The sequence below is a fragment of the Myodes glareolus genome, chromosome 2 (assembly GCF_982192425.1).
Source record: "Myodes glareolus chromosome 2, mMyoGla1.1, whole genome shotgun sequence".
NCBI lineage: Eukaryota > Metazoa > Chordata > Mammalia > Rodentia > Cricetidae > Myodes > Myodes glareolus.
This window is the reverse complement of record NC_142027.1, coordinates 91,805,478-91,916,293: the sequence shown is the minus strand read 5'-3', so window position 1 is coordinate 91,916,293 and position 110,816 is coordinate 91,805,478. Positions and strand designations below refer to the sequence as shown.

The window sequence follows — 110,816 nt, the reverse complement described above, 5'->3', positions numbered from 1 at the left end:
ACTGGCTTTTCTTGCTTTTCACTCTCATACATGTGCTCTGGGGATCTCATTGCCCTTGGCCTCTGCACCTGCATCTTTTATACTGGTGAAAAACATGTTTGTTTTGTTCCTTAGTCCCCTACCTCTGTGATTTCATAATCATCCACAGTGACTTTGGAGAGCATCATAGCATGAGAAAGAATTGTAGGTCCAGCTTGTTTGATTTGGATTGCTGTTTTGAAAGACACATAGAAGTGTGAACAGATAAGAGACAAATCAGTAGTTGGACTCCATATTGCAAACACTGAAATATTTCATACAATACTTTCATATGAATGTGAAGTGGTGATGTCGGTTTTTAGTGTCTGGCATTCACAGGCACACTGACCTCATTTCTATCCTTACTCTCTGATCTGCTCTCTTCTCCTTGTAGCAATGATTGTAAAGATGTAGAAATTTTTTCCACATTCCAGACAAGTACATAAAAATTTCTCATCTCATCCTTTCACAGTATTAAGGTTTCCAAGTAGTAATCTTGTTCTGCTTTTAAGTGCACTCTGGTACAGCTCCTCCCAAGTAAACTTGTAAAAAATCAACCAATAGAAAAATTCTTCATCTTGACATTTCTTCTTTTTTGTATTACCACCTATCCGAAATACTCTTTTATTTAGTTTATTTATTTTTTCAAAACAAAGCAAACTGTCTTTTTTATTTTACATACCAGTCCCAGTTCCTCCTCCCTCTACTCCTCCCATTCCTTCCACCTTTCCCGCACAACACACCCCATCCACTCCTCAAAGAGATAAGGCACATTGCTTTGTGGAAGGTCCAAGACCCTGCCTATTTATATCTAGACTGATCAAAGTATCCATCCAAAGAGAATGGGTTCCAAAAAAAGTTCAGGGCAAGGTGGTTTCAGTGCAGAATTCTACCAGAACTTCATAGAAGAGCTAATATCTGTACTCCTCAATGTGTTCCACATAATAGAAACAGAAGGAACTTTGCCAAACTCTTTTTATGAGGCTGAAATTATCCTTATATCAAAACTACAGAAATACTCTTGCTTTAGAAATAATTTCATCCTTTCATTATGCACTTCTGCTAATTATAATATGGCATAAAATAAAACAATTTTTATTTTAATTCATTTTAAAAATCTATCTTTTTTCATTGTACATGTCAAATCCATTTCCCATGCCTTGCCCTCTTCATGGTGCCTTCACCTTTCCCCCTCTTCCCACCCTTATCCCACCCTACATCCAGTCCTCAGAGAGGATTAGGCTTCCCATGGGGATTCAAATAAGTATAGCACATTGCTTTGAGGCAGGGCCAAGGACTGTATCTAGACTGAACAAGATATCCTTCCAGAAAGAATAGGTTCTGAAAAGTCAGATCAAGTAGTTGGGATAAATTCTGGTCTCACTATCAGTGGCCTCACACTCTGCCCCAGCCATCCAAATTTTATCCACATTCAGAAGGCCTAATTTGATCCTGTGCTGGCTCCCTTGATGTCAGAACGGTATTGGAAGACTTCTTTTAGCTCAGGAAAACTGCTTCAGTGGGTATCTCCATACGGTCTTGATTTTTTGGTGATATTTTCACTCCTCCTTATTTTTGTCTGAACTTTGGGAGTTCAGCCCAGTGCTCCACTGTAATTCTCTGCTTCTGCCTCCTCCATCAGTTGCTGGGTGTAGGTTCTAGGACAACATTTAAGATTTAAGTCATCAGTCTGCAGAGCAAAGCCAGTTCAGGCAACATCTTTAATTTTGCTGAGAGTCTTAGCGGGGGTCATCCTTGAGTGTTGCTGGGAATTTCTCTAATATTAGGCTTTTTGCTTGGCTCATAATGGCTCCCTCAATCAAGATATCTCTTTCCTTGTTCTCTTTCAGTGCCCTTCACCCATCTTGGCCAACCCATTCCCTTTAGTTCTCCTCCCCACTCCTCTTCTACTCTTTTCCCTTCTGCCCTGCCTATTCTCCCCATACCACACTCTCAATTTTCTCAGGAGATCTTGTTTATTTCCCCCTCCCAGGGGGATGTATGTATGTTTCTCTTAGGGTTCTCCTTGCTACTTCACCTCTCTGGGGTTGTAGAATGTAGGTTCCTTATCCTTGACTTTTCAGCTAGTAATCACCTGTTAGTGGGTCCACATAATGCTCATCTTTTGCATTCTGGGTTACCTCACTCAGGATGTTTTTTTTAGTTCCATCCATTTTCTTGCAAAAGATGTGTTCTTGGATACAATTTGCCAGTATTTAATTGAGTATTTTTGCATCAGTGTTCATGAATGAGTTTGGTCTGTAATTCTTTTTCTTAGTAATGTCTTTAAGTGGTTTTGTTATCAGGGTAATCATAGCCTCATAAAAAGAGTTTGGCAATTTTCCTTCTGTTTTTATTGTGTGGAACAATTTGAGGAGCATTGGTATTATTTCTTCTTTGAAAATCTTGTAGAATTCTGAGCTGAAATCATCTGGTCCTGGGCTTTTACTGATTGGGAAACTTTTAATGATAGTTTCTATTACTTTAGCCGTTATAGGTCTATTTATTTTGCTCATCTGGTCTTGATTTAATTTTGGTATGTGATATTTATCCAGAGAGTTGTCCATTTCCTTTAAGTTTTCCAATTTTGTGGAGTACAGGTTTTCAGAATATGACCTGATGATTCTTTGGATTTCTTCCATGTCTGTTATTATGTGCCTCCTTTCATTTCTGATTTTGTTAATTTAGATATTCACTCCTTGCCTTTTGGTGGGTTTGGATATAGGCTTGTCTATTCCGTTGATTTTCTTGAAGAACCAACTCTTTGTCTCCTTGTTTTCTTTGCTTCTATTTTGTTGATTTCTGTTCTCAATTTGATTATTTCTGCAATCTAGCTTTCCTGGGTGAGTTTGCTTCTTTTTGTTCTAGAGTTTTCAAATGTTCTCTTAATTCACTATTGTGGCATTTTCTAGCTTATTTATGAATGCATTTAATGCTATAAACATTTTTTTTAACACTGCTTTCATGGTGTTCCATAATTTTGAGTATGTTTTGTGGTTATTTTCATTGAATTTTAAGAAGCCTTTAATTTTTTCCTTATTTCTTTCTTGACCCATTGATGTTTCATGTGTTCCTTGTTTAATTTCTATGTGTTTGTGGGCCTTCTGGAATTAGTGTTGCTGTTGAATTCTAATTTTAAGCCATTTTATTCCAATTTTTTTTTACTGTTGAGGTTTCTTTGTTTGTTTGTTTGTTTTTCCTAGTAAGTTGCTAATATTTGAAAAGGTTCTATGAGGTGCTGAGGGGTAGGAATAATCTTGTATGTTTGGATGGAATGTTCTATAAATCTCTGTTAAGTTTGAGTCATAACATCTGTTAATTCTCATATTTCTCTGTAAATATTTCATCTGACAGACCTGTCCAGTGCTGAGAGTAGAGTGTTGAAATCTCCTACTATTAGTGTGTGGTGTTTAATGTGTGATTTAAGCTTTTCTTTTATATATGAAAGTGTACTTGTATTCTGGGCACAGATGTTCAGTATTGAGATTTCCTCTTAATGGATTTTTTTTCCCGTGACTTGTACAAAATGTCCTTCTTTGTCTCTTTGGATTGATTTTACGTTGAAGTCTATTTTGTTAGATATGAGGATAGCTATACCAACTTGCTTCTTAGGTCCATTTGCTTGGAAAATTTTTTCCTAACCCTTTCCTCTGAGGTAATGTCTGTCTTTGAACTTCAGTAGTGTTTCTTGTACGCAGAAGAAGGATGGATTCCTGTTTTTGTATTCAATCTGTCATCCTTTGTCTCTTCCTGGGTGTTTTGAAATCATTTATATTAAGAGATATTAATGATCAGTGATTGCTATTTCCTTTTATTTTAGTTTTTGTTGTTGGTGATGTTATTGTGTGTATTTTTCCCTTCTTTGAGAATTGCTGTTGTGAGATCATCTATTGTATGTGTTTTTGTTGATTGGCCAACTTCCTTGGGTTGGAGTTTTCCTTCTAGTGCTTTGTGTAGGGCTGGGTTTATGGCTAACATCTATGGGAACTGCTTTTGCTCTTTTAGCCAAGAGTCTTTAAGAAATCAGACCACTTGGGTGTGGGCTTTTATACTGCAAACAAAGCTGTAAAGCTTGTGCTAGCTCTTTTGCTCCCAGCTCTCACTTCAGGCTGCCAGACTCTGTACCTGTTCATGCAGAGTACTATTATCTAGGACACTGATCTATAAGTTTCCTCTAAATAAATAGCCCTTTATTATTCATAATTCTGAACTGGTTTGGGATTATTTTGTGACTTCCACCTTCAATAAAACTAAATATTTTTAAAGTCTGTAAGTGCTTGGGAGTATAGACTTTATTTCTTTTTTAAAAAATTTATTTGTTTATTAAAAATTTCTACCTCCTACCCTCCTCCCATTTCCCTTTCATTTTCCCCACTCCCCCTGCCTTGCCAGTCTTAAGAGAAGTCAGGGTGCCCTGCCCTGTGGGAAGTCCAAGGCCATTTCCCCTCCATCCAGGTCTAGGATAGAAGGTGTGCATCCAAACAGATTAGGCTCCCAAAAAGTCAGTACATGCAGTGGAATCAAAACCAAGTGCCATTTTTTAATTGGGTTAATCAGCATTTTAAAGTCTAGTTTCTTGAGTTCTTTATATATATTTTGGAGATCAGACCTTTGTCTGATGTGGGGTTGGTAAGGATCTTCTCCCATTCAGTAGGTTGCCTTTTTGTCTTAGTGACAGTGTCCTTTGCTTTATGAAAGCTTCTCAGTTTTACGAGGTCCCATTTATTCATTGTTGCTCTTATTGTCTGTGCTACTGGGGTTATAGTTAGGAAGAGGTCTCCTGTGCCCATGTGTTGTAGACTACTTCCCACTTTCTCTTCTATCAGATTCAGTGTGGTCAGATTAATATTGAGGTCTTTAATCCATTTGACCTGTGTTTTGTGCATGGTGATAGAAATGGATCTATTTTCATTCTTCTACAGTTTGACATCCAGTTATGCCAGCACCATTTCTAAAGATGCTTTCTTTCCTCCATTGTATAATTTTAGCTCATTTGTTGAAAATCAGGTGTTCAGAGGTTTGTGGATTAATATATATGTCTTCAATTCGATACGATTCGATTCCATTCGTCAACATCCCTGTTTTTGTGTCAATACCAAGCTGTTTTCATTACTGTAGCTCTGTAATAGAGTTTGAAGTCAGGAGTGGTAATGCCTCCAAAAGTACTTTTATTGTATAGGATTGTTTTGGTTATCCTGGGTTTTTTGTTTTTCCATATGAAGTTGATTATTGTTGTCTCAAGTTCTGTGAAGAATTTTGTTGGGGATTGCATAGGATCTATAGATTGCTTTTGGTAGAATTTCCATTTTTACTATATAGAGGAAAGGATGCCTGAGGCGGCCTTGTCTTATAGCCACACTGATGAATATCTTGCATATTACCATAGAACCTTCATCTGGTGCTGGATGGAGATAGAGACAGAGACCCACATTGGAGCACTGGACTGAGCTCCCAAGGTCCTAATGAGGATCAGAAGGAGGGAGAACATGAGCAAGGAAGTCAGGACCACAAGGGGTACGTTCACCCACTGAGACGGACAGATCTAATGGGAGATCACCAACGCCAGTTGCAATGAGACTGATGGAGCAAGTGATTAAACCCGACTCTCTGAATGTGGCTGATGGTGGAGACTGACTGAGAAGCCAAGGACAATGGCGCTGGGCTTTGATTCTCCTCCATGAACGGGCTTTGTGGGAGCCTTGTCTGTTTGGATGTTCAACTTCCTGGACCTGGGGGGAGCAAGGAGGACACAGAAAAGGAACGCAGATACCCCTCAACCCTCTAAGTCTTCTTGTCATCCAGAAGGGGCTTCTCTCCCTGGCTACTGCCTCTCTCTTTCTATCTCATCCCAGCATGTTCCCAGTCACCCTTTCCCTTCTGTGGGTTCATAAGATCCCCCAACTCAGACTGTTTTGAGACTGAGTCTCTGGGGACAAAGTGGGCCCTGGCCAGCAAGTAGACCTGATCCTGTATCAGAAGATCCATTGGAGAGCGTTAGAAAGAAGAGACGGGCAGGTGCCAACGAAAGAATTCTTTCAAGAATTCACTTAATATTAATGGACTCAACTCACCTATAAAAAGGCACAGACTAAGAGATTGGATGCTAAACAGGATCCACCATTCTGCTGTTTACAAGAAACACACCTCAACCACAAAGACAGACATCTACTCAGAGTAAAGGTTGGGGAAAAGGTTTTTCAAGCAAACAGCCCTAACAAACAAGTGGGTGTGGCCATTCTAATTTCCAACAAAATTGACTTCAAACGAAAATCAATCAAAAGAGATGGAGATGGGCATTTTATACTCATAACAGGAACATTTCATCAGGAGGAAGTCTCAATCCTGAATATCTATACTCCTAATATAAAAGCACCCACTTATGCAAAAGAAAAACTTTTAGATCTCAAGTCAGTCATCCAACCACCCATACTAATAGTAGGAGACTTCAACACACCTCTCTCACCAATGGACAGGTCAATCAGACAGAAACCTAATAGAGAAATAAGATAAATAATAGAGGTAATGGATCAAATGGACTTAACAGATATCTATAGAACATTTCACCCATATAGGAAAAAACATACCTTCTTCTCTGCAGCTCATCGAAACTTCTCGAAAATTGACCACATACTCGGTAACAAAGCAAACTTCTACAGATAGAAAAAAATTCTAGTAACCATCTGTGTCTTGTCGGGTCACCATGGAATAAAGTTAGAATTCAATAACAATTCTAACACCAGAAAGCCTACAAACACATGGAAGCTGAACAGTCAACTACTGAATCACCTCTGGGTCAAGGAAGAAATAAAGAAAGAAATTAATGTCTTCCTTGAATTTAACGAAAATTAAGACACAACATATTCAAACCTATGGGACACAGTGAAAGCAGGGCTAAGAGGAAAGTTCATAGCACTAAGTGCCCAATTAACGAAAACGGAGAAAGCACACATTGGAGACTTAACAGCACACCTGAAAGCTCTAGAAAAAAAAAGAAGAAGACTCACCAAGTAGGAGTAGAAGACAGGAAATAATCAAACTGAGGGCTGAAATCAACAAAATAGAAACACAGAAAGAAATGAAAAGAATCAACAGAACAAAAAGTTGGTTCTTGGAGAAAATCAACAAGATTGACAAACCCCTAGCCAAACTAATCAAATGGCAGAGAGAACACTCAAATTAATAAGATCAGAAATGAAAAGGGGGACATAACCACAGACACAGAGGAAATTAGGAGAATCATTAGATCTTACTACGAAAGCTTATATGCGACAAAGCTGGAAAATGTACGAGAAATGGACTGGTTTTTAGGTCAGTACCATTTACCAAAGTCAAATCAAGACCAGGTGAACAATCTAAATAGACCTGTTAGTTGCGAAGAATTAGAAGCTGTTATCACAAACCTCCCGACAAAACAAAGCCCAGAACCAGATGGTTTCAATGCAGAATTCTACCAGAACTTCCAAGAAGTGCTAATACCTATACTCCTTAATGTATTTCACAATATAGAAACAGAAGAGTCATTGCCAAATTCTTTTTATGAAGCTACAGTCACACTGATACCAAAACCACATAAAGACTCAACCAAGAAAGAGAATTACAGTAAAATCTCACTCATGAACATCAACACAAAAATTCTCAACAAAATCCTGGCAAACCGAATCCAAGAACACATTAGAAAAATAATCCATTATGATCAAGTAGGCTTCATCCCAGAGATGCAGGGCTGGCTCAACATACGCAAATCTATCAATGCAATCCATCATAAAGATAAACTGAAAGAAAAAAAAACCATATGATCATTTCATTGGATGCTGAAAAAGCATTTGACAAAATTCAACACCCCTTTATGATAAAGAAGTTGAAGAGGTTGGGGATAGAAGGATCATATATAAATATAATAAAAGCTATTTACAGCAAGCCGACAGCTAACATCAAATTGAATGGAGAGAACCTCAAAGCCATTTCATTGAAATGAGGAACACGACAAGGCTATCCACTCTCTCCACACCTCTTCAATATAGTGCTTGATGTTCTAGCAATAGCAATACGACAACATAAGGGGATCAAGGGGATTCAAATTGGAAGGGAAAAAGTTAAACTCTCGTTATTTGCAGATGATATGATAGTGTACATAATCAACCTCAAAAACTCTACCAAAGAACTCCTAAAGCTGATAAACACCGTTAGTAATGTGGCAGGATACAAGATCAACTCCAAAAAATCAGTTGCCCTCCTATACAGAAAGGAAAATGAAGCAGGGAGGGAAATCAGAGAAACTTCATCTTTAATGATAGCCACAAATAGCATAAAATATATTGGGGTTACTCTAACCAAGGAAGTGAAAGACCTACTTGACAAGAACTTTAAGTCTTTGAAAAAAGAAATTGAGGAGGATACCAGAAAATGGAATGATCTCCCATGTTCTTGGATTGGGAGGATCAATATAGGTAAAATGGCAATTCTACCAAGAGGAATCTATAGATTCAATGCAATCCCCATCAAATACTCATCAAACTTCTTCACAGACCTTGAGAGAAAAATAATCAAGTTTATATGGCAAAACAAAAAACCCAGGATAGCCAAAACAATCATATAAAATAAAGGAACTTCTGGAGGTATAACCATCCCTGACTTCAAACTCTATTACACAGCTACAGAGTTGAAAACAGCTTGGTACTGGCATAAGAACAGAGAAGTCAACCAATGGAATTGAATAGAAGACCCCTTGCGGTCCTGATTTCCTTTTTCATGTTCTTCCTCCTTCTGCTCCTCATTTGAACCTTGGGGGGCTCAGTCCGGTGCTCCAATGTGGGTCTTCGTCTGCATCGCCATCCATCGCCGGATGAAGGATCTATGGTGATAAGCAAAATATTCATCAGTATGGTTATGGGCCAAGGCCAGTTCAGGCACCCTCTCCTCTGTCCGGAGAACAATCTGTGGAGCTCTCCTTGGACCTGGGATCCCATTTATAATCAAGTCTCTAGTAAACCCTAAACTGACTTCCATAGTTGGGATATATTCTTCCCTGAACCCATATCTATCCTTCCTCCCTCCCCCCCTCCCAGTCTCCCGAGCATTCCCCATTCCTCCCCTGCTCCCTTCTCTCTAACTCTCTCCCCTTCCAACTACCCTCCCACCCCCCCCCCCATGCGCCCGTGGTTACCTAGGACTCTTGTCTATTTCCAATATCCAGGAGGAAAACTATCTGAATTATCTTCAGGTTCACCTTCTTATTTAACTTCTCTAGGATCATGAATAATAGGCTCAGAGACCTTTAATTATGGCTAGAATCCACTTATGAGTGAATACATACCTTATTCCTCTTTTTGGGTCTGGCTTACCTGACTCAGTAAAGTCTTTTCTTTTTTTTAATTTTCTTTTGATTTATTTATTTATTTTTATTTAATTTTTACTGGGAACCCATCCAGAATCAAGTCTCTTGCAAACCCTAGAATGGCTCCCCTAGTTGAGATATAACTTCCTTGCTCCCATAACCATCCTTCCTCCCTCCCCCCTCCCATTCCCCCAAGCCATCCCCAATTCTCACCCTCTCCCCTCTCCCTAACCATCTTCCCTTACTTACACCCCCCTACCCCCCATGCACCTGAGTTTGCTTGGCAATCTTGCCTAGTTCTATTATCCAGGAGGATATGTATATAAATTTTCTTCAGGTTCACCTTCTTATTTAGCTTCTCTAGGATCACAAATTATAGACTCAAAGACCTTTATTATGTCTAGAATCCACTTAGGAGTGAGTACATACCATATTCCTCTTTTTGGGTCTGGGTTACCTCACTCAGTAAACCGTTTTCTATTTCCATCCATTTGTTTGCAAAATTCAAGATGTCATTGTTCTTTACCGCTGAGTAAAACTCTAATGCGTATATGTTCCACACCTTCTTTAACCATTCTTCTATTGAGGGGCACCTAGGTTGTTTCCATGTTCTGGCTATTACAAATAGTGCAGCTATGAACATAGTTGAACAAATACTTTTGTAGTATGATAGGGTATCTCTTGGGTATATTCCCAAGAGTGTAATTGCTGGGTCCTGAGGGAGGTTGACTCCCAGTTTCCTGAGAAACTGCCACACTGATTTCCCCAGTGGCTGTACAAGTTTGCATTCCCACCAACAATGGATGAGTGTTCCCCTCATTTCACATCCTCTCCAGCATAGGCTATCATTGGTGTTTTTGAGTTTGGCTATTTTGACAGGTGTAAGATGATATCTCAAAGTGCTTTTGATTTGTATTTCCCTGCTTGCTGAGGAGGTTGAGCATGACCTTAAGTGTCTTCTGGCCATTTGAAGTTCATCTGTTGTGAATTCTCTGTTCAGTTCAGTACCCAATTTTTTTGTGTTAATTATAGTTTTAATGTCTAGTTTGTTGAGTTCTTTGTATATTTTGGAGATCAGACCTTTGTCTGATGAGGGGTTGGTGAAGATCTCCCAGTCGAAAGGTAGCCTTTTTGTCTTACTGACAGTGTCCTTTGCTTTACAGAAGCTTCTCAGTTTCAGCAGGTCCCATTTATTCATTGTTTCTCTTATTGTCTGTGCTACTGGGGTCCTACTTTGGAAGTGGCCTCCTGTGCCTACATCTTGTAGACTACTTCCCACTTTCTCTTCTATCAGGTTCAAAGTGGACAGATTAATGTTGATGTCTTTAATCCATGTGGACTTGAGTTTTGTGCATGGTGATAGATATGGATCTACTTTCATTCTTCTACAGGTTGACATCCAGTTATGCCAGCACCATTTGTTAAATATGCTTTCCTTCTTCCATTGTATACCTTTAGCTCCCTTGTCAAAAATTAGGTGTTCATAGGTTTGTGGGTTAGTATCCGGGTCTTCTATTCGATTCAATAGATCGACTTCTCTGTTCTTATGCCAATACCAAGCTGTTTTCAATACTGTAGCTCTGTAACAGAGTTTGAAGTCAGGGATGGTAATGCCTCCAGAAGTTCCTTTATTGTATAAGATAGTTTTGGCTATCCTGGATTTTTTGTTTTGCCATATAAACTTGATTATTGTTCTCTCAAGGTCTGTGAAGAAGTTTGATGGGATTTTGATGGGGATTGCATTGAATCTATAGATTGCTTTTGGTAGAATTCCATTTTTACTATGTTGATTCTCCAAATCTAAGAGCAGGGGAAGTCTTTTCATTTTCTGGTATCCTCCTCAATTTCTTTTTTCAAAGACTTAAAGTTCTTGTCAAATAGGTCTTTCACTTCCTTGGTTAGAGTAACCCCAAGATATTTTATGCTATTTGTGGTTATCATGAAAGGTGATGTTTCTCTGATTTCCCTCTCCGCTTCTTTATCCTTTGTGTATAGTAGGGCCACTGATTTTTGGAGTTGATCTTGTATCCTGCCACGTAACTAAATGTGTTTATCAGCTGTAGGAGTTCTTTGGTAGAGTTTTTGGGGTCTCTTTTGTACACTATCATATCGTCAGCAAATAATGAAAGTTTGACTTCATCCTTTCCGATTCGAATCCCCTTGATCTCCTTATGTTGTCTTATTGCTATTGCTAGAACTTCAAGCACTATATAGAAGAGGTATGGAGAGAGTGGATAGCCTTGTCGTGTTCCTGATTTTAGTGGAAAGGCTTTGAGTTTCTCTCCATTCAATTTGATGTTAGCTGTCGGCTTGCTGTATATTGCTTTTATTATATTTAGGTATGATACTTGTATCCCCAGTCTCTCCAACACCTTTATCATAAATGGGTGTTGAATTTTGTCAAATGATTTTTCAGCATCCAATGAAATGATCATATGGTTTTTTTCTTTCAGTTTATTTATATGATGGATTACATTGATGGATTTGCGTATGTTGAACCATCCCTGCATCTCTGGGATGTAACCTACTTGATCATAATGGATAATTTTTCTAATGTGTTCTTGGATTCGTTTTGCCAGTATTTTATTGAGAATTTTCGCATCGATGTTCATGAGTGAGATTGGCCTGTAATTCTCTTTCTTGGTTGTGTCTTTGTGTGGTTTTGGTATCAGTGTGACTGTAGCTTCATAAAAGAAGTTAGGCAATGACTCTTCTGTTTCTATATTGTGGAATACATTAAGGAGTATAGGTATTAGTTCTTCCTGGAAGTCCTTGTAGAATTCTGCATTGAAACCATCTGGTCCTGGGCTTTTTTTGGTAGGTACATTTTTGATAACAACTTCTAATTCTTCACGACTAACAGGTCTATTTAGATTGTTCACCTGTTCTTGGTTCAACTTTGGTATATGGTACTTATCTAAAAAAATATCCATTTCTTTTACGTTTTCCCACTTTGTGGCATATAATCTTTCGTAGTAAGATCTAATGATTCTCTGAATTTCCTCTGTGTCTGTGGTTATGTCCCCCTTTTCATTTCTGATCCTATTAATTTGCATGTTCTATCTCTGCCGTTTGATTAGTTTGGATAAGGGTTTGTCAATCTTGTTGATTTTCTCCAAAAACCAGCTTTTTGATTCATTGATTCTTTGGATTGTTTTCTGTGTTTCTATTTTGTTGATTTCAGCCCTCAGTTTGATTATATCCAGTCTTCTACTCCTCCTGGGTGAATCAGCTTCTTTTTTTCAAGAGCTTTCAGGTGTGCTGTTAAGTCTCCAATGTGTGCTTTCTCCATTTTCTTTAATTAGGCACTTAGTGCTATGAACTTTCCTCTTAGCACTGCTTTCATAGTGTCCCGTAGGTTTGAATACATTGTGTCTTTGTTTTCATTAAATTCAAGGAAGAGTTTAATTTCTTTCTTTATTTCTTCCTTGACCCACAGGTGATTTAGTAGATGACTATTCAATTTCCATGAGTTTGTTTGCTTCCTGGGGGTACCATTGTTGTTGAATTCTAATTTTAATCCATGGTGATCTGATAAGACACAGGTGGTTACTAATACTTTTTTGTATCTGTGGAAGTTTGCTTTGTTACCGAGTTTAGAAAACATCTTTACTTTTCTTCATATCTATCATACCTTTCAATAAATATATCTATCATGCCTTTCATCGAATATATGTATGTCTGTAAATGTCTATATGATTAATATTTAAGTTTTCCACAATGAACAATGAGTTTTTTCCTACAGTAACATTTGAAGTTTCCAGGAAGAAGATGGGGCCCCATAACAACAACTCCACCCAGTTGATATGACATCATGATACTGATAGCGCTACTACAAGACCTTTTTTGGGTACCAGCTGCACAAGACAGTTCTAATGTGGTTAGCTGAAATGGTGCACATCTTGTACAACATTCTGGCCAGACCTCCAAAAAATACTCAGAGACTATTTGCAATTTTAAAAGACATTTATCTTAAAATTTAACCATCATTTTACTTTCACAGGATCCCCCCAGGAAGAACGTCACCCCCATGACAGCTGGAAGGAATTTTAGAGGACGACATCCCCTCTCCCAGTAAAGTTTGTCCTTGGGTTTAGGGACATCATTTAGTGGTTGGTTTTAATTAGTATACGGTTGAGGGTAGGGGGAGGAATTTTATAAGCGCAGAGATCTTTTTGAAAAACAAAGAGGGATAATTGGATGATGGAATCATAGATTTGTGCTTGTGAGTTATTGTTTTTAGACAAATATTTTGGTATTGATTTTTGTATATTGATACAAAGTTAAATTATGTTGACTATTATATGCATGCATGCTTCTACCTCTGTTTAAAACATTTTTTATGTATTGATATATGTATATTTATCATATTGCATTGTACATTTATACCTCTGATTAACATACTTATATATTGTTTATGTACTGATATATATATCTACCATATTGCAATGTATACTTGTGCATTGTTTATATTTGGAGGTCATATTGTCCTCATTTATTGCACAGTTGTTTATTGTCTCAGTCTTTAAGTTAGATAGGTATTGAGAATTATATAGATCAGTAGTCATCTAAGTTTGTCATTTATAATTAGACTAATCAGGTTCTTTAAATACATAGAGATTATATTCAGTATACATAGATAATCTTCCACCTCTTCAAAGACCTGTAGAAAATGGCCTTTAATCTAATTCAGAGTTCTGTGGTAGTGAGACACAATCGCTCCTGGCAACACCGATCTATTCCCGAGAGAATGTTGAGCACCAAAGACGCTCCTCCTAGAGCCTTTCTTCTTGGCAGAACTGGCCTTTGGGTAAAGAAATGTCCAGACCTCAACTACTGACAGAGTTACAGAATAACCATAAATGGATAAAACAGGACTGTCATATCCTGCCAAGACAGGGTAAGATAGTATTGAAAAGTTTCTTGCCTTTGAAAACAGTATGTTAGTTACATTAGGCTTTAGCCAAAATTAGTTGCTTCAGCACTGCAAACGTGACTTTGGGTGTTTGCCCAGGTAGTCAGTCATCTCTGTGATTTGTTACATGTTCTGGAAGTTGTTTGATTGCACCTCCTAATTACTCAGGTAATGTTATTTCCCTTCTCAGATCTTCGATTGGATTGAAGATTATATAAATGTAGTTACTTTCTTCTCATGACTAGGCCAAGTTATTTATTATACAAGACTTAAGCTAGTTAGAATAGAATATTTGTACTTATTGTATATAATTTCATAGGTATGTACTTATCGTATATAATTTTGTAGTAGGCTTAGAACTCTCTTACTTAAACAAAAGGGGGAGATGCTGCGGGAGCTCCTTCCGCTCCTTCAGCCAATAGCCACTGAGATACCTGCCCATTGGGGCATGATCTCTCTCTCTCTTTAAAAAAGCAGCGGCTGTCCTCCACTCTCTCTCTGGATTCTGGCTCCGCTTCCGGCTACTAGACTTCTTTCCTGATCGCTCAGAAGTGCTGTTGTCTGGGACGGTAATCTGTAAGTTTTTTCCCCTTTGAATAAATAACCATTCTATTAATCATAATTCCAAACTGGTGTGGGATCATTTGTGACTTATGCCTTCAAACACCCTAATCCAGAAGAAGTAGAAAAGATAGACATTATGAAAGTGATAGAGTCCCTTAAACAGGATGTGAAAAACTCCCTTAAAGAAATGGATGAGAAGAATAACAAAAAGCTGGAAGAAAGGAATAAATCCCTAAAAGATCCCCTAGGAAACCAAGAAAAAACAAATAAACAGATAATGGAAACAGTTTAAGACATGAAAACTGAAATGGAAGCAATGAAGAAAACACAAAGTGAGAATGGCTGGATATGGAAAATCTGGGTAAACGAACAGGGACTACAGAGACAAGAATAACCAACAGAATACAAGAGATAGAAGAAAGAATCTCAGATGCTGAAGACAGCATTGATGTGTGAATACCTTATCTAGAGTGTTTGTTGTCTGTGCACCAGGTACTGCTCTCATTCTACTAGCCACCAAATACATGGAATGGGAAGCTGCTTTCTTTTGTCTCCAGACATTTTTCTCTGACATACCTCTTGGTCCAATTAGAGACACCACAGATTGAAAATATTGTCAGCAGACACTAACCCTTTACTCTCCCATACTTACTCTTCATCTCAATGTTTTACCTGCTTAATCCTGGAGCTTGCTCTACATACTCCTCTTGTGTCTTCTCCTATCTATTTTTCATCTCAGAATTGAACATTCTATTAATCCTAGTTGTTATATTGCAAACTGCTTGGCCTCAGGACAGCTCATTGACCATAGATGTCACACTGATTTCCAAATACCTATGGCTAGTAACAATTTCTGCCAGTCCACAAGCATATGATCCCAAAGTCTCTTTTTTCTAAAAGCTTTCTGCTTTCCAATTTCAGAAATCTCCTATAGTGGAGTTTTATTTGTTCCCCAATCATGTCTTCTCTGGGAACCATCTTTGCTCTCTGTTTGCTCTACTCTCTTCCTCTGATCACTGGATATAGGTTTACAAAGATCCAAATATCTTTGGGTTAAGGATAATATTAAAAACCTTTTTTTACTGTATAAATAAGCTATCTGGTGTTGTTTTTTATCTGCTCCTGCAGACCAGAGCATGGTATTTAAAAGTTTCTTTCAAATATATCCCGTATTAGATTGGCCTGGATCTATGAGAGGGAAGACACCGAGACAGAATAATATAGGAAAAGACCCTTTGTGTTTTAAGATATCTAAAAATATTACCTTTGCCCAATGAGGCTTATAAATGGTGGCTACTCCATTCTTTTGTATTCGCAAAAGTTTTGCTGTTACAGAGGGAATTTGAATTATATACTTCCTGCTCAGACTTATTCTTCTCAGTTCTCTCATGGTGTTGCTAACATGTTGTAGTTTTATTAGTTTAACAGCAGTAAGCAGACCTACCAATCTCCTCCCCACAAGGACACAACTGCCTAATGAGTCCATATCATATGTGCAAAACTGGTCTTGGCATTTCCCAAGCTAATAAGCCATTTGATGAAGAAGGTAGACTCACAGATTGGTTTTACCTGTTGTCATATTTCCCCCAGCAAAGGATAATCTCACAAAATAGGTCTAAATGAAAACCAAACTTAAGCTATTATGCTATTATAAGTCAACATTTTATTTTTTATTAAAACTTTATTTAAAATAACATGCTTATTGAGCATTTTCCCATTAATCAATCATTTTCTATGTCTCCTGTTTAAATATCAGATAAAAAATAATTTAAATTTGAGGTTACTTTTGAGGATCTAAGGAAGTAATTTCATGTATGTCAATCAAGTTGCAAATATATAAGAAAGTGATTTAAGGAATGTGAAATTAGACTTAAAGATTTGAAAAGTTCAGAGATTTATCATATTAATTAATTTAGTTTTGATAACCTTTTAATCTGTCATTAGAAAAGCCCTGACTACTATTATCATAATCAAAGGACAAATTTTTAAAATTCCTTTCTTTGTTTTCAAAATATAGAACTAAAAGGGCTCCTCATTGTGCTGAAAACATCTATGATAAACAAATATAAAATCTGGTTAGCGAACACAGGGAAAACATGAGTCTAAAATAGATCTTTACAGACAAGAGCAAGCTGCTTTTTCTACAATAAGTTTTTAGTGAGATTACAGACAGTGGTTATGCTAATATATGTAAAATTTTATCTCCATCTGCAAACTTAAACAATAATGTAAGGCTCGGGGAGTCAAGAATGGGATCTACATCTTATAGATCAAACAGACTCCAGATAAGCTCAGCTGTCAGTTGACAGTTTAAGATTTACTGCCTCTGCCTATTCATGACGATGGACTCTCTCCTTCTCCCAGTCTTGGGACACCTTCACATTCCTGCTATATTGAGTAATGTATTATATTCTCTCCATTCTGGGAGAGACTTTCTTAGAATTCTTTAAGTGGTAAATAAGTTGGACATTTTGTGAGATTTTTCTTTACATAAAGGATTTCTAATTGCTGCTAACAGAGCAGTTCATGGGTTGAACCTTCAAGAACAAACTTTTCAGTAAATTACCATCTTAGTCAAGAATGAGAAGTGTTGTGAAATTTTAAATTTAAACCAGGGTTATCTGATAAGTTATTGTGGTTACTCAAATTTTTTGTGTCAGTGAAGTTTTGTTTTGTTACTGAGTATGTGGTCAATTTAAGAGAAAGTTCCATGAGGTGCTGAGAATAAGGTATATTCTTTTGTGTTTGGGTGAAATATTGTACAGATGTCTTCTAAGTCCATTTGAGTCATGACATCTATTAGTTCTCTTATTTCTCTGTTAAGTTTTTGTCTAGTTGACCTGTACTTTGGCAAGAATGGAGTGTAGAAGTCCCCTACTATTAGAGCTTGTGACTTGATATGAGATTTCAGCTTTAGTAATGTTTCTTTTACCTACATGGGTGCTCTTTTATTAGTGGCATAGATATTCAGGATTGAGGCTTCATCTTGATGAATGGTTCCTGTTATGAATGCAAAGTTTCCTTCTCTATCCCTTTTGATTGATTTTATTTTAAAATCAATAAAGATAGGCACACCTGCTTCTTTCTTAGGTTCATTTGATTGGAAAACCTTTTCCCAACTCTTAACTCTGAGGTAATGTCTGACTTTAGGTTGAGGTGTATTTATTGTATACAGCAGAAGGTTGGATCCTGTTTTGTATCCATTCTCTTAGCCTGTGTCTTTTTATAAGTAAATTGTGTTCATTTTTATTGAGAGATAGTAATGACTGGTGTTTGTTAATTCCTGTTATTTTTTTCAGTATAATTGGTTGTGTGTTTACCTTCTTTGTGTTTTGCTGGTGGGAAGTTATCTGTTGCTTGTGTTTGTGTGGGTGGAGTTAGATTCTTTGGGTTGTGGTTTTCCTTTTAGTACTTTTTGTAGGGCTTGGTTTGTGAATACGTATTGTTTAAATCTAGTTTGCCATGAAATATCTTGTTTTATTTTCTCCATAGATGGTGATTGTAAGCGTTGTTGGGTATAGTGGTCTGGGATTGCATCTGTTGTCTCCTAGTATCTGCATCACATCTGCCCAGGATCTTCTGACTTTCATGGTTTCCATGTAGAACTCAGGTATATTTCTGATAGGTCTAACTTTATATGTTACCTGACCTTTTTGTTCTTTTCAGCTCTTAATATTCATTCTTCTTTCTGTATGTTTTGCATTTTGATTATTTTGATCCAGTCTATTTAGTGTTCTATAAGCTTATTTACCTTAATAGAGATATCCTTCTTTAGATTGGAAGTTTTGTTTCTATGATTTTGTTGAATATATTTTCTGTACCTTTGAGTTGGAGTTCTTATCCTTGTATATTTATTACTCTTAGGCTGAGTCTTTTCACTATGTCCCAGATTTTCTGGATATTTTGTGTTCATAATTTGTTGGATTTAATGTTTTATTTGACAAATGAATCTATTCCTTCTGTAGTATTTTCAACACTTCAGATTCTCTCTTTTATCTGTCACATTCTATTGGTTATACTTGTCTCTGTATTTTATGTTCATTACCCAGATTTTCCATATCCAGTATCCCCTCAGGTTTTGTTTTCTTTATTACCTCTATTTCAGTCTTAAAGCCTTGAACTGTTTGCTTCACCTGTTTAATTGTGTTCTTTTGTTTGTTTTCTTGGGTTTCTTGGAGGGACTTTTTAATTTCTTCCATTTTTCTTCGTCTTTTCTTTCATTTCTTTAAGCCAATTTTTCATTTCCTCATTAAAAGTCTCCATTATCTTTTTAATTAATTAACTAATTAATTAAAAATATCTACCTCCTCCCCACCTCCCATATCCCTCCAACTCCTTCCAATCCTCTTCCCCGTCTCTATTAGTCCTAAGAACAGTCAGGGTTTCCTGCCCCGTGGGAAGTCCAAGGTCTTCCCCATCAATCCAGGTCTAGGAAGTTGAGCATCCAAACAAACCAGGCTCCCACAAAGCCAGTCCACGAAGTAGAATCAAAACCCAGTACCATTGTCCTTGGCTTCTCAGTCAGCCTTCATTGACAACCACATTCAGAGAGTCTGGTGTGATCACATCCTCCATCAGCCCCAGTCCAGCTGGTCTTGGTGAGATCCCTGTAGATCAGTCCCACCATCTCAGTGGGTGGACATACCCCTCGCGGTCCTGACTTCGTTGTTCATGCTTTCCCTCCTTCTGCTCCTCATTTGGACCTTGGGAGCTCAGTCCAGTGCTCCAATGTGGGTCTTTTTCTCTGTCTCATTCCATTGCTTGATGAAGGTTCTATGGTGATATGCAAGATATTCATCTGTGTGGCTATGGGACAAGGCCAGTTAAGGCATCCTCTCCTCTGCTGCCCAAGGAACAAGCTGGGGAAATCTCCTGGGACGTGGGAACCCCTCTAGAGTCAAGTCACTTGTCAACAATAAAATGGCTCCCTTAATTAAGATATCTACTTCCCTGCTCCCATATCCACTTTTCCTCCGTCCCAACCATCTCATTCCCCCAAGTACACCACAAACCTCCCCTTCTCCCTTCTGTCTACCTATCTCTCCTTACAATCCTCCCTGTGCACCCAATTTTTGCCTGGCATTCTTTTTTACTTCCAATATCCAGGAGTATAACTATATGATTTTCTTTGGGTTCACCTTCTTATTTAGCTTCTCTAGGATCACGAATTATGGGCTCAATATCCTTTATTTAAGGCTTCACTTATAAGTGAGGACATATCATATTCATCCTTTGGAATGTGGGTTACCTCACTCAGTAATGTATTTTATATTTTCATCCATTTGCATGCAAAATTCAAGATGTCATTGTTTTTTGTCTGGGTATTTTTCTAAGGGAGTCTACGTAAACTTATCACAGAAATACTTGAACGTCAATGCTTATTGCAACAATATTCACAATAGCTAAATTATGGAACCAACCTAGGTGTCAGTCAACAAAGGAATGGGTTAAGAAAAGAAAAAAATGCATTATATACATTAAGCCATAAAGAAAAATGAAATTATGCCATTGGCAGGAAAGTTGTCGCAACTAGGGACAATCATGTCAATCAATTTAAGCCAGACTAGAAAGACAATTGTCATATTTTCTCTCGTCTGTGATGTCTAGCTTTTATCTACTGAAATAAAATCATGTATAATATTATTAAATGAAACTTGAAGGAAATTGTCTGGGAGAACAGAGGGGATTAACATGTGGGGGAAGGTATCTAGGAAGAGGGTACAGGTTCAACTTAAAATATATCCGTGTAAAAAAATTGAGAGGGGGAAAACCCTCATGATTCCCATGATTCCTATGACTCAAGCTAAACTTAAAGAAAAATCACGTGTTTTCAGTGATTAAACTAAAATTAAAATAGCAGAGTGTCTACTGCCAGAAGTCATGGGTGCTGTGGCAGGTGACTAGCGTTCAAATGGCAACCCACTAGAGTAATGATTCTCTGATGGAGGAGAATCCCATCCTGGAAAGGTCTGTGGGACCACCAACTCTGTAATCCGCTATTCCTGTCTGTAATTTCACATTTGCTAAAGCAGTTATGGTATCTCCCCAATATCTGCACTGTAGTGTGTAATCTCACATGATATGTATATGTAATTTTATGACTGCATCTCTATCCTACGGGCACATATATCCATGGATGCTCAGGAAGATGACTTCTCATTAAGCTGTAAAATTTTGATTTATAGAAAGTATACTAGGATACTCTTCATAACTAGATTTATTGTCCCTTGAGGAGTGCAAGACACTCACTAGCCTTCCTTGTTCTTTTAACTCAAACTACACACAATTAGCTCATTTTTACCTCAGAGCAAGTTCAAATTAGACTGAATCTTTCTGTAAATGGATCTTACATGAAAAACTTTACAGATATGTGCAAGGTCAGAGTTGCAGATGTCTAAGAAAGGTCATTAACACAAAGCAATCTAAAAATATCAGGCCAATTCTTTGCTTGCCAAGTCTGGCTGATAAGACTTGACTCTCTGTGCAGATCTATCTTCAGTGTATCTCACCCGTCACTGTGCCCCCAGTCTCTCATCACAGTCTTATACCAGCAACCTTGAAACCTTGTGTTGCCATGGTAAATGAATCTGCCTTTATTGCTTACCAGAAAATGTTCTATGACCAATGAGATGTAACTCTTGCAATTTTTTTCTTATTGCCTTAGGCCTTATTGAAAAAAGTATGTTTAAACTAGGTGAACAAGGAAGAAAGGGAGAATTGGAACCAATGATTCAGGATAGAGAGAACTAAAACAAAGGAGAATTTGAAAAGATTAGAAATTAGAAGAAATTTAGAGAACAGAAAAATAGAAGAATAAAGACCATGACCAGAACAACATGTGTGTGAATTTACTCCATACCACTCAGAAAAAAACCCCTTAAGTTCAGTTTTGATACACTGTGGAGTTTTTGTTTCAAGCTGGGAGTAGCCTTGAAAGCTGGACTTTTAGAGCTACTAATAGCCCTGCCCTATATAGTCTGCTATTTGTCATGTCAATCAATCAGAGGCAATTATGCAATGACCACCACCATCATTTTCCCCCAGCAAGTTTAATACTGTAGCTATTAACAATCTTCTTATCTCTCTTAGTTTATCACCCACCTTTCCTGTGTTGTTTTCTTCCCAATGTTCTTATGATATATTGACATGATAGTTGAAGATGCTAAGAAATTAAACAGTGCCATTGGTGTCAGTTTGAGGAAATAAGGAAGGAAATTATTCCCACAGTGGTGCCCATCATGTATACTACACTATGAACTATAGAAAGTGTTTTCAGATGGAGAGAAAAAGATAACTTTCCTAGGTCCTGAATCTGCACATTAATCATTGACTATTTAAGAAAGAGTTCCATTGATGGGGATAGCAAAACCACCAAATATTTCAAGATGAGTCATGAACTTGTCTGTCAAGAGTTCAAGGGTTCACATTTAACATATCTTTATTACATCTAGTAATAGCAAGAAATAATAACAGTGACAGTAAATTTTTGTTTCAGAAACTTTTGGAATCCTAAAGTGACACCTGACTTATACCTGAGGCAGAAGCTTCATTTATGTGGAGCCAGAGCAGTTAGAGGGGAAGGAAAATGTCAAGTGAGTGCTTTCCCCTTGGCTATCCATTTTTCTTGGGCCCATGATCTGCTCTTACTTAATGGATACCTTGTCCGAAGAGGAAGACATATCTTCATGGCAGCATGTTACTGGATGCAAGGCAAGACAATTCTGACAAAAGATACCTTGAGTTTTTTTTTTTTCCGTTAGACTTGTTTATTCAAGTATCCGAAAACACTCTTTCCACTTCCACCCCTCCTCCACCTACCCTCCCGCTCCCCCCATTGCCCCCACTCCCTCTCCTCCTCCCTCACCATTCCCAAGAGCAGTCAGGGTTTCTTGCCCTGTGGGAAATCCAAGTTCCTTCCCCCTCCCTCCAGGTCCAGGATGGTGAGCATCCAAACAGGCCAGGATCACAAAAAGCCAGTCCATGCAGACAAAACAAGACCCAGTGCCATTGTCAATGGCTTCTCAGTCTTCATTTGGACCTTGGGGGCTCAGTCAGCCCCCATGTCAACCACATTCAGAGAGTCCGGCTTGATCACATGCTCATTTAGTCCCAGTCCAGCTGGCCTTGGTGAGCTCTTGTTCGATCAGTCCCCTTGTATCAGTGGGTGAACGCACCCTTCGCGGTCCTGATTTCCAGTGCTCCAATGTGGGTCTCCCTCACTATCTCCATCCATCGTCAGATGAAGGCCCCCTCTGATTTTGCTTTCCTTGCTCACGATCTTCCTCCCTCTGCTTCTCATTTGGGTCTGGGAGTTAAGTCCAGTGTTCCAATATGTGTCTCTGTCTCTATCTCCATCTATCGCCATATGAAGGTTCTGTGGTGATATGCAAAATATTCATCAGTATGGTTATGGGCCAAGGCCAGATCAGGCACCCTCTCCTCTGCTGTCCAGAGTATAATCTGGGGACTTCTCCTTGGACCTGGGAACCCCTCCAGTATCAAGTTTCTTGCATACCCCAAAAATGGCTCCCTTAGTTGCGATATAAACTTCCCTGTTCCCATAATGTTCCTTCCTCTCTCCCCCGTCCCATTCCCCCAAGCCATCCCCGATCCTCCCCCTCTCCCTTCTCCCTAACCATCTCCCCATACTTCCACCTCCCCACCCCCTGTGCACCCAAGTTTGCCTGGCAATCTTGCCTACTTCTAATATCCAGGAGGATAACTATATGATTTTCTTCAGATTCACCTTCTTATTCAGCTTCTCTAGGATCACAAATTATAGACTCAAACACCTTTAACTATGGCTAGAAACCACTTATGAGTGAGTACATACCATATTTTCCTCTTTTTGGGTCTAGGTTACCTCACTCAGTAAAGCATTTTCTATTTCCGTCCATTTGCATGCAAAAGTCAAGGTGTCATTGTTTTTTACCGCTGAGTAAAACTATAAGTGTATATGTTCCACACCTTCTTTATCCATTGTTCTATTGAGGGGCACCTAGGTTGTTTCCAGGTTCTGGCTACTACAAAGAGTGCTACTATGAACATAGTTGAACAAATGCTTTTGTAGTGTGATTGGGCATCTATTGGGTATATTCCCAAGAGTGGAATTGCTGGGTCCTGAGGTAGGTTGACTTCCAGTTTCCTGAGAAACCACCACACTGATTTAAAAAGTGGTTGCACAAGTTTGCATTCCCACCAACAATGGATGAGTGTTCTCCTTACTCCACATCCTCTCCAGCATAGGATATCATTGGTGTTTTTGATTTTAGCTACTCTGACAGGTAAAAGATGGCATCTCAAAGTTGTTTTAATTTGCATTTCCCTAATCTCTAAGGAGATTGAGATGACCCTAAGTGTCTTTTAGCCATTTGAATATCTTCTGTTGAGAATTCTCTGTTCAGTTCAGTAACCCACTTTTTAAATTGGGTTAATTATAGTTTTAATGTGTAGCTTCTTGAGTTTTTTGTATATTTTGGAGATCAGACCTTTGTCTGATATGGGTTAGGTGAAGAACTTCTCCCAATCAATAAGTTGCTTTTTTGACTTAAGTACAGTGTCCTTTGCTTTACAGAAGCTTCTCAATTTCAGGAGGTCCCATTTATTCATTTTTGCTCTTGTTGTCTGTGATACTGGGGTTATATGTAGAAAGTCATGTCCTGTGCCCATGTGTTGTAGACTACTTCCCACTTTCTCTTCTATCAGGTTCAGTGTCGTCAGATTAATATTGAGGTCTTTAATTCATTTAGACTTGAATTTTGTGCATGCTGAAAGATATGGATCTATTTTCATTCTTCTAAAGGTTGACATGCAGTTATGCCAGCACAATTTGATAAAGATGCTTTCTTTCTTCCATTGTATACTTTTATCTCTCTTGTCTAAAATTAGGTGTTCATAGGTTTGTGATTTAATATCCGGTTCTTTTATTTGATTCCATAGATCGGCTTTTTATGCAGGTACCAACCTGTTTCAATACTGTAGCTCTGTAATAGAGTTTGAAGTCAGGGAAGGTAATGCCTACAGAAGTTGCTTTATTGTATAAGATAGTTTTGGCTATCCTGGGTTTTTTGTTTTGCCATATAAACTTGATTACTGTTCTTTCAAGGTCTGTGAATAATTTTGATGGTATTTTGATGGTGATTGCAATGAATCTATAGATTCCTTTAGGTAGAATTGCCACTTTTACTATGTTGATCCTCCCAATCCAAGAGCAAGGGAGACCCTTCCATTTTCTGGTATTCTCCTCAATTTCTTTCTTCAAAGACTTAAAGTTCTTGTCAAATAGGTCTTTCACTTCCTTGGTTAGAGTTACCCCAATATATTTTATGCTATTTGTGGATTTTGTGAAAGGTAATGCTTCTCTGATTTCCCTCCATGCTTCCTTATCCTTTGTGTATAGGAGGGCAAATGATCTTTTGGAGTTGATCTTGTATTCTGCCACATCACTAAAGGTGTTTATCAGCAGTAGAAGTACTTTGGTAGAGTTTTTGGGGCCACTTATGTACACTATCATATCATCTGCAAATAATTGAATTTTTAAATTCTTCCTTTCCAATTCTAATCACCTTGACCCCCTTATGTTGTCTTATTGCTATTGCTAGAACTTCAAGCACTGTATTGAAGAGGTATGGAGAGAGTGGACAGCCTTGTTGTGTTCCTGATTTCAGTTGAATGGCTTTGAGTTTCTCTTCATTCAATTCGATGTTCCTGTCGGCTTGCTGTAAATAGCTCTTATTATATTTAGGTATGATCCTTGTATCCCTAATCTCTCCAACACCTTTATCATAAAGGGGTGTTGAATTTTGTCAAATGCTTTCTCAGCATCTAATGAAATGATCATATGGTTTTTTCCTTCAGTTTATTTATATGATGGATTACATTGATAGATTTGCATATGTTGAGCCAGCCCTGCATCTCTGGGATGAAGCCTACTTGATCATAATGGATAATTTTTCTAATGTGTTCTTGGATTTGATTTGCGAGTATTTTATTGAGAATTTTTGTGTCGATGTTCATGAGTGAGATTGGTCTGTAATTCTCTTTTTTGGTAGTGTCTTTGTATGGTTTTGGTATCAGAGTAACTGATATCTCAGTAAGAGATATCAAGTTGGGACTCACTAATTATTTGGTGATTAATTTAGATAGCCTCCATAAATGCGTAGGGTTTTGGAAGATTCCATACTACACTTCAAAACTCCTTAATTTTAGCTCTTTCCTCTTGTATTCTTTTCCTTGTATACCTCTTCTCCCACCAACCCCACCTGATCCTCCTATTCTAGACCCTGATTAATCCGTAACTGTTTTCTTTTCTTTGTGTCAGGAGATCTATCTGTCCTCCAATCCTCCTGGTCACTTATTTTATACCTAAAGTTGATGGCTCTTTCTGTGGCAAGTGGATTGCTTATCATTGCCTTTACAACTAATATCCGCATATAAGCAAATTCATACCATATTTGTCTGGGTTTGTGCTATATCACTCAGGATTTTTTTTCTGGTTTATTTGCAAATATTCACTTAACTGCAAATTTCATGATTTCATTCTTTTTAACATCTAAGTAATGTTCTGATATGTAAGTGAACCTTATTTTCTTTACTCATTTATTTGTTGGCATTTAGGTTGTTTCCAATTTCTGGCTGTAATGAATATCCCATCTATGAACATAGTTGAGTAAATTTTTCTTGGTAAGATGAAGCATCCTTTTGGTATATGCCTAAGAGTGGTATAGATGGATCATGAGGTGGATCCATTCAAGGCTTATGAAGTAACTGCTACACTGATTTCAAAAGTGTCTGTACAAGTTATAGTTCTAAGAGCATTTGATGAGTGTTTCCTTTACTCCATATCCTCTCCAGAATGAGCTGTTATTTCTTTTATCGATCTTGACCATTTTGACTGGTGTAGGATGTAGTTTTGCTTTGCATTTCCCTGATGACTAATGATGACTAAAGCCAGTTGAGTTTTCTCCTTTGAAAATACTGTTTTGATCTATACCCTATTTACAAATGAATTATTTGTTTCCTTAACATCTCAATGTTTTCTTTGTATGTCTTGGATATTAGTCCTTTATCAGATATGTAGGTGGTAGAAATCTGTCCCATTCTGTTTTGTCTGAATGATGGTGCCCTTTGCTGCACAGAAGCTCTCAGTTTCATGAGGTTGCATTTATTAATTTTTGATCTTACTGCCTGTGCTATTAGTTTTCTGTTTAAAAAGTCTTTTAACTGTACCAATGAGTTCAAGAGTATTTTCCACTTGTCTCTCATCATGTTCAGTGTATGTGGTTTTATGTTGAGATGTGTGATCTGCTTGGAATAGAGTTTTGTTCAGAGTGATAACAATGGATTAGTTTGCATTCTTCCACATGTAGTTGCATAATTTGACCAGCACCATTATTTGAAAGTGCTGTCTTTTTTCCAGTATGTTTTTGTGGCCTTTCTGTCAACAATCAGGTGTTTAAAGGTGTGTGGACCTAAGTCTAGGTCTAAATCTCCATTTAGATTAAAATGTTTGCTTTTGTGTCAATACCATGTTGTTGCATTTTTTATTACTGTAGTTTGGTATTACAATTTGAGGTCTGGAATAGTGATACCTCCAGCAGTTCCTATATTATTCAAGATTGTTTTAGCTTTCTTGGCATTTTTTTGGTGTATGAAGCTGAAAAATATCCTTTCAATTTCTGTTAAATGTTGTGTTAGAATCTGTAGATTATACTTTTTAAAATAATGGCTATTTTTAATGATATTAATCCTACTGATTCTTGAGCTTGGAACATCTTCCCATCTTCTGATATCTTCTTCAATCTCTTTTCTCAATCACTGTTTTAAAATTTTTATTTTACAGGTATTTTTCTTGTTTAGTTAAAATTAACCTAGGTCCTTTATATTATTTGAGGTTATTGTGAAAGTTGTTATTTCCATGGTTTGTCATTTGTATATAGGAGAGCTACTGATATTTGTGATCTAATTTTGTATCCAGTTACTTTGTTGAAAGGTTTATAAGCCAAAGGAATTTCCCAGTATAATATTAGGGTCACTGATATGTACTATCATATCATCATAAGGACACATGGATTTATTATTTCCCTTTTTAACCCCTTGATATCCTTCAGTTGTCTCATTGCTCTTGGTTTTCTTTGAGGGATTTATAAATTTCTTCCAATTTTTTGTTTGTATTCTCTTCCATTTCTGTAAGGAAGTTTTTCACTTCCTCTTTATAGGTCTCCATCTTTTTCCTAAAATTACGTTTAGAATCATATTCTTCTACTTCTGGGTTAGTATGATCAAGTCTTCTTGTACTGTGACCACTAGGTTCTGGTGTTACCATGTTGCTTTTTAGGTTTTTGGAGGAATTCTTTCATTGGTGCCTACTCATTTCTTCCTTCAAATGAGGCCAGCAGTGTCTTTTCATCTTGGTCCAATCCTTGCTGTGACTGGCTGAACATTTGGAGCTTTTCTTGGTATGTTCTGTGCTTTTAATGTTGGTCTCAGAAAGCTTCCAAGGTCTCTATATACCTGATCTCTTGGTCTTCACTTCTGGTTTGCTCTCTTGGCGCTCGATCTTAATCCCCTCAGGGTTGTAACATGTTCTTGGTAACCTCAGTATTTTAGAAAGCTCTCAGCTCTTAGTTGGTGTGTGTTTAGTAGCTTGAGGGTTCCAGAGGATGGGTTTGTGTTTTGCGGGATCCTAGATGTAGGAAACTCCATGCTGGCTGCCTAGAAAACCGAGGGTGTTGGAGAAGATCTCCTGGGTATTGTCCTACTGGGGAGGTCTTAGAGAATAGGGAATCCATCTGTGTGGCTGTTCACTCACCTCTGATGTTTTCTCAGTATTGTAGCAAGCTGTGTTTCAGAATTCCACTGAGATTGCAGGCAAATTGGCAGGTTTGGGTGCGGGGAGTAGCTAGTAGTTTGGATGGCTTCTGGATGAGTTGAGGGTGCCCCTCGTCATAGAAACCTTCCTGTTGGCTGGCTAGAAAAGCCAAGAGAGTTAAAGAAGGGGCCCTGGATTTTGTCCTACTGGGAAGGTCCTAGAGAGTGGGATGTCCCACCATGTGGCTGTTCACTCACCTCTTAGTTCCCCTCAGTATTGGAGCAAGATGTATTTCGGAGGTCCACTGAAAACGCAGACAAATATGCAGGGCTGGAGGCGGGATATAGCTAGTAGTTTGGATGACCTCTGGATATGTGGGGGGGCACCTATACACAGGAAATTCCCTGCTGGCTGTCTAGAAAAGCCAAGGGAGTTGGGGCTCCAGATTTCATTTTTAAAGCCATAGGCTATCTTCACTAAAGCCCTACATTCTTCATAAACTTTATTCATTATACCCAAGTTCTTTTCTGTATCAGTTTTATTCTTTTGCCAAATTTTTTTTGTCTTTTGCCAAATTTTATAATCAGGTAAAGAAAACCAATTTCTGCATTTTCCCCAAATTTCCCCAATTCATTCATCAGTCAGGTATTTTTCTCATATCATGCTTTACAGCTTTAATGTCTGCCCACTCTATCAGATCAGGAAGACTCATGTTATCATACAGCCATCCATATTTTCAAAAGCAACTGGCGTGGAATAAGAAAATGAACATGAAGAACAACTACACTAGTATAACTGTTATAACAAGAATCATCTGTAACATTGCAAAATGCATATGCAGATGCCATAGAAGCAGTACTCAGCACACTTTGGTGTTTTCTCCTTGACATGCTCAGCTCATCTAGCTACCACTGGGTTCCCTGGAGGGAATTTCTTCCTGCATCTTAGGAAGCACATGTGGATGGGGGTTATGTTTTGCCATCTCTGACAAAAAAAACCAGTGAAAATCCAAGAGCAACCAGCAGAATCTTTATTTCCCAAGTTCTTGTCTTCCTGTTCTCCAGAAGTTCAGAGCAGACCAGTTGTTAGAAGAAAACTGACTTTATATCCCTCATTAAAACAAGTAATAAAGTTCTTTTAGCCTGAAAAAATAAAATGAAAAGGGGGGCATAACAACAGACACTGAGGAAATCTACAGACTCATTAGGTCATACTTCAAAAACCTGTACTCAACAAAATTGGAAAGTCTGAAAGAAACCAGATAAACACCTTAAAAAGACTTAAAACTCCCAAGGAGATTAAAATCTCCCAAAAAAACAAGTCTGAGGCCAGATGCTTGCAACATGGAATTCTACCAGAATTTTAATGAAGACCTCATACCAATACTCCTCAAATATTTCCATATAATAGTAACAGAAGGAGCACTGTCAAACTGTTTTTATGAGGCTACAGTCACGCTGATATGCAAACCATACAAAAATGCAATGAAGAAAGAGAATTACAGACCAATCTTCCTCATGAACATTGATGTAAAAATACTCAGTAAAATACTAGCAAACTGAATTCAAGAACACATCAAAAAAAATCATCAACCATGGTCAAGTCAGCCTCATTTCAGAGATGCAGTGATGTTTCAACATACAAAAATCTGTCAATGTGACCCAGCATTTAAACAAACTGAATGAAAAAAATAGCATGGTCATCTCACTAGGTGTTGAAAAAACCTTTGACAAAGTCCAACAATTCTTCATGATAAAGATCTTAGAGTTATCAGGGACACCATGAACATAACTAAACATATAAAGACATTACACAGCAAGTCGACAAAGTAAATGGAGAGAAACTCAGAGCGATTCCACTAAAATCAGGAACAAGATAAGGAAGTCTACTTTTTTCCATATCTATTCAATATAGTACTAGAAGTTCTAGGTAGAGTAGTAAAGACAGCAAAAGGATATTAAGGGGATACAAATTGGAAAGAAAGAAGTCACTTTCACTATTTGAAGATGACAAGACAATATGTATAAGAGACCCCAAAAATTCTACCAGGTAACACCAACAGCTGATAATCATCTTCAGTAATGGGGAAGGGGATGCACGATTAACTAAAAAATCCAGTTGCCTTTCTTTATACAAATGATAAATTGGTTGGAAAAGAAATCAGAAAACATGAACCTTTACAATAGCCACAAATAATATAAAATATCTTGGGCTAATCCGTAAGCAAACTTGAATGATATGAACTTTTGTTCTCAGACAAAAAAAAATTGAGAAGATATCAGAAAAAATTAATCTCCCATGTTTTAGTATAGGTTTGATCAACATAAAAATGGCCAATTCATAAAAAACGATCTATAGATTCAATGCAATCACCATCAAAATCTCATGACAATTCTTCAAAGAACGTGAAAGAAACAAACTCAATTTCATAGGGAAAAATCAAAAAACCTAGGGCAGTCCTGACACTCCTGAACAATTTGGGAACCTCCAGAGGCCTCAACATCCATGATGTCAAGCTCTGCTATAGAACTATAGTAATAAAAACACCTTGGTATTGGCATAAAAACAGACATGTGGATCATTGAAATCAAATTATGACAGCAACACTAATCCACATACTTATGAACACTTGATTTTTGAAAAGGAGCCAAAAATGTACAGTGAATAAAGATAGCATCTTCAACAAATGGTGCTAGCATAAATGGATAGTGACATGTAGAAGAATTCAATTAGATCTATATCTAACAGCATGCACAATACTCAAGACCAAGACGATCAAAGACCACAAAATAAATCCAATTACACTGAACCTGATAGAAGAAAAAGTGGAAAGTAGCCTTGAATACATTGGCACAGGAGAGCACTTCCTAAATATAACCCCAGTAGCACAGACACTGAAAGCAACAACTAATAAATGGAACCTCCTGAAACTGAGAAGCTTCTGTAAGGCAAAAGGTGTAGTAAATAAGACAAAATGGGAGCCTACTGAATGGGAAAATATCTTCACCAACTCCACATCTGACAGAGAGTTGAACTCCAAAATATGTAAAGAATTCAAGAAATTTGCCTTCAAAATACCAAATAATCCAATTAAAAAATGGTCTCTAAACATACCTTACCTGCAGCTTGATTTTATGGAGGCATTTTCTCAAATGAGATTTTCTCTTCTCTGATGGCTCTAGCTTGTGTCATGTTGATGTAAATCTGGCCAGCTCAGTGCCTCTATTTTTGACTCTTATTCTATCAAATTAGGTCGTATTCTGTTTCTTTGGGTTTATTAGTCTAAAGTTTGTCAAGATCCTTACCCTTTTCAAAGAACCAATCTAAGTTTGTGCCCCGCGCTACCGTCTCGCCTGCAAGAACCACGCGGGACACAGGATCCTACTGCAGAAATAGCTTTAATGCCCCTTGGGAGAGCGAGCATCAGCCGACATGGCGGAGACCCAGATATGAAGGAAGCCATCCCTTATATATGAAACAGACCCTGCTTCGGACGTGTCACTCTTGGATTGGTCCGCTGCTCCCAGTCCCAGGTGATGCCTCCGGAGTAGGCGGGGACACAGAAGTGGAAAGATACCAACACGTGTGAGCTTTCTAGCTCACCTGGCGGTGCAGCGCCATCTATGGTGGAGAGTGTGGTTGCGGCCTTCTACAAGTTTGTGTCTATCATTGATGTATTGAAGTGAGTTTCTTGATGGCAGCAATAATTCTAATTGAATTCATTATCAAATAATCTTTGTCACTTTGTTGTAGAATTGAGTCTATTACTAGTGAGCTATTACTGAAAGATGGTTATAAATTCCCATTATTTTGTTGTTTTGTGGTATTTCCTTCAATTTTTTAAAAAATTGATTAATATTCGTCACCTTTTATTTCTTTATTTAACTATAATTTATGTATAACTACTTTGAGTATTTAATCTTGTTTTAAAAAGAAATATGATGCTCAGTCCTGAAAACATATATATATAAGTAGCATTTTACAAACTAAACAGGTTATATTTCAGAATACATTTATGTATAAAGCATGAAATAACAGTAAAGAAAAAAGCCATGAGGTCCTATTGCTTATGTTCCCATCCCTACTGGCCCCCAGTTTACCCAGGAGATCTCTTTTATTTCCCCTTCCAAGGGATCCAAGAATCCCTGTCTCTACATATGTGTAACAGTTGTGTAGCTAGATCTACTTCTTTGTCTCCTAGCGGTGGAATCTGGGTCTGTCCCTAACACTTTGGTTAGCTTCCAGGAACTTATTCCTCATACTGGGTTGCCTTGCCCAGACTTAATACCTGGGGAGGAACTCAGTCTGACCTCAATTGGATATACCATGCTTTGTTGACAGCCATGGGAGGCCTGCTACTTTCTGAACAGAAGCATATACTCCTACATATAAGTTGCTCAGTCTTATAATGTTATTGTTTCTATGTTTTTAGAGCTGATCATTTGGTGTTGGATAACTAACTGATAACTGTACTCCTCCCTGGGGAAGATTATTTCTTCCACTCTCAGCCTTTATTCATGCCATGTAGATCTTGAGTAAGGTTGAAACCTAATGATCTCTTCCTAGTCCAGCTCAGCATCTGTATTATCATTTCCATTGTTCAGTTCATGTTCATGCGGTCATATTGGTTGCACTTATTGGTGTTGCTTCTGACGTTATTAGGAGACACAGTTTCAGAGTAAATTCTTATCTTCTACCTTTTAAAATCCTTTAGCTCCATGTTGTGCATGTCTGTGAGCCATAGATGTCAGAATTGTTTGGTAGATGTGTCAGAGGTGACTAGAGTCCAGAATCCTGCCTTTCGATTGGTTGTGGTTTTATGTCATGAATTTTAGCAAAGAAAGTTTCTTTGGTGAGTGGCCAATTGTATTTACCTGTAGGTGTAATGGTAAATATTTAATTTTACTATACTCTGGCTTGTTAAAGCAAGGCTTGTAGGTATTCCATTTAACCACACTTGTATATTTATGCATAAACTTTTGTATATTATAGGTAGTTTTAGATATGTAGTTCATACTATAATTGCTCATGACTCTTTCATGCATATTTACTGTTATTACAACCAGCATCTTCTTTTGTATTTATTTATCCCCCTCATATTTAGAGTACCATCTACCCAATCAGATCATTTGTACTCTGCTATTTAACTCTCCATTGCTTCCCAACCCTATTTCCTGGTTTCTACTGTTAGTCTGGGGTGAATATTCACATCTGAAGTTTTGGAGCTAGATAGCTCAGAGAAGAGAGAGCATGTGACATTTGACATTCTGGGTCTGGGTTACCTAATTTCAAATACTTTTTTTCTACTTTCATCCATTTATGTGTACAGAATTTTCATTATCAGTTTATCAGTTAAAGGATATCTACATATTTCCAATTCCTACCTACTGTGAATAGAACAGCAATGAGAATGACTGAGCAAGTGGCTCTGGAGTGGGATGTTGACTCCTTAGTTCATAGGTCAATTAATGGTATAGTTGTTTCTTATGGTAGGTGTATTTTTAGCATTTTGAAAATTCTCCACACTGATTTATGGGGTGACTAGACCTGTTGGCAAGACCCTAGCCCAGATAGTTCTTTGCCTGTCCCCAAAAGAAGAACTCAGTTATCACACAAAGCCCTGCTGTATTTCAAAACTAAAAGATTGAGAGAAAAAATCATTTAGTTAATGTGTTATTTATCTAGGTTATTATCATATAATGTATATCGAATATTTATAATGGCTACAAGTTAATAAGTGAAATGCATGACTTACTAAAATACATTTTCAGTAGTAGCATCTATTCTGAAATAGATTACATGTGAGAAACAGCAAGGGACTCTTTCATTTTTGTTTAAACAATATTTCAGACAAACACACTGAAAAGTTGGTAATATTTTCATTTGACTATACTAAGATTTTATGAGAATTAGTTAATTCATCAAAATTTCAGTTTTTCCTAGATTGTGTTTTGTTCTTAAAACATTTCAAAGAATTCTTTTCAGGTCTTAGGAGTATTATGTAGCACTTTGGAAAAAAGATGCATCCTAGCAGCCCTGCAGTGGACGCCAAGATGGAAAAGACCTCCACAGCTACCATGGTCCTGTCCTTGGTGCTGTGGTGTACAGGGAGAAAGGTGACCCAGACACTGCAGAACACCAGCATGCTGAATGTCAGGAACTTGGCTTCATTGAAGGTGTCAGGCAGATTCCTAGCCAGAAAAGCCACAGTGAAGCTCACTAGGGCCAGGATCCCCAAGTATGCCAACACAGAATAGAAAGCAGTGACTGAGCCCTTGTTGCACAAAATGATGATGTGACCATGTTCAGAGTGTGCATCTTCTTCAATATAGGGAGGCGAAGTTCCCATCCAGAATCCAAGGAGAATAATCTGGATCAGGACACAGATGGGGATGACAGAGTTATAGACACCTGAGAGAAAGAACCTTTTCAGTGTTCTTCCTGGTGCCATGATTCTAAAGGCCAGAATTACCGTTATAGTTTTGGTCAAGACAGTGGAAAGAGCCAGAGTGAACACCAGAGCAAATGTAATTTGTTGCAATATGCATGAGGTTGTGTTTGGCTGGCCAATGAAGAGAAATGGGCACAGGAAGCAGAGGAGGAGGGAGATGAGCAGGATGAAGCTGAGAGTCCGATTATTGGCCTTCACGATGGGTGAGTCTTGGTGCTTGAGAAAGATTCCCAAAACTACAGCTGTGATGACAGACAAGCACAGAGCTATGCAGGCCAGAGCCATGCCCAGAGAATCCTCCAAGGACAGGAATATCACTGACTTGGGCAGGCAGCTGTTCCTCTCAGGGTTTGGGTACTCTTGAATTGGGCAAGGGATACACTCCTGCTGATCTATGGAAGGAAAGGACCAAAATGTGAGCTTCTTCATTTATTTACTCATTTCACATTCATGCTACAAAGAATGCCTTCCACTGTTGTTGTTTGTAACCTGGCACATTCTGCTTTACTATAGTGCCAAGAAGGACACTATGTCTTTAATTAATTGATTAATTAATTAATTAAAAATTCTACCTCCTTCCCTCCTCTCTTTTCCCTCTCCCTCCCCTGCTGCACCCAGTAGAAACCAACTGCCAGAAGGCCAATTTGAAACTTGGAGAGAGACACCAAACTAGACCAGAGGTCACACCAGCCACAAGAAACCTAGGGCACAAAGACTAGAAAACTAAAGAGAAAATAGAAACTAAAAAATAAAATACCCACCCCAGAAAGACAAACTCAGAAATTAGTAACTGAAGCTAATCATCCCAAACCCAGATTCCTAAATGTCAATGTAAAAATCAATGCCAGTCAGGGCATTAAGACACCACCACAGCCCGTATACTTTATGACAACAAACATTAGTATTCAAACACAGACAAAGCACAGTAAAATGAACTTCAAGCAGCTTTATTGAGGATGATAGATATCCTTAAAGAGAAAATGAAAAGCTCCCTTAAGAAATCAAGAAAAAATTAACCAAAAAATTATAGCAAATCAACTACTTCGTAAAAAATCCAAGAATAGATATGTAAAAGAAACAGTTGAAAATTGAAATAGAAGAAATAAGCAAAACACAAAGTGAAGGAATTAAGAAAATGGAAAATGGGTGCATGAACAGGAACTACAGATGCAAGAATCATCAACAGAATGCAAAAGATGGGAGAGAGACTCTCAAGCATTGAAGAGACAATAGAAGAAATAGATTCCTTGGTCAAAGGAAATGTCAAATACAACAAATTCTTAACATAAAACACCGAGAAATCTGGAACACCATAAAAAACCACAATCTAAAAATAATAGTAATAGAAGGTGAAAAATATCAGCAAAATTATAGAAGGAAATTTCCCTAACTTGAAGAAGGATATAACTATAAAGGTACAAGAAGCATACAGAACACCAAATAAATAGATTCGATTAGAAGAGAAAATCACGTATCACATAATAATGAAAATGGTAAATGAACAGAACAAAAAAATACTATTAAAAGCCAGAAGGGAAAAAGGCCAAGTAACATATAAATGCAGACCTATATGAATTCTACCCAACTTTTCTAAAGAGACTTTAAAAGTTAGAAGGGCCTGGAAATATGCTTTGCAGACTCTAAGAGATTACAGATGCCAGCCTAGACTAATAAACACAGAAAAATTTTAATCACCATAGTTGGAGAAGAGAAGACAATATATTCCACTACAATGTTAAATTTAAATATCTACCCACAAATCGAGGCCTACAGAAAATACTAGAAGAAAAACTCTAACTCAAGGGAAATTAACTTCCCCCTTAAAAACACGGGCAATAGATATTCTCACACTAGCAAAACACAAAGAAGGAACACACATACACACACACACAGACACAGACACACACACACACAGACATACACACAAACACACACTACCACTACCACCATGAACAAGAATATAATATCGATCTACTTTCATTCTACTGCAAGTTAACATCCAGTTATGCCAGCACCATTTTTAACAAATGTTTTAACAGATGCTTTCCTTCTTCCATTGCATATCTTTAGCTCCCTTGTCGAAAATCAGGTGTTCATAGGTTTGTGGGTTAATATCCGGGTCTTCTATTCGATTCCATAGGTCTACTTCTCTGTTGTTATGCCAATACCAAGCTGTTTTCAATACTGTAGCTCTGTAATAGAGTTTGAAGTCAGAGATGGTAATGCCTCCAGAAGTTCCTTTATTGTATAGAATTGTTTTGCCTATGCTGGGTTTTTTGTTTTGCAATATAAACTTAATTATTGTTCTCTCAAAATTTGTGAAGAATTTTGGTGGTGATTACATTGAATATCTAGATTGCTTTTGGTAGAATTGCCATTTTTACTATGTTGATTCTCCCAATCCAAGAGCAGGGGAGGTCTTTCCATTTTCTGGTATCCTCCTCAATTTCTTTCTTCAAAGACTTAAAGTTCTTGTCAAATAGGTCTTTTACTTCCTTGCTTAGTGTTACCCCAAGATATTTTATGCTATTTGAGGCTATCATGAAAGGTGATGTTTCTCTGATTTCCCTCTCTGCTTCTTTATCCTTTGTGTATAGGAGAGCAACCAATTTTTTGGAATTGATCTTGTATCCTGCCCCAGTACCAAAGTTGTTGATCAATTGTAGGAGTTCTTTGGTAGAGATTTTGGGGTCGCTTATGTACACTATCATATCGTCAGCAAATAACAAAAGTTTAACTTCATCCTTTCCAATTCGAATCCACTTGATCCCCTTATGTTGTCTTATTGCTATTGCTAGAGCTTCAAGCACTATATTGAAGAGGTATGAGGATAGTGGACAGCCTTGTCGTGTTCCTGATTTTAGTGGAAAGGCTTTGAGTTTCTCTCCATTCAATTTGATGTTAGCTGTCGGCTTTATGTAAATAGCTTTTATTATAGTTAGGTATGATCCTTGCATCCCCAGTCGCTCCAACACCTTTATCATGAAGGGGTGTTGAATTTTGTCAAATGATTTTTCAGCATCCAATGAAATGATCATATGGATTTTTTCCTTCGTTTTATTTATATGATGGATTACATTGATAGATTTGCGTATGTTGAACCAGCCCTGCATCTCTGGAATGAAGCCTACTTGATCATAATGGATAATTATTCTAGTATGTTCTTGGATTCGGTTTGCCAGTATTTTATTGAGAATTTTTGCTTCGATATTCATGAGTGAGTTTGGCCTGTAATTCTCTTTCTTGGTTGTGTCTTTGTGTGGTTTTGGTATCAGAAAAACTTTAGCTTCATAAAAGGAGTTTGGCCATGACTCGTCTGTTTCTCTATTGTGAAATACATTAAGGAGTATAAGTATTAGCTCTTCCTGTAATTTCTGGTAGAATTCTGCATTGAACCCATGTGTCCTGGGCTTTTTTTGGTAGGGAGATTTTTGATACCAGCTTTTAATTCTTCGTGACTGACAGGTCTATTTATATTGTTCACCTGTTCTTGATTCAACTTTGGTATATGGTACTTATCTAAAAAATGTCCATTTCTTTTACATTTTCCAATTTTGCGGAATACAGGCTTTTGTTGTAAGATCTAGTGATTCTCTGAATTTCCTCTGTGTCTGTGGTTATGTCTCCCCTTTCATTTCTGATCTTATTAATTTGCTTGTTCTCTCTCTGCCATTTGATTAGTTTGGATAGGGGTTTGTATCATTGATTCTTTGGATTGTTTTCTGTGTTTCTATTTTGTTGATTTCAGCCCTCAGCCTCATTTTTTCCAGTCTTCTACGCCTCCGTTGTGAGTCTGCTTCTTTTTTTTTCTAGAGCTTTCAGGTGTGCTCTTAAGTCTTCAATGTGTGCTTTCTCCTTTTTTTTTAATTGGGCACTTAGTGCTATGAACTTTCATCTTAGCACTGCTTTCATAGTGTCCCATAAGTTTGGATATGTTGTGTATTCATTTTCGTTGAATTCAAGGAAGACTTTAATTTCTTTCTTAATTTCTTCCTTGACCCAGGGGTGATTCAGTAGTTGACTGTCCAGCTTCCATGAGGTTGCATCTTCCTGGGGGTTGCATTGTTGTTGAATTCTAACTTTAATTCATGGTGATCTGACAAGACAGAGGTCGTTACTCATTTTTTTTTGTATTTGTGCAAGTTTGTTTTTTACCCAGTATGTGGTCAATTTTGAGAAGGTTCCATGAGCTGCAGAGAAGAAGGTATATTCTTTCCTATTTGGGTGGAATGTTCTATAGACATCTGTTAAGTCCATTTCATTTAATACCTCCAATAATCCTCTTATTTCTCTGTTAGGTTTCTGTCTGATTGACCTGTCCATTGGTGAGAGAGGTGTGTTGAAGTCTCCTTCTCCTAGTGTGTGTGTGGTTTGATGACTGCCTTGAGTTCTAGAAGAGTTTCTTTTACATAAGAGGGTGCCTTTATATTTGGGGATTATATATTCAGGATTGAGACTTTTTCGTGATGATTTGTTCCTGTTATAAGTATGAAATGTCCACCTCTTCTGATTGATTTTAGTTTGAAGTAAATTTTGTTAGATATTAGAATGGCCATACCCGCTTGTTTGTTAGGTCTATTTGCTTGGAAAACCTTTTCCCAACCCTTTACTCTGAGTAGGTGTCTGTCTTTGTGGTTGAGGTGTGTTTCTTGTAAATAGCAGAATGTTGGATCCTGTTTTCGAATCCAATCTCTTAGTCTGGGCCTTTTTATTGGTGAATTGAGTCCATTGATATTAAGAGATATTAATGACCAGTGGTTGTTGACTGTGGATATTTTCCTTTTTTGGTGGGGGGTAGTCGAATGTGTCTTTCCCTTCTTTGAGATGTGCTTGTGAAGGATCACTAGATGTCTGAGTTATTGTAGGCAGTATTGGCAATGTTGGATTCCTTAGGTTGTGATTTTCCTTATAATACTTTCTGTAAGGCTGGATTTGTATCTACATATTGTTTAAATTTGTTTTTATCCTGGAATATTTTGTTTTCTCCGTTGATAGTGAACGATAGCTTGACTGGGTATAGTAGTCTGGGCTTGCATCCATGGTCTCTTAGTTTCTACAGTACCTCTATCCAGGACCTTCTGGCTTTCATGCTTTCCATAGAGAAGTCTGGTGTAAGTCTGATAGGTTTACCTTTATAAGTTACTTAACATTTTTTTTTCTTTGCAGCTCCTAATAGTCTTTCTTTACTCTGAATGCTTTGTGTTTTGATTATTATATGGCGAGGGGATGCTTTTTTTGATCCAATCTATTCGGTGTTCTGTATGCTTCTTGAACTTTCATAGGGATATTGTTCTTTAGGTTGCGGATGTTTTTTTCTATAATTTTGTTGAATATATTTTCTGGGCCTTTGATCTGCAATTCTTCACCTTCTTCTACCTCTATAATACTTAGATTTGGTTTTTTTATTGTGTCCCAGATTTCCTGAATGTTTTGTGATGAGAATTTGTTGGATTTGCTGTTTTCTTTGGTCAGAGCGTTTATTTTCTCTATGGTGTCTTCAGAGTCTGAGGTTCATTCTTCTATCTCTTGTATTTTGTTGGTTATGCTTGTTTTTGAAGACTCTGTTTGTTTACCTAGATTTTCCATATCCAGCCAGCCCTCGGTTTGTGTTTTCTTTATTGCCTCCATTTCAGTTTTCAGATCTTGAACTGTTTCCATTACCTGTTTGATTGTTTTTTCTTGGTTTCCCATGGTTTCATTTACGGATTTACACATTTCTTCAAACTTTTTGTTATACTTTTCTTCCATTTTTTTACTCATTTCTTTAATCTTTTTTTATACTTCTCTTCCATTTCTTTACGGTAGATTTTTCACCTCCTGTTTAAGTTCCTCTATTATTTTCATAAAGTTCCACTTAGAGTCGATTTCTTCTATTTCTTCTGGAGTAGGGTGTTCAATTCTTCTAGTTTCCTGATCCCTGGATTCTGGTGATGTCATGTTGCCTTTCAGGTTGTTGGAAGAATTCTTGCATTGGCGCCTGCCCATCTCCTCCTCTCTGGATGGAACTCCTCAGTACTGAAGCAGGGATAATCGGTACTCCAAGGACACAGGAGACAGAAGGGCAACCCTCTCTGGATATAACTCCTCAGCACTCTCTGGATAGAACTCCTCAGCACTGAAGCAGGGGCAGCTGGTGTTCCAAGGATACAGGAGACAAAAGGGCAACAGTGGGTGCAGGGAGGAGTCCCGTGGAACACCAAAGACCCTGCTGCAGAAGCTGAGGGGGGGGGGCTTATGTTCTCTTCTGGAACAGTCCTTCCCGGCTAGCACCCATTCACTTCTCTGGATAGAACTCCTCAGCATTGAAATATTGACAGCTGGCATTTCAAGGACACAGGAAATAAAAGGGCAACAGTGGGGGCTGGGAAGCATTCCGTGGGACAACGAAGACCCTGCTGCAGAAGCTGAGTGGAGGGCTGTGCTCTTTACAGAATTTTTTTACCCAAACACCAAAGATTATATCTTCTTCTAAGCACTTCATGGAACCTTCTTCTAAATAGATTCTTGGGGGCTGGAGAGACTGTTCAGAGCTTAAGAGCAGGGGTTGTTCTTCCAGAAGTCCTGGAATCAATGCCCATTACCCACCTAGCAGCTCATAATTGTCTGTAACTCCAGTTGCAGGGAATCCTACAGCCTCAAACAGACATACATGCAAGCAAAACACTAATGCACATACAATGAAAATGAATAAATTATTTAAAAATATATCCTCAGTCAGAAAGAAACTCTCTCCAGATACAAAAAATGTAAATAATCCCATGTTTTATTAGACTACTGTGGATTAATGTTGAATTTCAAATACAACAGAAACTCTACAAACTCATGAAAACTGAACAAGTCTACTGAATGATCATTACGTCAAAGAAAAAACAAAGGAAGTAGTTAAAGATCTGCTAGAATTCAATGAAAATTAATGCACATCATATACAACTTATGGGATACAATGAAAATGATCACTTGGAGGACTCAGGAGGAAAAAGTGAGAGAGTTAGAGAAAAGAGGCATGGCCCAAAGGTTGGGGTGGGGCTTTTTGAGCCAGAAAACCAGTGGTGGTCACTTTTAGTAGTTGCTTGTGATTCACCACAGCTTTTTTTTGGGGGGGGGTTCAAATATTTATGTGTGGGTTTTATTTTTCATAATTGGTAAAAGAAATCTCTTATATCTGATTCTCATTGTTGGGCATGGTTAGACCACTTGATGGTACATGGTTCTGTCATGCCAACTGCCACCTGCCCAGAGTTGCCCCAGTGCACACATCATTTTTCCCAATTCCCCCTTCTGAGATGCTTTTCTACATTTGTGGTTTTCCAAAGCACTCTTTGGGCTACCGATTCAGACAGCTCGGCTCACCTTGAGATCGCTTGCCTTGAGACCTTGGAACTTTGCAACTGCTGTTACCAATTCACTGGTGGTAGGTAGGAAAGGCAAGGCATGTCTAACATAGCTGCACCACTCCCTCTGTTCTGCCTGGAACTTACAGGCAGCAGGGTGGAGGCTAGGTCAGCTGTTTTTCTGAACATCCCCAACAGGGTCGCCATGGGTGCTAGCTGTAGTGAAATCCCTTTCTAGAGTGCTGAGTAAGAGTGTCACTTCTGCACCTGGATCTCTCCATGTTGTTTTAGCGCCTTGCCTGCTCCACCTGCTGGTCAAACAACATCTGAATACCTACATAAAATCACATCTTACAAGCACCAGCTCCACTTGTTTAAACATTGTCCCTACATGTGAATATCTGTGCATAACCCAATCCACTGAGGTTTGACAAAAGAACTGGTAAGATATTTAGGAACTTATACACAGTAAACTAGGCTATTAAACAAACTAACTAACTAAAAAGAGGAAGAAAGAATAGGGGAAAATCTTTCCCATGTTAAAAATAAGAACTATCACATTACAGGGAATTAGAACCTCATTTACTGCTACTATGGACAGGACGCAAATAATACCAGAAATGAGAAAAAAAACATAATAGCTGAGATTGATATACTTTTGCTCATAGCTATCATCAGTTTGACAATTCATATTTTCTTCTCAAAACATGATTTGATAACTTTGCCAAATATGAGAAGTTGATTGATTAGATACATACCTTGTAAAAACTTACCATTCATGATATAGAAGCCTTCGATGAGGCTACTACTCATAATATGCAAGACTTACAATTAATTAATAAAGAAGACAATAAAGTTTTAACTGATCATGTAGGAGTAGATTGATAAAATACAAACTTTAGTAATGTTTACTGATGAAGAAAATGAAGAGGTGACTGATAAAATAGAAACTTTAGAAAATGTTACGATTTATATGATACAAGACTTACAAGATACAAACGTAGGTTACTACTGAATATATGCAAGCCTTAAAAATAATTACTAAATGAAATAATAATAGTTTGACAGATAAGTTACTAGCCCTGGAAAAGCTTACTAATACAGATAATAAAAATATTTAAACACAGACAGAGGAATTTGGAGACGAACCAATCTAAGCATTACATTATGAAATTAAAGAGGAGAGGCCCAAGGTTATACAAAAAACAATCTTAATTTATCCAGTCATCATACAGGAACAACCATCAAATGAAAGGTATCTCCAAGGCTATGGAAGAGTTCACTGGTGTCCTGTGGAGTGTCAGATTTGGGAAGGTTTAAGAAAGTGATAGTCCCATATGCTATGCATTCACCTTTTATGAGGTAGATATAAAATTCATGGTTGGCTAGTAACAGAATTATCCCATAAGACATGAGACTTGAATACAGTAGTATTGGAACCGGGTCCTCAATTACAGTGGAGGACCTGGTAGAAAGATGAGGCTAGGACCACTGAACAATAGAATAGTGTTAGAGATAATGATATTTCCAAAGATCAATTTCTTGGAGAAGGTGATTATGCTGATGTGCAAGGACAGTCTATATATGATTAATGTACCTTGACTCATTGCCATACAGTAGCTTTTAATGATGGGGACAAGTTGAAGAAGTTGGAAATGGAACTGAATTATTTGCTAAAATTATACTTAAATTAAATAAATTATTTCCAACCTTACAAGGTGACAGATACGTAAATAGTCCAAAAAATTATCAGCTGAATTTGAAAGAGAACTGACTCTTGTAGAGAAAAATTTACAGGATACACATGTGGATCACTTAGATTCAGAACTTGATTTTATCCTAGTTAGTCGACTTTCTGTCATTCTCCTACTGAAATTTTTATGCACAGAGAAGATAATGTTTTGGAATGGATTTTTTGCCAAACAAACAGAACAAATATTAAAGATTTATGTCGAAAATTTTCTAAATTGATTATAAAAGGAAAATTGACACTTTGTCAATTAACAGGAATGGACCCAACAGAAATTGTATTACCTTTCACCAATGCTGAAATTTCCTCTTTATGAGCAGAAAATGAACATTGACAAAGAACTTGCAGTAACTTTATGGTAGAAATTAAAAACCAATATCCCAAAAGCAAAGGATTTCAATTTAAAAAGGAACTAATTATGTCCTTCCTCATACTGTGCAAGGAACACCAATATCTATAGTCCCTACATTCTATACTGATGCAAATAAATCAGGAAAAGCGGGTTATAAGAAAGAAAATTTAATTAAAATTGCTCAAAGCCCTTCTAGTTCTGTTCAAAGTCAGATTATATGCTATTCTTTTGGTATTATTAGATTTTCCAGGATCTCTTAATATAGTTATTGATTGTCAATATGCAGAAAGAGTTGCTTTCCATGTTAAAACAATTAAACTTTATCCTAATGAATCAAAATTAACTTCGTTATTTATTCAATACAGGAAATAGTCAGAAATGTTAACCATCCCTTATATACAACACATACCAATTCCATACAGGTCTATTAGACCCTGTATCACAAGGTAATGATGAAATTGATCAGCTATTAGTAGAAAATGTGTTAGAAGCCCCAGAATATTATAAGAAAACACCATGTTAATAGGAAGGGTTTGAAAAAGAATTTTTTAATCACTTGGAAACAAACTAAGAAAATTATAAGGAAATGTCTTACTTATTATTTGTATGATCAAACTCCATTACTTGAAGGAATTAATCCATAGGGTACTCAAAGAAATAAAATTTGACAAATGTATGTGTTTCCTTTTGTAACGTTTGGAAAATTAAGATATATACGTCATACCATCAATACATATTCAGGATTTCAGTGGGCAACTTCTTTGAGATCTGAAAAGACTGATTTTACAATTACTCGTCTGTTAAAAGTTATGACCACCATGGGACAACCTGAACAAATTAAGACCGGAACTGTTCCAGTATATGTCAGTAGAAAAATGTAACATTTTCATGCATATTACAGCATAATGCATGTAATAGGAATACCAAATAATCCTGCAGGACAAACAATTATTAAAAGATCTAATTATGCTTTAAAAGAAATGCTTTAATAAACAGAAAGGGGTAATAGTGACTCCTAGAGACAGATTAAACAATGCTTTATTGCCTTTAAATTTGTAAAATGCTAGTGAAATGAGAACAACAACTGCAGAGAGACATTGGATAATAAAAACATCACTGAACTGAATTAGACAGTATATTTTCAAGATGTGTTGACATCATAATGAAACCAGGATATGTGTTATGTTGGGAAAGAGGTTTTAGTTTTGTTTCCACAAGAGAAGAAAAGCTATGGTTACCACCAAAGTTGATAAAGATTAATTTGAACAGGAAAGTCCTTTGGATTAGGAGATGTGATAGTTCATCAAATGTCATGACAATTCAACCTGATAAATGGAAAACTCCCCCAAATTAATGTCTGGCCAGTGTTTCATTTTTGTCTACCCAGGAGAATAAAAATAACCAACTGAGGGATCTAAGATCTAAAGTTCTTTGGATAAGGTGTTCACCAGCCTGCAGTCATGTGAGGGACCTCCCTCTATTCTGTGCACAAACCCACTGGACAGTGCTTCACTATCACCCACTCCACAACCCAACCCCATGCACCTGAACAGTCTCCCCATGGCCAGACTTTCCCTGTAGTCCCAGCAGATTACATAGGCATAGGCTCAACCCATCCACACAAACTGGAAAATCATGTGAGTGACTGACCTGTCAACTGGACCATACTGTACCCCAGGACACATACTGTACCCCTTTTCCTTCTATCCCAGCACCACCAAGACAGCTGGATCATGCCCCGACCACCAGAGGAATTCTCCTGCTATCTTGCAGTTTCAAACAGCTTGTAGGCAGTTGAGAAACCTGCCTCCAGGCTGCATGCAAATCACCCCACATACTGGATGGTATTCCACCAAGACCCACCCTACTGCCTAACCTCGTTCACCTGAGCATCCTACCCATTGTCAGCCCTCTTCTGCAACCCCAGCAGATTACATGGGCACAGGCACAAACCACACCAGATAGAAAAGCAGGTGATTGACTGACCTCTTAACTGGACTGCTCCAAAGTCTAGTCCCTATCTAAAACCCAGGGTATATTCTGTGCCTCTTCAGATTCCAGCACCAGCAAGAGAAGCTGACCCTGCCACACCTCTGGTGGAAATCCCCTGCTCTAGTACAGTCCCTAACAACCTGCAGACAAGGTGAGAGACCTGCCTCCAGGCTGCACCCAAACCCCCAACAGACACTGGATGCTGTCCACCAAGACTCACTCTGCTGCCCAACCCCATGAACCTAAACATCCTCCCCATGGTCAGTCCTCTTCAACAACCCCAGAAGACTATGTAGGCATAGGCTCAAATAACACTATTTGGAAAATCAGGCAGAAGTATAAATCACAACAGATGGAAGAACAGACCCAGGCACAAGCCATATAGATTGGAAGAAAAGATGAATAAACACCAGTGTAAGAATGCATTCAATAGCCAAAAAGCAATATTACACCACCACGAAAACTCAGTGACCCTAAAACAACATCTGAATATTCAAATGCAGTCAAATACAAGAAAACAAAAATAAAATTACTTTAATGAAGATGATAGAAGTTCTTAAAAAAAATACAAAAAATTTCCTTAAAGAAGTAAAGGAAAAGAGAAAAATAGGAGGAAATCAGTCAATTTCTTAAAGAAACCCATAAAAAAACAAGCAAGTGAACGAAATGGTTTGAAGATAGAAAACTGATATAGAGGCAATAAAGAAAACAAAAAACACAAAGCAGTGTAATTCTGGAAATGGAAAATGTAGGAAAGAGAGCAGGAATGATAGATTCAAGTATCAGTAACAGAACAGAAGAAATGGAAGAGAAAATATCAGGTGTTGAGGATATAATGAGAGAAATAGATTCATCAGTCAAAGAAAATGTTAAATGCAATGAATTCCTAACAGAAAATATCCAGGAAATCTGGTACACCTGAAAGACCAAACTTAAGAATAATAGGGATAGAAGAAGAATCCTAACTCAAAGGCACAGAAAACATATTCAAACAAAATACTAGAAGAAAACATTTCTAACTTAAAGAAGGACATGCCTATTAAGGTAGAAGACGGTTACAGAACACCAAATAGGCAGACCAAAAAAAAGTACACTTGCCACATAAAAATTAAAACTAAACATATAGAATAAAGAAAGATTTCTAAGAGGTGCAAAGGAAAAAGGCTAAGAAATGTATAAAAGCAGACCTATCAGAATTATACCTGAGTCCTCAATTGAGTCTCTGAAAGGTAGAAAGCCCTTCGGAGATATTTTACAAATACTAAAAGAACATGGATGCCAGCCCAGACTACTATACCCAGCAAAAATTTCAATCACCATAGACACAGAAAACAAGATAGTTCATGATAAAACTTGATTTAAGCAATGAATAAAAAATGAAATTTAAGCCCTAGCAATGCTGAGACATGCATGGGTATCTCACATATGCAGTTCTGCCGAAGCTGTCCATATTGGGTTACATGGTCTTAGTTGATGATGATTACTGACCAGGTCTCTTTCTCAAGAGGGAACCAGATTTCATTACAAATGGCTGTGAGCTACCATGTGGTTGCTAGGAATTGAACTTAGGACCTTTGAAAGAACAGGCAGTGCTCTTAACTGCTGAGACATCTCTCTATCCAGCACAAAAGAAAGTACTAGAAGGAAACTCTGACTCAAGAAACTTAGCAATATCCATGAAAATACAGGCAACAGATAATCTCACAACAGCTAAACCCAAAGAAGGGAAACATAAACATTAGTATCACCACCACCAAAACCAAAAGAAAGAAAAATTAATAATCCCTGGTCTATCACATCATCTAGTATCAATGTTATCTATTCACCAGTAAAAGAGACAGGCTTACAGAATGTGTAAGGAAAGAGGATATATCCTTCCATCACAGGCAAAAAAACATACCTCAACTACAAAGAGAGACATTATCTCAGAGTATAGGTTTGAAAAAAAAAGATTTTTCAATCCAATGATCCTAAAAAGCAAGCCCGTGTATTTACCTTAATTTCTAACAAAATAGACTACCAACTAAAATTAATCAAAAGAGATGGAGAAGGATGTTTCATATTCATCACAGGAAAAACCCATCAAGAAGAAGTCTCAGTTCTGACTACCTATGCCCCCAATACAAGGGCACCCACATTTTTGTAAAAGAAACACTGCTAAAGCTTAAATCGCACATCAACCCATCCCGCACTAATAGTGGGCGATTTCAACAACCCACTCCTACCAATGGACAGGTCTGAGAGACAGAAGTTTAACAGGGAAATAAGAAAATTAACAGATGTCATGACTCAAATGGATTTAACAGACATCTAGCAAACATTTCACCCAAACACAAAAGAACATACCTTCTTCTCAGCACAACATGGAACCTTCTCTAAAACTTAACACATGCTCAGGTATCAGGAAAAACTCAGAAGATACAAAAAATTGGAATAACACTTTGTTATCAGATTATCATGAGTTAAAGTCAGAGTTCAATAACAACACAAACTACAGAAAGCCCACAAACTCATGGAAATGAAGCACCTCTCAACTGAACCACCACTGCTCAAGGATAAATAAATAAGGATATCAAAGACTTCCTAGAATTCAATGAAAATGAATCCACATATCACAATTGAACCTTCATCTTGCGATGGATGGAGATAGAGACAGAGACCCACATTGGAGTCCTGGACTCAGCTCCCAAGGTCCAAATGGGGAGTAGAAGGAGGGAAACATGAGCATGGAAGTCAGGGCCATGAGTGGTGCATCCACCCACTGAGACGGTGGGACTGATCTAATGGGAACTCACCAAGGCCAGCTGGACTGGGAGTGATGGGACATGTGATCAAACTGGACACCGTGAATTTGGCTGGTAATGAGGCTGACTGAGAAGTCAAGGACAATGGCACTGGGTTTTGATTCTACTGCATGGACTGACTTTGTGGAAGCCTGGTTTGTTTGGATGCTCACCTTTATAGACCTGTATAGAGGGAAGAGGACCTTGGACTTCCCACGGGACAAGGAACCCTGACTGAGGACTAGATAGGGAGAAGGAGGTGTGGAGGGGGAGTGAAAAGGGGGGCAGGGAGGAGGTGAAATTTTTTAATAAATAAATAAATAAGTAAAAAAATAAAATATATAAAAAATGAATTCACAAAATACCCAAACTTATGGGACACAATGAAAGCAGTGCTAAGAGGAAAGTTCATAGCACTAAGTACATACTTAAAGAATTTGGAGACATCTCACACAAGTAACTTAGCAACACACATTAAAGCTCTAGAACAAAAAGAACTAAACTCATCCATGGGTAGTGGACCACAGGAAAATAACCAAACTGAATGCTGAAATCAGTAATATAGAAACAAGGAGAACAACACATAAAATCATTGAAACAAAGAGTTGGTTCTTTGAGAAAATGAACAAGATAGACAAACCCTTATCCAAAATTGTCAAAATGGAGAGAGAACATATTCAAATTAACAAAATCAGAAATGTAAAGGGGGATATAACACAGATGCTGAAAAAATCCAGAGACTCTTTAATTCATACTTCAGAAAACCTATACTCCACAAAATTGGAATACCTAAAAGAAAGGAACATACAAAAATGAAATAAAGACCAGATAAACAGGAAGTAGTCCTGAGCCAGAGACCTTTGCAGAAATGGTCCCAAACCAGGGACCTCTGTGGAAGTGGGCCCAAGGAGGGATATCTAGGGAAACAGGTCTGAGCCAGCAAAATCCCCCCAAGCAGGCCTGAGGCAGCAAATTTCACAGGAGCACGTTCAAGGGAGTGACCACTGAGGGAGTAAAACAAGGAAGTGAAAGAACTATTTGACAAGAACTTTAAGTCTTTGAAGAAAGAAATTGTGGAGGATACCAGAAAATGGAAAGACCTCCCCTGCTCTTGGATTGGGAGAATCAACATAGTAAAAATGGCAATTCTACCAAAAGGAATCTATAGATTCAATGCAATCCCCATCAAAATCCCATCAAACTTCTTCACAGACCTTGAGAGAAAAATAATCAAGTTTATATGACAAAACAAAAAACCCAGGATAGCCAAAACAATCTTATACAATAAAGGAACTTTTGGAGGCATTACCATCCCTGACTTCAAACTCTATTACTGAGCGACAGTATTGAAAACAGCTTGGTATCGGCATAACAACAGAGAAGTGGATGTATGGAATCGAATAGAAGACCCGAATATTAACCCACAAACCTATGAACACCTGATTTTTGACAAGAGAGGTAAAGGTATATTTTGGCCACCGCACTTTTCTGTGAATACCCAGACCTCGGAGCAGGCAAGCACTCTTCCGAACCAAGTCCACGAGAATGGATTAATATCCTAAGGATTGTAGCACAAAGACAGCAAGAGACCTGCTCATTCACCAAAGAGTACATGGCCACTTTATTAAACTCAAGTCGGGTATATATATTAGTGGGCAAGGGGGCAAAAGGGCAAAGCCCCCTCCCATCAGGAGCAGTGGAAGAGGATGACAGGTGCCCAGCACCTAAGGCCAGAAGCAGCTGCAGGAAGCAGGCTTGGCAGGCATATAGGGCCTGCAGCTGGAACCTTGTTTACAGGTGGAATTACCATAATAAAAGAGGGCCAAGTTCTTTCTAAGCTAAACCCTCAGGCTGGTGCAAGTGCAGAAGAGCCAGGGAGCCAGAGGTCAAAAGACCCTGTAAATGTCTACAAACAAAAGGGGGAAAGACCTGTGTACCAACAGGTAAACAATGGAAGAAGGATTGCATCTTTAACAAATGGTGCTGGCATAGCTGGATATCAACCAGTAGAAGAATGAAAGTAGATCCATATCTATCACCATGCACAAAACTCAAGTCCACATGGATTAAAGACATCAACATTAATCTGTCCACTTTGAACCTGATAGAAGAGAAAGTGGGAAGTAGTCTACAAGATATAGGAACAGAAGACCACTTCCTAAGTAGAACCCCAGTAGCACAGACAATAAGAGAATCAATGAATAAATGGGACCTACTGAAACTGAGAAGCTTCTGTAAAGCAAAGGACACTGTCAGTAAGACAAAAAGTCTACCTTCGAACTGGGAGAAGATCTTCACCAACCCCTCATCAGACAAAGGTCTGATCTCCAAAATATACAAAGAACTCAAGAAACTAGACACTAAAACTGTAATTAACCCAATTAAAAAATGGGGTAAAGAACTGAACCGAGAATTCACAACAGATGAACTTCGAATGGCCAAAAGTCACTGAAGGTCATGCTCAACCTCCTTAGTGATCAGGGAAATGGAAATCAAAACAACTTTGAGATACCATCTTACACCTGCCAGAATAGCTAAACACAAAAACACAAATGATAGCCTATGCTTGAGAGGATGTGGAGTGTGGGAAACACTCATCCATTGTTGGTGGAATACAAACTTGTGCAGCCACTATTGAATTCAGTGTGGTGGTTTCTCAGGAAACTGGGAGTCAACCTCCCTCAGGACCCAGCAATTACACTCTTGGGAATATACCCAAGAGATGCCCTATCATACTACAAAAGTATTTGTTCAACTATGTTCATAGCTGCACTATTTGTAATAGCCAGAACCTGGAAACAACCTAGGTGCCCCTCAATAGAAGAATGGTTAAAAAAGGAGTCGAACATAAACACATTAGAGTTTTACTCAGCGGTAAAAAACAATGACATCTTGAATTTTGCATGCAAATGGATGGAAATAGAAAACACTTTACTGAGTGAAGTAACCCAGACCCAAAAAGAGGAATATGGTATGTACTCATTCATAAGTGGATTTTAGTCATAGTTAAAGGTCTTTGAGTCTGTAATTCATGATCCTAGAGAAGCTAAATAAGAATGTGAACCTGAAGAAAATCATATAATTATTTTCCTGGATATTTTAAGTAGACAAGATTGCCAGGCAAACTTGGGTGCCCAGGGGGTGGGGAGGTGGAAGTAAGGGGAGATGTTTATTCATCGGGGAGAGGGGAAAGATTGGGGATGGCTTGGGGGAATGGGATGAGGGGAGGGAGGAAGGATAGTTATGGGAGCAGGGAAGTTTATATCTCAACTAAGGGAGCCATTTTCGGATTTGCAAGAGACTTGCTTCTGGAGGGGTTCCCAGGCCCAAGGAGAGGTCCCCATACTGTTTTCTGGGCAGCAGAGGAGAGGCTGCCTGAACTGGCCTTGGCCCATAATCATACTGATGAATATTTTGCATGTCACCACAGACCTTCATATGGTGAAGGATAGAGATAGAGACAGAGAAACATATTGGAACACTGTACTTGACTCCCTAGGTCCAATTGAGAAGCAGTGAGAGGGAGATCGTGAGCAAGGAAAGCAGAACCAGAGGGAGCCTTCATCCGAGGATGGATGTAGATAGAGATGGAGACCCACATTGGAGCACTGGACTGAGCCCCCAAGGATCACTTGAAGAGCAGGAGGAAGGAGAACATGAAAAACGAAGTCAGGACCGTGAAGGGTGCATTCACCCACTGATACAAGGGGACTGATCGAATGAGAGCTCACCAAGGCCAGCTGGACTGGGACTGAACGAGCATGTGATCAAACCGGATTCTGTGAATGTGGCTGACATGGGGGCTGAGTGAGAAGCCATTGACAATGGCACTGGGCCTTGTTGTGTCTGCATGGACTGGCTTTTTGGGATCCTGGCTTGTTTGGATGTTCACCTTCCTGGACCTGGAGGGAGGGGGGAGGAACTTGGATTTCCCACAGGGCAAGAAATCCTGACTGCTCTTGGGAATGGTGAGGGAGGAGGAGAGGGAATGGGGGGAGCGGAAGGGTATTGGGAGGAGGGGATGAAGTGGAAATTCTTCAAATAAATAAATAAGGGAAAAAAAAAGCACAGAAAATATATTTAACAAAATCATAGAAGAAAACTTTCCCAACCTAAAGAAAGATATGGCTCTGAAGATACAAAAAGCATACAGAATACTAAATAGACTGGATAAAAAGTCCCCTCACCAAATAATAATCCAGTCACTAAACATACAGAGTAAAGACTATCATGAGCTGCAAAGGAAAAAGGTAAGGAAAATATAAAGGCAGACCTAATAGAATTACACCTGACTACTCAATGGAGACAATGAAAGCCAGAAGATCCTGACTTTATGCAGACATCAGGAGATCATAGATGCCAGCTCAGATTACTATACCAAGCAAAACTTTCAATCACTGTTGAAAGATAAAACAATATCTTCAATGACAAAACTTGATATAACCAATACCTAGCCACAAACCCAGCCCTATACAAAGTAATAGAAGGAAAACTCTCATCCAAGGAAGTTGGCTGCATCAATAAAAACACAGACAATTGATGATCTCACAGGACCAAAACCCAAACAAGGGAAACCCACAGATTAACATAATCAACAATGAAAACTAAATTAACAGGAGATAGTAATCACTGGTAGTTAATATCCCTTAATATAAATGGATTCAACTCACCTATAAAAAGACACAGGCTAACAGATTGGATATGAAAACAGTACCAATCCTGTTGCTGCATACAAGAAACATACACAACCTGAAAGAGAGACATCAACTCAAAGTAAAGGGTTGGCAATAGCAGAGGCAGGAAGAAAATAAGGTAGCCAGGAGAGGAAAAGATTTTTTTTGTATTTATTAAATTGTCAAACAACAAAATTTATTAATGCAAATAAAGGATTTTGAATATTCTTATCACAATGAGAAAATTCTTTGAAATAAGTGAGTAACCTAAATAACCTGTGTTGATAAACACATAATGTAAAAAAATGTGAGAAACGCTTTATTGTCTTTCATTATGGTGTCCATCTTTATGTACTAAAGTTTTTTTTAATGTGAAGCATGAGGCTAATTATTAAAGAAAAATGATTAGGAAGAATACTTTATTTCTGTATGAACAAACAGAAAATGTTTTTCTGAATACATATTAAATAAATAAAATTTAAAAAAGGGTTGGATAAATTTTTTCCAATCAAATGGACTTAAAAACAAGCTGGTGTAGCTATCATAATGTCTAACAAAAGAGACTTCAATCTAAAATCAATCAAAAGAGACAAAGAAGGACATTTCATATTAGTCACAGGAAAAAATACATCAGGAGGAAATCTCAATACTGAACATCTATGCCCTGAATACAAGGGCACCCTCATATGTAAAAGAAACACTTCTAAAACTTAAATCACACATTAATCCCCACACACTAATAGAAGGAGACTTCAACATCCCACTCTCACTACTGGACAGGTCAGTCACATAAAAAATTAACAGAGAAATAAGGGAACTAACAGATGTTATGACTCAAATGGACTTAAAAGACATCTGTAGTACATTCTATCCAAACATAAAAGATTATACCTTCTTCTTAGCACCTCATGAAATCTTTTCGAAAACAGACAACACACTGTGTAAAAAACAAACCTCAAAACATACAAAAAATTGGAATAACCCCATGCATCTTATCAGATCACCATGGCTTAAAACTAGACTTCAACAGTAGCACTAATTCCAGAACGGCCACAAAATGTGGAAATTAAACAATGATCACCAGAAGCATCAATGGGTCAAGGAAGAAATAAAGGAAGAAATTAAAGACTTCCTAAAATTCAATAAAAATGAACACACAACATATCCAAATTTATGGGAGACAATGAAAACAGTGTTAAGAGGAAACTTCTTATCACTAAATGCCTACATAAAGGAGTTGGAAAAATTAAACACTAGTGAATTAACAGAATATTTGAAAATTCTAGACCAAAAAGAAGCAAACTAATCCAGAAAAAACTAGGTGGCTGTAAATAATCATATTGAAAGCAGAAATCAACAAAACAGAAACAAAGAAAACAATACAGAGAATCAAAGCAGCAAAGAGTTGGTTCTTTGAGAAAATCAACAAAATAGACAAACTAACCAAAAGGCAGAGAGAAATCAGAAATGAAAATGGGGACATAAAAACAGACATGGAAGAAATCCAGAGAATCATTAGGTCATATTTTGAAAACCTTTACTCCACAAAATTGAAAACTTAAAGGAAATGGGGAACGTCCTGGATGGATATCACTTACCAAAATTAAATCAAGACCAGATAAGAAAATTAAATAGACCTATAACTGCTAAATATATAGAAACAATAATCAAAAGTCTCCCAATTAAAAAAAAAAGCCCAGGACCAGATGTTTTAAGCTCAGAATTCTACAAGATTTTCAAAGAAATAATATCAATGCTCTTCAAATTGTTCCACACAATAGAATCAGAAGGCATATTGCCAGACTCTTTTTAAGAGGCTACAATTACCCTGATATCCAAACCACTTAAAGACATTACTAAGAAAGAGAATTACAGGCAAATCTCACTCATGAAGAGTGATACAAAAATACTAAGTAAATCAGAATCATCCACCATGATTCTGTCTGATTCACCCAAGAGATTTAGGGATGGTTCAGCATATGAAAATCTGTCAACATAATCCACCATATAAACAAACAGAAAAACCCACATAATCATCTCATTAGATGCTGAAAAAACTTTTGACAAAATACAACATCCCTTCATGATAAAGGTCTTGGAGAGAGCATAGATAGAAGGAACATACCTAAACATAATAAAGCCAATATACATCAAGCCTACAGCTAACCTCAAACTAAATGGAGAGAAACTCAAAGCAATAAACCACTGAAATCAGGAAAAAGACAAGATTGTCCACTCTCTCCACATCTACTCAATAGTTCTTGAGGTCCTAGCTAGAGAAACAAGACAAAAGAAAAGGAGATCAATGTGGATGCAAATTGGAAAAAAAGAAGTCAAATTTGCACTCTTTGCTGATGATATGACACACAGGCAACATCAAAATTTCTTCCAAATATCTTCTCCTACTCATAAGCACTTTCAGTGTTGTAACAGGATATAAGATTAACTCAAAAACATGAATAGCCCTTTTTACACAGATGATAAATGGGCTGAGAAAGAAAGGACAGAAACATCCCCCTTCAAATAGCCATAAATAGCACAAAATATCTCAGAATACCTCTAACCAAACAAGTGGAAGACTCATATGACAAGAAGTTTAAATCTTTGAAGAAAGAAATTGAAAAAGACACCAGAAAATAGAAAGATCTCCCATGCTTTGGGTAGGTAGAATTAACATCATAAAAATGGCAATCTTACCATAAGCAATCCATAGTTTCAATGTAATGCCCATCAAAATCCCAGCAAAGTACTTTACAGACCTCGGAAGAAGAATACTTAACTTTTTATGAAAAATCAAAAAGCCCAGGATAGCCAAAACAATCCTGTACAATAAAGGAACTTCTGGAGCCATTACAATCCCTGTCTTTAAACTCTGCTACAGAGCTACAGTACTGAAAACAGTCTGGTATTGGCGTAAAAGCAGACAGGAAGACCAATGGAACTGCATCAAAGAACCAGTTGTCAATCTAAACACCTATCAATGCCTGATTTTTGACAAAGAAGCAAAAGGTATCAAATGGAAAAAGAAACTGGATATCATAACTGGATATCAACATGTAGAAGAATAAGAATAGACCCATATCTATCATCATGGACAAAACTCCAGCCAAATGGATCAAAGCCCTCAACATAAAGCCAACCACACTGAATGTCATAGAAGAGAAAGTGGAAAGTACTCTTGAAAAAATTGGCAGAGGAAATTGCTTTTTGAATATAACTCCAGTAGCACAGACACTGACAGAATCAATTAATAAATTGGACCTCCTGAAAGTGAAACGTTTCTGTAAAGCAAAGGACATGGTCAACAAGACAAAATGTCAGCCTACAGAATAGGAAAAGATTTTCACCAGCCTTATATCATAAAGAGCACTGATCTCTAAAATATACAAAGAACTCTAGAAATTGGCCATCAAAAAAACAATTAATTCCATAAAAAATGGAGTACAGATCTAAGCAAACAACTCTCACCAGAGGAGTTTAAAATGACTTAATGACACTTAAGAAATCCTTAACATTTTTAGCAATCAGAGAAATGAAAATCAAAACAGCTCTGAGATTCCATCTTATATCTGTAAGAATGCTCAAGATAAAAAGATAGCAATGACAACTTATGCTGGAGAGGATGTTTGGTAAAGGGAACATTCCTGCATTGCTTCTGGTAGTGCAAATTGGTAGAGTTTCTTTGAAAATCAGTATGGATATTTCTCAGAAAATTAACAAACAACCTTTCTCAAGACCCAGAAATATTACTATATATATATATATATATATATATATATATATATGTATACACACACACACACAAAGAGAGAGAGAGAGAGAGAGAGAGAGAGAGAGAGAGAGAGAGAGAGGGAGAGTTAGAGAGGATGCTCAATCATACCACAAGGACATGTGCCCAACTACATTCATAGCAGCACTTTTTGTCCTAGCCAGTACCTGGAAACAACCTAAATGCCCCTCGACCGAAGAATGGATAAGGAAAATGTGGTACATTCACACAATGGAATACTATACAGCAGAAAATAATGATAACTTGAAATTTGCAGACAAATGGATTGAGCTAGAAAACATCATATTGAGTGAGGTAACTCAGACACAACAAGACAAATATCATATGTACTTTGTCATAAGTACCTTTTAGACATAAAGCAACGAAAACCAGTCTACAATTCACAATCCCAGAGAACCTAGACAACAATGAGGACCATAAGAGAGACATACATGGATGTGATCTACATGAGAAGAAGAATAAGAGATCTCCTGTGTAAACTGGGAGCATGGGGACCATGGGGAAGGGTTGAAGGGAAAGGGAGAGGAAGGGAGGGGAGTAGACAAAAATGTATAGCTCAATAAGTCAATCAAAAAGATAAAATCAGAAGGCTTCCTACGTACAATTGATAAGTTGGCTGAGAAAGAAATCTGAGAAGCATAACTCTTCACAATAGTCACATATAATATAAAATATTTTAGGGTAACTCTAGCCAAACAAGTGAAAGACCGGTATGACAAGACCTTTAAGTCTTTGAAGAAAACATCAAAAAATGGAAAGATCTCCCATTATAATTGACTGGTAGGATTAACATAGTAAAAATGGCAATTTTTCTGAAAGCAATAGACAGATTCAACACAATTCCCATCAAACTCTCAGCACAATTCTTTCCCGACCTTGAAAGAACAATATTCGACATCATATAGAAAAACAAAAAATCCAGGATAGCTAAAGCAATCCTGTATTATAATGGAACTTCTGGAACTATCACGACCCCTGACTTCAAGATCTACTATAGAGCTGTAGGAATAAAAACCATTTGTTATTGGCATAAATCAGAGAAGTGGACCAATGGAATAAAATCAAAGACCCTGACATAGATCCTTACACCTATTAACACCTAATTTTTGACAAAGAAGCCAAAAGTATACAATGGAAAAAAGACAGCACCTTCAACAATTGTTGTTGGCATAACTGAATAGTGGCACATAGCAGAATGCAAATAGCTCCATATCTATCCCCATGCACAAAGCTCAAGTACAAGCAGATCAAAGAACTCAACATAAATCCAGATGCACTGAACCTGGTAGTAGAGAAAGTGGGAAGTAGACTTGAATGCACTGGCGCAGGAAATTACTCCCTGAATCTAACACCGGTAGCACAGATATTGAAACTGACAAAAAATAAATGGGACCTTCTGAAACTGAAAAACTTTTGTAAAGGAAATGACACTGCCAACAAGCCAAAATGGCATCCTGCAGAGTGGAATAAGATTTTCTCCAGCCCCATATCTGTTAGAGGAGTGCGATTCAAAAGAAATAAAGAACTTAAAACTTTGGTTTTAAGGTAATACTAAATACCTTAAAAACAGGATACAGTTTTAAACAGAGAAATTCAATAGAAAAATCTGAAATGGTGAGAAACACTTAAAGAAGTGTTCAACATCCTTAGATATCAGGGAAATGCAAATTAAAATGACTCTGTGATGCCATTTTACACCTGTCAGAATGGCAAGAATCAAAAATGCTAATAACAGCCTATGCTGAAAAGAATGAGGAGTTAGGGGAACACACCTCTCCTGCTGGTGGAAGTGTAAACTTGTACAGTCAATTTGAAAAACACCATGGTGCTGTCTCAGGGAACTGGGACTCAGTCTACCTCAACACTCAACAATACCACTCTTGTGCATGGAATCAAAGGATGCACACTCATACTAGAAGGAGACTTACTCAACTTTGATCATAGTAGCATTATTTGTAATTGCCAGCACCTAGAAATAACCTAAATGCCCTTCAACTGAAGAACAGGTAAAGAAAATGTGGTATATCTACACAATGGAGCATTACTCAGCAGAAAAGAACAATGATATTATGAAGTTTGTAGGCAAATAAATGGAAATAGAAAAAAATTATCCTGAGTGAGGTAATCAAGATAGAAAGACAAACACAGTACATGTTCACTTATTGTGGATAATAGATGTAAAGCAAAAGTTAGCCAGACTACAGTCCTCAGGCTACTCTCAGAGAGGCTAGGTGGCAAGAGGACTGTAACAGGATGTCTGGCTTGTTTGGGTTTCTATCCCACGCTGATTGGTCTGGCAGGAAGTATAGGTGGGAAACCAGACAGGAAGTAGAGGTGATGCAATGAGAACAGGAGAATTCTGGGAAGGAGGAAGTTGATTCCTCCCAGTCCTGCACAGATCACTGAGGAAGCAGGATGTGACCTGCCAGCTGAAAAAGGTACTGAGCCATATGGCTAAAATAGATAAGAACAATGGGTTAATATAAGCTACAAGAGCTAATAAGAAGACTGAGCTAATGGGCCAATCAGTTTATAACCTAATATAGACTCTGTGTGATTTTCTTTGAAACTGCTGGTTGTGGGGTACTGGGTGGGGAAGAAACCCAAAAAAGATGGCCCTCCTGTTACAAGGACCCTGGGAGGTCCACATGGATCTCCCTGGGTAGAGGAATGGATGAGATGTCCTGTAAACTGGGGATGGGTGGAGTAGAGAAGGAGGTTATGAGGAGATGGGAACAGGGAGGGAGCAGGAGTATGGTGTTGTGTGGGGGAGGGATGAGGAGAGTAGTTGGTGAGATATCTTGTTAGAGGGGGCCATTGTATGGTGGGAGAGAAACCTGGTGCTAGGGAGATAGAAATCCATAAGGATGACCCCAGGTAAAATCCCTGGCAAGAGTAGAGAGGGTATCTGAATTGGCCTTCCCCTGTAATCAGATTGGTGACTACCCAAATTGCTATAATGGAGTCTTCATCCAGTACCTGATATAAGTAGATGCTGAGATGCACATCCAAACACTGGGTCCAGTCCTAGAAGTCCAGTTGAAGTGAGAATGGAAGGATTATATGAGCAAGAGGTAATCAAGATTATGACAGGGAAACTAATAGAGACAGCTGTCCTTAATATGTGGGAACTCATGGACTCTGAATAGACAGCAGGGGAATTGGCATGTGACTCATTTGGGCCCTCTGCATTTGGGTAATAGCTGTGTAGCTTGGTCTTTTGTGGGGTTCCTGGCAGTGGATCCAAGACCTGTCCCTGATGCATGGGTTAAATCTTTGGAGTCCTATGGTGGGATGTTTTCTTTTTTAAAAATATTTTTTTATTTATTAAAAATTTCCACCTCCTCCCCACCTTTCTTTTCCTTCCCCTTCCCCTTTCCTCTCCCCCTCTTCCCCCATCCCCCTCCCTCTCTAGTCCTAAGATCAATCAGGGTTCCCTGCCCCATGGGAAGTCCAAGGTCCTCCCCCCTCCCCACTCCCTGGCAGTGGGACCAGGACCTGTCCCTGATGCATGAGTTAAATCTCTGGAGCCCTATGGTGGGATGCCTTCTTTAGTCATGGTGCAGAGAGGAGGAGCTTCGTTCTGCCTCAGCTTGATATGCTATGCTTTGTTGATTCCCATGAAAGGCCTTACCCCATCTGAATGGAGGAAGTGTGGATGGGGGAGTGAACATGGTGGAGAAAGAGAAGGTGAGAGAAAAGAAGGGGAACTGTGTTTGGTATGCATAATAAATAATAAATATTGGAAGAAAATAGGGAGATTCCTCAAAAAAATTACCAAAAAGAGGAACAAATTGTTCTGGCTGTATGGCCCACTTCTGACAGTGTAAATTTTCATGAGCCTTTTAAAATGCCTGTTTTTCCAAACCCTACAGACATGTTTAAAAGGTGGTCTTTATGTAGTCCTTGCTCAATAAAAAGAAATAAAGCTGGCTCTGAAGTTGGATCATGGCTGTCTCCTCTAAATCCAAGCATATTTGCTAAAAGAAAATTCAAAGTCTCTGCCTCATATCAGAAGAACCACCTGGTATGGAAGAGAAGAAAATCAAAATCTAGGGACTGTTATATTGTTGCTAATCCCAGGTCTCTTGGAATTATTTTGACTCTTTAACACTTTCTTAAAATATAAGTACTATCTCAAAATTTAAATTTTCTGTTTTGATATTAATAGTATTATTAATTACTAACTAAGTCTAACCTTAGACTTCATGTAGCTTCTTGTATGTAATTTTTTATGTGAATCTGAAGCAGATATTTAAGATTTAATCCTGGGTATCTCAGAGATATTTAATAGAATATGGTTCTTTGACCTCCTCAAGATTTGTAACATATGACATTTAATATGTTTAAATTTTCCACAGTGTGGGATAAATATTCCTAACAGTGACCTCTAATGTGTCTAAAGGGATGATGGGGCCCCACAATGACAGTTCCACCTGAAGTATAATAATACTACTAATCTGAAAATCTTACCCAAAGAGTTTATCAGACTACAAACTGATCAGAACAATTTCAGGATGGCTATCTAAGATGGGTCAGCCTCATGCACCGCTTCATCCAAGACTTTAGACAAGCCCTACACTTTCATATGCACAGTGACTGGACACGTGATATGTCTAGCTCTCCCAGAACTTGACCATTATTTTATTTTATCAGGATCCCCTAGGGATGCCATGAACCCTGTAGACAGCATAAAGCAATCCAGAAAACACAGTGCTCACATTCCCTAGAGGTAAGATTGTTGTTTCTTGGTCTTCTGCTGGGTTGTAGATATTTGTCATTATTTAGGGTGGTTGATTGCAAGTCCTTAGCAATAATAGTCAAGAAAAATACTAGATAGATTCAGAGATTTAATTTTGAAGAAAACTGGGGGATATAGAAATGATAGGAGAAAATGGTAGATTATTACTCTAATTTTAAACTGAAAAAGTAATTACTAGTCTTAAATATTTTACATTGGTATGGATTTTTGTATATTGGTAACAAATTTTAAGGTTATTCTTGTGATACTGTATATGTGCTTCTACTTTTGTTTATTATATCTTTTTAGAAATTTAAGGTTATACTTCATGTATGTTTTTACTCTTGCTTTATATATTTTTGTATATTCATACAACTTTAAGATTATTTTTATTAGAATATGCTGTTCTACTTACTTAAGGTACAGCTCATTTAGAATGTAATGTAAATTTCTAGTCATTGAAAGTTCATTACAAATTGTTTAGTATAAGTAAGAGATACAGATTTCCATTCTCTATGGAGGGATACGTAGCTCAGCATAGATACAAGGGGAGAGGATCTTGATGTTGCCTCAAAGTGTGTCAGACTTTGTTGACTCCCCATGGGAGGCCTTACCCTCTCTGAGGAGTAGTTGGGGTGGGGTGGAGAGAAGTTTGGGAGGGTGGGAGGAGAGGAGGGAGTGGAAACTGGAATTGGTACGTAAAATAAAAAGATTGTTTAAAAAATATAAAAAAGAAACACAGGCTAATAGTCACCTATAACTAAACTTATATTCATGTTAGTTATGGTTTCAAGATCATACAGAGATATATTGTGAATAGATAATCTTCGAACACCTCAAAGAACTACAAAATATGTCATTTAAAATGTTTTAATTACTTAGATCTTTCTTGACATGAGAAACATCTGTTTCTGGTGACAATGATCTTCAAAAAAGGATGATGGACAACAAAGACATTCCATAATGAGTTTTCTTTTTTGCAAAATCCAGCTGTTTTGGCAAAAAACTGTACTTGCCTCAACTTCTGACAATGTTTTGTCCAAACTGAACAAATAAGACACAAAGATAAAAGACTGCTAAACTTTTCCAAGACAGGGTATGACCGGCCTTCTAAATTTACTGCTTCACAAAAATTCTTTCAGATGTTGTAGGCCTGTAGGACAAAGATGAATGGTCCAACATTGTAGAGGAACATTGAGGGACCCTGCAAACAACCAGCTGTTTCTGCAATTTCTCTTAACTTTGGAAATCATATGCTATGTGCTTCCTGCTTACTCAAGTAATAATATATCTTTCTCAGGTCTTTGGGTGGGTTAAAAAACACACATTTACAGTTGCTGTTCTCCCAAATCATGTTAAAAGATATATTAAAATTAAAACTTTGGACTCTTCATAAGAGGACAGCTAATGGAATAATTACTCTAAACTCACCAATTACATAGACTTTGCCATTGAGAAAGTTTTTTATTTGTATATATATATATATATATACATTTTAATTTTTTAAAAAAGAAAACAAAGCATTTTTTTAAATTATATATACAAATCCAAGTTCCCACTTTCTCCCCTCCTTCCATTTCCTTCACTTACCCCCGACACTACAACATCCTCTCCACGGAGAAGGTAAGGCACACTGCTTTGGGGATAGTATAAGGCCCTCACTATCACATATAGGCTGAGGAAGATATCCATTCAAAAGGAATAGGTTGCCAAAAAGCTGCATTTTTTACAAGCAGAAGGATAAATTTGGGTGCCACTGTCAGTGACCCCACAGTCTGTCCCAGTCATGCAACTGTCAAACACATTCAAAGGAATGAATTTTTTCCTATGCTTGTTCTTTCCCTGCTCTGTTGGTGTTGGTGAGCTCCAATTAGCTCAGGTAAGCTGTTTCAGTGGGTCTTGACCTCTTTGCTCATATTCTAACTCCTCCCACTCTTCAACTGGACTTTGAAAGCTCAGTCTAGTGTTCCTATCTGGGTCTCTACCTCTGTTTCCATTAGTTGCTGGATGAATGTTCTATGGTGATATTTAAGATATTCATCAATCTGGCTATAGGGCTAGTACAGGCTGGTCAGTCTCTCCTGTATTGCTTAGGGTCTTAGCTCGAGTCATCATTGTGGATTCCTGGGAATTTCTATAAAGCCAGATTTTTTCCTTGCCTCAAATGGCTCCCTCAATCAAGAGATTTCTTTGTTTGCTCTCATCTTTTTTCTTCCTCAATCTCAACTATCCTGTATCCTCAAGTTCTCTTCACCCTTCCCTTTGTCTCCTTCATTTCACCCTCCATTTTTCCCTCACCCCCATGCTCCCAATTTTGTCAGGCTATTTTACCTATTTCTACTTTCCAGATGGAACTCTATATGCTTTTCTTAGGGTTCACCTGTTACTTAGCTTCTGTAGTATCGTGACCTATAGGCTCAATATCCTTTGCTTTACAGCTAGTATCCACTTGTGATTGAATACATACCATATTCATCCTTTTGGGTCTGTGTTACCTTACTCAGGATGGTGTTTTCTAGTTCCATCCATTTGCATGCAAATTTCAGAATGACATTGGTTTTTTTTTGACCACTGAATAGTAATCTACTGTGTAAATGTCCCAATTTTCTTTATCCATTCTTTGGTTGAGGAGTATCTAGGTTGTTTTCAACTACTGGCTATTATGAATAATTATTCTATGAACATAGCAGAGCAAAAGTCTTTTCCCACATTCTCTATATCTATTCAACATAGTTCTTGAAGTTCTGCCTACAGCAATAAGACAACAAAAGGAGGTCTAAGGGATTCAAATTGGAAAGGAAAAAGTCAAACTTTCATTATTTTCATTATTATAGTATATATAATTGACCTGAAAGACTCTACCAGGGAACTCCTACAGCTGATAAAACTGTAAAACCTTCAGTAATATGGCAGTATATAAGATCAACTAAAAAAGTCAGTATCCCTCCTATATACAAATGGTAAAGAAGCTGAGAAACATAACCTTTCACAATAGCCACAAATAGCACAAAATATCTTGGGGTAACACTAACCAAAAAAGTGAAAGACCTATTCTACAAGAGCTTTAAATCTTAGAAGAAATAATTGAAGAAGCTACCAGAAAGTAGAAAGATCTCCCACGTTCTTGGATAGGTAGGATTAACATAATGAAAATGGCAATCCTACCAAAAGCAATCTAAAGATTCAATGCAATCTCGCTCAAAATCCCAACACAAATCTGCACAGTCCTTGAAAGAACAATACTCAACTTCATATGGGAAAAAATACCCAGGTTAGCCAAAACAATCCTATACAGTAGAGAATGTTTTTATTACTTGATAATTTTCTTGTTGTATGTAATTTCATTTTTGTTAAGGTTAATATGTTTTCTTTCTATTTGGACAACACGTGATGATAATTCTTATTGTTTATAGTTTTACTATTTATATTTAGATCCTTGTCCAGTTTATTAGTCAAAAAGGGAAAATGTTACAGAATTTCCATTTATGTCACCAACCCATTTTTCAACTGAAAAGAGTTGTAGTTCCCATATTCAGCTGGCCAGAACAGATCAGCAATTGTTGGAGGACCCAGGAGTTTAAAGAGATCCTAAGGTAAAAGGTGGGGCCAGATATCTGTGAGCTACTGTCTTAATTTTCATTGGTATAGAAGGGCTCAGTCCTCTGTAGCAGGCAACCCTCCCCAGGTAGATGACCTTATACTCTATAACAAAGCTACCTAATTATGTGTCTGTGAGCAGGCTAGACACTGAACCAGTAAACTGTATTCTTCCTTCGTTTCTGCTCTACATTTCTTTCTGCTCTGATGTCCCTCAATGATATATTGTGAACTAGAACTGCAGACCAAGTAAACTCTACCATTCTCACCATTTGCTTTTGGTCTAAGAGTATTTAATACCAATGACAAAAGGAAGACTAGACAATACTTAAATAGAACGCTTTATCAATAACCTTAATAAAGACTATAGTCAAACAATAAAATAAAAGTAGATGGAATCTAATAGTTCATTAAAAGATTGTCATTCTGAGTGCTATAATTAAGATGGCCCTGAAAGGGTCTATAAAATTTAATAACTATAACTATCAATTCTGCAATGTATATTTAAAAACTATTAAGAAAATTATTTTTGAATACTTTTACATCGAAAAAAATGAGAGTAATGATTTGTAACTTGATGAAAATCTTCTGCAATTGGAAAGTATTTTACAATATTATCAGATTATCTTAATTATATGTAGTCTATATACCAAGTAAAATAGTCAATATAAAATATATTCACAAATAAAAAAAGAGGTGAGCCCAGAAGGTTGTGTATCCCTTTTTGAGCTGATAAGTGAGTGGTAGCAGGCGTTTCAACAGTTGCTGGTGATTCATCTTATGTCATTTTTTTGTTTTTTTTCTTTTGATTTGTACACCAGTTTTATTTTTTAAATGGTCAGTAAAAGAAATCTTTAACATGGATAAAAAGCTATAACCACTAATATATTAAATCAGCTCAAACCCTAAAAATAATCGGTTAATATTTGCCCTTATAACCATAGATAATTGGAGTCTTCAAACCCTCAGCAAGAAAATTTCTCTTCACAAGGTATGAGACCACTGAAGACCAATCAAAATGTGAAGTTATGGAAGACATCTCCAGTGGATGAATTTGTAAAACCACACACAAAATTAAGACTCAGGGTACATTTCATATTAGGGGGCAGAAAGATTGTAAGAATCAGAAGTTCAGGGAGTTTTCTGTCAGATTTCCTAGTTTGTTTTCGAGTATTATGAGAGTCTAAACCAAAAATTCCCACCAACACGTCTGCCGGAACATGTGCAACTGAAGAAGAACAGCAGCAACAGACATGCCAATGTGATCAGGACAATGACCATGAGGCCTCAACCCCAGAGAAAAAACAGGATACAACTCAGCAGTGTTGAAAGAGGGAGAAATGGTCTTCCCCAGGGAAGAGCATATCTTCTGGTTGTTCAATACTAAATGGACAGCCCTATGAACATTTGTGCAAGTATTATTTGTACAGACCAATCCAGTTACGTTTAGTAATTTGCATGTATATGTATATGCCTGTAACCCAATAAATGAAAAAAGAGGCTGATAATGTGAAAGAAAGTAATGAGGCTATATGGGAGGTTTTGCACTGAGGAAGATAAAAGGAGAAAATAATGCAATGGTATAATGATTTCAAAATACAAAGAAAAGAAAGCAAAAACAAATATTTGATGTAGCAAATGCTCTAAGAATCAGGGTAGGTGTTAGTATAATATATAACTCTGTGACTTACCATGCAATCTTGATAACCTAAGTGTGATCTCTAAACCCTCATCAAAGTCAAAGAGGATGACCATGCTCCACAATGATGTCCTCTGACCTAATATGTGAGCTGTGGCACATACATACAAGCACATAGGCACACACACACACACACACACACACACACACACACACCTGATACACATACAATAATAAAACACTTACTTTTAATAATCTTTTTTAACCTAAAATATCTATTATTTCTGCTCTATAATTAAAAATAAAGTTTCCTGTCTTCAAGATGGTGACAATCACATAGGACTCTGCAAAAAGTTAACCTATAGTAACACTAGATCTTAGAAAATTGAAATATATTTAATTAACCTCCCTTTTCATTTGTTGAAATAACACAATCTGTTTATTATTCATTTGTATAAGGTTGTTCTTTTTTGTTGATGATTTCAAGTCCTATTTCTCTTTTTTCTTTTTTTAAGGTTTGTTTTTACAGAGGACAGTAATTAAATAGATTGTCATCATCATTAGATTTTTATATTTTACTTTTCCCAATTATTCTTTATAATATCTTCAATTTTTAAAATTATAATATAATTACCTCATTACTCCTGTTCTCATTACTCTATCTAATCCCTCACTTAGACCCACCTATTTTTGTTTTCTCGTAAATTTATTCTTCTTTTTCATTAATTGTTCACTTATGTTTGTAATTGTGTGTGTGTGTGTGTGTGTTTATTGCTAAATATCACTGCTCAGTCCATATAAAATTAGCTTTTTAATGATATCAGTGCTGACCACAACATAGCAACGATCTACAAGCTGCTGTACATTCCTTTACAAAGACATGATTTTCATACTATTTTTGATATTCCAAATGACAGATAAAAGTGTTGTAAACTTTAATTCCATGTGTGGTATGTATTGGAAACAGCCCCATATGTACTTGTCCTGCGGGGGGCTTATTTTCAGGAAAGAATTTTAAATTAATTTATTCAAGAAACATACAGGTAGCATGGTCGTGTGCATACCTCACATTGCCTAGGCAGCCTCTATCATGGATCCCAGCTAGAGATGAGATGAAGCCACCATACAAGAAAAGGAAGGTTTGGAAATAGGGATGCAAATGACACAATAACATGAGGATTGCCACAAAAATGTTTTTACACATTGTGTGCAATCATCAGTGATTACTAATCAATATGGAGATGAATCAAAGAGACATGGGTTCTCCATGCTGTATTACAAGATAATGGTCACCTCTTGTCTTTCTCCTTATACATTAAAAAGAAGTTTGAGAAAAAGTATTTTATTACCTGTTTGATTGGAAACGTGTCTCTCTGGACAAAACACACAAGAAAAACAGCAGATAGGTCTGTCTTTTTCTATAATTTTCCAGAAACCTGGACCACAGCTCTGTGTACATATAGATTGAGGAGTCTAAGGGCAAAATAGAAAACCTAGTCATAATTTTGCACATCAGTCACAGGCTTAATGTAGTTTTAACCAAAGCAATTTAAACTGCATGAAGATTATGAAAGTTATACATATTTATGAGGCACTGTGAGGTCATACGGGAGTGTAGAGTGTAGATTTGAAGTTATCACACTTCAAGATATCAAATGTTCAAAGTTTTCTTTATGCTGAACAACCTGTGAATCACTTCAGTTAGCATTTGTGATAAGTGTAGAACATCCATATATTTTCTCTGTGAAAGAGCAAGCAAAAACTCCTTCCTTGTATGAATTACAAATCAGATGAACTGTCGGGCAGAAACCCAGTCACTCTTGCCTATCTACTTCTACTTTTAGCTTACCAAGCTTGTAGTTATAACCAATCACTCTGATTGACATGTCCCATGAAAGAGAGTTTGGCCATTGGTAGGTGATCATAGCTTCCCCTGACTTCATTACATGTTGAATGTTCCAGAGATACTGAAATATGATCCATTACTGTGAGTTTTATCCTTGACTCCCCATACTCAGAGTAATACCATGCTTTTTCTTTCAAATTTTAAAACCAATTTACTTCTAAGTTAATTACATTAACCACTATACTTTTAGCAAAACATCAGCTAGTTAATATTTCTAGAAATTGGGTGTGCAAGAAAATATTCCTGTCTTTCCTTTAGACATGCTTCTTGTCCTAAATTGGACTCAGTTTCTGTCTCATAAATAACTACATATTAACAAGTATATTGGGCTGGAGAACTGGCCCAACCATTAAGAGTTCACCCTACTCTTGCAGAGAAACCTGAGGTCAGGTCCCAGCACACAAATAAGGTAATTTACAAACATTCATTATAGAGATGATTATATAAACATTCTTAATTTACATATTCTTTATAAGGACTATGGAAAAGTTTGAGTATGAATTGTGTTCAATGGAGAGATGCAATTAGATTCAACATGCATGTATAATAAAATGTGCATATGTATGCATATGATTGTGTACATGTGTATACACACAGAAATATACATATAATTGTATATATAGCCATGTACACTGATCTATTAATTCATTATAATATTAATAAATACATACAAGTTCAAATTTAATTTAAACTAATTCTCTCTACAGGAATTAGCTAACAATATGTTCTTGTTTGTTTGTATATGTATATGTACATGTTCATGTATATATATATATATGTAAAATTAAAAAAAATGATTTTTTTAAATAAAAGACATCAAATAGAATAAAAGAGATCTCTCAATATTTATTGTGACTCCCACATAAGCACGCAGTCCTGAATTTGGACATGCAGAATGGAAGTATAGGAAAGTCAGGTGCCAAACTGTGTGCCTGTTATCCTGTTATGGCAGTCATGGAGAAAAGGAGACAGCCTGTGGCATGCTGAACAGTAAGGAAAGCTAAATCAGAAGGCAAGGAGTTCAGAGAGAGATTGTGTTTATAATAAAATGGAGAAGAATTGCAGATGATAAGATGGTATTCACTCTGACTGTGGCCTCAACAGCACATGCACTCACTGCATGAGCATTCACACACAAGCTCACAACAGAGCTAAGAACATATAATACAGGCAAACCATACATAGATAACCTTGAAAGGGCAAATAGATAAGATTGCCTGATAAAATTGGGAGCATGTGGATGGGGAAGATTAAAGGGTTCAAGGGGAAGAGGACGAGAGGAGAGGGGGAGGAGAACTTGAGGGAATGGAGTAGTTGAGATGGAGGAAAGACAGAGATGAGAGCAAGAAAAGAGATATCTTGATTGAGGTAGCAACTATGGGGCTAGCAAGAAACCTGGCTCCAGAGAAATTCCCAGGAATCGAAAAGAATGACACCAGCTAAGACCCTAAGCAATAGAGGAGTGGTGTTCAAACTGGACTTGCCTTCTAGTCAGATTGATGAATACTTTAAATATCACCATAGAACCTTCATCCAGCAACTGATGAAAACAGAGGCAGAGACCCACAGTGGAACACTTGCTGAGCTTTCAAAGTTCATTTGAAGAGTGGGAGGAGTGAGAATATGAGAAAAGATGTCAAGACCTTGATGGGAACACCCACTGAAACAGTTTACCTGAGCTAATTAGAGCTCACCAACTCCAGCCAGATAGGGAGGGAGCAAGCATAGGACCAATCTAGACTCTTTCCATGCTCTGATCTCTATCCTTCCTCCAAGTCAACTATCCTGTTCCTCCAAGTTCTCCTTCCCCTCCCCTTCTCTCCTTCTCTTCCACTGTTCCATCCCCCATTGTCATTGTTATACAACAATGACAGTTGTATGGATAGGCAGACTGCAGGGACACTGTCAGTGGCACTATAGTTTATTCTTACTGCTTGTACTGGCTTTTTGGAACCTATTCTCTTTGGATGGATACCTTGCTCAGCCTGGGTATAGTAGGGAGGGCCTTGGACCTTACCACAAACAATATGTCTTACTCTTTCTGAGGAGTGCATGGCGGTGGAGTGTAGGGATAGGTGAAGGAAATGGGAGTAAAGGTGGAAGAGGGAACTGGGATTGGTATGTAAAATAAAAAAGATAATTTGTTTTCTTTTTTAAAAAATAAAATATGTTATAAAAGAGAATTATTTGAAAATTTCAAAGATATACCATACAATTCACAGAACTTTTGTAGATGTTTTTCAGCACATTAAAGGTTGAAATTTTGTCAGACCTTATTGAAGTTTCTTGGCCATTTGATCATAACTTCATTGATGAATAAGCCTTGATCTTGTGGACCTGTGGAGACAAACTCTCCTACTTTAACTAGAAATGTATAGCGTCTATCGTGTACAATAAAATTTTGTATATCGTATTTTTCCACATGATTCTTATTCTCATCAAAGCATATTTGTTCTCCATCAGTGCTTGTAAATTGAATTTTTCTCAGGAATGGATGAAGCTGGAGAGAGACATCATTTGGTTAAGAGTGGTGCATAAAAGTTTCTCACTTTTATGGTTCTTAAGAACAATCCTAGTTCTCTCTCACTATTCTGGATTCCTTTTTGAAAAGGCTTCATTTGAATCATTGTCTCCCAAGTTTTTCCAGTGAGATGAACTTTGCTCCTCATGAAACTAAAGTAGGAGTAGGGGAACGTAAATAGAAATGGCATCTAAGTGGTTAAACACAGCATAGTTGGAAGCATGTTCTGTGTGGAACCAAGGCCCTGTGTCTCCAATTAGAAAATATACATGTTTTTAAGTGAAACTGAAGTAAAAATGTAAGCAATACTATGTATTTGGGTGTATAGGCATTAAGATATTTATCTTTTTTTAGCAAACAATGAACATTTGTCTGTACAGTCAGTTAAGTAGCTAGGAATACATGTAGATATACACAGTATCTTGACCTTATAATATTAGCAGGAGTTCACACAAAGCTCCTAATTCATAAAAATGTGTATTAAATATGCAGCAATTTTTTGTGTCATTTTTGCTTCAGGAACTATAAAGAGACCTAGTAACTGCCTTCATTCTTCTTAGATTTAGTTTGAATCACATAATTTGTCTTTTAAATTTGATATGAACCTTATTGTATGCAAATCAAAATCCAAAAATTCAGAGCTTTAATTAGAATTTTAAAAGATTTATTTTTAGATTAATTCATTTTAATTTGTGTGTAATTTTCTTGTTGAAGGATTGAAAATGGTGCTTGGTGATGGAGGAGGGTTATCTGTCTATTGTGTTATTTTCATTGGTCAATAAAGAGACTGCCTTGGCCCCTTGATAGGACAGAAAATTAGGTAGGCGGAGTAAACAGAACAAAATGCTGGGAAGAGGGCTATGAGCCAGATGCCATGGAGCCAGCCACCAGGTCAGACATGCTGAATCTTTCCCGGTAAGCCACACCTCATGGTGTGATACAGATTAATAGAAATGGGTTAATATCAAGATATGAGAGTTAGTCAGTAACTAACTCTCTAGAGATAATGGGCCAGGCAGTGCTTAAATGAATACAATTTGTGTGTTATTATTTCTGGGACTAAGCTAGCCGTGCGGGAGCTGGGCAGGATGAAAAGCAGGCCTGCCCGCAACTCATTTCTACAGATGGCGCCAACGTGGATAACTGAATCCACAGAAAGCTTGAGAAAGCTTGGGAAAGAATAGAGTAAAGCATGTTTTGTTGGTAGCAGCAATTTCTCAGGTCTACTCTGTTTGCTAGAGCAAGCAAGCACTCTCATCTAAGGGAGGCTTCCTGGCTCAGCTTTAGCTGCAAAACTTTGTAGCTCATTAAGAGGTCCTGCCACGAAACACTTAAATGGTGTTGGTGAAAAACTGAATGCATGCTTTTCGGTTTTCAGCCATAGCAGGAATAAAGCTGCGCTGTTTTAAAATGCCGGCTTTCTGGACTGTCCTGCCAGGGCAATCTCTGACTCTTTCAGGCAGGCAGTCCGACTGAGTGTGGTCTGTGAGCAGAATGCTGCAGCTTGCTGGCAAGGACCTTGAAACGCCATAGAGTTGTGGCAGTGAACACAGCTCTGGCTGGTACCTCAGCCATGATGATGGAAAGCAAAATAATGGACTGGATCTAGCTGTCAAAGCCACGGCTTTAGTCCTACCGATATTGCTTGGTAAATTAAAGACTCATGTGGTCAGAAAAAGAGAGATATACAGTAAAGAGAGATTCAAAGACGAAGAAAACCTCTAAATGGTTTATAATGTGTTACAAATAAATGCAGGATAAAAGTTAAATTTCTTAAAGTAAAAAGAGAGTAGTTAGGTGTGGTGGTACACACCTTTAATCCCAATGCCCGGGAGGTAGAGGCATATTGACCTCTGTGACTTCAAGTGGTAGAGGTAGATTGACCTCTGTGACTTCAAGGTGTGGTAGCACACATCTTTAATCACAATGACTGGGAGGCAGAGACAGAAGGATCTCTGAGTTCAAGGTGTGGTAGCACACGCCTTTAATCCCAGCACTGGGGAGCAGAGACAGACAGATCTCTGTGAGTTCAAGGACAGCCTGGTCTACAGAATTATTCCAGGACAAAGATATACAGAGAACCTGTGTCAAAAAGTAAAAGTAAAAATAAAAGAAATAGAGGTTAAAAATAAAGCTGCATAAAGATGGAAAATACACAGAGAATCTTGATACTATATGCTATTATGCTGTCTTTGAATTGTTTGAATGCTGAGGAAGGAGCAACAGCTGCTAAAAGATATTTGTTTATAAATGCTGCTAAACTAATCCAAGATAGATATGTTGAAAATACCTTGACTTCTAAATTTGGATCTAAGGATATGATACTTTGGAAAGGAGGTTCTTCTTTTGTTTTCACAGAGGATGAGACCCTGTGGATTGCTTCTATCCCAATATGGTATGATAGACCACGCCCTCCTGAAAGGTTTCTGTGAACACCCTCAAAAAATTTCTTCACTCAACTGCCGACTGAGATGAACCTGGCAGACAGGTTATACCATGAAAGACCTGATTAACTGTGCCCCTATACAGCAGGAAGAAGTTTGGAGAGAAATAACTACGTCCATATTCCTAAATATTGTTTATAAATGTTCTTTTACATTTAAAGGGGGATATGATATAGATATGAATAATTTCATTGGTATGGATTTTAAGGTCAATTTTGTTATTGAAAACAGCTTGGTATTGGCATAAGAACAGAGAAGTCGACTTATGGAATCGAATAGAAGACCCAGATATTAACCCACAAACTTATGAACACCTAATTTTCGACAAGGGAGCCAAAGGTATACAATGGAAGAAGGAAAGCATCTTTAACAAATGGTGCTGGCATAACTGGATGTCAACCTGTAAAAAAAATGAAAGTAGATCCATATCTATCACCATGCACAAAAATCAAGTCCAAATGGATTAAAGACATCAACATTAATCCGTCCACTTTGAACCTGATAGAAGAGAAAGTGGGAAGTAGTCTACAAGATTTAGGCACAGGAGGCCTCTTCCTAAGTAGGACCCCAGCAGCACAGACAATAAGAGAAACAATGAATAAATGGGATCTACTGAAACTGGGAAGCTTCTGTAAAGCAAAGGACACTGTCAGTAGGACAAAAAGGCTGCCTTCTGACTGGGAGAAGATCTTCACCAACCCCTCATCAGACAAAGGTCTGATCTCCAAAATATACAAAGAACTTAAGAAACTAGGCACTAAAACTCTAATTAACCCAATTAAAAAATGGGGTACTGAACTTAACAGAGAATTCACAACAGATGAACTTCGAATGGCCAGAAGACACTTAAGGTCATGCTCAACCTCCCTAGCGATCAGGGAAATGCAGATCAAAACCACTTTGAGATACCATCTTACACCTGTCAGAATAGCTAAAGTCAAAAACACCAACGATAGCCTCTGCTGGAGAGGATGTGGGGTGAGGGGAACACTCATCCATTGTTGGTGGGAATGCAAACTCGTGCAGCCACTGTGGAAATAGTGTGGCGGTTTCTCAGGAAACTGGGAGTCAACCTCCCTCAGGACCCAGCAATACCACTCTTGGGAATATACCCTAAAGATTCCCTAACATACTACAAAAGCATTTGTTCAACTATGTTCATAGCTGCACTATTTGTAATAGCCAGATCATGGAAACAACCTAGGTGCCCCTCAATAGAAGAATGGTTAAAAAAGGTGTGGAACATATATACATTAGAGTTTTACTCGGCGGTAAAAAATAATGACATCTTGAATTTTGCATGCAAATGGATGGAAATAGAAAACGCTTTACTGAGTGAGGTAAGCCAGACCCAAAAAGAGGAACACGGTATGTATTCACTCATAAGTGGATTCTAACCATAATTAAAGGTCTTTGAGCCTATTATTCGTGATCCTAGAGAAGCTAAATAAGAAGATGAACCTGATGAAGATTATTTAGCTATCCACCAGGAGGTAGGAAATATACATGAGTCCCAGGTAACCTCGGGTGCATGGGGGGGTGGGAGGGTCGATGGAGGGGGAGAGGACTAGAGAGAAGGGAGTAGGAGAGGAACGGGGAAAGCTTGGTGGCTGGGGATGGGGGGGGGGAGGGAGGTAGGATGAATATGGGATCAGGGAACAATATATTTCAACTAAGGGAGCCATTTTAGGGTTTACAGGAGACTTGATTATATATGGGATCCCAGGTCCAAGGAGAAATCCCCCAGATTGCTCTCTGGACAGAGGAGAGGGTGCCTGAATCAGCCGTGGCCCATGACCATACTGATGTATATTTTGCTTATCACCATAGATCCTTCCTCTGGCGAAGGACGGCTATGCAGTCGGAGGCCCACATTGGAGCACCGGATTGAGCGCCCCGAGGTCCGGAGGGGGAGCGGAAGGAGGAGGAACATGAAAAACGAAATCAGTACTGCGAGGGATGCTATCACCCACTGATACAAGGGAACGGATCTGATGAGAGTTTACCAGGGCCAGCCGGACTGGGACTGAACGAGGACGTGATCTAGCCAGATTCTCGGAATTTGGCCGGATTCTCTGACTGTGGCTGGCCCGGGGTCTTTCTGAAAAGCCATTGACTATGACACTGGGACCTGTTTGCTCTGCATATGCTGGATTTTGGGGATCCAGTCTGTTTGGACGCTCGCCTTCCTGGACCTGGAGGGAGGGGGAGGGAGCTGGAGCTTCCCACAGGGCAGGAAACCCTGACTGCCCTGGGGGACGGAGGGGAAGGAGGGGGGGAGTGGGGGGAGTGGGAGGGTGTTGGGAGGGGGGGCGGAAATGGAAACTTTTATAATTTAATAAAATTTACTAAAAAAAAAACAAAAAAAAACATTTCTTCACTCAACTGCCGACTGAGATGAACCTGGCAGACAGGTTATACCATGAAAGACCTGATTAACTGTGCCCCTATACAGCAGGAAGAAGTTTGGAGAGAAATAACTACGTCCATATTCCTAAATATTGTTTATAAATGTTCTTTTACATTTAAAGGGGGGATATGATATAGATATGAATAATTTCATTGGTATGGATTTTAAGGTCAATTTTGTTATATGTATATATATTTCTGATCTTGACTGATGTATTGTGATTGTGCAGTTCATTTTAAAAATGTAATGTATAATTAGAAAATATAGGTTGTTAATGGATAATATTGATAATAGTCAAGCTTGTAATAATGTTAGTCTGATTTTCTAGAAGTGCACAGATATATTTCAGATAGACATTCATATCTTTCAAAGACTACAGAACATGGCATTTAATGTTTTAATAACTTAGGACTTTTCATGACAATGAGACACGTCTGCTCCTGGCAGCACCAATCTACTTCAAGAGGAAGATGAGCATCAAAGAGGCTCCTTATGGAGTTGGTTAGCCATTTGGGCAAGAAACTGCTCTTGCCTGGACTGTTATATAAACTGGACACAGAGAACCCGCAGAGAGAGGACTGCTGAACTTGCCTAAAGGTGAGATGATCTTTCGGGGTTCCTGATTCATGAAAGAGTCTGCGAGACATTCTGCAGGACACAGCAGATAGTGACTGAATTGCCTTTGAAATTTCCTGTTTCATGGAAATGTCTCTGGATATTATGGGCCTGAAGGCTGAAGATGGGTGCCCCAACGATACAGAGAAACTTTGGGTGATTGTCCAGGCAGCGAGATGTCTCTGTCATTTCTAGAGTTTTGGAAGTTGCTTACTTGTTTACTTAGGTAATATTATATCCTTCTGGAGTCTTTGAAGTTGAAGAATGGATAGTCATAGTTATAGTTTTCTATTATTATGATAAAGATATAGTTATAAATATTGTGACTGTAATTCTTGCTTGATAACTGTTTTGTTATGTGTAATTTTACTATGTTAAAATGAAAGCCTTTCTTTTTTGTTTAAACAGAAAAAGGGGAAATGATGGAGGAGGGTTATCTGTCTATTGTGTTATTTTCATTGGTCAATAAAGAGACTGCCTTGGCCCCTTGATAGGACAGAAAATTAGGTAGGCAGAGTAAACAGAACAAAATGCTGGGAAGAGAGCTATGAGCCAGATGCCATGAAGCCAGCCACCAGGTCAGACATGCTGAATCTTTCCCGGTAAGCCACACCTCATGGTGTGATACAGATTAATAGAAATGGGTTAATATCAAGATATGAGAGTTAGTCAGTAACTAACTCTCTAGAGATAATGGGCCAGGCAGTGCTTAAATGAATACAATTTGTGTGTTATTATTTCTGGGACTAAGCTAGCCGTGCGGGAGCTGGGCAGGATGAAAAGCAGGCCTGCCCGCAACTCATTACTACAGCTTGGTTCCCCACAAGAAGAGTTACAGACAGTTGTAAGCTGCTTTTCAGATACTTGGAACTGAACCCTGGTCTTCTAAAGAGCAGCAAGTATCTAGATTTGTGTTCTTTTCATTTCTGTGTACTGTCTATATGTATGCATATACCCAAACTGCATGTATGATTCCTAAAATGGAACTTACACATAGTTGTGAGTCACAAGGTGTGTATGAACAACCAAAGTCGGTTCCTGTATAAGAGGAACCTAACTGCTGAGCCATCCCTCTATATAATCATTAGAATTAATACAATGGGTTAATACTTCAATTCTGAGATTCACTGTTGTGTCAACTAATTAGCATCTTGTGATATAAAGACCTGTTTCATAGGTATTTAGTTATATGTACAAGAGACATACTAACTTAACATCTGTGGAAGCCATGTTCACAAACTGTGTCAAAGTCTATGTCACATGTTATTGTTATTCATTTTAGTAAGAACTACATAATAGAGAAAACATGTAGAGTTAATTTTTTAATAGACTATATTTGACTGAATGAAAAGTTTACTTGACTTGGTCAACAACCTTCTTGGTGATAACCTATTTGAAGGTGGGTGCTCAAGAGTAGAAGTGATTTTAAGTTTATAAGATTGGCTTATAGAATTGGTTTAAAACCCAAACATATCCACTTACCACTAATAGATAGAGATATGGCCTATGTTTGTGAGCACCATCTGTGTTCTAACCTTTAGTAATGGAAGCACAGTCTTGAGTTTCATCATTTTTAAAATCTCATTTAAGAGTAAATAAACTGGAGCTTCACTAACTGGACAGCAGGCAAGTATCCTGCAGATCGACTGCTCTACCCACTGCATTGATCATACCCATAAGCTACAAGTCCCACTCTGCTATCTAAACCATCCATCCAAAGTGACCTCATCTGTTCTCTTAGGCTCAGCCTGCAACTGCACAGAACAGATTGAGTGACAAGTAACCAACCCCCCAACTGGATATTTCAGTCTTTAGACCCTAGCCTAACCCTGGGGCAAAACTCCAGGCCCTTCCTCTATCTGCCTCCACTAAACTTACCTGTCTGAAGGCAAATATCCTGTACATAGGCTGCTCCAACCCCTGTCAATCAAACCCTGTAAGCTACAAGTCCCACTCCACTCACATACCCCCATCCCCAGAGACTTCAGTGGTCCCATGAGACACAGAAAGTGACTGCACAGAGCAGACCAAGAGCAGCTCCCTAAGACAGAGAGAGCAACTGCAACAATCAGTCTCAGAGAGGATCCGTGAGACACATATACCAACTGCAAGGATTGTAGAAAGAGGCAAACACAATACTACCACCAATTCAAGGAAGAGATAGGTAGTTGTCAATGCAAAAATACATTTAACAACCTAAAAAGCAACATGGTAACACTAGAACCTAATGGTCATACAACGGAAGACCTGAACATCGTAGCATAGAAGATGTAGAATGAAATAACCTTAAATATAATTTTATGAGGATAATAACTTAAAGAGGAAATGAAAAGTTTCTAAAGAAATGGAAAAGACAGACAAAAATTAGAAGAAATCAATAAGTTTATTAAAGAAACCAAAGAAACCCAAGAAAAACAATACTTGTGAAACAAACAGTTCAAATAGTTCAAGACTTAGAAACTGAAAAACAGGCAATAAAATAACACAAACCAAGGGAATTCTGAAAATGAAAAATCTGTGTAAGGAAGAAATAAGTACAGAAGAAAGCATAACCATCAGAATACAAGAGATGGAAGAGAGAATGCCAGGAGTTGAAGATACAATAGAGCAAATAGATTCATTGGTTAAAGAAAATGCTAAATCCAACAAATTCTTAACCCAAAACATCCCAGAATGCTAGGACACCATAAAAAAGATCAAACCTAAGAATATTAGGGTAGAAGAAGGAGAGGAATTTTAACTCAAAAGCACAGAAAAAAATTCAACAAAATCCTAGAAGAAAACTTTCACAACATGAAGTATGAGATGCCTATAAAGGTTCAAAGAGCTTACAGAACATCAAATAGACTGGACATAAAAGTCCCCTCACCATATAAAAATAAAAATGTTTAAATGTAAGAATAAAGAAATAGTATTAAGAGCTGTAAGGGGAAAAGATCAAGTAACATATAAGGCAGACCTATCAGAATTACAAACTTGACTTTTTAATGGAAATCCTGAAATTAAGAAGATCCTGGACAGATGTGTTCTAGACACTAAGAGATTTGTAGTGGGATGAGTGGGCCTGCTTTTTCTCCTGGCTGCCCTGCTAGCTTACCCCCCGAAATAACCACATAGAAATTGTATTAATTAAATCACTGCCTGGCCCATTAGCTCTAGCCTCTTACTGGCTAACTCTTACATCTTGATTTACCCATTTCTATTAAACATGTGTATTGTCACATGACTGTGGCTTACTGGCAAGATTCTAACATCTGTCCATCTCAGGCAGGAGATTTATGGCATCTGCCTGTCTGTCCTTCTTCTCAGCATTCTGTTCAGTCTAGTCCACCTATCTAAGTTCTGCCCTATCAAATGGCCAAGGTAGTTTTTTTTTATTTAACCAATGAAAGCAACATATAGACAGAAGAACCTCTTACAGAGGTCATGGTTTTAAGACTAGTCTACTGTATCCAGCAAAACTTTGAATCATCATAGATGGAGGAAACCATGACAAACCAGGTTTAAACAATACCTATCCATTAACCCAGTCTTTCAGAAAGAACTAGAGGGAAAATTCCAACACAAGGCTGCCAGCTATATTTCTGAAAACACAGGAAATAGATCACCTCATACCATCAAACCCAACAGTAGGAAATCACACAATCATTGTAAGAGAAAAATTACAGGAATCAAAAACTACTTGTCATAAATATATCAATATCAAAGGATTCAATTCACATATAAAAAAAGCACAGGCTAACAAGAGCACAAACAGATTCCATTTTTCTGCTACATACAACAAACATACCTCATCTACAAAGACAGATAATACTTTAGAGTAAAGGACTGAGAAAAGATTTTCCAATCAAATGGACCTAACAAACGAGCAGGCGTAGCTATCCTAATATGCAACAAAATAGACTCCAAATTAAAATCAATAAAAAGAGATGGAGGACACTTCATACTCATCATCACGGGAAAAATGAAACAAGGGGAAGTCTCAATTCTGAACATCTATGTTACAAGAGCACCCACATGTGTAAAATTAACATTACTAAAGCTTAATTCACACATCAAACCCCACACAGTAGTAGCAAGAGACTTCAACCCTCCACTCTCATCAGTGGACAGATAAGTCAGAGAGAAACTTAAGAGAGAAATAAGAGAACTAACAGATGTCGTGACTCTAATGAACATAACAAACATCTACTGAACATTTCACCCAAACACATAAGAATATACCTTCTTTTCAGCACCTCATAGATCCTTTTCTAAAACTGGCCATGTACTCATTAACAAAAGAAGCATCAAAAGATACAAAAATTTGGAATAACCCCCTGTATCTTACCGGATCACCATGACTTAAAGTTAGAATGCAAATTTTAGAAAGTTGACAAACTCATGAATATTGGACAATAATGAATTTGATCACCTATGGGTCAAGATAGAAAGAAAGAAAAAAAGAAAGAATTCAATGAAAATGAGTGTACAGCATAACCATACCTATGGGACACTATTAATACAATACTAAGAGGAAAGTTTATAGCTCTGATTGCCTACATAAAGAAAGTGGAGAAATGTCACATTAGCAATTTAACATGAAAACTACAGAACCTGAAAACTACATAACAAAAAGATACAGACTCACCAAGGAGGAGTAGATGACAGGAAATAATCAAATTAAGGGCTGAAATCAGTAAAATAGAAACAAATAAAACAATACAAAGAATCAATGAAACAAAGGGCTGACTCTTTGATAATACCAACAACATAGACGTCCTTATCCAAACTAATCAAAAGACAGAAATAGAACATCCAAATTAACAAAATCATAAATGAAAAGGGGGACAAAACAACAAACATGAGGAAATCATAACAATCACTAGGTCAAACTTTGAAAACCTGTACTCTACAAAATTCGAAAATTTAAAAGAAGTGGACAATTTTCTGGATAAATATTATTTATCAAAATTAAATCAAGTCCAGCTGAACAGTTTAAATAGACCTTTTACCTTTTAAGGAAACAGAAGCAGTTATCAAATTCTCCCAACCAAAACAACCCCAGGACTCAATGCCTTCAGCACAGAATTCTTCCATAACTTCTAAATAGTGCTAATACCTATACTCCTCAAATTGTTCCACATAATGTAAATAGAAGGAACATTTTCAAACTCTTTTTATGAGACCACAATTACTCTGATATACAAACTATGCAAAGACTCAACTAAGAAAGAGAATTACACACCAATTGCCTTCATGAACATTGATGCAAAATGTTCAATAAAATACTGGCAAAACAAATTCAAGAGCACATCATAAAAAATTCCTCCATGATGATAAAGTTGACATTATCTTAGAGATACAAGGATTGTTCAATAAGAGAAAATCTATCAATATAATCCACCATATAAACTGAAAAAGAAAAACAATATGATCATCTCATTAGCATTCAACAAAATCTAACACTCCTTCATGGTCTTAAAGAAATGAGGGATTTAGGGAAAATAACAAAATATAACAAAACAATATACAGACAGCCAACATCCAACATCAAACTAAATAGAGAGAAACACAAAGATATTGCACTAAAATCAGAGACAAGACAAGGCTGTCCATTTTCTCCATATCTATTCAGCATAACACTTGAAGGTCTCGCAAGACCAATAAGGCAACAAAAGGGCATCAGGGGCATGTAAATTGGAAAGTGGGAAGTCAAACATTGGTTGTTTGCAGATGACAAGATAGTATGCATAGGTTTCCCCAATAATTTTATAGGGGTACTCCTATGGCTGATAAACACCTTTAGTAATGTGGCAGGATACAAGATTAACTCAAAAGAGTCAATAGCCCTCATGTATAGAAATGATAAAAGTGCTAAGAAAGAATCAGAGAAACATCACCATTTATAATAGCTACATATAACCTAAAATATCTTGGACTAACACTAAGCAAAGAAGTTAAAGTGTGGACAACAAGAAATTTAAGTCTTTGAAGAAAGAAATTGAAGAAGATATCAGAAAATCAAAAGATCTCTCCTGCTTTTGAATAGGTAGGAATAAGACAATAAAATGACAATCCTACCAAAATCAATTTACAGATTGAATACATTCCCCAATAAAATCCCAACATAATTATTCACAGACTTCAAAATAACAATGCTCAATTTCATATGGAAAAACAAAACAAAACAAAAACCCAAACTACCAACAACCCTGTATAGTAAAGGAACATCCAGAGGCATCACCATCCCTGACACCAAGCTCTATTAGAAAGCTACAGTAATGAAAATAGCTTGCTTTTTACATAAAAAGAGACAGTCAGACCAATGGAACTGAATCAAAGATGATAGAATTAATCCACACTACTATGAACACTTGATTTTTGACCAAGAAGGTAAAATTATACAATGGAATAGAGAAAGCATTTTCAACAAATGGTCTTGTCATAACTGTATGTCAACATGTAGAAGAATGCAAATAGATCCATCTCTATCTCCATGTACAAAACTTAAGTCAAAATGGATTAAAGACCTCAATTTAAATATAGCCACACCGAATCTCATAGAAAAGAAATTGTGATGTAGCCTTAAATGCATGGGCACAAGATGCTACCTCCTAAATATAACTCCAGCAGCACAGACACTGAGAGCAACAATAAATTAATGGGACCTTCTGAAACTGAGAACTTTCTTGAAGGCAAAGGACAATATCAATAAGACAAATCTTCAGTTTACAGAATGGAAAAAGATCTTCACCAACCACACAACTGACAGAGGCCTGACCTCCAAAATATAAAGAATTCAATAAACCAGACATCAAAGTACCAAATAATCCAATTCAAATTGCAGTTACAACCAAACAGAGAATTCTCAACAGGAGAATAACAGATGATCGAAAGACAGTAAAGAAACTAGTCAACACCCTTAGCCGTCAGTAAAATGCAAATTAAACAATTCTGAGATACCATCTTACACCAGTCAGAATGGCTAAGATCAATGACACCAATGATAGCTTATGCTGGAAAGGATGTGGAGTAAAGGGAAAACTCCTTTGATAGTCAGAGTGCAAAGTCATACAACCACTTTGGATATCAGGATGGTGCTTTTTTAGAAAATGGGAATCAACCTACCTAAAACCCAGCAAAAGCACTCCTGGGCATATACCCAAAGATGCTCGATTACATTAAAAGAACATTTGCTCAACCATGCTTATAGTAACATTACTTGTAATATCCAGAACCTGAAAACAACCTTGATTTCCCTCAACCAGAGAATCAATAAAGAAAATATGATACATTTGCACAATGGAGTACTACTCAGTGGTAAAAAACAATGACATCTTGATATTTGCATGCAAATGGATGGCAAAAAAAACATTCTGAATATGGTAACACAGACCCAGAATGAGGGGCACTGTATGTACTCACTCATAAAAGAATATTAGATGTGAATCAGAGGATAACAAGCCTATAGTTCACCACCTCAGAGAAGCTGGGTATTAATGAGAACCCTAAGAGAAACATACAAATACATATATTACATCCCTCTGGTAAGGGGAAATAGACAAGATCTCTTGAGAAAATTAGAAACTTGGGATTGTGGGCAAAAGGGGGGTTAAAAGGGAGGAGGAGGGGAGAATGGGAGGGGGAGAAGAACTTGAGGGAATGGGATAGAAGAGATGGGGGAATGATAGAGAGGGGGAGCAGGAAAATTGCTGTATTGATGGAGGGAGCCATTATGGGACTATCAAGAAACCTGGCAGCAGAGAAATTTTTAGGAGTCCACAATGGTGTCCCTACCTAAGACCCTAAGCAATAGTAAAGAGGGTGTCTGAACTGGCCTTCCCATGTAATCAGATTGATTAGTACCTTAATTGTCATCATAGAACCTTCATCCAGCAACTGATGGAAGCAGATGCAAAAATTCATAATGAAGCACTGAGCTGAGTTCCCAGAGAGGGTGGAACAATAATATGATCAAAGGGGTCAAGACCATGATGGGGCTACCTACTGAAACAGCTTACCTGAGAGAATGGGAGCGCACTGAATCCATTCTGACAGTGGGTGAATCAGCATAGGACCAAACTAGGCACTTTTAATATCGTTGACAGTTGCATGGCTGTGGTAGAATGTAGAGTCCCTGGTTGTGGGACCAGGATTTACCCCTAATGCTTGTACTGACTTTTTGGAACCTATTCTTTTTGGAGGGATACCTTGCTCAGCCAAGGCATGGTGGGAAGGCCTTTATCCTGCCTCAAAGCGATGTTGTAGACTCTATTGACTCCCCGTGTGAAGTCTTACCCTTTCTGAGGAGTGGATGGGTGATGGGGAAGGTGTGGGGAGTGAGAAGAGGGCAGGGAATGGGAACTGGTATTGGTATGTAAAATGAGAAAAGACTGTTTTTTCCCTAAATAAATATATAAATAAATTAATTAAATAGCAGCAGAGTAAATAAAGTATAAAAAGCAATTTCTTCATCAAATACTTTTTAGTCAATGGGAGGGTATTTTTACTTTTTAAAAAGTTTAACCCTTTGGTCTTGGATTAAATGTGGTCAATATATCTCTACGTGGTGACATCAGAAATATTCCATGAGAATGTATAAATATGATTATTGAATTTACAAATTTTGACATTAATTGCTTTTGAATGTCTTACAGAATTTCAGATCAAACTAGGAAACCATTTGCTGAAATATGTACAGAATTAATGCCTTGCAAGTAAATCAACCATTTCCCAAAGCATGCACCATATTTACAGACACATACACATCCACTGTGAAAGAACCCCTTTTCACTTTGCATATACTTTTAATTATAAGGTGAAAATGTATTATGTGTTTGAATACCATGAATTACTACCTAATAATATAAGTTCCCAGTGTTTCACTTGGTTATGAGGTAGACTTACCTGCCAAGGGAGAAGCTTGTCCTTGTTTGCAGCTTTTTGACAAGCTATTTCTGTTTTACTCAAAAGCATTTTATGGAGGGCATGGGCTACTGCATGCACTGCATTCCATATGGAAACCCTGGGTTCAGAAGTGACCATCACAACCTTTTCTTCTTGTTTAGTCTCTAGAGATATATTTGGTGGGCATGGTATATACGTTCCACAATATAAGGGAGGAGGTGTGCATTCAAATATGTCCCACCAGAATTTATGAAAGTAAAGATCTTCTGGGTACTGAGAGGGCATAAGTGCTTCGATAAAGTGCTTGAATCCAGGGATATTTTGATGTTTTGAAAATGATAAGCTTTCTCCAACAATGTCAAAATCATCATTCAGCTCACGATATTCAGAATCTAAGTAAAATAACTCTGGCTTCGTCATGATCAACACCTTCCTTCTGTTTAACATGAATCCATTTATGTAGCATAAAAGCACTATGTCATTCATATCAGCATAGTTTATATACACGTTTACTTGTGTATCTTGATTTAACTTCAGCAACCTAAACTCAGATTTTGAGTAAATCTTCCAATTAGCTGGGAGTTTTACAGTAAAAGCTACACAGATATCTTCTGATGCCATCTCTGATTTCAGGCCAGAGCTGAACTCCTTACCTTTTAGATCATCAGACACAATGAGCCCCACCCACTTCCAGCCAAAGTGCAGCAATAAAGCGATCACCCCTTGGATTAGAGCTCTGTCTTTTGGAGACATCTGATAAAGTGATGGAAATGTATCTTTGCCAGTTAATGCAGAATCAAAAGATCCATATGAGACCTAACGATGGAAACAAAATAGTGATTCTGAGTTTCTAGGTATTCAAAGTTATCTCCCTTAGAGTGGAAATGAGTTTATTATTTACAGAGAAGATCAGGGAACTGAAGATTAGTGAAGAGAGTGTTGTTGTGAGATTAGCTTCTCTCTCTCATCATGTAATGCACTATGGTCATTTCAAGTACTATGGGCTCCAAAGCTACTAAAAGTTCTGAAGCACCTAAGAAATGATCAGTATGCTTTTCATGACAGATTTGAAAGGTACAATAGAATTCTATTGTTTCAGTAACAATGGAACAGAGCATCTGTTTTAGAGAAAGACTGCAGAAGCATTACCAAGTGCTGCAGTCTGACTACATATCAATGTCTTTACTACAACCTCTAGTTTGAGGAAAGTAAATAACAAATTTGCGCATAGATTTAGCTTGTGCATTTAGAAAAGAGCAAGGCATGAAGATCGAGGGGAACATCATCATGTTTTGTTGCCTCCTCCTTCCCTAACGATAGATTTGATGAGTCATCACTGAGCAACTAATATAAGATGTGAGTATCTGAGAATGATAAAAATTATCACGTATATCATTTTTCTTACATCAGGATCCAGTACATTTATCAATTATTTACTAACTATGTGATAATAATCAGTGTTGCACTGTCTGATTTTCCAATATTGATTACTCCTGAACATGGTCCTCATCTAATGTTTTTCTGTTTGTAGTGATGCCTAATGATGGCTGCTTTGCTTTAAAAGTGCCTGGCAAGAGCCAGTGTGGGGATTTATTAGAGCAGTTCTTCTCTGTGAGTGCTATTCAGAGATCTAGTTTGCTGAATGAGAAATAAATTTCTTATAACATTTCATTAGTGATATCCTTGAGGGTGTCCAAATTTATTTAAATGTCCTGGACTTTCTGTTCCTCTATCTGTCAGCAATAAACCATTGGATGAAGTATGAGATTATTATGATTCAGCTTGTGCAAGTAAGTTATCTGCTATAGACTCTGACTTGTGAGTAGCACTCAGTTATAATCTACTACAGTACATCTTGCCAATGTTTGGAGACAGAATCATCAGTACTAGTAAGTGATTTGTTTGGAAATCCAAATATTTGCTGCTCATGTTTTTCACCACACTCTTTCCTTTACTGATCATAGAAGAATCCAGGTAATTCACTTACTTTAATTTTAAATCACTGGACGTAATCATATACAACTTCTTCATTTTCTTTTGGTATAGTATTCTATGTAAGTGTAGTCACCAGAACATTATTAACTTACTTGTGGAACTTTGTAGAGTTCTAAAAGTGTTCCAATTGCAACAGAAAATTCAGGCCTGACTCCTGCAATGATTGCAAGAGCTTTATGTTGAGTTTTGCATTTGTAGTTAGGGATAAACGCACTCCTTCCAGACAGCCACATCAGAGGTCCTTCTAAGATTCTGTAGTGATAGTCAAATGCGTTGTAGAGGTGGAAACCCAAGGTCGTGTTGGGAAGCAGGTGGGCATCTTTTTTGATCTCCTCAATGGCAAAGTATAAGGTCAGCAAATATGGATAGTTCTTCCATCTTTTCCTAAACAGGAGGGGCAGAATGATGAGCACAGTCAGGCCATTATTCTCAGAAACTCCTTAGCAAATTTACAAAAGGACTTTAAGTCCTGATTTCTCTTCTTACATGTAAAACCTGTATGAATGAGCTGCCGACAGCTCAGGAACATCATGACATGGCTAATGAAATTCTTGGATTTTGAATTATATTTCAATAATTCATTTCTGGAATAACTTGCTGCTCTTGTGTATTATTCTGGTTCAGGTACAGAAGCCACTCTTTGGGTTACAATAGTTTGCAACATCTTCTTTCTGGGGATCCATGTCCTCCTCTGGCCTCTGCAGGCACCAGGTACACATGTGAAGCACACACACACAAACAGACACACACACACACAATACACACACACACATATAGACAAAGCAATTGTACACATAAAAAGGAATTCTTTATGAAGTTTCAGAAACTAGTACACAAAGAAAAAATTGTTCTCTAAACTTTCAGATTATATGAGTGAGTAGAGTGTCCTGCCAGTGAAAGAAACAAAGAAAGTAAAATAATAAGTAAAAATAGAATATGAAAAAGAGGGAAAGCTCCCAAATCCATGAGGGTAGTAAAAGTGTGCTCAATTTTAGAGGAAAGGAATCTTTGGAAACAGGAAGGTGGGCTAAATTGTCTCTCTCACTTTGGTATTCGGTGATTGAAGAGGGGTTCTTAGGAGGTACTTTCAAAACCTGGGTTAGATGAGAGCCTGGTTAGCCCTACTGGAGGCAAGCAAGAGAAATCATGATTCCTCTGAGAGATTCTACCTAGAGATCCGTTGGAAGCAGCAAAAAAATACGATATTTGTTTATACTATGTGTTTTTGAGTTCTATAGCTAGATGCTATGTTAAGAGAGAATCTGTTGTTCATAACTGATGAGTGTCACTATTGAGAGAGGGAGACGTCAGTCTGCTCTGGGGATTATTCAATACTGAGTGTTTAACAGTAGAAATGTACACATATGTATAAATGTATACATGTGTGCATATGAATGACGTGTGTATAAATGTATGCATGTGTATAAGTGCATGTATGAGAACTCCTGGAAAGAGTTGTGTTTACAGTGACTGGCTGATATCAACTTATTGATGTGGAGATGTTGGAATTTTGCTGATCTAGAAGCTCATTACCTTACTCCAGGCTAACTGCATCAGTATAAACAGCCATTTACAGACTTCTCTGGAGGTGAGTTAATCTCCTATAACTAATGAGTAAAATTCCCTTGATATCTATTAACTTAACAGAGAACTGGCTTCCAACAACCTAAAAGCTAAGAATGTCCACTCAAGGGAACATGGATCTTGGGTCACCTAAATCTGTGTTCACTGGTTATGATCATACTAATTTGATTTTAGAATAAATCCTTTCTTTTTCCGTTTGAGTACAAGACTGCGATTTTTCCAATGACACAAAATAATACTCTACACCAAACAATTGATTCAGTTGGATATATATATATATATATATATATATATATATATATATATATATATATATATATGCTTATTTATATGTGTGAATTTTTCTAAATAACAATAATTATAAAAAATGAATTTGAGAGGAGATGGCCCTGGGAGACAAGATAGAGTTGGAAGTAGGTAACAAGGAGGCAATAAGAGAATTATATTTTAAATGTTGAGGTGTTCTAGAGGACAAATGATCAAAATATATTGTATACAAACTATTTTTAGTAACAAAGGAAAAGTAATTATATAAAAATTTCAACATACAATTTTTTAAAGATTTAGCAATATAGCACATTGACATCAAGTAAACCCCACAGGATGTGAGTACTGTATGTAGTCTGCCACAAATTCAGCATGATAAAAAGAAAAAAATCATGGCTTTTTAAAGAACAGGATTGCAGGAAAGCTATGTACTATAGGATCAGGCAGCAGGTAACCTAGTCTAGGAAGCATCTTTAACAAATGGTGCTGGCATAACTGAATGTCAACCTGTAGAAGAATGAAAATAGATCCATATCTATCACCATGCATAAAACTCAAGTCCAAATGCATTAAAGACCTCAATAATAATCTGGGCACACTGAATCTGTTAGAAGAGAAGGTGGGAAGTAGCCTACAACACATGGACACAGGAGACCACTTCCTACGTAGAACCCCTGTAGCACGGACAATAAGAACAACTATGAATAAATGGGACCTCATGAAACTGAGAAGCTTCTGTAAAGCAAAGGACACTGTCAGTAAGAGAAATCGGCGACCTATTGATTGGGAGATGATCTTCACCAATCCTGCAACAGACAAAGGTCTGATCTCCAAAATATATAAAGAACTCAATAAACTAGACTTTAAAATGCTAATTAACCCACTTAAAAAATAAGGCACTGAAATAAACAGAGAATTCTCAACAGAGAAGTTCAAATGGCAAAAAGACACTTAAGGTCATGCTGAACCTCCTTAGAGATTAAGGAAATGCAAATCAAAACAAATTTGAGATACCTTCCCACACCTGTCAAAATGGCTGAAATCAAAAACACCAATGATAACCTTTGCTGGAGAGGATGTGGAGTAAGGGGAACACTCATCCATTGTTGTGGGAATGCAAACTTGTGCAACCGCTTTGGGAATCAGTGTGGTGGTTTCTCAGGATATTTGGGATCAACATACCCCAGGATCCAGCAATACCACTCTTGAGAATATACCCAAGAGATGCCCTATCATACTACAAAAGCATTTGTTCAACTATGTTCATAGCTGTTTTATTTGTAATAGCCAGAACCTGGAAACAACTTAGATGCCCCTCAATGGAAGAATGGATAAAGAAATTGTGGAACATATACACATTAGAGTTTTACTCAGTGGTAAAAAACAATGACATCTTGAATTTTGCAAGCAAATGGATGGAAATAGAAAACACTATCCTGAGTGAGGTAACCTAGACCCAAAAAGAGCAATATGGTATGTACTCACTCTTAAGTGGATTCTAGTAATAATTAGAGAACAATGAGCCTATAATTCGGGATCCTACAGAAGCTAAATAAGAAGGTGAACTCAAAGAAAAACATATAGTTATCCTCTTAGAAATTGGAAGTAGACAAGATGGCCAGGCAAAAATTGAGAGACTGGGGGTGGGGGTAGGGTGTTTGTAAGGGAACAGTGGGAGAGAGAAGTGAGAAGGGGAAGATGGGGGAGTTTGGGGGAATGGGACTCATTGGGATGGAGGAAGTATATATGGGAGCAGGGAAGTTTATAGCTATTTTAGGGTTGACAAGAGACCTGACTCTAGAGGGGTTCCCAGGTGTCCAAGGGGATATCCCCAGCTTGTTCCTTGGTCTGCTGAGTAGAGGGCGCCTGATCTGGCCCTATTCTATAGCCACACTGATGAATATCTTGCATACCACCATAGAACCTTCCTCTGGCGATGAATGGAGATAGTGACAGAGACCCACGTTGGAACCCTGGACTGAGCTCCCAATTCCAAATGAGGGGCAGAAGGAGGGAGAACATGAGCAAGGAAGTCAGGCCACGAGGGGTGCCCCCACTCACTGAGACAGCAGAGCTGATCTAATGGGAGCTTACCAAGGCCAGCAGGACTGGAACTGATGGAACATGTGATCAAACCGGACTCTCTGAACGTGGATGACAATAAGAGTTGACAAAGAAGCCAAGGACAATGGCACTGGATTTCGATTGTACTGCATATACTTTCTTTGTGTTAGCCTAGTCTGTTTGGAAGCTCACCTTCCTTGACTTGGATGGAGGGGGAGGACCATGGACTTCCAACAAGGTAGGGAACCCTGACTGCTCTTTGGACTTGAGAGGTAGGAGGAAGGAAGTGTGCGGGGAGGGGGAGGGAAATGGGAGGAAATGGAAATTTTTAATAAATAATAAAAAATAAAAAATTTCAATATACAATTTTTTAAAGATTTAGCAATATAGCACATTGACATCAAGGAAACTCCACGGGGTGTGGGTACTGTATTTAGTCAGCCACAAATTCTGAATGATAGAAAGAACAAATCATGGCTTTTTAGAGAACAGGATTGCAGGAAAGCTATGCACTAAAGGATCAGAGAGCAGATAATCTAGTCTAGGAAGGACATAAGAAAGAGAGTCCAGCCATGGGCAATCACAAATCAAGCTTCTTATTAGAGAATCATACTGGAGTTTGAATGGAACATCTGATCCTTAGCTCACATGACTGTTAAGAATGTAGATCTGTGAATCTGTTGATCACTGTAGTGAAGCCTGAGAGTTACTGTTGTATGTCTGAAATCCACACAGCATCCTCCTGCCTGCTGGTTTAAAACCAACACGTTGCCAAGTGTTAACACCTGTACTGTTCCCATGATAAAGTGGTTTTCCAGTTTTATGTCACTGTGGAGTCACCCTCTGATGATACAGCAACAAGGGCAGTATGGTCTGACCTGGTACCAAAGAGTGAGATAATCTACCCAGCCCTTAGAATTCACACCTCAATGTGGCTAAGGAGCTCTGATGATCAAAGAAGGAAAATGGCTCCTAGTAACACAGGCTGGCGGATATCAGACTGTCATTCAATAAAGACACAGGAACAACATAAGCCAGAGGAAATATCAGAGTTCACACTGTCAACTGAACTCCTTCCATATGTGTAGGTGGAAATCTGCAATTACTGAGGACAAGGAGATCCCTTTCTGCTAACCCTCAACTTCTTTTTTATTTTTAAAGTTGTTTCAAATTATCTCCAGTACATTTATTAAAGTATGTATTATTCATTACTTGAGAATATCTTACCTGCATAGAATGTGTTTTCATAAAATTCATATCACTTACTCACCACTTCTTTTTCCCTTTTCCTTCCTGACACTTTCTCCACCTATATTCAAGTGCATTCTCTGTAAATCCCTAAAGAGGTCGCTCTGCACTACCAGAGCATACATGAGAGTGAAGCCTTCTGCTGGAGAATGGGAATCCTCTCAGTGACCATACCCTGAAGAAAACTGATTTTCCTACCCCGAGCAGCTACAAACTGCCAATGGCTCCTTAGGCAGGAGAAGTATTCATGATCCTCTCTCCCATTAATGTCAGGAGTTTATATTCATTTCCTGATGGTTTTGTGCACTCAGTTCATGTGTGCCATGGTCATGCCATTGAATGAACAAACAATTTCAACCCAATCATGCACTATCTCTACTCTTAGAAAATTTTACCCTCTCTTCTGAGTTTTGAGGGGAAAGAGTAAATGACAAACGTGTCTCATGTAGAGCTGGGCACTCCACAATCTCTCATTATCTGGTTGGTGACTACTTATAGTTTTCTGTATTAAACACCATCTGTTGGAAAATGAAGCTTCTCTGAGAAGGTATGAGGTAAGTATGCAGTGAAATTCCCATTTAAAGGTAAGAATTGAGCAGGTAGGCAAAATATTTGTCCCTTTAGCATAGTAATATTATTAGGCTCTATTAGGAACAATGACATAATTAACCACAGTTATTTAGGTCACTGGATCATGGTATATTCCTCGTGGAACTGAACTTAAATCTGAAAAGAACTTTGTGGGTTACTCCCATAATATTAATGCCAGTATAAAGATATATCATCAGTGGGCATATCTTGTTCTGCCTGACATACTTGTAGGTTTCAGGGATTGTTGGTATGTTAGACAGATTATTACGTTTTTTATTAATGTGTAGAAAACTTTTTATGAATGTGGATTCTAGCAGGTATGAATGAAATTTCTATGTTAGCCACAGCTTAATTACTCCATGTCCTGTGACTCAACTATGTGTTGCTCTCATTAAACAGGTCCTGTCATCAAATTCTGGAGGGTAACCAAGAACAAAGGAAATAACTGGTAATGTTTGTGTGCATAAGGACAAATATTTACAAACAACTTAAGACACTTAAATCATACACAGCACTTGTCCTTTTGCTTAATATTTCATGACTTTGGGAGGGGTATTCTCCCCCAGTTATATAGTAACCCCATTTAAATGCTTTATATGTATGTATATGTATTTTGAAGTTTCTATAGTAGTACAGTTCCATAAGCTTTCTCCAATGTCTTAGAGTTAGTTTTTCCTTCACACACTCCCTCTGGTCTGCTCTCCCATCACTTGCTACTTAACCCTTCATGCTCCACTATTTCCGTCCCCCTCTTCACACCACATGTGTTCTATTTCCCTGTTAGTGAAATCCCCTCTCCTTTGCACCTTAGTAGTTTCCTGGCTAATATGTGTAGTCCAGTTAAGTAGAGACCCTGAAGATTCAAAGCTAGCATCTGCATATGAGAGAAAGCATTTTACTTTGTCCTATTGTGTCTGGGTTACCTCATACAGAGTGGTAATTCCAGCTCCATCCTTTACATGCAGTTTCCATAATTCTATTTGTCTTTGTTGCCAAGTAAAATTTAGTTGTTTACATGTACCACAGTTAAAATATCCATTTATCAGTTAATTGACATTGAGGCTGCTTCTATTTCAAGGCTATTGTGAATAGAGCAACAATGAACAGAGACGACCAAGAATTTCGACAGTAGGATAAACAGTCATTTATACATATGCCCAGGACTGATAGACATAGAGAAATGTGTAGATATCTTTCCACACTTTTAGAAATCCTCCACACTAATTTTCAAAGGGCTTACCATTTTTTAATCCCATTCACTCACATATATTCCAGTATTTGATGTACTTTATATTCATGGGAAATATAAAATATCATAGAAGATTTGATTTGTATTTCAGTAATTGCTAAACAACTTGGAGCGTATTTATTTTCTTTCTCAGTCACTAAACTGAATTCTCAGTTTAGGTCCATGTGTTTTAAATTGGATTCTTTGTTTTATCAATAGTTAAGTCAATGTTTGTTGATAAGACATTGGTTCCACTAGTTCCTATTGTCCCAACTTCTCTGGTTTTGGATCAAGTGAGAACTTTTTTCAGATATAGTGTTGAAACCATTCAGCACTGACATGTGAGTGAATGGGTTATTTAGAGAGTTTTAGCCTGTGCACGAGGTAGTTTCTCTTTTCCTATTGGGCACTCATCTCAGGGAAAGGGATACTGCTCCTTTGTGATTTGGGACATTTCCCTCTGACAAATTTCTCAGACTTCATGACAAATCCAGGAAACTTATGCTTCTCTCTGCCTTACTTCCTCTCCCTCCAAACATGTTCTTTGCTTACTCCTTGAGCTTGCTCTGCATACTTTCATGTGCCTTATCTGATCTTTTTTCCTTCTCAGATTTAGAGTTTTCTTTAATACTAGTTGTCTAATTGCAAATGGATTTTCATGAGGATTGCTCAATAGAAAAAGATGGCACTCTGAATTTCCAAAAGCCCCCAAATTGTAACAATTTTCTACACTTCACAAGCATATGATCCCAAAGTCCCTTAATTCCAAAATCTTTCTGCTTTTTATTCTCAAAATCTCTTACATCTGTGTTTTCTTTGTTCCCTGCTCTTGCCATCTCATGGATTCTTCTCTCCTCTCTGCTGTTCTTGTCCTTTCCTCTGATCACTGAAACAGTTTTACAGAGATTCAAATATCTTTGCACTACACACAATAATAAAAACTGTTTTATTCTGATGTATTCGATAAAGAAGTTGATCTGGCTCTGGGTTTTAGTCCCTTCCTTCAGACCTGAGTATGCTGCTTAAAAGTTTCATTCAAATCTGTCCTGTGTCAAATTTGCTACCTGAATCTATAACAAGGACGATAGCAAAAATGTAAAAGACACTGTATGTTTAAATATTTCTAAAAATTTTTTTTGCAGTAGGGTTTATGGCTGCTAATCTTCTGTCCTCTCTTATAGACCTAAAACTTTTGAGAAGTATTTACCTTAAGATTTGGATGACTATTTTCTAAAAGTTTTGTAGTATGTATTTGTAAATTCACTGAGTATAGTTTAAAAATCTGAAAATCTGAAACAAAAATTCAGGTTAAATATTGAAACCAAAAAACTTTGTAGTAAAACATGAAGTCTGGGATTGTGATGCCTCCAGATGTTCTTTTATTGTAAAGGATTATTTTGGTTATCTTGGGTGTTTTGCTTTTCCATATGAAGTTGAGTCCTGTTCTTTCTAGGTCTATGAAGAATTTTTCTGAGATTATGTTGGGCATTGCGTTGAATCTGTAGATTGCTTTTGGTAAGACTGCCATTTTTACTATGTTAATTCTGCCTACCCAAGAACATGGAAGATTTTTCTATTTTTTGGTGTTTTTTTCAATTTTTTTCTTCAAAGATTTAGAGTTCTTGTCATACAACTATTCCACTTGTTTGGTTAGAGTTTCTCTGAGATATGTTATGCTATTTGTGGCTATTGTGAAGGGTGTTGTTTTCTGATTTCTTCCCCAGCCCTTTTAACATCTGTGTACAGGAGGGCTACTGATTCTTTGAGTTAATCTTGTTTCCTGCTACATTACTGAAAGTGTTTATGAGTTATAGAAATTTCTTGGTAGAATTTTTGGGATTGCTTATGTAAACTATCATATCATCAGCAAACAGTGAGAGTTTGACTTCCTCTTTTCTGATTTGTACCCCTTGATCTCCTTTTGGTGTCTTATTGCTCTAGCTAGGACCTCAAGAATTATATTGAATAGAAAGGGAGAGAGTGGACAACCTTGTCTTGTTCCCAATTTCAATGTATTCACTGGGAGTTTCTCTCCATTTAGTTTGAAGTTGGCTGTTGGCTTGCTGTATATTGTGCTTATTATGTTTAGGTATGTTTCTTGTATCCCTGCTGTCTCCAAGACCTTTATCATGAAGTGATCCTATATTTTGTCGAAAGCTTTTTTGGCATTCGATGAGATGATCCTGTGGTTTTTATTTTTTAGTTTGTTTATATGGTGGATTACATTGACAGATTTTCTATGTTGAACCATCCCTGCTTCTCTGGGATGAAGTCAACTTGATCATGGTGGATGATGGTTCTGATGTGTTCTTGGATTCAGTTTGCCAGTATTTTATTTAGTAATTTTGCATCAATGTTCATGAGTGATATTGGTCTATAATTATTCTTAGTAATGTCTTCCTGTAGTTTAACTATCAGGGTAATTGTAGTCTCATAAAAAGAGTTTGACATTGTTTCTTCTCTTTCTATTGTGTGGAATAATTTGAATCGTATTGATATTGGTTCTTCTTTGACAGTCTTGTAGAGTTCTGAGCTGAAATCAAATTCTATTGCAGAGCTATAGTACTGAAAACAACCTGATACTGGCATAAGAACAGACAGGAGGAACAATGGAACATAATAGAAGACCCAGATATTAATCAACACACCTTTGAACACTTGATTTTGACAAAGAAGCAAGAAATATAAAATGGCAAAAGAAAGCATATTTAACAAGTGTTGCTGGCATAACTGGATATCAACATGTAGAAGAATGAAAATAGACCCATATCTATCACCATGCACAAAACTCAGGTCCAAATGGATTAAAGACCTCAACATAAGGCCAGCCACACTGAAACTCATAGAAGAGAAAGTGGGAAGTACACTTGAAAGAATTGGAAGAGGAGACCACTTCTGAAATATAACCCAAGAAGCACAGACACTGAGAGATACAAGTAATGAAACCTCTTGAAACTGAAAATCTTCTGTAAAGCAAAAGATACAGTCAACAAGACAAAACAACAGCTTACAGAATGGGAAAAGATCTTCACTAACCCCACATCAGACAGAGATCTGATTTCCAAAATGTACAAAGATCTCAAGAAATAGATCATCAAAAGAACACATAATCCAACAAAAAAATGGAGCACAGGCTTAAACAGAGAACTCTCAACACTTTAGAGGAATCTACAATGAGTGAAAGACACTTAAGGAAATGCTCAACATCCTTAGTCATAAGAGGAATGCAAATCAAAACAGCTCTGATATTTCATCTTACAACTGTAAAAATGGCCAAGATCAAAAACACTGAAGACAACTTCTACAGGAGGGGTTGTGTGGAAAGGGAAACACTTCCACATTGCTGGTGGGAATGCAAGGTGGTACAGTCCCTTTGAATGTAAGTGTGGTGATTTCTCATAATATTAATAAACACCCTTCCCCAATACCCAGTCATACCACTTTGGGTATATATCCAAAGGATACTCAACCATGTCATGAGGACATGTGCTCAACTATGTTCATAGCAACATTTTTGTTATAGCCAGAACCTGGAAACAACCTAAATGCCCCTCAACTGAAGAATGCATAATGAAAACATGATGCATTTACACAATGGAGTACTACACAACAGAAAAATAACAACATCTTGAATTTTGCAGGAAAATGGATGGATCTAGAAAGCATTATTTTGAGTGAGATAACCCGGACACTGAAAGACAATTATCACATGTAGTCACGCATAGGTGGTTTTTAAACACAAAGCAAAGAAAACCGGCCTACAAATCACAATCCCAGAGAAGTTAGACAACAATGAAGATGCTAAGAGAGACTTAAATAGATCTAACGTACATGGGAAGTAGAAAAAGACAAGATCTCCTAAGTAAATTGGGAGCATGGGAACCTTGGGCAAGGTTTGAAGGGGGAGGGGAGAGGCAGTTAGGGGAGCCGACTAAAATGTAAAACTGAATAAAAATCAATAAAAAACTGAAAAAAGAAATACTTGAGAGTTAAAAAATATGGAATATGCTTATTTGTGACTTGAATTCTACTCTTGTTTAGAAAAAGATACGACACAGCATACTTCACATATCATTTGATTTAATTCTTGTTTGTGGAGGAAAGAACTTGATAACAGGAAAAGTTTGAAGATGATTTATGATTGCTAAGGTTCTAATAGCCTATTTATGATAAAAGAAACATATATATATATATATATATATATATATATATATATGTCAGATCACCTTTGCCATTGCTGTGTCCAACACTAGGAATCTAGACAATATAGATAAGAACAATATGTATTTAATGAATAAGTTACGTTAGATAAAGTTTAGAAATTCCTAAATTCTATCCAGACTAGCAGAAACTGACTCAAAGATGCATGCATACCCTTCTTGTATTTGATAACTTTGTTAATCTTTAGCTATTTGAATAAAATATGTCATATAAGAAACAGATATTCTGTAAAGTTACACTATGAATGATCATGACGTCATGTTCCCAGACGTTCTGTTAACTATATTCTTCAAGATTTTGATACCAAAGAGTCTTTTTTCCCCCTTTGGTTTGTCAAAGCAGGGTTTCTCTGTGTAGCTTTGGTACCTCTCCTGAAACTAGCTCTTGTAGACCATGCTGACCTCGAACTCACAGAGATCCAACTGCCTCTGCCACCTTCGTGCTGGGATTAAAGTCATGTACCACCACTTCCCAGAAAGGGGCTTCAATTAAATCTTCAAAATTATAAGGCTCACATAACAGAGATGAAACTGTAAAATTCTATTCTTATAAAAGCTACCAACTTGTTGTAAACTGTAGAAGATAATTAAGACATGCAAGCTAATGGTCAGTCACTTTATAAATGATCGTCTTCTTTACCATGCTCAGAGCCTTGTTTTGGTTATGATTACAAATGTATTTCACTTACAGAGGGACAAGCTTTAGCCTTCTGCTTATGCTTTTAGTGACAAGTCTGAAGCAAGAAACTAGAAAGAAATAAAGTTTGTTTAAAATCAGATATAGTTAATAAATTAGATGATGTCCCTCAACCCCCTTAGAGAGATCTGCTGAACATGGCAGTTAAGGTACTTAATAAAAAGACTTTACCTTATAAACAAAAATACCGGCTTCTGGAATCTGTAGTTGAGGCTATCCACAAATCACATGAAAAATGCAGACTCCACCTGGATATTACCTCAGTTGTGCTAATGCCGACCACTGGGTCAAGAGCTGGCACATGTCTCACCCACCACCTGGTCCCTTCACAAACTGTGAACACTGTGGTGTTGAATGTCCCACTCTGCCTTGGCAATGTAGGTCAGTTGCCTCAACTTCCTCCTCCATAGAAACATTTCTGAAATCTCAAGAGTCCAGTGGTTGAAGGCTGATGCTGTCCTGTGTGGCAACCAAAGTCCAATGGTGTCTCATGTGGCATCTGAAGATGATAATCTCTGCTCCCAACAAAGACACTGAAATCATATGAAGATCTCAGCTGGTTGCCCCAGTATCAGGTAAGTCTGTGTCATTTTACCCGATAGAGAGGCAATTTAGATTATACTTCCTGCTCACATTTATCCTTCTCAGATCTGTGATAGTGTTGACAGCAAGTTTCAACTTTATAAATTTAGCAGCAGCAAGCAGTCCGACCCAGCTCCTCCCAACAAGGCTGCAGTTGCATGGTCAGTCTATGTCATATACATAAGGCAGGTCTTGTTATATCCTACAACAAATAGATAGTCTGCTGAAAAAGGCAGACTCACAGACAGGGTTGCCTTACTGACAGACCTAACACTGAAAAAGATAGTCTCATACCAGTTCAATTGAAAATCAAACTGAAACTATCATGTTATTACTAGAAACAAATATACTTTTTACTATTCTTTTATTTTAAAGAACCTTCTTTTGAATTACAGCTCCTATAAGTCAATCATATCAGACTCATGGTAAAAGATTGGATGGAAATAAGTTTGAAGTTGATGTTACTTTTGAGAGTTAGAAAAATGATTTAATGTAGGTAGACGCAAGTTGCAAAGGTCTATGATCTAAGATATATGAAAATGAAACTTAAAGATTTCTAACATACAGAGTTTTATCATATTAATCAGTGGAGTTCTGATAAGCTATTAATCTAGCCTTGGTGAAGTACTACCTACTATTTTCATAGTCAATGCACAAAATTTTTAATTTTCTTTCATTGTTTTCTAAACAAGACTTTAAATTGTTTCTCGTGCCACATACTTATCTGACATACATATATAAAACTGTACAGAGGTAACAGGGAAAGAGTGTTCATATTTGTATCCCCCTTTGAATCACCAAACTTTTATATGGCTCTAAATCACGAGTCTGCATCACTATTTATAGACACTGGCTAACTGCTTCTTCTACAATGAGGTTTCAGTACAGATTACAGAGAGTGGAGATGTTAATATATCTAAGTCTTTCATCTTTATCTGTAAACTAAAACAAATTAATGTAAGATTCAGTGAGTTGTGACTTCAATTCAACTATGCTACATCAGGCAGACTCCAGAAAGGAACTGATGTCAGTTAAAGTTAAAGCTTTCCTGTCCACTGCCTCTCCTCCTGGTCTTGGAACTCCTTCCATCTCCTGCAGTAGTGGTCTACTGACCTGCAGCCCGTCCATCCAGTGAAAGCATTCCTAAGAGTACTATAAGTGCCAAATAAATCTAGCATCTAGTAGTTTTTCTTCACATATTCCATAACACCACAAGTACTAGGCATATGGACCTGGATGTTTGTTTCCTTCTTACACAGCAATGAATAGGCTGAACATTTGAGGAGAAACTTCTTAGTATAGGATCATCCAAATGTGTAATTGATGCTCAAATGAATAAAGGTACTGCTTATAGCAACAATAGAAACAAACAGCAGGAATCACTAAAAAGCAAGACCAAATAACTATGGCACAATATGATAACTAACCAAAAATGAACTCAAAAACATTCAGAAAGGTCAAATGTCAGATTGCTAGTTCAAAAAGTAAAAAGATGGATGACCTAAAAGAAGATATAAACAAGCAAGTGAATTCAACTGGGCATTGAGACAAATACAACACAGTACAGGAGCACAATGGCTGAGGGGTGAGTAAAAAACTCATGGATAACAAAGACTCAGTACCAAAAAGTCAAATCCTAAAAAGAAATTGAGAATCTGGGTTAGGAGAAGAAGCAATAGAAATGTTCTAAATAAAAAAATCAAGAAACTGCCAATAAAAACTCAGAGGAAAGTGACTCCAGCAGCACTGACTAAGCAGAAAACAGAATATCAAACATAAAGGATGTGATTTTCAGACACTGCATTAAAATGTCAATGAGAATTAAATAAGTAATAAACATGATCACAATGTCCAAATCTGAGATACTTAAACAAACAAATACAAGGACATATAAGATAAAAATGGTAAGGTGGGCACTAAAGATATGGGGATTTAGCAGAAACTTTTCAAGTCTGTAGAAAGAAACAAACATTCAAACAACACATTTAGATTCCCAAAAGATATATGAACAGGGTGCAACCTCTCCTGATACATTAAAGACAATCTGTGAAAATAATATAAGCCTTACCATGAACTCAAAGTATGAACAGACACAAAAGTAGTTGATTTCCCTATTTGATCTCTGTTTGACTAGAGAAATAAAGAAGAGGAGAGTAAAGATCTCTAGAAGCATAATGAATGTGGAAAGTTGGCAACTGAGTTTCACATTTCTGTGCATACAGTTCATTATTCTTAAAAGAATTATATGTGCACAGATGAGCATGCACTGTATCCAGTTAGAACCTCCTTATCACAGTGGCACAAGTACTTACATTAAGCGTACAGATTGTGGATTCTGTTTTGTCTCAAAAAATATCTGGATTTCCTTGGGTCCATCTTTTGTGAAGTAAATGGGGATAAATGCACCTAGGATTATGTCAGCCTTCATGTATGTGGCAGGCTTCCCATACTCCAAACACTTCTGATTAGTTATTCTCATTAATGCAAACATAGATTGCAGGAGTAGGAAGAGGCAAAGCAAAGGATGAGACATATCAGCATATGCACCACACAGAGACAATGCCCTGCAACTAGGCTGATCCATAAAGGTTATTGGCTTTGTTCATGGAACAGGATTAGACCTTGACAGTGTCCGAGAAGACTCTGTTAGCTACAGCTTGTTCCTGATGTTGCATAGTCTATGGTTCTTATGCCAGACAAGGACACAGATAGAAGAAAGTCCATAAAACCGAGGGTGAGAGTATTGACATTCTCCTCTAACTAATCAGAGTGACCATAAATGCACTGGCTTTTCTTGCTTTTCACTCTCATACATGTGCTCTGGGGATCTCATTGCCCTTGGCCTCTGCACCTGCATCTTCTATGCTGGGGAAAAACATGTTTGTTTTGTTCCTTAGTTCCCTACCTCTGTGATTTCATAATCATCCACAGTGACTTTGGAGAGCATCATAGCATGAGAAAGAATTGTAGGTCCAGCTTGTTTGATTTGGATTGCTGTTTTGAAAGACACATAGAAGTGTGAACAGATAAGAGACAAATCAGTAGTTGGACTCCATATTGCAAACACTGAAATATTTCATACAATACTTTCATATGAATGTGAAGTGGTGATGTCGGTTTTTAGTGTCTGGCATTCACAGGCACACTGACCTCATTTCTATCCTTCCTCTCTGATCTGCTCTCTTCTCCTTGTAGCAATGATTGTAAAGATGTAGAAATTTTTTCCACATTCCAGACAAGTACATAAAAATTTCTCATCTCATCCTTTCACAGTATTAAGGTTTCCAATCAGTAATCTTTGTTCTGCTTTTAATTTCACTCTGGTACAGCTCCTCCCAAGTACACTTGTAAAAAATCAACCAATAGAATAATTCTTCATCTTGACATTTCTTCTTTTTTGTATTACCACCTATCCGAAATACTCTTTTATTTACTTTATTTATTTTTCAAAATAAACAAACTTTTTTATTTTACATACCAGTCCCAGTTCCTCCTCCCTCTACTCCTCCCATTCCTTCCATTTTTCCTGCTCAACACACCCCATCCACTCCTCAAAGAGATAAGGCACATTGTTTTGTGGAAGGTTCAAAGTAGGCTGATCAAATTATCCATCCAAAGAGAATGGGTTCCAAAAAAAGTTCAGGGCAAGGTGGTTTCAGTGCAGAATTCTACCAGAACTTCATAGAAGAGCTAATATCTATACTCCTCAATGTGTTCCACATAATAGAAACAGAAGGAACTTTGCCAAACTCTTTTTATGAGGCTGAAATTATCCTTATATCAAAACTACAGAAATACTCTTGCTTTAGAAATAATTTCATCCTTTCATTATACACTTCTGCTAATTATAATATAGCATAAAACAAAACAATTTTTATTTTAATTCATTTTAAAAATCTATCTTTTTTCATTGTACATGTCAAATCCATTTCCCATGCCTTCCCCTCTTCATGGTGCCTTCACCTTTCCCCTCCTTCCCAACCTTATCCCACCCTACATCCAGTCCTCAGAGAGGATTAGGCTTCCCATGGGGATTCAAATAAGTATAGCACATTGCTTTGAGGCAGGGCCAATGACTGTATCTAGACTGAACAAGATATCCTTCCAGAAAGAATAGGTTCTCAAAAGTCACATCAAGCAGTTGGGATAAATTCTGGTCTCACTATCAGTGGCCCCACACTCTGCCCCAGCCATCCAACTTTTATCCACATTCAGAAGGCCTAATTTGGTCCTGTGCTGGCTCCCTTGATGTCAGGATGGTATTGGAAGACTTCTTTTAGCTCAGGAAAACTGCTTCAGTGGGTATCTCCATACGGTCTTAACCTTTTTGCTGATATTTTCACTCCTCCTTATTTTTGTCTGAACTTTGGGAGTTCAGCCCAGTGCTCCACTGCAATTCTCTGCATCTGCCTCCATCAGTTGCTGGGTGTAGGTTCTAGGACAACATTTAAGATATTCATCAGTCTGCAGAGCAAAGCCAGTTCAGGCAACATCTTTAATTTTGCTGAGAGTCTTAGTGGGGGTCATCCTTGAGTGTTGCTGGGAATTTCTCTAATATAGGCTTTTTGCTTGGCTCATAATGGCTCCCTCAATCAAGATATCTCTTTCCTTGTTCTCTTTCAGTGCCCTTCACCCATCTTGGCCAACCCATTCCCTTTAGTTCTCCTCCCCACTCCTCTTCTACTCTTTTCCCTTCTGCCCTGCCTATTCTCCCCATACCACACTCTCAATTTTCTCAGGAGATCTTGTTTATTTCCCCCTCCCAGGGGGATGTATGTATGTTTCTCTTAGGGTTCTCCTTGCTACTTCACTTCTCTGGGGTTGTAGAATGTAGGTTCCTTATCCTTGACTTTTCAGCTAGTAATCACCTGTTAGTGGGTCCACATAATGCTCATCTTTTGCATTCTGGGTTACCTCACTCAGGATGTTTTTTTTTTAGTTTCATCCATTTTCTTGCAAATGATGTGTTCTTGGATACAATTTGCCAGTATTTAATTGAGTATTTTTGCATCAGTGTTCATGAATGAGTTTGATCTGTAATTCTCTTTCTTAGTAATGTCTTTATGTGGTTTGGTTATCAGGGTAATCATAGCCTCATAAAAAGGGTTTGGCAATTTTCCTTCTGTTTTTATTGTGTGGAACAATTTGAGGAGCATTGGGATTATTTCTTCTTTGAAAATCTTGTAGAATTCTGAGCTGAAATCATCTGGTCTTGGGCTTTTATTGATTGGGAGACTTTTGATGACAGTTTCTATTTCTTTAGCAGTTATAGGTCTATTTAATTTGCTCATCTGGTCTTGATTTAATTTTGGTATGTGATATTTATCCAGAGAGTTGTCCATTTTCTTTAAGTTTTCCAATTTTGTGGAGTACAGGTTTTCAAAATATGACCTGATGATTCTTTGGATTTCTTCCATGTCTGTTATTATGTGACTCCTTTCATTTCTGATTTTGTTAATTTAGATATTCACTGCCTGCCTTTTGGTTGGTTTGGTAGAGGCTTGTCTATTTTGTTGATTTTCTTGAAGAACCACCTCTTTGTCTCCTTGTTTTCATTGCTTCTATTTTGTTGATTTCTGTTCTCAATTTGATTATTTCTGCAATCTAGCTTTCCTGGGTGAGTTTGCTTCTTTTTGTTCTAGAGTTTTCAAATGTTCTCTTAATTCACTAGTGTGGCATTTTTCTAGCTTATTTATGAATGTATTTAATGTTATGAACTTTTCTCTTAACACTGCTTTCATGGTGTTCCATAATTTTGAGTATGTTTTGTGGTTATTTTCATTGAATTTTAAGAAGTCTTTAATTTTTTCCTTATTTCTTTCTTGACCCATTGATGCTTCATGTGTTTATTGTTTAATTTCTATGTGTTTGTGGGCTTTCTGGAATTAGTGTTGCTGTTGAATTCTAATTTTAAGCCATTTTATTCCAATTTTTTTTCACTGTTGAGGTTTTTTTTTGTTTGTTTGTTTCTTTTTCCTAGTATGTTGTTAGTATTTGAAAAGGTTCCATGAGGTGCTGAGGGGTAGGAATAATCTTGTATGTTTGGATGGAATGTTCTATAAATCTCTGTTAAGTTTGAGTCATAACATTTGTTAGTTCTCATATTTCTCTGTAAATATTTTATCTGACAGACCTGTCCTGTGCTGAGAGTAGAGTGTTGAAATCTCCTACTATTAGTGTGTGGTATTTAATGTGTGATTTAAGCTTTTCTTTTATATATGAGTGTGTACTTGTATTCTGGGCACAGATGTTCAGTATTGAGATTTCCTCTTAATGGATTTTTTCCCATGACTAGTAAGAAATGTCCTTCTTTGTCTCTTTGGATTGATTTTACTTTGAAGTCTGTTTTTTGTTAGATATGAGGATAGCTACACTCACTTGCTTCTTAGGTCCATTTGCTTGGAATATTTTTTCCTAACCCTTTCCTCTGAGGTAATGTCTGTCTTTGAACTTCAGGAGTGTTTCTTGTATGCAGCAGAAGGAAGGATTCTGTTTTTGTATCCAATCTGTCATCCTTTGTCTCTTCCTGGGTGTTTTGAAACCATTTATATTAAGAGATATTAATGATCAGTGATTGCTATTTCCTTTTATTTTAGTTTTTGTTGTTGGTGATGTTATTGTGTGTATTTTTCCCTTCTGTTGCTGTTGTGGGATCATCTATTGTATGTGTTTTTGTTGATGTGGCCAACTTCCTTGGGTTGGAGTTTTCCTTCTAGTGCTTTGTGTAGGGCTGGGTTTATGGCTAAAATCTATGGGAACTGCTTTTGCTCTTTTAGCCAAGAGCCTTTAAGATATCAGCCCACTTGGGCGTGGGCTTTTATACTGTAAACAAAGCTGTAAAGCTTGTGCTAGCTCTTTTACTCCCAGCTCTCACTTCAGGCTGCCAGACTCTGTACCTGTTCGTGCAGAGTACTATTATCTAGGACACTGATCTATATGTTTCCTCTAAATAAATAATCCTTTATTATTCATAATTCTGAACTGGTTTGGGATTATTTTGTGACTTCCACCTTCAATAAAACTAAATATTTTTAAAGTCTGTAAGTGCTTGGGAGTGCAAATTTTATTTCTTTTTTAAAAAATTTATTTGTTTATTAAAAATTTCCACCTCCTACCCTCCTCCCATTTCCCTTTCATTCTCTCCACTCCCCCTGCCTCTCCAGTCTTAAGAGAAGTCAGGGTGCCCTGCCCTGTGGGAAGTCCAAGGCCATTACCCCTCCATCTAGGTCTAGGATAGAAGGTGTGCATCCAAACAGATTAGGCTCCCAAAAAGTCAGTACATGCAGTAGAATCAAAACCAAGTGCCATTTTTTAATTGGGTGAATTAGCATTTAAAAGTTTAGTTTCTTGAGTTCTTTATATATTTCGGAGATCAGACATTTGTCTGATGTGGGGTTGGTGACAATCTTCTCCCATTCAGTACGTTGCCTTTTGTCTTAGTGACAGTGTCCTTTTCTTTACAAAAGCTTCTCAGTTTTACGAGGTCCCATTTATTCATTGTTGCTCTTATTGTCTGTACTACTGGGGTTATAGTTAGGAAGAGGTCTCCTGTGCGCATGTGTTGTAGACTACTTCGCACGTTCTCTTCTATCAGATTCAGTGTGGTCAGATTAATATTGAGGTCTTTAATCCACTTGACTTGTGTTTTGTGCATGGTGATAGAAATGGATCTATTTTCATTCTTCTACAGTTTGACATCCAGTTATGCCAGTACCATTTCTAAAGATGCTTTCTTTCTTCCATTGTATAATTTAGGCCATTTGTTGAAAATCAGGTGTTCAGAGGTTTGTGGATTAATATCTGGGTCTTCGATTCGATTCGATTCCATTGGTCAACATCCCTGTTTTTGTGTCAATACCAAGCTGTTTTCATTACTGTAGCTCTGTAATAGAGTTTGAAGTCAGGAATGGTAATGCCTCTGGAAGTACTTTTATTGTATAGGATTGTTTTGGCTATCCTGGTTTTTTTATTTTCCTTATAAAGTTGATTATTGTTCTCTCAAGGTCTGTGATGAATTTTGTTGGGATTTTGATGGGGATTGCATTGGATCTATAGATTGCTTTTGGTAGAATTTCCATTTTTACTATATAGAATTTCCATTTTTACTATATAGAGGAAAGGATGCCTGAGCTGGCCTTGTCTTATAGCCACACTGATGCATATCTTGCATATTACCATAGAACCTTCATCTGGTGCTGGATGGAGATAGAGACAGAGACCCACATTGGAGCACTGGACTGAGCTCCCAAGGTCCTAATGAGGAGCAGAAGGAGGGAGGACATGAGCAAGGAAGTTAGGACCATGAGGGGTACGCTCACCCACTGAGATGGACAGATCTAATGGGACATCACCAATGCCAGTTGGAATGAGACTGATGGAGCATGTGATCAAACCGGACTCTCTGAATGTGGCTGATGGTGGATGCTGAATGAGAAGCCCAGGACAATGACGCTGGGCTTTGATTCTCCTGCATGAACGGGCTTTGTGGGAGCCTTGTCTGTTTGGATGTTCAACTTCCTGAACCTGGGGGGGGGAGCAAAGAGGACCCAGAAAAGGAACACAGATACCCCTCAATCCTCTAAATCTTCTTGCCATCCAGCAGGGGCTTCTCTCCCTGACTACTGCCTCTCTCTTTCTATCCCATCCCAGCATGTTCCCAGTCACCCCTTCCCTTCTGTGGGTTCATAAGATTCCCCAACTCAGCCTGTTTTGGGGCTGAGGCTCTGGGGACAATGTGAGCCTTGGCCAGCAAGTAGACCTGATCCTGTACCACAAGATCCATTGGAGAGCACTAGAAAGAAGACATGGGCAGGCACCAATGCAAGAATTCTTTCAAGAATTCATTTAATATTAATGGACTCAGCTCACCTATAAAAAGGCACAGACTAAGAGACTGGATGTGAAAACAGGATCCAACATTCCTCTGTTTACAAGAAACACACCTCAACCACAAAGACAGACATCTACTCAGAGTAAAGGGTTGGAAAAAAGTTTTTCAAGCAAACGGACCTAAGAAACAAGCAGGTGTGGCCATTCTAATTTCAAAAAAAAATTGACTTCCAACTAAAATCAATCAGAAGAGATGGAGACGGACATTTTATACTCATAAGAGGAACAATTCATCAGGAGGAAGTCTCAATCCTGAATATCAATACCCCTAATATAAAAGCACCCACTTATGTAAAAGAAAAACTTTTAGATCTCAAGGCAGTCATCAAACCACCCATACTAATAGTAGGAGACTTCAACACACCTCTCTCACCAATGGACAGGTCAATCAGACAGAAACCTAACAGAGAAATAAGAGAATTAATAGAGGTAATGGATCAAATGGACTTAACAGATATCTATAAAACATTCCACCCATATAGGAAAAAATATACCTTCTTCTCTGCAGCTCAGCGAATCTTCTCGAAAATTGACCACATACCTGGTAACAAAGCAAACTTCCACAGATAAATAAAAATTCTAGTAACCACATGTGTCTTGTCGGATCACCATGGAATAAAGGTAGAATTCAATAACAATTCTAACACCACAAAGCCTACAAACTCATGGAAGCTGAAAAGTCAACTGAATCACCCCTGGGTCAAGGAAGAAATAAAGAAAGAAATTAAAGTCTTCCTTGAATTTAACGAAAATAAAGACACAACATACTCAAAACTATGGGACACTATGAAAGCAGTGCTAAGAGGAAAGTTCATAGCACTAAGTGCCCAATTAACGAAAATGGAGAAAGCACACATTGGAGACTTAACAGCACACTTGAAAGCTCTAGAAAAAAAAAGCAGACTCACCCAGGAGGAGTAGAAGAC

General features: G+C 37.6%; 1 protein-coding gene across 1 annotated transcript; it reads right to left on the bottom strand.

The window, feature by feature from the left end:
- Nucleotides 1–34,570: 34,570 nt before the first annotated feature.
- On the bottom strand, nt 34,571–103,534 carry LOC148123064 (vomeronasal type-2 receptor 26-like). The gene is made up of 6 exons (XM_087898005.1): nt 103,314–103,534; nt 88,613–88,904; nt 86,526–87,341; nt 71,919–72,146; nt 69,090–69,213; nt 34,571–35,484 (listed from the first exon to the last, which is right to left on the bottom strand). Exons 1-6 carry the CDS (start codon nt 103,532–103,534, stop codon nt 34,571–34,573), a joined length of 2,595 nt encoding a protein of 864 aa, XP_087754131.1.
- Between the last annotated feature and the right edge of the window lie 7,282 nt (nt 103,535–110,816).

Excerpts from the sequence above, each read along its gene's own strand:
- LOC148123064 (XM_087898005.1), bottom strand. The coding sequence starts at position 103,534 with ATGTCTCATCCTTTGCTTTGCCTCTTCCTACTCCTGCAATCTATGTTT. Across the intron at positions 87,342-88,612 it reads AACTCTACAAAGTTCCACAA|GTCTCATATGGATCTTTTGA; the intron begins GTAAGTTAATAA and ends TTCCATCGTTAG. Across the intron at positions 35,485-69,089 it reads ACACGTTTCCAATCAAACAG|ATCAGCAGGAGTGTATCCCT; the intron begins GTAATAAAATAC and ends TTCCTTCCATAG.